The following is a 125,071-nucleotide window of genomic DNA, read 5'->3' on the forward strand; positions in this document are numbered from 1 at the left end:
TGATCGTGTTTATTGTTTCATTATTGTGCAGTCATGGCATTATTGTAGTTTTATTGATATTTAAAAATTATTCTTATTTAAAATAAACTAAAGGTCGTGCATGTGTTTTATTGTTCAATTACTATTCATTAATTTGGTAGCATATTATTGTAATTTTTTTTTTATGTTTTGGTAAAGATTGAGTACATGTAAACTCTATTCTGATCCTGTGCTTCATCTTCACTGCATTTCTATGTTGTTTAAAGTATTTTTGTTTTTAGAAATATTTTAATTTATAGCTAATTTTTCTATCATGCAAGCATGCAAACTCAAATAGATACATATAGCGGTAAAGCGTGGACACTATTTTGCTGCAATCTATTCTTCAAATGGTTAACTATTTTGATGAATTTCTAATTTGAAAACACGGAATAATATTTTATTAATATCAATGAAGGCATAAATACAATATTGTTTTTATATAATAAATATAGAAAGGATAATAGCCATAGTGATTGAATTTATCTATTGGGAATAATTAATCTTGATAACGACAAGAGTTTAAAACTCTCTTAAAATCCAAAACTTGAATTGCATTAGTAGTAACTTATAGCGTCGACGTATGCTCACGGATGAGTTGAAATTATTACAAAATAATAAAAGAACCAAACCACGTCGACTTATTATTGAGAGATCCCTCCTCCTCGACGACAATCATCAAGTTTTTTCAAACAAACATGGTACTATTACTAGCCAAAATAAAATAAACCCCAACATGCAGAGACCCAGCAAAAGAAACTGCCCGTTAATTTATGGAAACAAAGATTCAAATCTAGAAAAAATAGAAATGGAAAACGTGAAAGAAAAAAAAAATGAAGAATAGGGTAGAGAGAGAGAAAAGAAGAAGAAAGACGGTGACTTTAGGGCTGGCCCGCGAGCAACGACCCTGGAAAAAGGAGGAGAAAGGAGACGTGAAGTTTTAGTTCTTAGAGAGAGAAGAGCTTCTCTAGAATCTTGAGTATTGAGTACTAAACAGGAGAGATGAATGATTTGAATGAATTAACTATTATGTTGTGTGTGTCGGAATTATGTTTCAGAAATGATTAACTGAACCAGATTAGCCGATGATGTTTTCAATTTGATGGACCGGAACACATATTTTAGTCCAGTCGAATGCAACTAATTAAAAATAGAATCGAAAACATGATAATTTATGTTTTTAAAAATTATAACTACAAAAACTACAGCAATGCTAGGTAGACACCGAAGATTAGGATTTGAATGAGAAACTGAAAACATTGCTTCTCGACGGACTAAATATGTTATATTCCGAAATATTTAAGATGCAAGTTATTGGAATTTTCATGAAAAGAACTTCGGGGTTACGAGAGACCATCCGATCCCACCCCATCATTATATTTGAATTTGTGGTAAAGATTTTAATTTCTCAAGGCAACGCATCTTTAACGCAATTCAACCTATATTTTTATCCCCTTGGGTCCTCGGACGCAATTCTTTGATGGAACAAGGCAGGGAGAGTGTCGACACCCTGGAACAAATTAATCAATTGCGATGCATACGTGTTAGATAATCCTTGATCACTCCATAATAAAGTCCAGTTAATCTAACCAAAGCTTGGCATGTAGCACCGATATTCTCATCAATCAAATAAACCACTTCGGCAAGCAATTGCCATCCCCGAGATTTGTTTTTGATGGATTGTAGCTTTAGAAGGGAACATACTTTCCACAAAGTTGGCTTCGGAACTCTAGTTAGCTAGCCTCGTAGTTCCACCACCGTTAAGTTCCATGGTAACGAGACACAATCAGCCAACCACAACAATCGACGTGAAGATCTCATCCTATTTATTCAATTATCAATTAATTAACCTTGGATTTCGAAGAAGAGCAATTAAAGAGGGCAAGACCAACATGCCATGCCACAGCCAGAAAGCGATGGCTCTTGGCGCGGCGAGACAGGGAGCCATCGGGGCCAGTACGGTCTCACGTGGGATTGTAGGGAGATGGCAACAAACGGTGTTATCAGCCCCACGCGTGGTGACTTGAACCTCATATTCCTATTGCTAATTTCAGTGCTAGCTGCTAGACAGTCCTCTACAAAAGTTGGACCACACCTAGCTCGGTGATGAGTTGGTAGCTAAAACTGGTATTAAAATTCAACGGATTGCTTTTAAGCTTTAAAGATCAACAATTACACGATAGCCTGAGTCAACACAGCCTCGATTGACTTTAAGTGCTCGATGTCTAAAAAGGATCAGGCCTGTCTCCTTCATTTCAAGAAAGATTGCGGAGAGGTTTCTTAATTACCAAGCCCAAATACAGTGCTGTCTTATTTTTAACAAAATTTATATTTAACAATATATTTTTTTCAACATTAGAAATTTTGCTGGTATTAAAAGACAAATGCAGATAGAAGGTGAACTTTTTTGAAGAGTTTAATCATAACATCCTGATAATTAAATTGCATACTTATAAATATTTAGTCCAAAATACACTCTCTTTATAGAGCACCAATGAAAAATAAAATATAGGATAAATAGCCTAGTCTATCCCGCTTCAATTTGTCTTGTATTTATTACATTGGTGACATTACGGTACATCTCTAATATGACATTTTATCATATGATGTATAATCCAAATTAATAGAAACTATGCATGTAAAATGCACTTAGTTTCCAAATTATTTTTGAGACCAAATTATCTTCTTCCAAGTAGCTTGCAAACATATGCTATAAACATGTGTTTTTTTTTTTTCTTATGTCATGGAGAGACAAGACCAATACATGCTATCTGATCCCAAAAAAATTATTAATAATATTGAAAGAATAATAGTTTAATTTAAAAATTAAACTCCTAGGTCGAATTATAGTTTCAATTAATTGGGATCACATATAATTGAAAGATTTAGCTAAAATTTAACGTCATGATAGGCGCCATCAAAAGGATTATAGTGGAGAAAGTATTATAAATGTAAAAACAAATTAGATTATCTTCTTTTTATTATAATGAATGTTGATATTCGAGTCAGCTTGCGTGTATCTTGATTAATCTAATAAGTTTAAAAATTATTGATTATATAAGTTTTTAGTAGTCATAAAATTTATAAAACTATAGTGGAGAAAGTATTATAAATGTAAAAAACAAATTAGATTATCTTCTTTTTATTATAATGAATGTTGATATTCGAGTCAGCTTGCGTGTATCTTGATTAATCTAATAAGTTTAAAAATTATTGATTATATAAGTTTTTAGTAGTTATAAAATTTATAAAACTTAAACTTTAAAAAATAAATTTAAAAATTTAACTAGTTAAACTGGATTCTTATTAAGATATTTTGAATTTTACTTATAAACCGGCTTTCTTTGGAAGGACCTGAGATCAATAAAAGTTGATTGAACCTGGGTCCAATTCTCATCGCAAAGGGTCTACAGCTCAATAAGCCCATGGTATCATCGAGTAGAAGAGATTCGAGCCCCGAACTAGGGACGTGGTCATGCCTGCTCCAATCCCATCTTGCGAGGCAACTTTCATGGACCACCGGGCACCAATATCCCTAGCGATTTCCGGCTTTTGCCTCTGCCTAATTGCAGCTCACATCTCCTTTTCTTTTAGCCACCTTTCCACTGGTCTCACTTCTCAGGAGACTGGGACTCCCCCCCGAGAGACTTTAATACCTTTAAGTTTGAAGAAACAATAAAAGAGACGTAACATGATAAAGCAATCTACTAGTTACAAATGATCATGCCCAGAGCAATATGACAGCCGAACTTCATAATTAATAGTAAATAAATAAAAAATGACAACCGAATTGAATTCATGATTCCCATCCAATTTAAGCAAAGAAACACACTCAAACAAACAAATTAGAGTCAAGCCAGCATCTACCATATACAATTGGAATATTCAAGAGCATGATCGATCCCAATATTACAATGTGCATCCTAGCAATAATATTACGACATGGAAGAACTTGTTAGGTTTCAAGTCATTTCTTTGCCAGACGAGTTGTTCATCATGATAATCTTTTCGGTATAGAATTAATTTAAAGAAAAGGCTTCTTTTCTGTTGCCCTTCCTTGTTAAAAAAGGAATGTCTCCATCTACTTGTTTTCTTCCAATTCCCGAAATCCGATCAAGTTGTCATGAACATTCTTGAGCAGATCATAATGTCTTGATTTGCCAGTTTTGGACTCTTCTTTTTATGTGACGTGGCCATGAGATAATACTGTCCCTCTCTTTACTGACCGCTTTCATTAATATATATTTCGAGGTAATTAAACTTGATGATATCTTCTTATTGATTTATTTATTTTGTTTTTGAATTAAATACCTAGTCATGATTTCCATCTCTAGAGGTAGGCATCAAACAGAAGCGTCAGTGACCATCCGATCTTTATCCAGCATATCACAACATTCGACATGGTCAAATAAATTTGACACTACAAACTTAGAACTCACGCCCGTTGGATTGAGTTGATCTTGCGTGGCACCACCTTGACACGGACAGCGAGGCACGATCATCGTACAGGTTATGCCCACGTGGCCAAAACAGTGTGTGCGTGCGGGTCCATTCTCATGTGGATGCCATACCTTAGTCATGTGGCGTTGGTGTTAAGAAACAGTGATTGAAGCCAAACAGATACATGCCTCCAAGGTGGTGTATTATTGCAGGTTAGGGGGTAAGAGAAAAGGAAAGGTTGGAGAAGATAAGATCCAACTAAGGTAGGGACTCATGAGAATGAAGTATGGCTGCAAGGGCTATGAACTCTCCTATTTACTTATCCGGTTTTTTATCTTGAATACGAGGACATGGACCCAGTTTGTTCAAAGTCTTCGCCTAGCAAGAATTTGTGTGGATGATATATATATATATATATATATATATATATATATGGGAAGAGTGGAAAATATGTCCCCACCATCGCTTCCGATTGTTCTTTAAATTTGAGTATATATTGTTGCTGAAATACATGACCACTCTTGATTTTACTGGGAAAACTTAATTTTTGCAATACATCTAGCTAGCTAGCTAGGAGGCTCCTTAACTGGCAGTCCCATGCTATTGGATAAGGTGTTGAAGAACCGATTATTCACTTACCTGAAACACTTTCTATAAAGGGATGTTGTATCTTTAATTAATTTTTATTTTTAATATTTTTCATGGTTGAGAAAAATTGTGCGATTCAAATCAACATATAGGTAAAAAATCATTTAAAACCCACTATTTGGTGACTGGGAAGGAAACAAAGGGGAGGAGATGATATATAGTTGTTTGTTTCTGTGTTGTTTTTTTCTCCTCCATTTTCGATCTCTCAGCAACTCTACAAACGCTATCATCAGCTTACATGTAACTTGAAGCCGTCATTAATTAAGAAAAACAAATTAATTAAACGCACGTAAATCCATAGTTATTACATTTGAGTTTTATTTTAGACAGTCAACAATATATATTACTTTCGGATCGGCTTCCGTAAATAATTACATATATTAACTAATAAAATTTTTTTAATGGCGTTCACTGTTCATGCTAACAGTTAACCGGCAGCCCAGTGTCAATGTTTTGTGTTAATTAATAATTAATAACATGGTGGCACGTGCGCACGTGGATGCAGGAAAGCTGCCACCGTTAAAATAAAATATACAACTTAACACAAAACATGATAACGATGGACCCTTTTGTGGGGTATGGTAATGAAAATGTCAAGATGATATGACGAGGCCAAACAGGAACTACATATGCGGTGCTGTCCTCGTGTGCGTGGCCTCATTCTCCTTTGTACACGGTGGCAATGCTTCTAATTAATTTGGTACCTCGATAATGTTTTTATGTGCAATCAAACCCCCCCCCCCAAAAAAAAAAAAAAACTTGCATGGATTAATCGGTAACAAAGTATCATCCACGATTGACTATATATGAAACTCTTCAATTTTTTTTCCTTATAAAAAAACCATGGAATTCTTCGAAAATTGTTTATTTACGCAGGCAGGCATCACAGGAAATATTTTAAAATAGACCAGCCCAGTCATTATCATGTTTCATTTTAAAAAGGAAATCACACGAAGAATTCATCTCTGTTAATTGGACGAGGTGCACGGCATTCGATGCACACTGATAAAAATCTGCAACTCAATAGTTTGCAAGAAATGTTTGTCGAGTAACCAGTTTAGTTTGAAAATCTGGTGCAAGTGGGGATTGGACCGAAAATCAGACCCTTCCTTTTTCTTTTTTTTCCCTATCTATCTCTGTCGTTGAGTAATTAAATCTGGTGCAAGTGGGGATTGGACCAAAAACACACAAGCCGTGGTTGAAAGAAGAATAAACACATGCAAACAAAAACTAATCAAGACATTGAGATTGAAGGGGAGAAAGGTCGTGATCGTTGTAGGGTAAACTGCAGACACGAGCCGGGGAAATGGACCTACAATGGCCGGGACCATCGAGCGGTGAATTGAGACCTTCTGAGAGCGACTGAGGGAAAGAATGGTTCGTTTTACAAATCATTTCATGACAACACAGCATCTATACACCAATTTTTCTCAGGGATGCATCTTGTCAAAGACCCCGTGTCCCCTCTGAATTGCACCACTTTTTTTCTCCTGAGCTTTCTGAATTCATCTTATCATGCAGGCTTGAATCTGGAAGAGGAACTGGGATAGAGGCTTTCTGGGCTTGTCTGTGATTTTTGACCACCAGTTGGATTCTTAATGGGTCTGATGTTTAGCTCATTCGTCCGTCCCCTTGTTGAATGGGTTCAAAAATCTTGGTCTCACCAGACTGCCACAATGGCCCAACGTTGTCTTTGCATGGCAGTGCTCATGTGGCCATGTCACATGTCTCTTCTTGCACTTTATAGCTTCAGTTTTCCTATCAAAATTCAGTGCATGGCCAAAAAATGACCACATGTAAAAGACAACATTTTCCATGTCTGGTATGCAGTAGATGGGGCTGCCACTCTTAATTTCACTCTTAGCACCATGTTAAAAGGATGGAAGCTCGAGACGGAGGAAGAGGAGGCATGAGAGTGAGTGGCTGGGCTAATCTGTAGGGCCCAGGATATGTGGCTGCTATCAACAAGAGGACCTGACACCATTATATTTGATTTGAATCGAGGGTCCATGGTATATTAGCCGTAACCTCCTTTTTTTCTACTGCCTCAGCAATAGCACTGAACACAGCTCGCCGGAGTTCTCTTTTGGTCCCCTACTCATCATTACAGTATACAGATACAGAATAAGCATTTTTCATTTTTCCCATCACAAAAGAATAAGAAAACAAGTGACCCAATGAAAAGTGGAAAGCCCCGGTCATTGGTCGAGCTTCCCACTCGGTATTATAGCCCATGAATTCCTAGGTAGGTACTGCTGCCTGGGCCTAGAAAACGCTGAGGTTGAATTTTCAGAAAATTTCAATTTTTTTTTTTACTAAAATTGAGTACGGTTTGTACTTTTTAGATCGTTTTGATGTGCTGATATCAAAAATAATTTTTAAAAAATGAAAAAAATATTATTTGCATGCTTTTCGGCACGAAAAGCTATTTGAAAAGCAACCGCTACCACACTCCCAAACACCCTTAGCATCTCTATCTTGAGCAAAGATTAACAGTACAAGGCTTCTACTTAGCCAATTTCTGGACAGATGGTTACGATTGGGCCATCAACCCATATGAGAGCCCATTTTCTCTGTGTGTATTGTCAAAGAACCATCTCAACCCAAAAGTTTAAGCTGTTAGTTGAGGTTCCAGGATATGATTTATATTATTTTCTAACACACCCCTTCAAATGAAAGCCCTTTGGGCTTGAAACTTGCACAGGCCCATATTACCTTGTGCTTAATTTTTATCAAATAAATGAGGATAGTGAGATTCGAACTCGTGACCGTTTAGTCATCAAGGCTCTGATACCATGTCAAAGAATCATCTCAACCCAAAGCTTAAGCTATTAGGTAAGAGGTTTCAGGTATATGATTTATATTATTCTCTAACATAACTAGCAGCGAGCTGGAAGCTCTTCCCTCTTGTGGCATAAGGTTACCATCCATGCCCAATAAAACTTCCAGTCTAAAAGGTTGCGAGTCTAATCATACAAGCATGTCTTAAGATAATTGGGTCAAGCCTAATCAATAGGCAATGGTTTCATAACCAGATGACGAAATGGAATCCCTGATTTCACTCAGGGACCTGATTCATAGTGGCCAAGACAAAATTGCGGTAACTATTCCTGTTAAGAGGACTAAATGACTGGCCTAAAGATTACACAATTCTCTTGGTTCCATGAGATACTCGTCAAAATAGCTAAGCCATCGATCTCCAAACAAGGACATTAATCATTTTACTATATATAAATTTTTTTTCTTGGTTTATCCAACACTAAATTTCTTGACACGGGAGAGAAATAAGCACCATCTTCTCCTTCACAGCATGCCTTGGAACAACGAGTTCGGTGATGATACAGAAGGTGGCAAAAAAACAGAAAGTTCTGATGTGGATTCACCCCCTGAAACTATTGTTCAAATAATCCAGAAGGTACTAAAAAAACTCTTATCTCTACTTTTTTGGTTCACTGTATAAACTTACAGTTACCATCAAGCTATATCAAAGAAAATTACGAGTTATGTGATCAACAAGTCTCTTCTTATTGCCAGATAATAGCAGAGGTGATAGGGACATTTTTCGTGATTTTTATGGGTTGTGGATCGGTCGTGGTCAATCACGTGTATGGTTCTGTAACATTTCCAGGAGTTTGTGTGGTGTGGGGTCTAATTGTGATGGTGATGGTTTACTCTGTTGGTCATATCTCCGGTGCACATTTCAATCCAGCAGTCACCGTTACCTTTGCCATCTTTAGACATTTTCCTTACAAACAGGTTGGTCTTCATATATATTCGTTGTTTCTTTGAACAGGCCGCTCCTGCTGGCGGAGCACATCTCATCGGGAGAGGTGCTGATTATAAAGACTGACGAACTTCTTGCTAAATGTGTTTTTTCTTTCTTGTACTTGCAGGTACCTCTATACATTGTGGCACAATTACTTGGATCACTCCTTGCTAGCGGCACCTTAAGCCTTGTTTTTAGCGTGACAGACGAGGCTTACTTTGGGACAATACCAGTTGGACCCGACATCCGTTCTTTTGTTACTGAAATAATCATATCGTTCCTTTTAATGTTTGTTATCTCTGGTGTTGCCACTGACAATAGGGCGGTTAGTTCCTCTTAAGCATGCTCGTTTTATTTTATTTTATTTATTATTGAAAAAAAAAAACACGTCTTTTGTTTATTTTTATTACAGTAGCCTGGGATTGTTTAGCCTAACTTACAAGCAGACCATCCCTCTTGGTTGATTGCTTAAGTCACAAGCACCACAAGAACGCCTTGCCTTGCACACTAATATCTAACAGAGCATGCTCAAAATGTGTACGTGTAAACTTTACATCTAGCAAACGAATATAATTTTAATTCTTCGATTCTCAATTCTTGCAGATTGGAGAATTAGCAGGAATTGCAGTTGGAATGACAATCATGTTGAACGTTTTCGTTGCTGGGTAATTCCCTTGCTAGCTGCAATCCAAGCTGCCAGTGTCTTTTTGAATAGCAATTCTCTTTACGTGACTCTCTTTTCTTTTTTGTGTCCTTAAAATTGTGGATTACAGGCCTGTATCTGGAGCATCCATGAATCCTGCTAGGAGCTTGGGGCCTGCAATAGTGATGCGTAAATTCAAGGGTATCTGGGTTTACATTGTTGGCCCGCCCATTGGTACCATCCTCGGAGCGCTCTGCTACAATCTAATTAGGTTCACTGATAAACCTCTCAGGGAAATAACCAAGACGGCTTCGTTTCTAAAATCTAAGAATTGATTGTCCCCGTCCTCAATTTCTTTTTAGCCCAGCTCATCCTACAAATTTGTGATGCAGCTTCTAGTTTCTACTTGTACGATCAGTGATAAGACCAGTACAAAGTAAATAAATCTGTACTGGATAAAAAGAGGGAAAAAAAAAAAAAGAAGAAGAAGCATATATTAGAGAAATATGAATTGTTGGGAAACAGAAATCCTGGTAATTTGAATCCTCCAATATATTGCAGGTGATTCTATCCAAGCTTCAATCATACACTCTTTGTTTTTTTATTCCCGGGTCATGTATCATGAGTTCAGTGTCTATGATAGCTTTGAGCTGAGAGACATTCCATGTGGATTGCAGCCTTTGAGTTTTGGATGTATACGGCAAATGTCGAGTAGAACGTTTGGTGGGGGAAGAAAAAGAAATCGTGTATACGGTTAGGTGCTTGTGTAATTGTGTCGTGAAATTCACGAGGAAACAACAACAACAACAAAAATATAAAAAAAGGTTCTGCACATAAAAAATATGTCAATTTATATGGGACTGCAGAGATTTGATATGTTACGCTGTGATTATTATTGCTAATTTCAGTAAAGTGATGTGATGTGAAGCCAGACTAGTTAGAACAGGGGTAAATTGTGCATTTAGCAAATTAAAAAAAAAAAAAAAACAGGGATAAATTGTATTTAGCATATAAAAAAAATAGTGAAATAATACACTTTTAGATGTTAGAATTTAGAACCCCAGTGTTTAATTAAAAGTCACTTCTCTAAACAATTGACAACAAGAAATATTATAATTTCAGTTTTAATTAATGTTATGTTTTGATAACTGTGACATTAATTAAATTCAAAATTAATTGGTCAATTAATTAAAAAATAACAATAAAAATCACAAAACTATAAAAAAAACAAGGTCCATTTAAAAAGGGTTCACAAGGTCAATCCCAAACATGCAAATATTTTTTTTAAGTTAAGCGAAAGACATGTCAATGCCTCAATTTCTCTTTAAAGAAATAAATGACGTTACGTCTGAATTTTTAGATTTTGATTATTATGGCGGTTGAAAAAACATGGTTCATTACCCATAAGTCTCTTTTCAACCTATTTTTTACCCAAAAATCTAAAAAAAAAAAAGGCTAAAAACCATGTTAAATCAATTTATGACCTAAAAAAGAAGAAAAAATATCTTAAAACCCGAAATAAAAAATCTTTCCTGGCTCAAATATGTTTTGTAGACACTTTCAATGTATAACATACACTTAGTTTGAACTTTTTTTTTATATGAAACTATTTGACACAAAAAATAATTATTTTTATTGCTGAAATAATCGCCAACAACAACATTATATTTATACGCTGAAATTCAGAGAATTCTTCTTTTTGCTCACCTAAAAAAACTGAAAAAAAAAGAAGAAGAAGGTGTTGTTTTTAGTATATGCTAATTTTTTTTTATTCTATTCAACCCTCCCTCCAAAAAAATAATTGTGCAAAATAAAAATTCAATGATCAAGTTGATTTTTCACAATGATATGTGAGATGGTGAATAGTAAAAGAAGTAGTTGTTTTAGTATATTTTAATTTTGTCAAATCTTATGCAAATATAATTGACTAATACTAATACACAGGACATGGATTTTTTTTTTCTGAAAGGTTCTTTTTGTAGTATAATCTTAGAAATTCCATAATAAATAATTTATTTGAATCTTTGCTGGTAGTTTCGGAGTTACACGTTGCTTGTCGCTTGCAACGCTTCGCTTGCTTAAAGCGTCCAATAATTAAGACGGCTTGTACAATGCCACTAGGGATCTACTCCATTAGTATATTAAAATTATATAAAAAAAGCATCTTAAAAAATTATTAATAAAAAAATATTTAAAAAAACAAAACAGTGCCAAACGAGCACTTGGAATCTGAATTAAACTTACACTTGGAATCTGAATAATTATATCGAGATCCAATCCCTCGTTTCCAGCCGTCTGATTTAATTGAGCAGGATCAACGAGCCAGGGGCGTGCACGCGGTGCCATGAAACCAATCTTTAAGAGTGAGGTCCTGAGTAGAAAGGACCTTTTCATTGGATGCTCGCGTCAACGTTATCCCCATAGGACAGTGTAAAGTCTTGCACGCATTCACGAGCCTGGTCACCCTCATTCATGGAGAGAGAGCCCACATGGAGTCACGTGAAACTCACGTACATTCTCTACAAGAACATTAGTTTCAATGTATACTAAGGATTTATCACCTCGTCACATGGCACTGTCAAGCTGTCACCATTCACCATGGCCGTGTCAAAATGTGAATCTTTAAATTAAAGTGTGAGCCGGTATAAACAATACTCACCGGCACCGCCCCCTCCCTTGCCGTGAAACTCTCAAAACTCTAGTAAAACCACCTCGCCTCGCCTTTATGGAATATTAATTGGGGGTAATATGCGATATCACATGCATGGGCAGGGGGGCTCTTGGACGCTTCATGATTTTGTATCATTTGTTATAATTGCTATATAGACTATGCTTTGTGATATTAAATTATTATTGACGAGGTCATCATGCATAATTCTTGTATATGCAACTGGAGTCATCGGTAATAAACAATTTGAAGTGCACATGAGAAAAACATGTTGGGATGAGGAAGCGTGGATGGATCTGATTACTGATTGGTTGTCTTTTTCTGGAGAAAGGAGAGGAGAGGGGACTTCTTCCATGGAGACACGCGTATCCTTGATGTCCAATGTTTCATTGCCAGGCGGTACTTCCAACAGGAGAGTCTGTACGTTCTTCGAGGAGCTGCGTGCGTGCAGCTTGCCTGACCTTCCATTCCTCCTTCCCAACAACAATATGGCAGTCAACAGCTTCGGCTGAACGGGATTGTCTGTCCTTCCACGGGAATTGCTATGCGCACCAATAGCCATTCAATTCCTAAATTATCTAAATAGTCCGAGTATCAAGATGATAAAGGAAGTTCATGAGTTTGTTTTTGCATTTTAAAAATAAATTTTTATGTTTTTATATTTTTTTAATATGTAAATATCAAAAATAACTTTTAAATTTTTTTAAAATATATTATTTTGATATATTTTCAAATAAAAAATATTTTTTTTAAAAAATAATTACTATATTTTTAAATATATCTTTAATATTATTTGCTCTGCGGCAAGTTAAAAAAAATTTATATCAAATTTTTTACCAATGCCAAAACAAATAAAAAAATCTAAAAAGCTCTTGGGTGTTAGTTTATTATTATTATTTTTTTGCATTTAAGGTACTGCAGTATTTTTATTAAGCAAATAATATTGAAAAAGCATAAAAACTTCTAGACAAAAGGTATGTATTTATTTTTGGCTTTTTAGAAAAGTAAAATCATTTTATCATGCTAAAAAATAGTGTGTTGACTGTTGACGGATTTATCTCTAATTAATTTTGTAATTCCGAATAGATCACCTGGAAAAAAAAGATTTTACATCCTAACGTTTTCAGTTTTTTTAAGAAGGGTAAAAACATTATTTTATTGTTTAAATCACCGTGTATTGTGCTAGAGTGTTTCACTTGATTTTTTAAATGACATGATTTTATTGATTCAATCACGTGTCTTTGGTCCCTCCTTCCTGACTTCGACGATCAGGATCAGGCGTGATAGTATCGACCATGGGGAGATCTTATCTCGGTTTACAAGGTCATGGGCGGCCCGGTGCCATCCATGTGCCGCGTACCCGCGAGACAGGCACGGCCCATGCACGTGCATTAATGGAATTCAGGATTTGTCCCTATTAGTAGCGGTAGATTCATTACTGGTTTCCTACCTCCGGTCCAGAAGCTTAACACAAAATAATTAGATCCATGGGCCCCTTGATCAAACGGCTCCAATCATTGCATCAATCCATGGTTCCATCATTCGTCTAAAAGTTTTAGGGTCCCACCCTACAAATCAATGTCAGATCCACGTTTGGGTGGTTCGCTCCTTTTTTAATCTTATTCAGTGGTGAGATCAGTGAAAGTCTCCTATGAAAGTTACTGTCTTCTTTGAATTATTACGGGTTAAAGGTGTGTGAGGTTGTACTTCAATCACTTTAAATGTGTGGGTAACTTTTGATATTAAAGTTAGTTTAGGTGGGAGAAAGTAGTTACACAAAAATATTCGGGTCGAAGTAGAAGTGAAAATAAATTCTTTGTTAATTTTTTTTTTTACAGAAAAAGAGGATGATATTTGGGGTTTAAGACTATTTACATGTTATTCACATGGAAACATTACTATAATTCCACGTATTACCTGCGGATTGTTTCGTAACTATTTAAGCTTTGATTCTGTCAAGAAAATATTTACCAAAGACATCACATACAATTAGTATTAGTTCAAAAACTTCTTGTTGGTTGTTTTTAGTATGTTGGTAAGTCCGTTGTAATGTAAACATGGATAGATTTACAGATGAAAAGAATTCATCAATAAATAAATCCATAAACAAGTTAAATTTATTTACAACTAATATTTTATCTACAAATTGAATATTTTATAAGATGAACAAGGCAATAAATTGAACAAAAAAATATATCATTCAAAAATATTTATTTTTTAACACTTAAATCACCAACCAAACTTTAAATTGAGACTCAATTGTTTTCCGATGACAATGGATATTCAACATTAAAAAAATTAAACTATATTAAAACAACAATCCTAAGAGTTATACTATTAAAAAATGACTTTTCTGGATACTAGTTTTAATTTTAAGTAAAAATAAATAAATAAAAAATAATAATGTATTTTTTTCATTTATTTTCTGGGCACGCTCCATCAAATTGGGCCAACCAATATCACTGGCCTACGGGATGAAGCAAACAAATTCCCAAGTGGCCATATAGTACTCGAGTTTGTGACCTCGAAAGGGACATTCCATTTGTTGTTAGGACTTGGTTAACTGAAACGTATCACATGAGTTATAAACTTGTTTAGCTATACTTGTTTATTGCTGTGACCAGGCCAGTTAGCAGGAGAAACTTTTTATCGTCCATTTTTTTTTCTTCAGAAATCACACAAAATGAGTGAGTAATTAGTGTTCTTTTACTTTTTTTGCAGAAAAAGAAAAAAAGAAAGAAGTAGAAGAAACAGGGGAGGGGGGGAAAATGAACGATTACCAGGTTATAATTTAAAAACTATAGATAAATATTAACAATGAGTTTATTTTTTCCATTAATAATTTTTATAATAATAACACGTTATTTTTTTAATTATTCAATTTTAACTGTAACTTCCTTCGATACACATCAATAAAAAAATTATGTCAGAATATACTGAGGAATATATTAAAAAATATTATATTGGTAAATATTATTCTAATTTGCCCATAAAATGTGAATTTTTTTTTAACGAAATTTCCATTTTTATAGTAGTGAAAGAACAAAAAAACTTTCAAAAAAATTGTCATAGTTTTGAGTTTTAATGAGTTATGTATTGTTGATGAAAATAAGATGACAAAAGTCGCGAGGTTAAGTGGCCAGAAGATGATACAGTCTCATACATTAATTGCATCTACAAATTGTTTTCGTGGGCAGTAACGTATAAATCAGGTTTGATTAGAGAGAAATGCATCTGAGTATAGAAACCAACCAACCTCGGGTAAACCAGTGATCATATTCAAGGTCGGCATGTCCTCCAAAACATTGAGTGTTTTGGAATTCTCAGGCCATCAATCAAGACTTCCAAGAACCTAAATCGATGACCTATTTTGAAGAGGAATAGGCAAGCGAAATGTCCAAGCTAAATCAGAAACCTAATTAATGGAGGTAAGGTTTATTTTGCGATATCTGGCCATCGTATATAATATACACGGCGGACGACGGTGGCTTTACATGTGGTTCAACGGTGATGATGATCATTCTGACCTACCACAAAGAGGCTCAGCGTCTCAATTTTATTTCTTTTATCTGTTCCTTTCTTTTCTTGAAGGTGTTATCTTGTCAACGTCAGGCTACAGTAAAGAGGAAAAGGGCAATATTGCAGTCACTTCTTCAATGATTCTCCCTCTCCTCTTTCATTTTTATTGAAGATAGGATATATACCGGCTGTAGGTTTTCTGAAGTAGCTAATCAACTGCATTAAATAGCGACTGTAACCCATCCATAACCCTAACTCAATGAAGCATGCTCTAATGGCTGTTGAAAAATAAAGATCCTAAAAGTTCTAACCCTCGCTTTCACATCAACCCTAACTCTCTGTTGAAGGCCTTGTTTCAAGGATCAGATTGAGTGGACGCTAATGCCAAATGCAGCGATAATCATGATAATATAAAATAAATAAAACAATTAATTAACTGAAATAACTATTAAGGGTAGATAATTGGCATGTCTAGCAAACAGTCTCTTTTGATATTTATATATTTAATTTAGACGTTTGCAATGAAATTCAGTTTTTTCTTAAAGGATGATTTTTTTTAATAAAATCGATAGCAATTTCTCATATCAAATTTTAAGTAGATTATTCATATTAGAAAAAAAAACTGATATTATAAATAAATAAAAATATTTTCCCCACCTCTTTCTTAAAATTAAAATCCCAGATGGTGGAGTAGAAGCAAAGCTAATTACTAATCAAGAAACACAAATTATTATAAATTCTAAAGAAGAAGGACTATTTATTTTTTTTTTGAAATTTGAGAAGAGTAAAGCAAATAATAACTGTTAATTCACACTACGAATAGCAATACAGGATACGATACATATCTCTCACACACAAAACTTTCTCAGTTAAAGACAGCTGGAATGTCAGCAATTTGGTAGACTGCCACGTGGTCGTCCTAATCCTCCGTTTCTACTCCGTTAGATCAACCGCTCTGATCCAAAACCGAACCGTCGATCCCCAAATCTGAACGTGGAAACTAACGGAGTATTACCAAAAATAAAAATAAAAATGGAAACAAGACAAAAAAGAGACAACCGGCACATGGCATGATTAGGAAGAGATGGATGGGTGATCAACTTTTCAAGCGAAGCAAAAGCGTCCCCCTTCAACACTTTTATCTCAAGTCTCAACTGAAAAGAAGAAAAGAGAGCATCAGATCAATCCATGTCTTTGCTGCTACTGATCCATCACTGCAAAGCTTAGTGCTTCATTTTAAGTGATGGCGGGAGAATTTCAAGAACCATTTAGCCTCAGCAATTGCATTAGCTTTCAGGTAACTTATCTTGTTCTAGAAAGTTATCTAATTTTGTCTTGACGTCTTATTTTTATTTACTTATCACCCATCAATTTTACTTGGAAAACTGGTTGGTTATTTTAGTAGTTCTCAGTTTCATGTTCTCTCGTTCTGGGAGGAAGTTATCAATTTTTCTTCATTGTTCAGCAAAAGAAAAATCTTTTAGTTTGTGATACTTGAAATTGGCTTGCTTGAAGGTTTTTTTTTTTTTTGCTTGTTTGATGTTCTTCTAGCGAGGGTATATTGTGAATTTGTTAACATTTCTGGATTGGACAGGTGGATTCTCTGCACTCTGGGTCCGTATCCTTTGGAAGATTTGAGAGTGAAGACTTGTCTTGGGAGAGAAGATCGTCTTTTTCTCATAATAGGTATCTTGAAGAGGTTGAAAAATGCTCAAAACCAGGTTCTGTAATCCAGAAGAAAGCTTATTTTGAAGCCCATTTCAAGAAGAAGGGTATTCTGCGTCCGGATTCACTTGATGGCCTGAGTGGGAGGGGATGCCAGAACTGCGAAGATGACGAGTACGGAAATTCGGGTCAAGGAGAAGAAGATGATGATATGAACGGAAGTTGCAATTATTCTCACCGTGAGGATGATGTGCTGGAAAGTGTGGACTGTGACGAATTTGATAATTATGGAAACCAAGGAGATCAGTTTGATCATGGAAATGATGAGAGCCATCGTGCTTGCTTTGATGAGAGCCCTGAGGATCCGGATTATCATGGACAATTAGAGGTCATTGAATGTGAAAGAGAGGATCCTATTGTTCTGTCTTCTGAATCTCCAGTGGAAGCTGCTTTGGATGATGGTAATGTTTCGGTCAAAGGTGTGGGTGAATATGTTAAACCTGAGGAAGCACATCAAATTGAAACTGGACTTGACGAGTCGCATCTCAATAATGACAAACAAGAGATGGAAATGAAAGATAACATTAATGATAATGTTGCTAAAATAGATGAATCATCTGTGACAATTGTTCTGTCCCCAAAAAGTGGAACTGCCAAGGATCTTGACAACACTGGTCCAGTGCATCAACAAAATCTTTCTCCAAAGGTGTGTAAAGAAATAAAAAATACTACATGACTAATAATAAATAAACGAAGCACGTATGCACAGGGACACAACACGAACAACAACGGCAGTAATTCAGTTTAATCTTGCATTCTGCTATGTCAAACTCATGCCTATATGCTCTTACTACTGTTATTCTTGCTGCTGCTGCTGCTGTTGACAATTTCCATCCTTGTTATCATTTTATAATCGTGCTAAATTGACCCTGATTTGCGTTTCTTGATATTTTGTCATCCCAGCTGAGAGATTCTGTGGAAAGTAAATCCACGAACCCCAGAATGAGGTCTCCGATTAATGGCAGTCAAATCCAGAAGATCCTTAACAACGTGTCAAAAACTACTGCAAAAACTCAGAATAGAGGAGAAAGAGAAACACCACAAAGAGCAAAATCAGAAAAGCAGTCATCACGAGCTACCACTCCTACTAGACGTACGTTGCATAGAGCTAAAAATGAAGAGGTAAGCATTTGGATTGATTTGATATCGATATTCTAAACTGGCTGATTTTTCATTTTCAATTTGACTTTATGGTTAAAAATGCTCTTTTTGGCGTTTGCTTTTATTTACTTCAAAATTTATTTTTGTGCTCAGAATTCTGAAAGTGGCAATTTAAGGTTACATCCTGTGATTAGAAGGTACTTTCTGATTCGTGCAAATTGCAAACCTGCATCTTCCATGTTTTCGGCCTTTAAGATGTCTGTATTGTTGTGCAGTGAAAGGGAATCAAGAGTAAAGAAATTTGAATATCCACCATCTAGATCAAAAAAAGTTGAACCTGTGTCTCATCTAAGAGCGAACAGGTCCATAACATACATCATCAGTTGATGCTCTAATGGTTTAACATTTTTTATTTCCTGAACCTGATATAGAGTAATTGTGATGCAGAAATAAGCAGATTGTTAATTCAATAAAGCCAGACACAATGCCAAGCGCTGCAGCCTTCAGTTTCAAAAGTGATGAAAGAGCAGAAAGGCGAAAAGAGGTGACCAAGCTTGATGTTGTTCGGAATTTAACTGTTCTGTGGCTAGCAGTCAAATTTAAATGCTCAATACTTTTCTCGTTTGTTATATGATTCAGTTCTATATGAAGTTGGAAGAAAAATTGCATGCTAAGGAGGCAGAAATGAATCAGATTCAAGCAAAAACACAAGTACGTAAAAAATTCTCCAATAGCTGGCTCTTGTTGTTGTCAGTAAGTGCATTGATATTGTACTTGCTCTTGTGATACTTCATTATGTCAAAAGAAGATTGCTACATTATACGCAGAGTCTTCTACAAAGCCAAATTTTAATAATCTTCTAAAATTCTCTAATTGTGATATAGATCATCCCTCAATGAGAATGAAGTTTGTAATGGACTCAAGCGTATCTTATAGCAATTTGAATATATCTTTTCCATAATTCTATCTGTATCAGATGCATGAATTACTGTGTTTGTAGGAACAGAAGAAGGCTGAAATTAAAAAATTCAGGGAAAGACTTAATTTTAAAGCTGCACCCATGCCTTCATTCTATCGTGTTGCTGGATCACCAGGCTCTGATGGGAACAAGGTACAGCGCATTAGCAGTTTTGGCATTTTGATGCTGTCTTGTTATAGCCTATATGTATGGATACATAAGTAATAAATTCAATCTGTAACGTTGTGTGGGTGTGTGCTTGGTAAAATATTGTGGTGTTTGAATTTTTTCTGCTTTCCATTTCAAGTGATCCTAATTATTGTAGATATGATATCTGCATACCGTCTTAGTTAATCTTAGGGTTATTGTATATTTGGTTTTACTCAAAAACTGTGTGTTTTACCTTGATCTCACTTGTGGAATTGGTTTGCTTCTTGTTTTATTTTAATGCAAGTCTCATAAACTTAATTTGATATGAATCTCGCCAGCAGTATAAATGTGCGTGCTCATTCACATATTTACAGATATATATTGTTGTTGAGAAAGAACAATGTAGTGGACAACTATTTATGAAGAGGAAACTAATGTAAAATGAGAAAGTAAATAATTTTAAAGTGCCTAGTTAGCTTCCTCCTGCTGTTCAGATTGCATCATGTTGACTTCTTGAAATTGCAAGAACTACACAGCAATTTCAGTTTCATAGCATTCGGATAATACAAGTTGCCACCAAGGAGTTGTAAATGCTGTTGATTTGCCTTACCGGACATTCACATTGTACCATCTTCATCTTAAGATGCTTTGAAGTGCTGTGTGTTTACTTGATATTTGTTCAAAGCATATTTTATCACCTCATAATAAGTTCTTTGCCAAGTGTCCAAGGTGTTGATATAATGGTTCCACCTGTTAGACATGGTTTGAAGCTGTAATACTAAGAATGATCAAAGCGAAATGAGTGTAAACTTACATGTGGTTATGCTTGTAGGACTTAGTTATAAATCAGAGAGAGATTGGTCATGGGTAGAAAAAAGAAGGAAAGGTCAGTGAAATGACTAGCAAGTTCTTGTATTATTATTCTCTCTCCCTGGGGCTACAAAACACGCACATCTATAACAAGCTTGAAAGATGAAACCCTATGGAATGGATGGGGAATCCTATATGAACTTTCTACTTATTGTTAATAATAGCATAGTAAAAGAAAATGTGAGAAAAAAAAGGTGTTCTCAAGAAGGAAGGTATGTGTTGTCATCAAAATATGGTGATAAGAGATTTTATGAGAATGTCATTAAATTAAGGTGGCTTTCATCAGCAGATCATTAGTTATATTCTCTATAATGTATTTTCAAACTCATCAATATCTTCATAGTTCAGGCTGTTAAGGGTGATGGTTTGTTCTTTTCCTCGAGCAGTTCTGTGTTTTGTTATCTGCGCTTTACACTATTAGTTGGCAGAAATAAATTCAGCTTTTGTACTTCTATCTCAGGCTTCATCATCTAAAACCAAACCAGCTAAAGTACAACACAGGTCAACAAGTCCAGGGAGTGGAGCTGCAGCTAGATCACAATTACTTTCAATGACTGGAAATGACCAAGCCGTCACTGCTAATGAATCTGTAAAACCTGCTAACCAGCCGGATCCCTCAGGAAGGACTGATCATCAGGCAAGACATGTTTCTGAGGCTCGTGAAACTAAACCAACCAACAATAATAGGCACAAGCCAGAAGCTGTAACTAAAATTGGTGTCACTGGTAAGAATGAAAGAGGGAAGGTGAAGGATGCGAATTTGCGAAGGCATCAAGTATCAGAAAATACCAGAGTATCAAAAGACCTGAAGGTTGAAGGGAAAGCAAAAGCGAGAAGCCACAGAAGTAGCAGCGAGATGTTGAGGAAAAGTATAAAACACATTGGAATTGAAAGCAATACTGGAAAGGGTAATCTAGCTGTTGGTGTAGCCTTCCTGAATTGAGTGATTTTCTATATTTTTCAAATAGACTACACAGTCGTCTATCATGATATTGTTAGCCTGTTTGATACCATGAATTTGAATACAAGTCCAATGGAGCGAAGGTCAAATCGGGACAGACAACAGCTATTCTTTATCAGCGGCAACGAAATGACAAATTGTGTCAATCAACTGACGGTAATAGCATTTTCCCACCATGTGTGCAGCGAAATCAACAATGTCGATGGAATAGGTAAGAATGGCAGCTTGTTTCCTTTCATTCTTGCTACCTCACCAACAGAAGTTAGTCTAGTTTGTATCAGCTGCATTGCCTCTTGCATTACAATCTGTGCTGAGCATCTGATATATATGAATGCGATAATGGCAGTAAATCATATAGTAAAAGCCATGAACTTTATTTGATTTTCTTTTTCAGGTACAATGAACTATAAGATAACCCTTATTTACACGATGAAGCATTTTTTTTTTTTATACGAATACATTAAAAGAAAAAACAATGCATCCATATATCTGAAACTAGATTACGTCAAACCCATGTATGTCTTGAAATTGAGGAGGCTTGATTCCCCAACTTACATCGATGGTCTGTATCACGAAAAAAATCTACAACAAAGGACAATAAACAGAACTGAGAAAGAAGGTATGCCAGGAAATGAAGTCACAAACCTTGGACAAATCACCCTTAAGCAGAACTTCTAAACCGTGGCAACAGGATCGCCCTTATGCAATAGAGAGGCTGCGTGATGATGCATCCCATTAAGTCTATAACATCAGGTATTTGCATGCTAAAAGAAGGCTTCAATGCTTGCATTTGATTTAGTAATTAGTCAACCGGTAACTATTACAAAACTTGACCGCTACCTCAAAGAGTTGTTCCTTGCATTTATAGAAATGGTGGGCCGAAAATATTAAAGTTAGTCTTTATTTGTGCTGAAAGATGTGGCCATCATGCCGGAGAAAGTGTGATTTCTGCTCCAGCACATTGAAAATAACCCTCTCGGCTAAATGGAAAGAAGGACCCAGGAGACATATCCTTCGCAAATTTAGCCAAGTGATGGGTAAAGAGGACATTTGATGTGTGTGTGTGTGTGTGTGTGTGTAAGCTAACCTGTAGGATTACTCAATTAATTCCAGACTCTTACAGATTGACTAATATTAGTGTTTGCCTGATCATTTAAAAGAGAATCTGATATTCTTAATATTATATCATGAGAAATGATATTCTTTACTTTTAAGGAATTTCATCCTGCGGATCATGTTGTAGGTATACTTCACATGAATCATGATTTGTGTGGCCTCTTTTATAATTCGCCAAGGGGTAACCAAATGCAGTAGAGAAAGGACTATACTGAAGATTATATGGATCCTTTGAGAATTAAGATAGGCATCAAGTCTTTTTTTTTTTTTTTTTTTTTTTTGCATTTTAAAAATATTTTTTTTTTTTTTCTTTATTTTAAATTAATTTTAAACAAACGGTAGACTCCATAATGGAGTAAATATTCGTAGTTCCTAAATCTCCATAAAAAAGAATTACTAGTGTTTTTGAGAGTATATATAATCGATAAAAAAAAGAGAAGGAAAATAATGCTACTATAATAGATAAAAAAGAACCATGATTCCCTTTTTCTCAGGGAAGGTGCATAACCCTTAATAAAACTATGATGCTTTTATCAAGACATGTTCAACCTCGTAACCAACACCAATGTAAGACATAAGACCTCCACAAATTGTAGAATCATGAATGTTCTAGCCCACCACTATGGTTCATATCTGTATAATTAAATTTTCTCAGTCAAACAAAGCAAATGATGTAATCGATGTTAAATAATTATCTTAATCATATAAATAAAATAAATTCTAAGATATAATTTATTTTATTTTTAGTGATTATAGAATCTCTAAGAACATCGAGAAAAAAAAAAGATTTTCAGGAATTAAAAAAAAACAAGACCACTGTCAATAAGAAAAAAGCAAAGAAAGGAAGCAGATTACTTTATACTTTATAGCTTAATAAGTATCACCAAACGAAAAGGCAAACTTCTGGGACCACCTCCTACGCATCTTCTAACACTTCACTTCGTCCCTTCTCTCTCTCTCTCTCTCTCTCTCTCTCTATATATATATATATATATATATATATATATATATATATATAAGTTTATGCCAGTTATGTTATATTCGAACAACTTTATGCAGAAAATGAATCCATGTTTTCAGTCCAGCCAAAAACAAATCTTCGATGTTGGAAATTTTACTTCCCATAACGTTTGACTTTTATTGGCCAAGGAAGTCTTCTCTAGTAGTCGGACCAATCCCTGATGTTTATTTTCCGAGCTAAAACAAGTAAATTCCAACCATATCCTATTTTCCTTTATAATCAAATATCGAAGTTCCTGGAATTCACTTGCAATTAAACCCTAGCTAATCGCTTTCTACAACTAGAAAAAACTTGGCAATTAAAATGTTGATGCTGTATCGTCTCCCTCGCATGACATAAATTCAAATATTACAACTAATTAAACCTAATTATATATTTATTAGCATACAGGCGATAAATTGCGTACATCAAATTTTTCAATCACTTTAACAGCCGAAAAAAAGATACAGAAAAGCAAAAGCAATAATATGAGATGCGGCCATCATAAGAGTTGACCTTGGAAGACTGGTTGCCGAAGAAACATCGCCTTGATGAGGAGGCTTCCTGTAGTAGAAGGGAAAATAAGGCAGGATAGGATCAGGAGGTGGAGGACTATTAAAGTTGTTAGCAAAAGCTGGCGGTGGATAGTAGTATGGTAAATTTCCAGTCGGGGAAGGGTATAAAGGAGGTGAAAATGTCCCTGCTGACTGAGATGGCGGAGACGGTGGTGTTGTGACAATCGGGGTACCAGTCCCGGTGGGGGGAGGATAACAAGGATAAGGACACTCGCCGCTGTCGGACGTGGTCAAGCTAGGAAGATTGACAAGTATGGACGTGAAGAAGAGGGCGGCGGAGAGGATTAGGGATAAGTTAAAATCCATGTCGCGAGGGAGGGGAGGAGAGGAGTGGAGAGACTAGAGTGACTGATGAAAAGAAGGGGGTGGGTGATGTTATGTGGTGTGACTGATTATAAACTTTTGGTTATTTAGTGTTTTGTCATGGCTCACAAAGTCAGGAAAAAAAGAAAAGGAAAAGGGGGCTAAAGGAAAGAAGGATTAAAAAGCAAGTTATCTCTACCGTTGAGCTAGCTAGTGTCTTTATTTTGGTGAAGAGGTTAAACCTAGGCACCATGAAACTCTGAACTTGACCCCTATTGACCTTAGCATGAAGGCATGGATGGGCTACTGAGATAAATGATACAGAAAGCTTGTCGCAAAGATTTCCAAATTGTCATTTAAGTATTTCTCACGAGAAATAACCAATCAATTCTTCCTCTTTTTTTTTCTTTTTTTTTTCTTCTTCTCATGTTCTAGTCTCGGCTAGCGCAGTCTTAGCTTCACAAGATGTGGCCTAAGAAAATAAGCTAGGACTTCAATGTTTTCTTCTGGTTACAGCTAGGCCTTCGTATTGAAATGTAACAACATATTTGTCCTCTAACCATATAAGATTGTTCTTATGTTTATAATTTGGAAAGATTCCCTAGGTATGATGTCGTTTTCAATCATCTACTTCCTTTTCTTAAAAAACTAGAATTAATTATAATGTCTCATCTACTTCCTGATAGTGAATAGCAACGACAATGGATGGATTAAAACACTCTCAAATCACTACCTGTGACTCGAAACCCTCCCTTTCACCGATACTCTTCCTCGCCCACTCTACCAAAATTTGCTAAAAACAGGGGCCATGTTCTTCACTGTATTAGCGCATTAGTGATGTGCGTGGTCACCGGCCGGACAATGACATAAACAAAAGATTATATATATGTATCCGTCAACAAACCATAATAATGAACATTGATCTACAAACAAAAACAAGCTGCCAAGGCAATGTTGATTTGAATAACAATGCCTCCCAGTTGCCAATGAGTGATCTACTTGGCTCAATGGTATTCACGTTGCCTTTTCCTCTGGAATCTGGAGTTCAAGACTTCCCTTTGTAAGGAATTAAAAAAAAACTAGAAGAAGAAGACACCTCTCAGTTTGCAGGATAGCCATGGTTTTCATGACTAAGTGTATGTATTATATACTAAATGCTTCCTTTTCTTCTCGTTTACTATCAAAAAAAAAAAAAAAATGCTTCCTTTTCTAAGAACTGCTGCTCCTGTTGATATAAATTATTTAATTGTACGTCATAAGCAAACCTTAGTTATTGATTTTAAAGAGAGTGATTTTATTATATGGCATGAGAACGTACTGGTTGAAATTCGTGTATGCCGTCTTGGATCGCCACACACTCTGTCTTCAATATTCAAAAGCATATGCATATTGAAGATCTCAATTTAATTTCCTTCGAGTTCTTATGTGGGTATGGCTGCCTGGAACTCATCAAAACTGTGCTTTCCTTTTCCCTCTTCAAGTTTTGATCTTGAAACGATATCGATCGGTGATATCTGAGCATGAAGATTCACCAAAATCAATAATTTTTTTAGAATTATATCATCCAAACAAACCCATCGGGGCCATATTAAACAGGATTTACTACTAGCTGTGAAGTGTGATTTTAGTTAGAAATGAAAATATATACCTATTCTACGATCATGTCCTCTTAAAGATTGTGGTGTTCAATTATTGAACGAGCCAGTAGAAAAAGATAGCAGCCATTTAAAAGAGTCCAATCTGATGACTTATTATTTTGCTGGCTTTGAAAGTCTGATTCCAATCACCAAAAACTGATTCCTCAGACAATAAAAAATCATAGGGCGGAGCTGGAAAATAAACAAATTGAGTGATCTTGACGTCTTCGTTACCTTATAGGATTAAAAGATTAGATTTGATTTATTCTTGGCTCATTAACCACTTTTGTAGGAGTGTCAAACATGGATTGCTCTGATTTTTGTTGTCATGGTTTGTTATATAATCTAGGTTTGCTATTCAATAAAGAAGTGGTCTTTCACTCTTTATTTGAACTGTTAAATTGCTTATTTTTATTTGATAGTTTTAATGTACTGACATTAAAAATATACTTTTAAAAATAAAAAAATTATATTATTTTAATATATTTATAAATAAAAAAACATTTTAAATCAAAACCATTAATATACTACCAAACATCTTCTTCATCTTTTTCCTCGATCTGCTCATCGTGTCAGCGGAGTAGTTGCTTGCTTTCTTTCTTTCTTTCTTTCTTTACTTTTCCTTAAATGAGTACTTAGTTTGACTTGTAGGAGGTAGTAGTTAAAGCTAAAATATAAAAATGGTTCCAATTTCCAAACCCATCGAACATTTAACAGCTGTTAGAGTGCGTGTTTTGTTTTCATTTTCGTCCAGAAACAGTGTAGCTGTAATGAATTACTACAGGTCAAGGTTCTCAAAGCACAAACACCAACCTCTCATCCTACAAGCTTTATAGGATAGCCTTCTTTGGCCTGTTTTACTTCTCTGGCTTGATAGCGAAATCCTTAATTTCATTTTCAAACTGAAGAACATAAGATCATCGAACCCCAAAAGGGTGACTGACAAAGTTAGTAGCCAGCTCGTTGATTTCATCCATGGCAATTAATAAGAAAGAACAGTTCTTTTTAAGAGCTGTGGATTCTCTCTACATGTGGGTGTGAGAAATTAAAAATAAAACACACAGACAATAGGCTGTTGTGTTCTATTATTGTGACCAAAAAACAATTAATCATCGTATACATGACACAAGGTGAATGCTACTTTTCTTCTTGACATTTTCCAGCCTGTGTGCACAACGATTTTTCCACCTCTCTCAGTTGTTTTTTTTTTTAAAAGTGATCAAATTCTATCATAAGTAAAATTTGTATCAGTATCTTTAAAATTAAATTAATGTGTTAAACAAGTACAATGAAGGCAATTTTTAGAACTATGGAGAAAATTAGGACTTCCCAAGCCTCTTAATTATGTAATCAATTACCGCTGTGCAAGTCAAGTCAAGATAAGAGTTATTCGGTTTCTGACAATTTTATGCACTGATGCCGGCAAAGTGCAAAACATTAGCGTGCAGTTTCATAAGCAATTATGCATCAGTGTGACGCCTGATAACATAACCAAAAAAAAGAAAAATTCAAATGCACCCATTACTTGCAAATTTCATAACCAAAACCAACCTGCTTGGTTCATATTTTGCATTGTAATTGTGGTTTTAAAAAATAATTTTTTTAAAACATTATAAATTATAGTTTATTTTTTAACTAATGTTTTAATAATTTTTTTAAATAAGATTCATACATAGCTATAACATATATTAATTAACTAAACACTTTAAAACTATATTTGAGGTAAAAATTGAGTTTTAATGATACTGAATTACATCAAATGAATTTTTAAATTAGTCTAAAATAATTAAATGTATGTTTGATAATACAATACATGATTTTTTTTATATAGTTTTTATTTTTTATATCAATGTATTAAAATTATTAAAAATTATTAATTTAATATTTTTTTTAAAAAAAATAAAAATACTTAAAAGGAAAAAAACATTTTAACAAACACTTCTTCAATCAATCACAATCAATCATGTTGCGCCGCGGGGGCGTCATTAGAGAGGATCTGGTCTTTGTTTAGGCAGCCTACCTGGAAAGCCATCAATGGGTAGATGTTCCATGTCCAGGTCACCTCCTTGAAAATCGAACCCCATCTTCAACAACTTTTCGCTACTGAGATCTCGCACAAAGAGGTCAATTTTGGGCATATCAGTGGAGATGTGAGCAAAGTCGCAGATTATTCGGCAAAAAATGGCCGTCAATTAAGAACCCAATTGATATTCATAGCCTGCCCCTTAAATTCTTTCTTTTTAACTTTCTGCTACTAGCCATTTTCTGGACGGCCCTGTCTTTACTTTCTTTGTGACCTGTTCTTGTTTTTCATATTAAGAGCGTATTTAATAGTATAGTAATGGTTGTTTTTAAATAATTTTTTGTGTTGAAATGCATGTTAATAATATTTTTTAAAAATCATTTTTGATATCAGCACATCAAAACAATTCAAAAGGTACAAATCGCATTAAATTTTAGCAAAAAAAATAAACTTTTAAATTTTTTAGAAAATCGATTTTAATCGCGTTTCCAAACATTTTCTAAACATGATGTATTATATCTGTAAAATTAACTATTAAACTAAGAGACCCAAATGAGAGTCATGGCTCCTCTGAAATTTAAAATTATGCTCTTAAAGTTCAAAAAATAAATTTGATAAAACTCATACAATGTGTTTAGAAGCCAATCAACAGGGGAAAGAACGTGGGAGGATTGAAAAATTTAAAGAGAGAAAACAGTTTTCTCTTCGATGTTTGGATGAGGAGGGGAGTCTGGAAGGAAAGAATTGGTAGTGAAAATTGATGCAATTACATTTGTATCCTTCATGACGGCCAGGGAAAATTTTTGTAAGGGTTACAATAGGTAATTGCACACATTTTCCCTTCACTTTTTGGTGGGCACATGGGAAGTTTTTCCTTCCTCTCCTTGCCTTCCTTCTTTCTCCCGAACAGAGGAAAGACTTTCTATCCTTATTCTCATCCTTCTTCTGACTTTCTACTCTCCCAAACACTACGTTGATATTTTTATATATATAATGATCCATTTTTAAATAAAAAAAATCACTTTAATCCATTTTTTAAGTTCTATCATGAATTAGTTTGAATTTTAACTATTAAAACTTCATTACTGCAAGTAGTAGGTAATTCGAATGTTTTTAAAATTGTGTCTTCTTTACTATGTGGAGCAACCTAAACCATTAATTTTCTATGAGAGGATTAAAAAAATAAAAAAAATCTTGTTTACATGGGACGCTAGTTGCCTTAGAACTAGAGTAATGCACAACAACTTTAACCACCTTCTTGTAACTTGCAAGACAATTTTGGAGCGAGTTCACATTTTTTTTCGTTTCCCCAAAAGTTTATTTTATTAGTTTCGGTTTTTTGGTTTTTAAGGGCTAAAAAACCGACCCGACCAACAAAATCGGTTCGGTTTGAACCGGTTTTCGGTTCGGTTCGGGTTATATTAACAAGAAATGATATTTTCCGGTTCACACCCCTAGTAATGATAGAAACGAAAACCAAAAGGAAAAGTAAAAAGGTAAGAGAGAGAGATTAGGCTAACTACAAGCTTCCAGACTTCAACGATGACCCACCAGACCAATGGGCCCTACAATTTGGTGAAACCGAAGTAGATCTCAGAAACTGCACCTGACGACATCTGACACATTTGTGATCAGAACTGATTTTATCCACTGACACGAAATCAGATGGTTGTCATCTCCTCTTTGATTTCGAAGCATTTTCTAGAACCAGGATTCGTGACATCTGGGGCAAGAAGGCTTTGCAGGGACAGATGGCGCCATGCCCAGTTATCCAAGCTCTGGATTTCTAAGAGAGAGGAGGGGGCGGCCCAAGCTAACACAAATTATTTTGTCTTGGGTATTCTTTTTTCTCGAAGTGGAATAAATTGTTTTACACAAATCTTAATGATTGTGTGAGTTTTGTTTGAAATGAGGTGGGTTAAAAGTATTTAAAAAGGTTTTTAACTTTTCGAATGTTACAAGTTATTCTCGTGTTGATGGGCTTCTTTTCAATTTCTTCTTTGATTTTTGGATCTCTTGCCTAATACCACTGTCCCCATCCGATGACCATTTGTCCAATGAATGCATTAATAACTCACACATTTTATCTAGTCAACCCGACTCAATTTCCACAAACTAATTAATCAAGTTATCCATGAAGAACGAACCCTACATTTTAAAATTGGAATCAAGCGTACAAATTATAGAGGAGATGCCTAAAGACATCACCGACTAATGGTGGGCATAATAGAAGGCAGGTTTATAATTAAAACAAACCAGTGGAGATGCATGCTGGTGGTTCGTCCATCATACCATCCACAATAATCAGAGATAAATAATACAATATATATCACCTAATTATTCTTGTAAAAGTTTACATTTAATTTTGTGCAGCAGCACAGGCTGTTGTGTTCTATTATTTTCGACCAAAAACAATTGATCATCGTATACATGAAAAAGATGAACGCTACTTCTCTTCTTGACATTTTCCAGGCTGTTGTGTTCTTGTTTTTTATTTAATCTCGTTGATTGTCAAAAAAAAAAAAAAACTATATTAAACATGATATATAGATTATATCTGTAAAATTAACTACGAAACCATGAGACGCAAACGAGAGTCACGGCTCCTCTGAAATTTAAAATTCTCTCTTAAAGTTCAAAAAAAATTTTGATAAAACTCATACAATGTGTTTAGAAGCCAATTAACAGGGGAAAGAACGTGGGAGGATTGAAAGTGAGGGGAAAGAAAAATTTAAAGAGAGAAAACAGCTTTCTCTTCGATGCTTGGATGGAGGGGAGTCTGGAAGGAAAGAATTGGTAGTGAAAATTGATGCAATTACATTTGTATCCTTCATGATGGCAAGGAAAATTTTTTGTAAGGGTTGCAATAGGTAATTGCACACATTTTCCCTTCACTCTCTGGTGGGCACACGGCAAATTTTTCCTTCCTTCCTTCTTTCTCCCAAACAGAGGAAAGACTTTCTATCCTTATTCTCATTCCTTCCTCTGACCTTTTACTCTCCCAAACAGTACCTTGATTTTTTTTTATATATATAAAGATCCATTTTTAAATAAAAAAAAATAACTTTAATCCATTTTTAAGTTCTATCATGAATTAGTTTGAATTTTAACTGTTAAAATTTCATTACTGCAAGTAGTAGTGGGTAATTCGAATGTTTTTAAAATTATGTGACTTCTTTACTAAATGGAGCAACCTAAACCATTGATTTACTATGAGAGGATTAAAATCAATAAAAGAGAGAGTTTACATGGGGAGGCTAGTTACCTTAGCAAATGTACACAATGTTTAGAATTGTGTTGTGTCTCAAAAAAGCATTTTATAAAAATAATTTTTTTTATTTAAAATTATATTTTAATGTTTTTATATTGTTTTGATGTTGATGATGTTAAAATTAATTTTTTTAAAAAAAAAAAAATATATTATTTTTTTTATATTTTCAAGTGAACAACACTTTAAAAAGCAATCGTTTTTCTTTTCTTTAATTTTTTATGTTTTTAAATTGTTTTGACATATTAATGTGAAAAATAAATTTTAAAAAATAAAAAATATATTTTTTTAATATATTTTTTTTTAAAAAATAATAATTTCAAATATAATACCATACGTGCTCTGTACTCCCAAACATTCCCCAGTTAATTTGATCAATCTGTGATGGTTTCTCTGCAAACTAGAGGAATGCACAACCACTTTAACCACCTTAGTTCACATAGTAATGATAGAAACGAAAACCAAAAGAAAAGGTAAAGAGGAGACAGAGAGAGAGAGATAGATAGATAGATAGATTGGGCTAACTACAAGCTGCCAGACTTCACCGATGACCCACCAGACCAATGGGCCCTACAATTTGGTGAAACCGAAGTAGATCTCAGAAACTGTACCTGACGACATCTGACACATTTGTGATCAGAACTGATTTTATCCACTGACACCAAATCAGAAGGTTGTCATCTCCTCTTTGATTTCGAAGCATTTTCTAGCAACCAGGATTCGTGACATTTGGGGCAAGAAGGCTTTTCAGGGGACAGATGGCGCCATGCCCAGTTATCCAAGCTCTGGATTTAGTGCATCCAAGCTATGGAATTAGTGCAATTGTTCTATATGGATGTAGTTCTTGTGATTATAATTTAAAAATATAGATTTTAAAAAATACAGATTGTAGTTTTTTTTTTTGTAATTTAAATTTTAAAAGAGAATTTTTATTGAAATTAATGTAAAATTATAATATATTTATATTGATCAATTATATATTTTTAAAACCATGATCGAGACAAATCATAATTTTAACTATATTTTACCGCTACATATAGATCTTACAAAGACGGTTGGTCAGCTATGGCTTTTAAAAGCTCTGAATCTTGATAACCAGAGATGGACTTAGAAGGGGATTTCTAAGAGAGGCGGCCCAAGTTAACACAAATTATTTTGTCTTGGGTATTCTTTTTTCTCGACGTGGAATCATTTGTTTTACACAAATCTTAATGATTGTGTGAGTTTTCTTTGAAATGACTTGGGTTAAAAGTATTTAAAAAGGATCATAACTTTTCGAATGTTACAAGTTATTCTCGTGTTGATGGGCTACTTTTCAATTTATTCTTTGATTTTTGGATCTCTTGCCTAATACCACTGTCCCCATCCGACGACCATTTGTCCAATGAAAGCATTTATGACTTGAATAAGTTTATTTTCAGAATAAAGGACTGCCTATTGACAAAGACAAGTTTATTTTTTATTTTTTTAAAAAAAATTAATTTTTTTAATTCAATTTTTTTTATTTTTAGATTGTTTTAATATATTGATGTATTTTAAAAAATATTATCTTAATATATTTTGAAATAAAAATCATTGAAAAAGAAATATAATACCAAATAAACTTTAACTATCTGGTCAACCCGACTTTTTCCACAAACTAATTAATCAAGTTATCCATGAAGAACGAACCCTACATTTCAAAACTGGAATCATGTGTACAAATTATTGAGGAGATGTCTAAAGACATCACTGACTAATGGTGGGCCTAATTGAAGGCAAGTTTTTAATTAAAACAAACCAGTGGAGATGCATGCTGGTGGTTCATCCATTATACCATCCACAATAATCAAAGATAAATAATACAATATATAGCACCAGCTAAGTATTCTTGTAAAAGTTTACATTTAATTTATAGACCCAGAACCCAAAATTGATCGTATACTTTTTCTTTCATTTATCAAACCATAAATCATGACCAGATTAGCAACATCAAAATAACTAAAGAAAACTGGACGGAATTAAAAGAAAAAAATTGTTGCTGAAACGAAATTACGAAAAGGGAAGAGAAGACTGTTATTCAAGATACTGAACAATTTAGAGATAATAAAGCAAGAACCAAGTAGTAGATCTTAGCTATGAAGTTATATCCTTTTGGACACGAAAATTCTTTATCTTGTTGTCCCTGGACTCTTTGATCACGCCATCTCGATTAACTTCTATAAATTCAGTACAAACAGTGATCCTAACAATATTCCACATCCAATCAAAACTTGCAAACCCACGGTTGGCCGGTCAGCAGCCGAGAAATCGTTGTCAATAGGGTACAAGTTCCCTGGTGGACCAGTTACGTAAATAAAGGATGGTGCGGGTGGGGGTGGAGGGCAGTAACCTGATGGTGGCTTCTTTGGAGTCGGTGGTGGCAACTCTGGTGGAGGAGGTGGTGGTGGACACAATACTGGTGGAGGAGGCGATGGTGGTGGAGGACTTGGATTACATGGCGTGCACTTCTCTTCAGTTGGTGCAGGCACGGTGGTCTCATCAAGCTTCCTTGAATCCAAGCCGTGCACGGGTGCCGCAACAAAAAGAAACATGCTTAATAGCATCAAAGAGTTGAAAAAACTCATTCTTGACAGCATAATGAGGCTAGCTAGAAGTTTGAGAATTGCTAGAGAGATCAATATGGTGGAAGGATTGAAGGAAAGGGGGCTTGATAAGAGCTGTTTATTTGGGTCTTAGGTGCATGGAACTGTGATATAGCTACTAGTCTCGAAAGGTTGTCTGGGAATTTGGTGCTATTTGATTATTAGAATTTAGAAATGGAGTGAGGGAGACTGGTTTTTAGGGACCTTCTCTTTCTTCCTTAGGGTGTTGCCTTTTCTCTTACGGCAATCCATAGATTGCACGTGGATGGTCCAGCGTTTGGGGCCCACCATCTACACCGTTCTGATCAATATATTTATACATATACGAGTACGAATTCTTATAGTTTCTCCCGGTCATTGTATAAAAATGCGTGTAATTTCTTGTCATGACAAGGAGAGTCAATTAAAATTCAATTCAATACTTTTTCCTTATAATTTTCAATATAGTTTTTATATTGGTTTATTTTTTTTAAAATGACGATTTTAAAATTCACATAAAAAAATATAAAGATGAGAGCAAATTTTATAATCAAATATATCTTTTAATATTATTATGGGTGTCTAAAGTTGAACTTCTCTTTATATATACTTCATGCATTGAGGGATTAATATATATAATATTAATAATTGATCAAAGATGTAATATAGTCCCTTCCAGCTTGTGCAAATCATACACGTGTGGTTGGTAGCACTATCCTCTAATTGTTAATTAAGCTTTCTTCGTCCAGCAGAAATTAAAAAGGACATGGTTAGTGTATCTTGCAAAGATTGTTATGGCAATTAAAGCTATGCTTGGTGGAATCATATACCTTGCAACGAAAATAAAGCTATAACTTTCTTGAATATATAATAGAAATTTAGCCAGCCTAGCTCTGCTGTGCTTGAAATTCCGTATTCTTCTTTGCAGAGATATTAAAATAAAAATGTATACGATCAAGTAGCAATATAAATATAAATATATCCGCGAGCAATACGCCGTATAAAAATGTTTTAGATTGGGGTGTCCTGAGAAAAAACTACCCCAGTTTTAACCCACATCAGAATAGATTTATAGTTCAGGGTCTTTATGAGTTATAGGCAGATGAAAACAAAAAATATATAGGAGACGTCATTCAAAATAATTTATAGTTCAGGGGTCTTTATGAGCTATAGGTAGATGAAAACAACATCAGAATATATTTCCCTTGATTACTGTCCCTGTTTTAATAATTTATTAAGTTACATTGTGTGTGTTTGCGAAACTGATTTAGTTGGAATAAACAGTTAATTATCATCCAATTTTTTTTGTATAAAAAAATAAATTTTACATAAAATAAAAAAATGAACCCAAATATCGAATGAATTTGGGTGTGTTTGGCATTGCGTTTCAGAAATACTTTTAAAAAAATTAAATTTTTTTTCTTCAAATTAATATATTTTTTATATTTTCAGATCATTTTGATATTCTAATGTGAATAATAATTTTTAAAAAATAAAAAAAAATTTATTTTAATGTATTTTGAAATGAAAATGCATTTTAAAAAATAATCGTTATCACATTTTCGAACACGCTTGAATAATATTATGTGAATTGCGTTGTAGAAAGCCAATATAAAAGCAAAAGGAATTCTTCAAATATTATATGAATTTGAGTCATATATATTGTGATTTGATGAAGATTTGTTTTCATCCGATCCATATTAACAGAGCAATTGGGTAATAGTTAATTATTGGTTCTAATTCAGCTGATTTTATAGATATGGAATGTTCTGGATAAATTATTAACACAAAAGCAATTTCTTTCCCCACCAATAATCTCTCTTAATTGATTAATTTTTTCCATACATGTTTGGTACCAATTTTATTTTCGGGGCAATGCAAGTAGAAAATGTAAATACACGTGGAGATTTTAGAATTCGTGGAGGGGCGGGCGCGGACCTTGACTCTTGAGCCTTTGCTCATATTCTCTCCCAATGAATCTCTCGTAGCGAAAGCCCATCACTATGCAAATCTAAATGAAAAAATAAATTTAATTACTTGCTTAGGAGAGTAGAAGTAGAAGTAGGAGTAGGAGTAGGAGTAGGAGGAGTAGGACCAAGGGCACTTTCATTTGTCAAAGAAAAGACAAAAGAAACCAACCGGTGGCTGTTCAATATTCCTCCCCTGAGCATACGTCGAACTAGCCACCGTAAGGTTAGTTGAGAGGAGCTTGACTTTCTGAAGTCATACAGCCACCATAATTGATTGCGAGTAATTTTTTTTTTTTTATTATTAATCTAGATGTTTGGATTAGTTTGTATTTATTTTAACTAGTTTTTATAAATTTTAAAGTTAATAATTATATAATTTTTTAATATTTTTGAGAAAACTCAGAATTTATAATTATTAAAAAGTAAATTTAAAATTTAAACAGTTAAATTAGAATGTTATGATGCAAGCAAGCCATATACATGTGTCAATTCAGACGTTCAAAAGCCTAAGCGGCCCTTTTTAATACTATAATATTTACATTTACCAATTCTATCTACCTATACATAGTCTCCAACAGTGTTTTGCAACGAAGTAAGAAAAATCTGAAGGCTTTATTTATAGGCCTCTGTGGGTCTCTTTTTCTTATGTGAAGAAATACAGGTCTTTATTTTATTTTTGAAAGAAGAAAAATAAATGTCAACAATTAACGGTTGTTAGTTAACTACGAGCAGGACCTTATTCTGGCAACGTTTGCTGTAATTGACCGAAATCCCCACACAGGGTGCAAAATCAGGTTTTGACATAAATATAAGGACTAAACTAGATTGTTATTTTAGAAATGGGCGGGTGTTCCTGGATGATTTATTACAGACTTACGGCGCCCGGCTTGGCTTCAAAGAAACGACTAAGAAAACGCCAGATGAGAAGGCCACAAGGCTCCGAGGTATCAATCAGCACACCCCACAAATTCTCACGGACGTTTAATTTCCAAACCATCGCTAGAAGGAATAAACGCCAGGAACCAAAACTTGGCCCACGATTTAAGGAAGAAAACTCATTGATCCACGATTTATGCCGAGTCATTGGTAAAATAATTTATAATGTTTTGTAGAATCCAGAGTATTGACCTTCAAAACATTAGTTTTTTTTTTTCTCTTTGAAATTATTAATTACTTTTCTCTAGAGAAAAATAATAAATACTTTCCAAACAAATTCATAGAAATAAAATCTCAACCGTTAAAATCAAATCAATACCTAGAACTTGATTTGTTGTTTTTTTTTAATCTCCCAACAATATATTTTAACCTTCTCTTGAAAAGATTTTTTTTATAAATTATGAGAGGTTGTAAGAATATGATCAACCTCGTCTTGAAAAGAAGTATATTGTCTGAACACTAGCGGATGCGCTAAGGAACCGAGGCAGGAAGAATGCGATTGCGTGGACTTGAACTTGAAGATAAAGGAGAAATAAAAACACAAAGGGGACAAAAAGTCTGAGGAATAACAGAATCCGACCACAATCATGGATGAGTGGAAGTGGGGAGAGTAGCTAGCACTGCCCACCGGCCCATTTGCTTGAAGCATCTTCCATCCCTTTTCCTCTCGTTTTCCGGTCAACATCCGAATCATGCACCTTGATTTATACTTAAGCATTGCTTTTGGAACCTTCCTGCCTTAAACCTTCTTTTGCATCTCAGCATCGCTGTTCCATGTCAATAATTGACTCAGGGGCTGTTGAGGAAGAAGAGAAGGGACCACGAAAGGAATCAAACTCCACGTCACCATTTGGGTACGTCTAGAATTGAGACACGTTGTTTTGGGAACCTGTAATGAACATGACGTTCATCTAAAATATTTGCATCACTCAACCCGTTAAAATCAAATAAATTGCGTAATATATATTATAATGGGTTAAAAAAATTTATGAAAAGAATATCATAAGTGGGGTAGCAAATTAAGATTCTTAAAACTCGATCAAGCCGACTTAACTTACATATACTATACAGTTCATTATCTGTTACAATTAAATTAATTCTTTTATTTTAATTTATTGATTTAGTTGATATATTAAGTTTAAATTATTTGTTACAACTTATAATAGGTTTTGGGTTAATTTATGGCACTCGTTATTTAACCTTAATCCATTAAAAAAAAAATAAAGAACAACATGTAGATATCTCTAACATCAATAAAAAATTCTAGTTCAGTTTGATGTTTCCAACATGCTTGAGCAAAAAAAATTAAATGAATTTAGTTTATAATTTGTAAAAATCTAAAGTTAGATTTAATACAATAATAAATACAGATTCAATCCAATTATATTCATTAACACCTCTACTTTATGTATACATTATTTTTTTATATAAATTATATCATTTTTGTAGTTTATTAATTCAACATGTTACCATGCTATAAAAATCATGAAAAAGAGACACATGCACCACATGTCTAATCAAATTAAATTAAAGCTGATAATCTAAAACAAAATCAATCGCAATTCATTATGGACACCATTAATGCGATAAAATACATTTTAATACTTAAATTTTTTATATTTAATTCTTGAGGTTGTATGTATTTATATTTTAGTTCTAAATTTTATTTTTCTTACATTTTATTCTACATGCAGTAAGAAAGTAATAAGAAAATTGCTAAAAATGGGAAAAGGAAAGTTTTGGGTTTATTGAATATTCGAGTTTAATAGAGATCGTGGCCTTTAATCATAGAAGAAAAGTTTATCAAAACATATAAATAATTGTGTTGATTTTATTTTGGATTTTTAGACTGATTAAAAAAAATTTTAAAATTAAAAATAAAACTATCAAGATCCGTACAGTGTTTTTGTGTGTTTTTAAATAAAAATAGATTGAAATTTAGATTTTGAAAAGAAAAAAAATATCAAACCCTGATTTTTTTGTTCGGCCAAGAGTTGACACCGCTTCTTGACTTCAGACTTCATTGACGAGTCCGGCAAGAGAGAGCATTGTATACAAGGCTAACAATGCATCGTACATTCTTTTCTTTTTTTATATATAAAAAAATACTAATAAAGACCACAAGACATCCACTCATTTTTTTTTTAAAAAAGACACAAGCTTGAGTCTTTTTCTTTGAGCATGTGCAGGCGTGCTCATCCTTCTAGACCTATGCATTATGCATACCTAACTTTTTTATAATAGACTTTTAGTTTTTATTTTATAATAATATTATTAAAATAAAATTTAAACAACTATCTAATTATATCATCATTTTTAAATAATACTAGATTTATTAATAATTACTTTATGAATAATTATATATGAATCTACTACGTATAATTTCATATAAAAAATGCTCAAGAATATTTTATGAAAAATAAAATATATATTTTATTATTTTTTTATATAATCTTATCAAATTAATTATTTTTTATTTTTCTCACATAGTTTCTCAAACTTCAAATCCTTATAAGTTTTTATTTTTAAAAAATAATTCTAAAAAAAACATTTTTTTCAAACAAAAGATATATGCATGAACAAGAAAATTAAGTTTTTATTAAAGAGGTACATTTTTTCTTCTTAATTCAGATCATTTGATTTTATTTATGAATATTTTTTAAGTTATCTTTATTTTTTAAAAAGTACCATACCTGCATTCGTTTTATTAAGAAAAAGAGTAGTGGGAAAAAAGAGAGAGGAGGGAGGAAAGAGATTAAGCTATGTAGTTTTCTTCCCACGTCGGTGATAGCCCAGTGGCAATGGGCTCAATTACAATAAAACCCATAGCCTCAGACTAATCTACAATTTAAACATCTTTATACAATTGGAACCGAAGCCCAGACGGCCCTGACGTCTGTCAAAGGTCAAAACACACATGACATTTCATAGTTCAAAACCGAAATGCTAGATTAATCAAGAAAGAGGGGGCAAACAGTAATTCCGTGGATATGTTTGAGAATCCTGGTGGCACAAATATATACATCTCCTGTCAACGAAAGAAAAGGATTACTCAAGAAACCAAACCATTCCACCATCCACTTCTCCAGTAGCCCCAAGCACCAGTCCAACAATTCAAGCAAGCAAGACCATGGTCATTTCGAGAGCACATATTCTTGTCACCACAACTCAGAAAAATGTTTGGGATTTGAGAAGAAACAGTGCTGCTCTCTCGGCCAAACAATGTTGATCTCTCAGCCACAACCATACACTCCCCAGCCCGAGAGACTGAAATGCGAACTTCCCCTGTCCATCATTGGATCTGCATCACACCTTGCCCTTTTTGAATTTCTAGGTTCTTCAAGAATTGAGGGTGTACAGTGCCACGATGAAGTTTCAAATCCCTGAGCCATTTCCAAGAGCATTGTCTGCAGCTCCTCCATGCTGTAACTCTTGTCCTGTGCGCAATTCATGATGATGATATTAAAAAGAGAAGCACACCGATCAACCAAGCTATACATTTCAGAAAAAAAATTGGCCTAAAAATTGCCACAAACAAGATTTCCACAACACCCAAATGATAAAGATTCCCTTTCCCTGTCATTAAAGGTCAGCTAATTTCAGAATGAAGAATTCAATCCTAGCGAAAGGATGTTCCAGAACTTGGATGTTTTAGCATCCTTGTACGCTAGCATCCTGTCCAGACAGCACAAAGTGCCAGCAGTGGCACATTAGTCCCTGCACAGTGGCTTTTGACTTGAAGATTTCCGAACTACTCCCCCATTTAGATAAACTTTGCACATTCTCTTCCACCATAATTTTAGAACGCTAGTGGTGATGATAAGAAGCAAAATTCTTATCCACCATTTTTTTCTCTCCTAAAAACCAAAACCAAAACAAATACTTTCATAACTTTCCCTGCTCTCCAAAGGAAGGATGCTTCTCAAGGCACCAATTTTGTTCACTACAAAGATAGATTATACTTTATAACAAAAAATAAAATAAAAATGGATTGGTTTCTGATTCATTTAAAGATCTGATTCCTATTAATGCTCTACAACAACATAACCAATTTTGTTTTCTACAAAGATGAAGTATTTTTTATTACAAAAAAAGAACAACAAAAATTGACTTCAGATTCATTCCAAGATCTGAATTTTAATGCTCTAAAATATATTTGCACTTTACATTGCAATGGGTTGATCACAAGAATCAGCAGAGAAACTATAAATTTGCAAATTGGGAAACTCAATGAGTAGTAAATAAATAAAAAAAAATCACAGATCAAATTCATACCTGTCTCTTATCCTGGGCCATGAGATTCAATATTTCCTGCACAAAATCAGAAAGGCCCTGACAGACACAAGCAACCAAACAACAATCAGCCGAAGCGAGCGTTAATGGAAAAGGAAAACGTATTAGCGAATTAATGCAGAGTATTAAAACTAGAAACAAAATTCAATTGACACCCATCACCTACCTCATCTTCTTGGTCTTCAGGGTCATATAATCCTGCATCATACATTGTTCTTTTTCTATGATCGGATAACACTGTCAAAACGAAGCATCAAATAATTAAAGATTCGAGGAAACAAAATTTCTCACCAAAGTATTGTCAGTAGCCAGCTGCTTTCAGAGAAGCTTAATTAATTACCTGCATAGGCTTCTTGAATTTGCTGGAATTTACGTTTGGCTTCACCCAAAAGCGAAGGTGTTCTTGTCAACCTATCAGGATGCCATTGCTGCACCAACAAACAAACACCCATAAATACTATACCACGTAACTTCAAAAGAAATATCAAACCAAAATCAATTGATACATACCATAGCGAGCTTGCGATAAGCACGCTTTATTTCATTAATAGAAGACTCGGAACTAACACCAAGAATGCTGTAATAAGACGGTAACCCTTGCTGCTGATCAGCCCCCATCAAAACTTAAAAGCTAGCTAGCCAAGCTCTCAGAACGTATTCAACTTTACCAAAGTCTTGGGAGCGCTGGGCTTGTGTTTGTAACAAGATGGTGGCTTGAAGGGAATTGGTGTTCGAACACATATATACAAAGAAAATTGGAATAAAATAGTAGTACTGGAATGTATCAAATTAAGTGATATGGAATGTTCGAGAAGGCTGGCAATGAAAAATATCTGGAGTGTGGAAAGTTCGGGAACAAAGATATCAGCTACTATCCTGGATTTTTTTGGGCTTGGAGGCTTCTCGTGTTCTCTGTTGATTTGTTATGGACGGTGGTGATGAGATGGCTACTGGAATGATATTTTTTCTTTTTTCAAGAGAAAGAGAGATCACAGGTTCTGACACGTATGCTTTGAAAAATCAGGCTAATGATTGACCTGGCAACCTCCCCGGGCTTGCAGCGCTTTGTACGGATTTTTTCCATTCTAACATAATTTAATAAAAGCTTTGAAAAAAACACATGAATTAGAAAAATATTATATTTAAACACATCGGTGTTTTTTTTTTACAAATATATGTTTAATGCAAGTTAATTAACATGTATAAAAATTAATATAAAATTTTATAAATATATAATAAGATTTAAGATCCAATATTAATAAAATCCAAATCTCTTAACAAATGTACATATATGTTAGAACTTTTATTATTATTATTATTGTTGTTGTTGTTATTGTTGTAATTCACCTATATTTTATAATTAAAAAAAAATATACTCCTCCATGAAAAGGAAAAAGAAAAAGGTAGGCGTGTAAGTAGAAGCATTGGGAATTTAATACGAGAAATCTGGCTTGCGGGTTTATCAAAGAATCTTAAGTTTGGTAATAATAGTGTTTAGTTAAGACCATTGAATCACGATGCCCATTCAAAAGTCCTTAAATGATCTTTTTTTTATCTTTAATATTAATAAAAAAAAAATGTATGTTAATATGGATATCTTTTAAATCATTTCTTCAAGAAATAAGCGACTGTATAAAGCTCTTGAAGCTTGTTTTACCCACATATAGGCCTTTTTAATTTATATATCTTTGCTCATTGTTTTTATTGATTTTTTGAGCTGTTAAATCAACAATCAATCTTATTGTATCATGCACTGGGACAAGCTCTAGAAATTTCCTTGTAATCGACACCATATTCTTGCTTGTAATCTTTAGTTGCTAAGCATGTTTTATATATATCAATTTTTACCATTCTTCTTCAATTTTTTCTTATAAACCCATTTTACACTAATGTTTTTTTTTTTATATCCTTTTGGAAGCTTCTATCAACCCTTAAGTGTTTTTTTTTCTCAATGAAATTAATTTTATCATCCATAGCCTTTTTGCCATTTTGTTTCTTTAACGACATTTTTGAAAGTCACAGGATCATAATCTAAAAATAGAGCAAAATGAGTAAGTGGATCATCAGATTGATTAATTCCAGTTACCTCATAACCACTTCATCCATGCAAGCCTTGTCTTAAACATGTTGTGATTTTTTTACTATTAGGTGTGTTTTTATTTTCTACTAGTTATGATGCTTCTTCCATAAGCTTTTCCCTTGCCTCATCAATCTCATCATTTAAATCCATTGAAATATTTTATTTAACACATTGCTTAATGTTCAAAATTCAGCTTCGTAAAAAATAACATCTCTACTAATAATAATTTTCTTGGTGATGAGATTATGTAGTTTATAAGCTTCTGAATGATCATTATTACCAAAAGAAAAGCATTTTTCTCTTTTTTCATCAAGCTTTTTTCTCTTTTGAATTGGAATATGAGCATAGGCAAGGCACCTAAAAAATCTAAGATGACCAATAGCCGGTCTTTGTCCACTCCAAGCTTTCTCTTGCATCTTATCTTGAACAAAAAGTGTAGGATTTCTATTCAAAATACAAATACTTTAATTTACTATTTTAAGCCAAAAATCCTTTGGTGAGCCACTTCTTGTCAAGAGACTTCTCAAGATATTCATAATAGTGTAATTTTTCCTTTCATAAACTCCATTTTGTTAAGGTGTATAAGTTGCAGTAAGTAATCTCTTAATTCCATAGGTCTTATAAAAATTTACAAATTCATGCGAGTTATACCCTTTACCATTATCCATTCGAAGAACTTTTATTAGGAGGTTAGTTTCATTCTTAACAAGTGCTATCTACCTCTTAAAAGCTTCATATTTTCTTTGCAAAAAATAAATCCAAATTTTCCGACTATACTCATCAATAAAAGTGATTATATATCTTTTACATTCATTAGAAAGTGGACTTATTGGCCCATAAATATCAAAATGAACAAGCTCCGAATGACTTTTTTGCTCTTTGTTAGAAATAAAACACATAAGTATTTGGATAAACCTCTTAAGCTTTATTGATTAATCACTCTTATCAACACACATTTCAATATACTTAAATTTTGAATGCTTTTGAATGCATTAACCTTTATATTTATAAGAAAATTGCACCTTTAACTATTCTAATCCAACTAGGAATCTGACTATATAATTAAATAAGAATTATAATAAACTATTTTAACATAAATCCTTCTTGATCAAGGATTTCTACTTGGTATCGAACATTCCCAACTAAATGGGTTGGGGTTTTTAATCTATTATACCATTGCTTAATTTATACGAAGATTGTTGTTTTAAGAAAATCTTTAGTAGTCTCCCAATTAATCTAACGGAAATATAACTTCAACCGTCCAGTGGGAACAAAAACAAAAGAAGGGTATCGAGACATAACATTGGTTAAGATTACTCTTTGAATTTGAATATGAATACTTTGAGATTTTTTTAAAATCGATATAAGTCCTTAAATTTAACAACAAACCTTAAAAACAAGCTTATTTATTCCTTGAGAAAGGATGCATGACGATCGTTTCACCATCCCCCATTCCCACTTTGCGCACCAAAGTCCTCTTGTCGGAACTAGATACACTCTTCCCTTGCAACCTTACACTTTCCCTTCATTCTCATATGTATGATATTTCGTTGCTCATTTTGCCTTCGTATGCTTACTTGGATATTTTATCTACTTAAAAATTCCACGTCGTGCGTCAAGAAAACTCCTCTGAAAGATGATGTTCAAGATAACAAAATAAGCAAGGATCATACAAACCAATTCCACACAAGGAAGGTTAGGGCAAGACCTTCCTCGAGGGGAGATCATAAATGGTGCGCCTAGGCCACACATTATGGTAAGAAGTGGACCTTCTCAAGAAAGATGCTATGAATCATAAAGATTGCATTTGATATCAATTTAAAATTATCATAATAGAAAAAAAGATTGTTGCCATTAAATACTTCAGAAACCATCAATGGTCGTATGAATCATAAGAGATAAATTATTAGCTAATGCTTTTTTTAACAGACTTATATGAAATTAATAATTTTTTGGTAGATTAATTGAAAAGTGAGTTATTTTGCTGAGTTAAACGAATCAATTTTAATTTAATTTTTTTAAAACTTGAATGTGAGATAAATCAATCCACCAAGCCGGGTTTAATATCAGTATTATAGTTTTATAGCATAATAAAGTAATCTCGGACACAAAGAAGTTCACATAAGATGAAAGGAAACACGACAGAGATCTCACCTTCAAGCGTCTTGGTCTTCCATCTCTTCGCTAAGATTTTCTCTTGATCGTTACTTCACAAATTAACTGAGAATATTCAATGGAGAAGCCTTCAAGTGTCTTGGCTCGAAGACGGTTTCTGTTGCTTCAGGCCTTTGAATTAGTTGCAGTTATTTACAATGGAGAAGCCTTCAAAACTTAAATAGGGCGTTAAATTCCATGCAAACACTTGCCAAATAAATAGTCCCTTGCTTGTGCCCTACATTCGTCATGTGTTCGACCTTGAGGTTCTTAAACTTCTAGAACTATCGATTTATCATTCCTTTTGGATAAAAAATGGTTTGCTTATACTCTGCCTTTTTGTACGAACCAATTCGCAAAACTTTTCCCGTGTTGTTCTTGCACATATTAACAACCATGTTTCTCTCAGAAATTAAAAGAAAAGAAAAAAATAAAATTAACAAGATAAGCCACATTGTTAGATACGGGCAATTTCGATAACTTACTTTGAGATTGTGGAAAGAAGTGTATCGAAAGAACTTAAATTTATTTTCTCCGATACATAAACTTCAATATTTACCTAGATCTACAAGTCTTTATTGCATCACACATGTGATCGCACTTTCCAAGACCTTTGTTATTAATTATTGTCCTTTTTTAAAGCACAGCTTTTTAGACATTCACCATCTACTGAAGGTCGATTCCACTTCCTACGGGTCAGATTTCTTTTTTCTCCTTTTTAGACATTCACCATCATTATTCATTGTCATATTTATTTATATATGAGCCCAGCTGAAAGTCATACAAAAAGCTTTAATTATGAAAAAAAGAGAAAAAGAAATTAACCACAAGGTTGGTTTTTATATTATCCACTCAAAGCTCACACCTAACATATAAAATAGCACATCCTATCATTGCATATAAAAGCACTTCTTTGGATTTATCGAGGGGATCAGATTAATTAGAGGACCTGAAAACCAAAACTAATTAAAGGTACAGCTTTCATGCGTGTTCACTGTACATATAGATACAAATCCTGTATAGTAATTTGTTAGTTTTGCATAGTGTAGTTATATTCATGGTAATAATTAATTGATCTGTTTTGTTGCATCATGTTGGAGAGCAAAGAAAGTCTAAGCTAATTAATCAGGGTTTAATTTTAATTAATGAATAGTCCTAACCATATCCATGTGTTCAAGGTCGAACAGACAACGAAACAAAGGCTAATCTGCAAAAGACCACTCACCTGGCAAGCATAGCATGGAATCCACCAACCCAGTCGCTGACAATTCCGTATGGTACTGAACCCACCTGAAAACAGTGCTCAATTTAAATTACTCATTCAAACTAACCTAAAGCTATAGCATATTAATCACCTTAATAGTATTAAGAAATTAATTAAGCTCACTTAAGGATCGAAAATTCGGCAACAAGATGATCGAAAAGAAGTGCATACCTGCAGCGAGGTTCCTTAGGCCGCAAATTCACACCCATGTAGCAGAGTTAATTGTTGGTGTAATATGTTATGGTGCCAGGTTGATTTTTATAGAGATAACAAGCAAAGAATCTGCGGGGTTGAATCGTGTGCTCTTGTGTATCCGCTACCTTCCACACGTGAGAAGCTTTGACCAACGGATGAGACATACTTGATGGGAACGATGCATGTGTTTTTACCCCCAATCAACCTAACTCAGGAAAATGATTGAGTAGTCAGCACTATTCAAAACTCAAGAGAGAGGAGATAGAAACGAGGATGCTTGCGTTAAAAAAGAAGCTGAGCAAAGCTAGAAGGAAGCGATCAAGGTTAGTTGTGCTCGTGTGATTCTTTGAAATGCTGATAGAGGAAAATATCGTAGATTGACATGATCCTACTTTCAGCTACCTACATGACCCATTTACTTAAAATTCAAGCGCACGTAAAACTTAGGAAAGTACTAATGCATGTGCTTTCTATGAGAAGATTAAGAAATATAAATAGAAATACTTATAAGATTTTTTTATTGATATATTGTGATGATCTTTACTAATAGAATTGCAAAGAATATTACACCATGATTCAAAAAAGATAAAACATATGGTAATGTAGCATTTTTACCAACATAATGGCCGATAGAGTTATTGACGGAATAATTTTGTTGGTTATGCCGTCAGTAATATTTAATTTATGATCTTCTCCAACAAACAACCTATCGTTAGTATATCTTAGAAAGAGTTGAAAAGGAATTACTATAAAAACCACTGCTATTGTTTAACTCACTAATGAGATTATATATGGTATTTTATCGGTGATATGTTAATTTATCGATGAATATACCGCAAAAAAATAAAAATATTGATGACATTATATCGAGCTTTTCTGTCGATGAAATGTTAAATTTACTGATGGAGATATCGATGGAATTACTAACAGACCATAAATCACCGACGAGAGTTTTTTTGACAGATTATTTATATTTGTAAGCTTGTCGGTAATATACGTGCCGAGGAATTGTGAGTGTAAATACCGATAAAAATTTATATCAGTAAAACTTTTAAATCTAATAGTGGCTAATCTAATAGAAAAAAATAAATAAAAACATGTATAAGATATGATGATACATGAAAAAACAATGTACCATATCTTCATAAATATCTCTATAAATATCTCAAGTATTTATATTAAATATCTATGAGATATTTATATAAGATATCTTAGATATTTATATAAGATATTTATTTTTAAAAAATCTATATAAATAGGGATTCATCTCTCTAAATTTAAGGTCTTTAAAGGCCAAGAGACGATCAAAACTCATTTTTTTTAGATTTATCTCTCTAGATTTTAAGTCAAATACAACATAAGTCTAATATAAAATTTAAATATAGCTTAAGAAACATTTAGGCCATGTTTGTTTTCTGGAAAGTAGTTTCCAAAAAACCATTTTTCAAACTTTCCTGTGTTTGTTTGTCATTAGAAAAATTGGTCAACGGAAAATACTTTCTAGTCAACGAAAAACACTTTCCAGTCAATTTCAGTCAAAGAAAAATTTGACTTGGTTTTCAGGAAAGTGTTTTCCCTTTAGTTGTGTTTGTTTTCTGGAAAGTGGTTTCCGGGAAATCATTTTCCAAACTTTCTTGTGTTTGTTTGCCAGTAGGAAAGTTGGTCAATGGAAAACACTTTCCAGTAAAAGGAAAATTTAGCTTGGTTTTCAGGAAAGTGTTTTCCTAAAACATTTGGGAGGAAAACACTTTCCGGAAGTTGTGAAAAATTTAGAAATGTCATTATTTGTTGATTATATTAAATTTAATCCTCAAACTTTTGATTGTTATATATGTTTTGTTTTGAATATTTATTTTTCAATTTCATCTCTTAAAATTTTATTTTTATATTAACTTTGGTCCTTATTTTTATAATTGCTATTTGCTTTTTCCTTATCATTTTTTTTGAAATTTTTTTTCTATCAAATTTGGGCCTCATTCTTTTGATTGTTACTTATTTTATTTGAAATAATTTATGAAATGTTGATTATTATTATTTTAATTTCTTCATCTTTCATTTTTTTTTTAATTTTTTAGATTTGATCTCTATTATTTTGACTATTATTTATTTTATTTGAGATAATTTATGAAATTATATATTTTTTTTTCAATTTCATTCCCATTCAACTTTTTAATTTGTAAGATTTATTTCTCATTATTTTAATAAACCTGAGAAAAATAAAATATTAATAAGTTATTTTCCTCAGCTCATTTTTCATGACATAACCAAACACTGGAAAGTGTTTTCCAACTTATTTTTCATTACATTACCGAAAAAAATAAAATTTTGTTTTAAAATTTATTTTCTTCAAAATTTATTTTTTTAAAATTTACTTTTCCAGCAAATAAACGAATTGAAGCTCAGTACATACAAAATGAAAGCTTCCGCACGTTTAAGAGTATTAATTAATATGCATTCGTACCAACGTGGGGCAATGTGTGTTTGGAAATCTATATGCATAAAAAAAAATATATATTATATCTACCTTTCTCTGCATGAGCAGCTCTCCAATTATCACATGTAGTCCCAACAACTGTCCTTTCCAGAGACACTAAGGGAGCCACTACCAATGCGACCAGTACGTGTGGTGGAGGTTGCAGCTAATCCATGATATCATGGTTATGAAACTCAGTATGCTAAAGTGGGTCATTTTAAAGTTTTTTTGTTTTTGTGTTTTTAAAAATAATTTTAAAAAAATTTAAAAATATTTTTTTTTTTATTTACTTCAAATTAATATTAATATGTTTTTAGTGTTTTTAAATCATTTTGATGTGCTAATATAAAAAATAATTTTTAAAAAAAAAAAAATCATTGGCATGTATTTTGACATGAAAAGTTATTTAAAAAACAATTGTATCCACAATGCCAAACAAGCTTTTAGTAATTTACTGATCAAGGGTCAATTTAAATTGAGTTTTATTTTGAATTATTTTTTAATTATAATAATATTTTATTTATTTAAAAAAATTAAAATGATATTATTTTGATAAATGAAATTAGATTGATTAATTAACCTGTAAATTAATTTACTTAATTGATTATACAAGCTTTAAATCAGATATAATATCATGCTAAGTCTTATAATTATGATTGATATATACAAGATTCCTCAAGTTTACGTGTAAAAGTTGTGAATCTTTTATATATATATATGACTAGGATTTGAAAGCTGGTTAATTAATAGAGTAGTTGTGTCTCTTTGGGTACTTGATCTTCTAGCTTGCTAAATATATATGTTTCTGACATTGTCTTCTAGTTTGCTAAATAGAGTAGTTGTGTCTCTTTGGTAATTGATGTTTCCTTTGCAATCTTAATTGTATTCATCAACGAGTTTTTGTTATATATATATATATATATTAGTTAATCTTGGTACTTTCCATGAGGTTTTTATAGTTTAAACAGGTATGTATAATGTTAGAATTCAATATCAATTAGGAGTTAGAATATATAAAGATTCTAATATTGTTAGAACTCTACAATATTAACAATCAATATTTATTAGAGTTTTATTATTACAAGGAGTTATTTAGTTGATTAGTTTTCATCTTAATTAGATACCAATAAAAATCTCACACCTATTTAAACTATAAAAACCTTATTACCTTACACATTTAAAATTATATATAAGAAATCAATAAAGAGAAAGTGTTAGTTGCTGTGTTTTTCATGGAGCAAAACCAACATAAGTTTTGTTAAACTTGTAAATGTTAATTTCATAATCATTTAGTGGAAGGAACTTTAATTTCATCCCTATAAACTCATCAAATGCTTCACTTTTATCTTTATAACTCAAGTATTCCGATAGCCATTCTAGAATTTCTAAAAAGTTTCAATGTTACTTTCTAACCATTAAATGACCTTTTTTAAAAATCTAGTTTTTTTTTTTTTTTTTTCTTATGATTCCTAGTTGTTTTTATAAGATATCATTGCATGAGGATTTGAGAGTTGGGAAGGAGATACATTAAGGGGGGGAAAGTGATCCGGAGAAGAAATGGAATTGATATGCAGGCTTCCAGAAATTAAAAAGAGTGTTTGTAAGTATGGTTATTGTTGTTTTTTATTTGAAAACATATTAAAATAATATATTTTTATTTTTAAAAAAATTATTTTTAACATCAATATATAAAAATAATTTAAAAATATTAAAAAATATATAATATAATATAATATTTTTAAAATATAAAAACAAATAATATTTAAGATAAAAACCGTGTGGTCAGTTATATACTAAAGGTTAGGATCTGACAGGAAATGATTTTAGTGGTGGGAGGTTGATTCAAACAAGACTTTAAGACGATAGTGACTTTGATATTAGTTTTCTACTAAAGAAGAGGGCAACTTCGTATTTTTGAAGACTCTCTGGTCCAAGTTATATCATTCGGGACCCTTCTCAAATTTTCTATTTAGGTACCATATAATTGCTCCTGGTTTAGGCTATTTTAAGCTATTAGCACCATAATTAAATGTTTTGGTAAAATAACGTGATTTTAAATTATTTTGATAAAATAATATAATTTGAATTTGTTGTATTTTTGAAATATAATATTTAAAGAAATCATGCTCATAAAATATTATATCAAATAAATATTATGTTTCAAAAACCACGACGTCATTAAATATTGAAATTTTCTGTTACATCACTATATTTCACGGATTATGAATTATTACATTCAATTAAATGTTTAAAAATTTCATTAGCTAAATTTCTACAGCCCCACCAAAACCCAATATCTAAATATCCCCCGTCATCCTATATATTTGAAGTATTCTTATGAGATTTATATGAAATACATCTTGTTTTCATGTCATATAAAATTTAAAGATATTTGTTGGGTTTTTAGAGAGAGGGGGCTGGATTATCAGTTTGTTGTTGAGAGAGAGGGGGGGGGGAGGATTATGCGTTTGTGTTCTTTAGAAGAACAATATGTTAAATAGTTATTATTTTAAAATGCGATAATGGTTATCGACGTTTTAAAATAATAATATTTAATAAATACTGTTATTTTCAAGTACAATAAACTTCAACTACATTATTTTAACAAAAAAAAAATTGTGCTATTCTGCCTAAATTTTAATTTTATTGTGCTAATTTTTTTATATAAAATCCCTAGTTTACCCTTATGACGAATTCTTCATATGAGAGGCTAGAAACTTGGAAATCGCGGATCAATCCGTAACCCACCTCAATCAGATTAGAGTTAAGTAGTATATTCATCCGAACTTAAAACAAGAGCATACCCAACTTCAACTCATGCCCAAGCACCTACCTAACTCGATTGTCAGGTTTTCTCATTTACATGCAGGGGTGACCCCGTTCATGTTAACGAAATTTACCGTCTGCTTTTCTATGATCGGGCAACGAACAAACTAGATCTTTAAGGTTACAATAAATCATCAATATTCCAGAGACAAAAGTTATCGAACCTATATATGTGTTTGCAAGATCCTTACCTCCTATGTACATAAAAACTAGAAAGATCCCATGTATTCCCAGCTTAATTATTAACAGAGAGCATACAATTTCCATAAGCTGAGGGACACCTAGTTGGTGCTAATTAATGTCATGAAATGAAGAGCAACAGCAATACTGTGGTCAGTTCCAAGTAAGAAAAACTATATTACTATCATTGCTAGTATAAACAAGAATAACCAAATGTTAACCATATTTACAGGGTAAATAGTCTAATAGTAAAAGCTTGGAATCAAGATGTTTGATTTTTCTATAGTTTAAAGTTCAAGCCATGTAGTTGTTAATATGATGGTCATTAGAGGCTTATACGGTCATTAACTTCAGGATTTATGAAATTAGTTTAGGTACGCGCAAGCTGATTCGAATATCTATATTAATAATAATACTAATAAAATCAGAATATTGATAAGACCGAGTTTAAGTATCATTTTGATAATGGTTTAAGGTCTCTATTTAATAAAAGCATTCAAAGATAAATAATATATATTTGTGAGTTATTACTTATGAAATTCAAGATTGCCTCGCTTGATTAACAAAAAAAAAATTCAAGTACAAAATGGAGATTGATCGAGCTCCACTTATTAGACATGCATAAAAAATAATAATAAATATTTATAGAGTACTTTTAAAAGCCCGTTTATATTTTTGTTCAATTTCCCACTCATCTTAAATCAACTCTAGTTGTCATTGAAAAATGAAGTCATGACAGGATTAAAATCCTCTAGCTAGCTCATCGCAACAATGAAAAAGGGAGAGAGATGAGAATGAATCAAAGAAGGAAGAAATTAGACAAGGAGGCTTGAAAAATGTAAACTCTGCATCTCGGTAGACATCATTTTCAATGTTGAATCATCTCATCTACAAGTTATTGTAAAACTTGGTGATTATCTTCATGAACAAACGAATGGAACCAAACAAAAAGGACTCCAATGTTCTTCGAGAAAAATCACTAAAAATAAGAGTAATTACGGGCACATAACATAATCATCCGCATCAGATGATTCACTCCGACTGTAGGGATCAAGGCTGTGATGGCATGGAGAAGGCCCTGAAGGCGGCACCGGACCTCGCGCAAGCCGGTTATCAAGCATGTAATAATAACCTGCGTCCCTAATCGATCTTGTGCATCTTCCCGTCGAGACCAATATTGACAGGACAATAACGAAGAGAAGACAAACAAATCTCACGCCCGCCCGTAAAGAAGACATGATCACCTTTTCTTCCCTGTTCTTGCTCGATTGCTCTCTGGTCTTGTTGTCTTATAAATTGAATGTGTACAGAATGTATAGCAGAGAGAGATTTGGAGAGGAAGAGGTAGCGGGTGAATTAGAATGCCGTTTTTGTTGGACTAAAAGGGATGGTTGGAAAGCTAATAAATTTGAAAGCTAATAATTTGCATCTTTGAATATTAACTTGCCGAGTGAAAGTCATGAGCCGAAACCAAAGCACTAGCAGCCATTTTAGAAACAAGGGAATACTTGATTCTGAATTCCGTAGCTTTCATTTTATACAGCGTGCTATGGTACAGGAGTGCTCTTCAAAGTTTGTTTTCCACCCTGGTATATGTTTTCAAAAAAGAGCGTAGAAATTGAATATACTTATATATTGTGTTTTGCTGCAGAAGTGTTTTTAAATTATTATTTTAATTTACTTTTAACTAAAAAAAATATTTTAAAAAACAATCAGATCTAATAACATGAACCTCATGTGTCTCTCGCTGAATGGTTCTCATAAATTCCCTGCCAACTTCAATTAGCTTATGATTAATTTGGTACTTTATCCACTTTTGAATGAGTGATTTTCTTCATTCAGCATGGTCGGTTGCCTTGGTTACGGAAGAGACTCCTTCGAATCTTCTAATGAAGCCACCACTGCTCATCGTGGACTTAAAGTATTTGCAACTTATTATATGGGCTTATTAAGGATACAGGCCCATATTCTTTAGGACATAGTAACTAAACGCTATATTGATGTGTTAATTACTCCAGGAAGGCAGGAATCATGTTTTGATGATATAATTACTTGATTGTATGCAATTTTAACATACAAAAAAATTGTAGAATAGGCATTGAGAAAAGAAAAGGACTATTTTTTTTAATTATAAAAAGAGAATTATCCAGGGTAACTAATTAAAAATTACATGGTTCAAAAAAAAATATAAGAACAATAATAAAAACTCAACTTTGATTAAAATAACATAATTTTATAAACCTTTAGAGATAAAAAGAAAAAAAAAACCGAGTCTCAAGTAGAGAAATTAAATAGTTCGAGGACTTTTGTTTTTATCATAAATAGTTCAAGGACTTACTTTATAAAAGAGAAGGTAAGAGAAGAAAACCATAAACTATATTATTAACTGCAAGATTTTAATCTAAAAAAAAAAGATTTTATCTTTTCAAATGTGCAAGAATGTGAAGGATGAATACTACTCATGTATTTATCAATCAATCTTTTTTTATTTTTTGGAAAAATAAGAGCCAAAATTTAAAACACGATGATGACGAGGGGTTCATCATTCATGAAGTGGAAACTGGATATGTTTTTGATAAGCGCCGAAAGTTAAACCCATCACAGACACAAAATGGGACCAGAGTTGTAACCTTCAATTGGGTTTTTAAAAATAATTCAGAAATGGAGAGAGAGAGAGAGAGATAAAATATTGGTTTTGAAAAAACACAATAATTGTTCTTGTGGAGATGAATTTTGCTTCTTAACCCAATTGATGCTGCTTAGGTGGAGGGTTGATGTGCATGTTACTTTGAAGTGCTTCAGGAAAATACACAATTAATGTCTCGGATCATTTTTAGTTCTTCTTTAATTTTACATCAGTTATATCCAACTTCAAGGTTTGTTTTGCTGTTTTATTCAAAGAAAAGGCACATTTATTTATTTATTATATTGGTTGTACTGAACATTGTTTTATTTATTTTAAGTCGTCTGGATTGTTTCAGGCGGATTGTTAAAATGTCTGTAGCTGAAACCAGTAATCCTGGAATATCGTTTGAGTCGATGATAATAAAACCTCCTTCACATCCTAGATATGACTTGAAGGGTGTTATTAAGCTAGTCCTTGCTGAAGATGCCGGGGATCGAGGTTTTGATTCATCCCTTTTAAAATTTTCATTTTTTTAGTCGATCTTTGTTCTCCTCACAGAATATTTTTTGAATGAGTTCGATCGATGTTGTGTGTGTTCTAGAATGTCTGTCTCTTTTGCTTAGTTGAATCCTCAGTTCGTTCATTCTGATCCATATAGTTTTGACATATATGTTATGTTGTTGAGAAACTCCTAAAGATGGGTCCTCGATTCCTTGTATAAAGATACTTCTGAAGCAACATTTGTGGTTTAATGCAGGAGATGTGACCTGTTTGGCTACTATTCCTTTTGACATGGAAGTTGAAGCCCATTTCTTGACGAAGGAGGATGGCATCATTGCTGGAATTTCACTTGCAGAGATGATATTTCATGAGGTTGATCCCTCGCTAAAGGTATCGATGCAATCACTCTGTTTTTCTTTTATTGGTGTGGTTTGCACCGTTGATCATTTTTGACATAGACCTTACATTAGGTGGAGTGGTCTCGAAAAGACGGAGATTGTGTTCGGAAAGGACTGCAGTTTGGAAAGTCTCTGGTGAACCACTGGAAAATAAGAAAAGTTACTTCGTGGTATTTGAAGTGCTCGTTGACGACTTTTTATCTTATTCTTGTTTCTTTTTTAGTGCAGGACGGGCACACAACATTGTTGTTGCTGAAAGAGCAGTGCTAAATTTTATGTAGCAGATGAGCGGAATAGCAACTCTGACTGAGGTTTCTTTATTTCCTAGAATTTGGATGTAGAATCAAGTAATATGGTGTAGTTACTTGCATCATCATCTTTAATTTAACAAGGATTTGTGGCTATATTAGAGTACGTAACAAGAGATGGAAATCATCAAAATGTTTTGTAGCCTGTCTAAATCCAAGTGTCATGGGTTAGAAGTGTAGAAGGACAGTGGTGATCAATGCAAGTGGCCCAAAACTCTAAAACAAATGATTGTGTAGTAAGAATCACTCTACTCATGCTGTTACTGCTGCCTGTTTCAAATGGCAGGTTATATTTTGTTAACATGACCACATGCTGTTTCAGATGGATGTATGAATAGAACATCTGAACATGGTTGGTAATATACTGTAATGGATATCAATGTAGATCAAATGAAGTGTTTTTGGTCCCGTGGCTGGGTTACAGAACAGGGGGTAACTATTACCCTTTCCCTTAATCTTTCTCCTTGAATTGTTCGTGGGATTTGATACTAGATCTCCCAACACCATGACAATGGATTTACCAACTTATCAAGCCAGCAAACATGAACAAGTTGTCATTCTTTTAACCAGTGAATTTCATATGAAATCCAAAGTTGCAGGTACAGTTAATTGAATTTCAATCTTGCAGACCTGGAAAATTGGCTCATTATGTTTGTTGCCTTGTGCAAAAGTGCTTATATTGTTCATGTATCTTGCAGACAATGGTTGATGCTGCACACCCAGCGTGCATTTTAGATACACGAAAAACTGCTCCAGGTTTACATTTGGTTGATAAGTGAGCGGTATGGTTCACTTCCTCGCTTGTGCTCCATACTAATAATCTTTTCATTGGCTTTGTGTATAGATTTTTCTTGACTTGTAACATTCTCTTGTTTTAGGTGCAAATTGGTGGAGGTTGGAATCACAGAATGGGTTTATTTGATATGGTTACGAAAAAAGATAATCATATGTCAATAGCTGGAGGTATCATAAACGCCATCAAATCTGTTGATCGGTATTTAGAGCAATGAAACCTTCATATGGAGGTTGAGGTAGTTTTTTCACATTTTAAATTTTTCTAGCAGATTTTAAAGGATCAGAAATAGTTTGATAGTGGGGTGGAAATTAATCTGCAAAACTTTTTGTGTGCGCGTGCCTTGCTGAATCTTGTTAGTCTTGATTTTTTTTAACCTAAAGGTCGATACAAGGACTCTTGAGGAAGTAGATGAGGTGCTACGTTATACATATCAAACAAAGTCATCCTTTAGCCGTGTAATGCTAGATAAAATGGCTGTACCTCTACCAAATGGGGATGTTGATGTATCTATGCTCAAAGATGCTGTGGAAATGATCAATGGGAGATTTGAGACTGAGGTAGCACTTACTATCAGCTATGCTTTATTTCCCTAATCAGTATATATGTGGTATTTTAGTTTAATCTGAGGAATTTCAATTATATCTAATTTCCCGGGGGGCACTTTTATTAAATTTGACATGTCTTGTTAGGACACAACTCGTGTCTATCTTTGTTCAACAGTCGTGTAGAAATCTGTGCAAAACTTCCCATTATTTACATGATAGATATACATGACTGTGAGGCTGTTGTGTACTTGGCAGTAATTAGCATCTGGTTATAACTGTAAATAAATCGTTTTGCTTTTTATGGACACCATGAATGATCAAGTACGCTGTATTTATATAACTAGACAATATAAATTCCGAGATGCTCACATGTATAGTCGTGTCTCGCGAACAGAATTCCAGGAACTGCTATCTAGAAGTCCTTATCTGTGTGAAACAATACTCTTTCTCATGTCCCGCAACCAAAATACAGTTTATCGTGATGTCCTCCTCTATGGAAATGTGCTCTCTCTGCTTGATTTCTGATCCCCTGAATAGACAGAATATAGTGGCTGCAATTGAATAAAAACAAGTGTTCAAACTATTTCAAACTGAATAGATACCTTTCATCCCTGTTTTGCATTTTTTTTTTAAATAAAATAACCCCGTGAAGCAACATGAAACTTGCCATCTGAAATGTTCTGAAAGTCTAGATGTCATCTCTAGAAGACTGTTTCTCTCTTCTCTTATACTTATCACAGCCTTTGCCTAGCTGTCTAGGATCTATTCCATCAGCTTGTGGTGCCGGTCTCTCTTCTTTATCCTGCCTTGCAAATCTATTTAACTGCATATTGCCATGTTATCTTCAACGCTTTGCTTTGTTGCCAACTGTGATGTACTCCATTATTTAACCTGAGCATTTGTCATGCATACAAGTTTCGCATTTACACGGGATAGAACTGTTTCACGGCAACAGGCATCTGGCAATGTTACTCTTGAAACGGTGCACTAAATTGGACAGGCCGTCTTCATCAACGCCGTGTCCGTGAATTTCTGTGATCCCATTTACTGCAACTGCATCGCTGCATCCTCGTCCTAATTTTCTTTCAGCTCCCATTTCTTACACATTCATCCGAAGACGTAATTATTCATACAATAACTATGGCATGCCGCCGAGACTTGATCAAGTTGAATTGGGTACAGGTCCTTTTTCTTTTCTTTTTTTAATCTAGTAAGGTCGTAAGTAACAAAACAATAATCTTCATCTCCCATCAACACCCAACAGAAAATTCTCATTAATTAAAATCCGAATAAGATTAATACTAAATATATCCCAGAGACCCATCATTAAATGCAAGACTTGTATTATTGTGTGACAATAATTGTCATAAGGCCTTCATCAAAAAAACAAACTACCACTGGTATTACATGGATTGTCATGATGAACCCAAGTATTCATATAGCAAAATATTGGTTCTTAAGGATTATAAGATATTGCATGTATTTGAAATGGTGCCCATATTGGGCCCAGCTACTATGCGGGTCGCGCAGCCGAACATTTTCTTCTTCATCTTTTCTCTTCTTCTTCTTCTTCTTCTATTTTTTGTCATATTTTTTCCCATTCAAGGAGCAGTGCGTATAAAAAGCAAGCAAATAGGGTCAGCTTGTCCCATCAGTATCTAAAAAGGTGGAACATGGTCACTCATTCTGAGGCACAGTAGGGCATGGATTTTGAAGGAGACCATACCCCTGCAAACCATAGCTGCTGGAATTATCTTGAGTACTTCTCTGATTTGAAATATGCGATCCTTTAACATTTTAACTTTTAACCAGGGTGCAATTATATATAAGAATTGGAAATATATATATATATATATAATATATATATAATATATATATATAAAATATGTAATTAAAAGCACCATTTGAATTTGAATTATCACAGGTTATTTTGTGTAAGAGCAACTAACCAAATCCTACTCACGTGAGAGTCAACCGAATTAATTTAAAAAATAAAATTAAATTAAAAAAATTTAAATTTTTAAAAAACATGTTTCAATTACATTTTCAAACATAATCTATTTTTAAATCATAACCACAAAAACTACTACAATAGTAGTAAATACATATTTTAAGTTTTTGTTTTTGCATTTAAATTATTTTCAAAATATTTTTAAACTATTAATTTGCTTGAGTGATTTTTTAGGTATTTTTTTTTAATATTTGATAACTAATCTAAAAATAAAAAAATCTAAAAAAATTTATCAACAAAATTTTTAATAAAAAAAGTATTTTACAAAAAATATAATTCAATGATTATCAAATACATCTATAATTTGTTTTTTTTTTTGATTAATTTAATTGCAACATGATGTGCAGGGGTGGCTGCAGGGCCCGGCCCCTGCAAAGTTTCCCTTTTAGCTTTAACGTTTAACCCTTTTTAAATTTTCTTTTCTAATTTGGCCTTCCCAACCTAATATCCTTGATGATGCATCGCATGGTACACGTAAGTAAAACAAAACACATTCTGAGATACCTCATTAAAACTGTAATCTATAGTGAGAGAAGACAGAATCGTGCTTAGGTTAATCGTTACCCCACAAGCACCTCTTTTGTATCTTTGCCTAACATCTTTGAAAACTGATGAGAAAATGGCTTCACCATGCGTTTTTCCTTCCACCAAAGCTCGCTAGCAGCCACCTTTGAAACGATTCCTTTCGTGATAATTCAGACTAATTACATCTAACAAAAAGAGATTTGCCCTCACCTTTTTATTTATATTATTTTTTCCTGTCCATTGGTTTTGATCATTCCTCTTTCATTCTCTTATCGTCATACTCACTTGCTCCGGTGAAGCTCTGGTCATAATTTTTTTTTGTTGAAGAGTCCATGGCTTCCTCTCAAGTGGTAGGGTAGAGTTCAATAGACAGCGGAAAGGGAGAACAGAGGCAGAGGGAGATAAAAAATAATGTCAATTAAAATGGCATAGAATAATTTTCAACTATCTTGATATAAAGTTGGACTGGGCTTCGGACCACGAAAGGATTCATGTATCCGTATGTTGTTTTTGTTGAGTCTTTGTGCCCTGCCATGGAAATAGCTTTGGCTAACCCTATTTTAAGAATGTCGTGTCTTGCTTGCAAAATCACGAAAAGAAAATTGGTTTTGCTCAAGCCTCTGCCGGGAAATTAATAGCCATTACTGCCCTATAGCAGTCGCTGCCTCGCATTTATGTGGGTTAATGTGCTAGCTAGCTAGCTAGCAGGTGGCGTGGCTTGCCCGTAATTTCTTCGTGAATCGTCAAAACTGGATTTGGACGCTGACAGGGAAGATGGGAAACGCAGGGGAATAAAAGCATAGCCCATCTACCACTGCCCTGAGGTAGCTGTTAGTTATAAACAGGTCGCTGTAAGAGGTATGCATATCTCATAGTTGAAGGAAGAATTAAAACTGATTGTTTTTTCCCCTTTGGTTGGAGTCTTGAATTTGGAAAAAATATGTGTTGATCTCTATTTTTGTACATAAAAAAGAAATTCGAATTCAAAGACTTTTTAAAGGTAAATAATGATATTAATTAATGCAAATTGAACTGCGATTCATTGATTGAGAACAGTAGTACTAAAATTAAAATAATAGTACAGTATAGACTAAGGAAAATTAGGGCTAGTCTAGTATTATTGCTTAATCTAGCCATTAAATCATCATAACAGACAAAGAAAGAGAGACCTGTCAATTGATCATGCTGAGCTCAAATCAACGTTAAATAAACTGACAGGCTCATCTCTTTTGACAAAGAGTCAAACCCTGCTGCTATGAAGATCATTAAATATCCATATTAAGATAATACGTTCTGTCTTAAGCCTATTAATATGATAATCATCATTTTATATCGAAAAATATATAAAATGTTTTTTTAATAACTTGCTGTATTTTTATTTTATTAATGGTAGTAAAAATGTTTGTTCTTAATTAATGATATATCATAAATTTCTATTCTTCATTTAATGTCATGAACCAGCTTTTTCAGCTTTTCCATTTAATCAAGACAACAAGTTTTTTTACAAGCATTTATATCTTCTTTCTTTTTTTAGAGTATTTATTGTACAGAATAAAAACAAATTTTTTTCTATATTAAAATTTAAAACTCTTTCTTTTATTTATTATAATCTTCATTTAAATTTATTGACTTTATCATTAGAGAATTTATAAATCCCATCAAAAAAATTATTTAACGAGTACTAGAACTTCCACCATAATTATATACTTTTCTAAACTATATGAAAATAAAAATAAAAGAACATGTTGAGTAATTTTATTATTAGCCATATTAAATCTTAGAAAATCATCAGATATAGATGTCCCCATCAGTATAGACAGTGCCTCTTAGAATGTATTTGACAGTGTGATAGCGGTTGCTTTTCAAATAGCTTTTCGTGTCGAAATATATGCCAATGATGTTTTTTCATTTTTTAAAAATTATTTTTGATATCAGCACATCAAAACGATCTAAAAAGTACAAATCAAACTCAATTTTAGTAAAAAATAAAAATAAATTTAGACAAAACATCGTTTGAAACGCAATGTCAAGCGGTGTCTTAACCAAGGATATTAAGGAGTCAGTATCGACTGTCGAATGTGCAGAATATTTTCGTCGCCATAAGTATCTCGTTTTCTTTTTAATGGATGGATGGGTTGTTGGGGCAATTAATACTGCCAATGCAATCGGGGTTGAATTTATTTATTATTATTTGGTATGCAATTAATATATAGAGTTTATGTTGTCTCACACGGGTTAGATAATTTTATCTACGTTGCAAGGAATAAAATCAAGTCACTCAGATTGAATTTCCCTTTCCCCTCTAGCTTCGATATTTCAACATAGTTTGGTCTCAATCGCCAATGTGCTGTATGCTATGCATCTTCTTAAGTCAGAATTAATCATAGTACTTATGCATTTGGAAGATATATTGCAGTGTTTGGTATTATATTTTGAAAAGAATTAATTAATTTTTTTTTATTTTACTTTTAAATTAATATAAATTTTAAAAAATATCAATTACCATACTCCCCAGAAATCATTCTATGATTGTTGTATTGAATTTGAAAACCGAGAATGATTACTTAAAAGATGGTTTCTTTTGTCGAGTTTTTTCCTCTCGACACTTTAATTATTCTACCATCCACCAGCTCAACACTAATCTTTAAAACGAAGTTAAGTGTTAAGCCCTCAGTTTTTCTTTTCACCAACAAAGCAAAAAGTCGCTAAAAGAGATGAACATTAATCCATTACCATCAATCTAAAACCCAACATAAACTGTATGAGAGACTCTGAGCATTTTGTTCTTGAGGTGGCTGGCTACTTTCGGCTGCACAGCGATTCTCCTCCCCAAGGAAGCGTAAAACAAGAGATGACATGACCTGCTTCCGTAGCTTGTCCGTGGGTGGCCCTAGGTACCTCACAGCCGTGGGGCTCCTTTGGAGGACCGTCTGTACAATAGGTTTAATAGCCCTAGAGGGAGGTTATAGCAGTAGTGTCTATTAAGAAATAACCTCTTTTTTTTTTTTTGTTAATAGTTATTAAAATCTAAAGGGAAAAAACGAAAGGTAAACAAGAGACCATGATAACTTGAAGGGTTCCAGAGGATCAAAAAGATGAGGTGTATTTTGACAACCATTGTAAATTTAGCGATCGCGGCACTAACTTTTGAAATACATGCAAATAGCTTTTCATGCTGAAAAACATGTAATAATATTTTTTTATTTTTTAAAAAAATTATTTTTGATATCAGTACATCAAAACGATCCAAAAAGTACAACCGTCACTCAATTTAAAAAAAAAAAATTTTGAAATTTATCAAAACACAGTTGACAACACAGAGACAAACGCTTTCTTAAAGACTGGTAGTTAAAACTAGGGTTTGAAGTTTCACAGAGAAAGAAAGAGCAGCAACCAGACCAATAATATACAAAGTCCATATCCCATCTAATACGACCTCTTGATTTGTCATCGCAAGCAAACACGTATCAATTTCCACCAACATAAGCATGCCTTTGTCAGACCAGCATCTTGCTTTGGCTCCATCTCATAACATGATGGCATATTTACGCCTAGTTTAGTGAAAAGATTGAGAGCACATGATTAACCAAATATTAATAAAAAAATAAAAGAGGTGTACTTTTACCGCACCTCCTCACAGATATATATTTATTGGAATGCTTTTTGTTTTTTTCTTTTAACAACCCATCTTCTTTCTATCTAACATCAAATCAAGTTTTATAATTTATTAAAATTTATTTTCTATATAATTATTATGATTTTATTGATTTGAGTTATTGGACTTTGTTTTTTATTAATATATTTTTTTAATTTTATTATTTAATATTTTTTTAATTATTAAATTTTTACGTATTAATCTATGATGATTCGGATGATTTATTATATGTTTTTTTAAAACATTTCAAGACAATGCCCGTCGCATCGTTAAGATAAATCATGAGACCGATTTGTCTGTTGGCAATACAATTTGCAGGTGCATGACTTTTTTTTCGGAAAGGAATAATTGAAATGAGCGAACAACAAACATTTTGCAAAGTATGGGATTCGTTAGCGGTCGAAGGACTCCTGGCTTATAACAAGGAGTGTTTTTTTATATAGCATGGTAAGAAAAGGAATCAGTAAACTAGCACAGGCTATAAAAAAAATAAAAATAACAAAACAAAAAAAGATTTCCCATATGATATTTTAGATCTGCTTGTTGCAATTAAGAAACCTGTTAAAACTCAATAAATCATTAATTGCAACCCTTTAAATTAAAGATAATTTGATAAAAAGATTTCCTTTGAAACTATTTTTTAAAACAGTGCTTGTTTAACCTCTTGGTAACATTAGGCTAATTTTGTTCTGAGTGGATTGATGATGACAACATTAAATCATCGTGCTTAAGCAATACTCTTTATCAGTCCAGGAGATTCCATGTGGGTCATGTCATATAACATAGGTTTTAAATCGAGCATTTTTCGAGCATTATCCGAAAGACCAAATGTCTTGACCATTAGATTATCAGCATGATTTTGAGGATTTTCTGGGCTTGGAATAAATCTAGGCAAGGAGCAATTAGTAAACGGAAGGCCTTTTCCAAATCTTAGGGCAGAGTAAGCAGGAGTGGGGGCCTTCGTACCCTGAATTTGACAAGAGCAAAGCGACCATGACAAGGAAAAAAATAAAATAAAAAAAAACATCCAAAAGTAATCCAACAAAAATAACATAAGCCTCACATGGAAATGAGTCATGGATTGATGGATGATGATGATGATGGAGATTGTCTAAAAGGGGCGGCTTGGACTCTACTGATCATCCATCACGACTGTTCTTGCGTGGAGATGATGAAGCTCTCTCTCTTTAATTATGGATCATCAAAGACGACGTCAACAAACAACATGATAAAGCACATTAAAAAAAAACTAAAAGGGATCAGTAAATCACTGTACATTGTTTCTAAAATCACTGTGGATTGCACTGTTTACGTTTAGCATTTTTTTCGTGAGTTTTGACCAGTTTTGTTTGCTGTCTTTTTCAATTTTTTTGGACACTTGGCAGCATCTCTGCCATACATCTTTAACAGGCTACAACTTTATGTCTTTGTTTTTTTTTATGCAAACGCCTCAAACAAAGCAAATATACATTCACAATTCCAGATCTAAAAGGGCTTAAGAAAACATTGTGGCTAGCCTTACTGTGGACTGGAGCAATTCATTTAAAGGTCTGCTTTGGTGTTTTCACAATTCAAGATCTTGGTTTGCATCATTCAGTTCTCACCAGGAGGTCTGCCCAGTGCTTCCCTTCGTTCACTAAAAAAGAATGGAATCCAGATCGGTAAGTGACTTCCCATAAGCTTCGTTCACCTGCCGTGTGATTTTTTTCGGTGCTTATAGAGCTCTGTCCCCTCACGACAGATTTTATAATTGCATAGCTTTGTCTGATTAGCTTCTCCTTTTTCTTGCTGCTCTGGCCCTCATGGACAGATTTTAAATGAAGACCGGGAAATGAAGACCTAAACGACGGCTTGGATTTCATGATGGCTTAGGCTGAAAGGGAAAGGGACTTTAGTCTGCAGAGACGTCGCCGCCACCAGAAAATCTGGCTTGATTTTAGGAGTTCTTAAATGCAGCGCCAGAGCAGGTGAGCTTATTTGTGATTAGTAATTTGGTCAGATTTTGTATATAATTGCAGTGATTGACTGACCAGTTTGGTTTTTTTTAAAATTAATTTAATTTTTAGTTTGCTTTTTTACAAAATATCACTTGACAGTGAAGCTTTTTTTATTAGGTGGCTTGGCATGGATTAAAAGGCTCTTTGTGGCTCTTATTATTACATGGCTGTTTGCTTGCATTTCTTTGTGCTGGTACGTTTTTTTCCCTAAGAATTAAGGTGTTGACATGCATTTGGATGTCTCAGTTGAGATAGGTGAGAGTGGGTTGGTTCAGCATGCTGATGAAAAGAGAAGAGGAGTATGGTTTTAAGCTGTTTCAGCTGACAGGCATTTAATGCACGTCAAGGTTGGCATGTTGCTGCCATTGTGATGTGCAATGTTTTTCTTAGCGGGAAATGTGGAGACAAGGTGAGGGGGCTGATTTGTTAGTTTAATTCTGACTTTAGTAGGTGATGGGCTGTCCTGTTTGAATATTTTTAAGAACTCTATTTTATATCTGGTCATTTTTCTTGAGCGGGAAATGTGGAGACAAGTGAGGGGCTGATTTGTTAGTTTAGTTCTGACTTGGTAGGTGATGGGTTGTCCTGTTGGAATATTTTTAAGAACTCTATTTCATATCTGTCATAGCAATCACTTCTGTTTTGTGACATCCAGTTACTTGCTTTTTATCATGTTGTGGCATGTATTTTCGTTTTTTCCTGCAAAGATATATAATGCTTTAAGCTTTGCTTTTGGGTGTACTGGCTCCTAACTTTTCCCCCGTGTTCTACTAAGACAAAGGTTAGTTTTTTTAAGATTATTCTCTGCTTTTCCTCAGCTTTAGTTTCAAATCAATTGGGTTGCAAGTTATGAACTTTACTGTGTTTTTAAGATTTGGCTCCTTTTAGTTGTCTTTAATTTTTTTTTTACTTTTGTTGAACGATTATTTGTAGCATTGTTTGTTGCCTTTTTTGTTATTAGTAATATACCAATCCTTATGCCCCAATACATTTGACTACAAACATTCAGCAATCAAAGTTAATAGCATTAGCCCCGAAGACCCTCCAAGCACAAAAATTACCTTAGCCTTCTTCTAGCCCCCAAAGAGTTTCATATAAATATGTGTGTTTGGTGATATAAATTAGGGGGGTTAAAGAAAAAGAAAACAAATATTGTTCCCGATAAGAAATAAGGTAAAAATCACACAACTCATAAAAAGCTTTGTTTGCTCTGACACACAGATTTTGGGATCTTTTCTCTGAACTCTAGACAGTTATAAACAGGGCAAGTTGTTAAAGAAATTGAAATCGGCCAGTAGTTAAGCTAAGCATGATTCTATCTGACACCTATTCCAAAGTTTTTATCTTTTTTATAGAATTGTTAAAGGAGAAAATGCCTTACTCTGGCGACATGTATCCAAAATGTACCCACAAGACGTGTAAGGAGAGATGCACTTCCAGCTTAGTTAGTTTTGTTAATCCAAAATCTGCAACCTGTACAATAAAGGATTCAGTACAACTATGTGAAAAAGGCTTAAAATGGGACACCATCATGAGAAAAATATCAATCCAACCTTTCCCCTGAAGTTCTTGCGTATCAGTATGTTTTGCTGATTTAATATCACGATGAATATAAACATGGACAATATGCTCATGGATATATTCAAGACCTCTAGCTGAATCAAGGCAATCTAGAAAAACAGAGCTTAATCTTCTAGAACATTTAACACTGTTTGGCCATGCAGCCTACAGAGTTTTGACAATTGCGCTGCATGCTTTAGGGAATTTAAAAAAAAATTGTTAGCGGAATGAAAGACCACAGAATTTTCATAGAGTTTCAGCGAAAAAACCTCAGTATATCTTCACTACTTTTTTTTTAAAACGCCTTTTCCGTAACCTGGAGTAGAAGTCTAGCACCTAAAAAACAAAAAGATTTTCAATCAACAACACAGGAGATTTTAGGGTAAGTGTTTTTGTTCCATCTGGTTTTGATTAAAAAAATTATGGATTGAGATGAATGAATTTGTTATTTGAGCATGAGGCATTAAACCAAGTATGTTGTATCACTTTGTGTTCAATTCTCTCTATATGGGCAAGGCAGTGGAAGTATTTTCATAATTATTTTCTTTTGATTTTCATAATCGCATGTTTTTTTTATTGTTGTTATTATCCATCTCTCAAGTTCAAATTTGCTTGGTGACTTTCTATTTTTAACCATTTGTTGCATGTATTCCAATTAGTGTTGAGCTATCTTTAGTTGCAGGGAGTTGTAACACCACCTTTTTCCTCTGTCATTCAAGTTACAGGTGCACCATTATTTTTCAGACTTTACCTCTTTTTTGCTTGCAGCTTTGTTGTTGTATTTTTCTTTCCATTTTATGTTTGTTTTTTTACAGATTAATTCTTTTTTTTTTTTCAATATTAGAAATATATTGAAATACTTTGTTTGATAAAGTATTAAAAATATATTGCAATAACTGTAAAAAAAAACAAGTGCATGTCATGATCATCCATTTTTCAAGAATAAAAAGATTGTGCCCCATAGGCTGTAAAGCCACATATGCCAAATAAATACATAATTTGTGATTTAAATATTAGTTTGTTCATTGCAAAATTAATGTAAACCCATCATTATATAAAAACACCAACTCTATACTGGAACCCATCATTATAAATATTACTTTGTCCATGCAATTTTTTATTTTATTTGGTCCATGTTTTTTATAGTTAAGAGTTTTTTGCCTAATCCATGTGGTCTTTTTAATTGGCAAGGGCTGTCATGTGGCATTGTTTTTTTTTTTTTAATTTCAGTAACTACAGTTCCCCTTTATTGTTTTCATTTGCTTTGTAGTTTTTTTTTTTTTTTTTTTTTTCCATTTCCTGTCAACTTATCTTTATGCCTTTGAATGGGTCCATTTTTTTTTTTTTTTTTTTTTCAGTTTACTAGTAATGTGTGAGTTGTATTTGTTCTCTCATTCCTTTCTAACATGATCAGTATAATGCATACATTATCTAATAACATTTTTTTCCTGCACTATGTTCAGACAAAGCCTTAGGTAGCTTCATTGGTGTTAAACTTCACGTTGTTCCCTTTAAAAAAAATTGTTATTTGAGATGAGGCATTTTGAAGTTGATTGGTGCTTCAGATATGAGAAAAACAATTTGTTTGTGGTTTTTTCCATCTGGATTTTGGGTGTTAATTTGGTTGATTGGTGGATTTATGCATCTTGAAATTGTTTGTTTTGCAGTTGCTTTATTTTGTGTGGATTTTCTCAGAATCTTTAATCGTGTAGGCTATTGATTTTGCTAATCCCACTTTCTGCTTACAAGAGAGGAATCTAACAAACAAGGTATTTTTTCGTTGCTCTCTCTTTTTTTATTAAACAGTGTTATGTTCTTAGTGTTTCTAATTCAACTTCTTACAGCCTAATTTTCTAATTATACCTAAATTTTTTTAGAATATCTTTGTTGTTTGTGTGTTGAAAGATATAAGTTAGGTTAATTCACCAGTTCACATGCTTATTCTTTTTTGCACATGATAAGACTTGAGATTTCTAGGGGTTGTTTTGCTCTGCTGGAAATATATCATGCTTGCTGATTTGTCTTTTTTTTTTTTTTAAAAAAAAAAGGTTGCTTGAACTCATGCTCTGCGTTTTAAAATTTAATTTCCTCTTTATTTTCTCACCACAGCTTTGCGTTTCTCTTCTCTATACCCATTTTTGATTACAAATATTTCAAAGGGAATTTTTTATTTGTCTCACAAATTGAAATTGTTCTTGAGTTCTGGCATAGAATTTCCCTTGTCATGTTCTTTCAAAGCCGCCCCTTTCAACTACACCACAAATCATTCCAAGACACTCACCAATTTTACGTCTGTTTAAAGTAGCATTTGCTTCTTTACTTGCCGTTGTACTTTGCATATAGTAAAAGCCAAAAAAAGCTAAAAAAAGGAGGCATGGGATTGCTCTGCACCTAGCCTCTGATCATTTACATTTTCCTTTTCTTAATTCTCTACTTGGGGAGAAGAAAACGCAGCTAATTTATAATGTTAATCACAAACCTCAAGCATTCTGGTCCTTCAGTTCGTGCTAAAAGATATGGTCAAGGCTCTTGAAAATGTTTTATAACATTGATTACTGTTACTATCTATAAATCTCGGTGTCCAAAAATCACAAATAAATAGAAAAGTGAGCATAGATGTTTTGATTTGACATAACAACTGCAAGTCATGCTAAACAAATATATATTAACTTGCATAACATATAGGAAAAACAATCATGTATGCATACTAAATATGTATAGAAATTATATTTAAATAAAGGTAATTTAGGATGCTTATTTATTGAAATTCTTAGAGTATTATCAGTTTAAAATCATCTTGAGATATCTTATTTGCATGCAATTTGTAAGACTTTTTTAAAAATTTTCAGAAAAAAGATATTAGCTACTAAGTAAATCATGGTTCTGGAAATTCAATGCATTTGAAACTTGAAATGTTTGCTTTCATTGTTTTGGTATAAATTAACTACAATTTTCAAAACTGAATTCCATGTAAAGCTGGAGAATTAAGATTTTTTTTTTTCTTGATTAGGTTAGTGCCCACGTAGAGGAATTGCTTGAGTCGTTGACTGACCTCTTCTCGCGTCCAAATACATAATAATGAACCTGTCTAGACTGTAGTTATTAATTAGTACTATCTTTTTTTTTATTAAGCATTAAACAAGTATGTTGTATCACTTTGTGTTCAATTCTCTCTATGTGAGCAAGGCAGTGGAAGTAGGGAAACAACTTTGTTGTTCACCAAGCTGATCAAGTCATGGCTGAAAAAGCCAAACCTTGCAAGATCGCATTGTAATCTCTCTTAACATTGATTTTTAATTGTAATTAGGGTTTTTGACTTTGGCTGGATACATTTGATTCTATCATAATTTTTTTAATTAGTTTATTTGTTCCGTAAAATGAATGGATTAGTTGTTTAATTTCAAATTGGTCTTGATGCTTTATTCCTTAATTTCTCCCCCCCCCCCCGATTTCGTGTGCAGTCAAGAGAACTAGCTTTGCTTGCAATTTCAGTTCTCGCTGTCATTTTCTTAGACAATTTGTGTTACCAAAAAGCTTTGGTTGAGACAAGCAACTACTTAACTACACCATCTTCACTTTTGTTTTATCTGCTTTGAATAATTTTGTCACTCAAAGGAAGGCTGGTTGAATTTTTAATAACTTGAGTTTGGGGTGTTGTTTTGCTTTGCTGGAAAATATATGATTGATGATGTGTATTTTTTAAAAAGGTGTTTGCTTGAACTCATGCTTAGTAATATGTGTTTTTTTTAAAAAAATAATTGAACTCATGTTAATGGTTATTTAAAGAGATACATTCTGAAATGAAAGATACTTAAAAATAAAAAATAATAATATGTTGAAGATTTTTCCGTTTAGGTGTTAATTGTGTTATGTTAACTCATGAAATAATTTAGGCAATCAATGTTATTGCTTCTATGCTTCAAAACGAAGAATTAAATTGTTTTTGGTTTGGCATGGTAATTTAAGGTGTTGTATGTTGAATTAAGAATTTTTAAATATTACTTTGTCCATGCAATTTTTATATATATATTTTGGGTCCATGTTTTTTATAGTTTGAGAGTTTTTTGCTCTAATCCATGTGGTCTTTTTAATTGGTAAGGGCTGTCATGTGGCATTGTTTTTTTTTTTTTTTTCATTTCAGTAACACTACAGCTCCCCTTATTGTTTTCATTTGCTTATGTGGTTTTGTTTGTTTTTTTTTTTTTTTTCCTTTTCCTGACATTTTATATGTATGCCTTTGAAGGGTTCCATATTTTTTTTTCCAGTTTACTAGGTAATGTGTGAGTTGTATTGTGTTCTCTCATTCCTTTGTAACATGATCAACATAATGCATACATTATCTAATAACATTTTTTTCCTGCACGATGTTCACACAAAGCCTTGGGTTGCTTCATTGTTGTTAAGCTTCACGTTGTTTTGTTCCCTTTTAAAAAAATTGTTATTTGAGATGAGGCATTTGAAGTTGATTGGTGCTTCAGATATGAGAAAAACAATTTGTCTGTGGTTTTTTTCCATCTTGATTTTGGGTGCTAATTGGGCTGATTGGTGGATTTATGCATTTGAAAATGTTTGTTTTACAGGTTAATTGGGCTAATTGTTCTAATCCAACTAATTCTCCTTTCATTTTATTACAAAAAACTCTTTTGTTCACAAGGAAAACCAAATCTTAACAGTACAGCCGCCTCTCTTTGGTACTTCAATCCAGACATACCAGAATGCTTGGCATATAAACATTTGTAAGTTATTCCAACATCAACCATCTCTCTTATGCTTTACCATTATCAATTTTTTTCTAACTAATTATTTTTTCACCATCTTTTTTAATCGATTGTACATGCAGCTTTGCACAACTACCCGTTGAAATACAACAACTCCCTTCATCATCAAATGTTGTTTTATCGATAAAGGAACAAATCAAAGAAAATAGGAGAACAATACATGAGATTCTTTGCATGAATCCTTATGAGCACAAGGTTATTTTTTAAACCCTTTTATTATTAGCTTTGATAACATACTTTACCTTCTTCATATAATTAGTTTTTAAAATTTCATTTAACCACACTCCTGAAACATGTATTTCCTTTCCATTACCAGCATCTAAGATTCACATGTCAAGCTTCGATTGTTGACTTTGATTTTCCCAATGGCTGGTGGTATCCAAGCTGTCCAAAATGCAACAAAAAACTTAGCGGGGGCAAAAACAATTACACATGCATGGATCATGATGCTATCACCTCTCTTCCAATTCCATGGTAAGTCATCTAATTTCACAACTAAAGCAATATTAAGTTGTTAAATAAAAAAATAATATTCCTTGGATACATTATCATGCACTTCTTATTAATGAACATGTATTCAATTTTATATTATAGGTTTCGCTTAGAATGCATTGTTACCGATGGAGAAGATGTCACTAATTTTCTTCTATTTGGGAAAACTGCTGAGAACTTTTTTGGATCATCGGCCCACCATTATGTCTATGATAAAAAATTTATTGATCCCTCAGTTATTCCTCCTGCCATGGCAGCAAAGTTAAACAAAAGCATGATTTTTCAGCTTCGATTTGGTGCTTTCAGATCCATCACCAACAGATGTGAGGTTATCATTACTAATATCTTTGACGACAGCACAAATGAGAGCATCCATCCTCTAGAAACAGCAACTCCAGAAGCTAAATCATCTCCTACATCCAAGACATCTACTCCATTAAGCTATATGAAACAGGTTCTCAAAGCTCCATCAACTCCACAAAATACTGTCACACAACTCAGGATTGCTCCTGATTCCTTGGAGACACCACCTCAGAACATATCACCAAACAAGGAAACAAGCATAAACAGTGAAGCACGACGTGCACTTGATTTTGAAGATGCAACACAGCAGCTCAGGCAAGTTTACATTTCCCCACACTTTCTTTACATTTTTTTTTTCTTAACACGTGCTAAATTTGATGGTTCTTAACCTGTGATGGTTCTGCCTTGCATCTCTTTAACTCCTTTGGTTACAATAGTCATGAAGATGAGCATGACAAAGCAATTGAAGTCCAAGGAAACCTGGGAAACATAGCTACATCTGAGATATTTGATCACTCACTTCCACCTTTGAAAAAACAACGGGCAACATCCTCATCATCCTTGAAGGTTTGATTTTTAACCTCACATTCTTATAAATCAATTTCCAATTTGTCCAACATGCCTTTTATTTGTTATTTATTTTCTAATTCTATTTGTTTTTTATTATTTTACATTTACCTATTTCTCTTCACTTCACAACCCATAATTCATGAGTTCTTTTCTTCTTTACATGCTAATTATAACATTGAAAACAATTCTTAAAAGAGAGAAAATCATTCCCCGGAAAATTTATATATCAATATTAATACTTTTCATTAAAACCAAAGAATTATTAAAGGATATATGTATATTAACAATGAGAAGAAAACATAATTATTATGTGCACACAATAAATACTTAGATAAAGAAGAAATCATTACAATTATATATGTGCATATGTTACTTAAACAATTGCAATAAATATGGTTACTTTCTTGGTGAATGCTGTAAATTAAAGTCATCCCAGAGGTTGGGGAACCATGACACCAATTCCTGATACATGATATGCACAATGGATGGTCCACATTTAGGCAGGACTGCAAGCCTTCTTTTAGGTGTTGTAGGATTTGAAAGCACATTATCCAGGCATACATTGCACTCAATTTCTTCACTATGTTTTAATGCCACAAGAAACTTTTGTTTCGTTTCTTCTCACATGATTTCAAATGCTCCCCTCTTTCATCTTCCCTGAAGGAATAATCACAGCAATGTGATGCTAGAGTTTTTTGAGAAAAAAAGTTTTTCCTTTTTTTTTTCAGTTTAGGATTTTTATTGCTTTGAAAAAGGTTTTATAATGACTACATAAACTGTATATACAATAATGTAAAAAAAAAAAAAAACATGGTCAATTTTTATATCTTGCTTCATCCACACATTTAACTTCATCTACTACACAAATGTTCACAGAATTTTCAACCTTCAATTGCATCTATAACACAAAACAAAAAAAAACCAAAAACATTTTTGTGAAGGCTATTTAACATGTCCAAAAAATACTAACAACAATGACTTGGATTTGTTGTCTTTACATAATTTATTTTATTGTCTTTACATTGCAGAAACACTAGCAATTCCTCTACAAATGACTTGGATTTAGATTCCTGTAGCAAGAACATGGAGAGGAATCTGGCAGCTTATTTCTACTTTTGATGTTGTTTATAACTTAATCTATATTATCATGACTGCTGCCTCTGTAATTTTGATATAGTTTTGAAACAACAATGTCCTTTAAGTGCTCAGCAATCTGACAACTTATTTGCATTTTGTTGTTGTTTATAACTTTATCTATATTATCAAACCTTTGATACTATACCTAGCTGCAGTTCTTTTTATTATTGCTTAGCAATTATTATTTTTCATGCATGTTATGCTTATTCTGGTAAAAAACTGTATTTTCATTCATAACCTAAAATCGCCCGCAGCAAAGCGCGGGCAATCAAGCTAGTGAAAAGCTAAAAAATGTGGGCAAAAGCCTCCCCTTCGCCATACCCTTGGCATCTTTGCAGATGTTTTCTCACCCCCGGATAAACAAACTACCATTTTCTTTCCTTCAAGTCCGATTCGAGCATTCGAGCTCTAATATATGTGTGTTCAGTTAATACCGACATTACTCTCTTTTACCAAGAAACTACGGGGCTCGTTGATATACAATCTTGATCTCGTGATTTTGTTTTTGGTTTTCCGCAGGATCAGAATGTGATTCTTGGCGCGTAGGGAGCATGCAGTTGGAGATTTAAGATTCACGATATACCTGACCAACTTGTAAAGTTTTAAATTTATTTTTTAATAATTATTAATTTAAGTTTTAAAAATTTCAGGACTATCAAAAATTTACATGATTATTAATTTTAGGACCCGTAAAATCAGTCGGGGTGTGAGCAAATTAGATCGAATACCCACGTTGATGATAATAAAAAATTCTTGATATATCAATACATTGATAAATATATATATATATATATATATATATATATATATATATATATATTTATGTTGTTTGGGGGTCATGTAAATTCTATTTTACAACATCAGATCATGCAGCGAACGCATTATAGGAATTAACAAATAAATATGTTATTGAAAACATTATGCAGATAAATTAATATTATATGGATACTTTTATCGTTGTTGTTTTAAAGGAGGCCCTAGTCTTTGAATTTTTTTTCTAACCCCCTTATTCTCATCCCAACGGAGCTCCAAAAATCTGAATTGTACTAAAAAACTCAATTATAGTGGTATTTTCTTCAAAAAATATAAGCCCCCTATAATTAAGATAATATAATTACATGGCGAAAAACAATTTTTTTAATCAATTGAATTATCTCGTTATAATTCCTGCCCATGAATACACACGACTACTTAAGAGGTTAAAATTTTTTTTTTAAAAAAACTAAACTCCTTATAATTTATTTTTTAAAATAAAACCGAAGGTTTAGTGAGTTGAGGGTTATCATGTACCGTGCCTTATTCTATTTTAATGCGTAGATTTTAACAAGAAACAAAGCTTTATTTTATTTTATTTTATATGGTTTTTGGAGACGGGCCTTAAATGTTTTTTTAATATTTTTTGCTTGGATGGGATTGAAATGAGATGTTTTATTATATATAGTAACTTGTGAAATGGCAGTGCATTTTATATTGTATATAAAACTACTTTAAACAAAATATCAAAAATAAATTAAAAGTTGGACCTGGATAATTCAATTCAACCCGTAGTAGATTCATTAAAACCAAACCCGTGTTTAAATTTGACCCATTGGAGAAAACCATCAGCCACCAAAACGTGCACATTCTAGATGGTGTCAAAGAAGAGTGAAACACACGCGCATCGAGAAAAGCACCGGGCGGTAATTAACTTGACTGGAGAAAGAAATCTCCCTTTATTATATTTCTTTTCACCCAAAGAAAAACCGTAACAAACCTTCTTCTAAAAGTGTATTTAGGATATCTTAGATTGTTTTTAAAATTATTTTTTATTTAAAAAATATATTAAAATAATATTTATTTTTAATTTTTTTAAATTGATTTTTAATTTCAATTCATCAAAATAATGTAAAAATATATAATCAAAAATTAAAAAAATTAATTTTTTATAAAATAACGATGACGTGAAAATCACGAAGCTCTGTTTGCTAGGAGGAATGTGGGCAGGGATATGAAAAGGGGTGCATGAGAAATGAAGAATCCGTGTTTTCTTTTTCTTGCAAGATTGATAAACACCCCCACTTCCAAGCAAGGGATTGAAAGGAATTTTTTTTTTGCATCTGTTTTCGCTTTATAATTTTTCTTCCTATCAATTTTGACAATTCAACATCTCTTTTATTTAATTTTCAAACAATACAATTAAAGAAGCAACCACCTCGGCAACCTCAATCAATGTAGCAGCCACGACCATAAGCAAGTACACACATTTATATAGTTTGGTAATGACATAGTTTATGCTTTTTTCTTACACCATCAAGAAAAAATCGTTTCTTACCAAATAATTTATACCTTTTGCATTGGATCCATAAATAATTATTTTTCAAACTAGATGTTGTAAAAGCTAAAATAATATATTTTTTATTCAAGAAGATTTGTTTTTTATTTATTTATTTTACATGTAAAAATCTATTTTTCAATAATTTTTATTAAATATATATTTTTTAAAATTATAAGAAACCTATAATTTTTAAACCTATCGTAATAATAAGCACACAGCTTTAAACCAAACGGACCCTAAAAGACTAAAAATCCACAAACGATTTCTTCCCTCCTAATTATGATGACAAGCACACACCCCTTTAAGCCAAACCGACCTTTGCAAGCCTAAAAACCCACGAAACAATTTCTTCCGCGCTAATTATTTTATTACCAGTGTTCTATGTGTCGTTGCTGACGTGGTGCCTGCGAGAGAGCTGCAATTTCTTAACTTCAATTGTATATAAAACTATTATCCTAAACTCAGCAACCCAGCAAAATTAATGGAAAAAAAGGAGGAGATTCTCTATTTATTTAATTAAATCTAAATAATCACACAGGGATGCTGACCAATGACCAGAGAAATCTTGAAGTGCAGGTACCCCCTGCCACAACCACCCAATAAGAGAAGAGAGACAAATTACAACCAATATTATTATAAACCCTAATCCAAAATCCAAAATCCAAATTCCAAGCACTTTAACAGAGAGAGAGAGAGAGAGAGAGAGAGAGAGTAACTATTCAGAAAGAGAGGGTGGCTACTTTTTACTTTAAGTTCTTGAAAAAAAAAAAGAAAAAAAAAACAAAAGAAAAGAGAAGAGACACATGGAGCACCATTTTTATTAAAGAAAGTGGAGAGAGGATAATAATAATAAGAAAAAGAAGAAAGGAAAGAAGGAGAGAAGGTGGTGGTGGTGTTACTAGGAGAAGTAATAGTGATAGATAGCTGAAGAAGTGCAGAAGAAGAGAAGAGAATTAGTAATATTATTATTAATCGAGATGCGTGCACAAAATATTATTAAAAACAAATCTGACAATTCGTCTTCCTCCTTCTCCGTACTCCTCCTATTTCTACTTTTGATCCTCATTTTGCCCAGTATCTAACTCTGTCTCTGTTTTCTTGGATTTTGATTCCTTTTCTTCATATGCTTGAATCGATCTGCGGATGCATTCTTGATGAATCAGGTATCAGTTGGTAAAATATTTCTTGTGCTTCCTTTTGCTGCTGCTGCTGCTGCTGTTTAAGGGGATCTTTTTTGTTGCTATAATGATGTTAACTTTAATTGTGTTGTAAATACTGGTAAACACTTGTCAGATTTGTGAGTGGCTATTATTTTTCTTGTTGTTAGGATTCCTTAACCCTCCCTGGATATATTTTGTGATTCTCGGAGGTTTTTTTAAATTTGTTTCTCCTTTCTTTCTTGATTTATTCTTAATTACATTTAAAATGTCAAAATATCAGACAAATTAATCACCCCCACCTTTTTTTGCTTCTTGTGGGGGTTTCAACTTTAGTCAACTCAGTTCATTTCTTGATTATCTTTCCAAATTCCCTCTAAATTCTCCTAAAGTCAAAGAAGAGTTTTTTTTAATAGTGGGGGGTCGTGGTTTAAATTGGATTGGTTTTGCTTTCTATGGGAATACCTGATTCTTCTCTATTCTATCTACTACACAAAGTTAGGTCTTGGATTTCTTGGGGAGCAAGTGATCTTTCACCATCTTGTTTGTCTGCTAACTTCGAGATGCCAAATAACGATACCGTCAACATGTGTAGTGAGTGTGATTCAAATAATAACCAGTTTTTAAACGGATACCATTGCCAAAGTTGTGGTAAGTGGTCATGTTTCAATTGTATGAGAGGATACCAATTCAATGTTGTGAACTGCAACGCTGATTTTGGGGAGGCTATCAAATACTGTAAGTTTTGTAATGGGGTTACTGTGAAACGTGATGGTGGAAGGAAGAATGATGAGAAAGTACATCCTACTGACTCTCCAAGAGGGAGCCCCGAGCCACCTTCACCTTCTTTTAGTGCTGCATCGATCCAGAGTGATCATCTTGCCCACTATCTTGAATCCAGGGGTTGTGGGTTTTCTCCTAATACAATAACCTCCAGGAGTATGACTTCTTTTAGTGCTCACCCGTCTCCCGTTTCTGTTCGTCGTTCATCAAGCAGGTGATAATTCTCAAGCACCCCGCACCCTATTGTTTGATTAGAATTTACATGCTGTACTTGTATTTTTTAGTATGGTGTCAGTTTTCCCTTATCTGTATTTTTTTTTCTCCGTAGCTGATGGATCTTTACATGTATGTATTCAATAATGCAGGAGTGATGAGGAAGAAGCAGGGGATTCTGGGAAGCTCTTTTACAGCCCATTGAGTGAGTACTCTCATGATATTTCAGATATAGATTCAAGTAGTGTTAGTGCTAGGCTTGAGTTTTGCAATTGTAAGTCAATGGGATCGAGTCCTTTAGACAGCCCGTCTAGGATTGATTTTAGTTCCAATAGAGCTGGGCATACTGTACAGAGGGGGCGAGAAGGAAGCTCATTGTCTCAAAGTGACGGTCCCTTTGATAAAGAAAATATGGTAATTTTAAGAAGGCCTGATAAAAGGACCGAGGATCCAGAGAATGCTGATGGTTACTCTGATGACGTGTCAGTGTTGAGGGATCAATATGACAAGTCCCAAAAGCCACTGGATCTTGAAAGCAATGGTCTTATCTGGTTTCTCCCACCCCCTGAGGATGAAAATGACGAAACAGAGAGTAGTTTCTTCACATATGATGACGAAGATGATGATATTGGGGATTCTTCTGCAATTTTCTTACCGAGTAGCAGCCTCTCTAGTACGTTTCCATCAAAGGAAAATCAGAATGAGATTAACAAGGACCCTCTTAAAGCTGTGATACAGGGGCATTTTAGGGCTCTTGTAGCGCAGCTTTTACAGGGAGAAGGTATCAAAGCCAGCAAGGAGGAAACCAATGAAGAATGGCTTGACATAGTCACAACAATTGCATGGCAAGCTGCGAATTTTGTGAAACCAGATACCAGCAGAGGAGGCAGTATGGATCCGGTTGATTATGTAAAGGTTAAATGTATAGCATCAGGAAATCCAAGTGATAGGTATGCATTTCTTTATGTTCTGCAGGTGCTTTATCTCCAAACTCTCCATGCCATTTTCATGCAAATAATGCCATTTCTTTTTAAGCTGTGGATATCTTTTGCGCTTGCAGCACTCTTGTAAAGGGGGTAGTTTGTACAAAAAATATAAAGCACAAGCGCATGACCACACAATACAAAAATCCCAGATTACTTCTTCTAGGAGGAGCGCTTGAACATCAAAGTGTTGTGAATCAGCTGGCATCTTTCAATACATTAGTGCAAAAGGTACATTTGTCGTGTGTAAATTTCTTTAGCTTTAAGCAGATTTCAGGATTTATTGGGATGGGGGTTTAAACATTAATCTTTGATGCAGGAAAATGATCATCTCAAGCCGATCATGTCGAAAATAGAGGCTCTTCGCCCAAATGTTCTGCTGGTTGAGAAAAGCGTATCTCCATTTGCCCAAGAATATCTACTGGGAAAGGAAATTTCCTTGGTGCTTAATGTGAAAAGGCCTTTACTTGAACGAATAGCTCGGTGCACTGGTGCTTATATGAGTCCATCGTTTGAGAATATTTCTACAACACGACTGGGACACTGTGAACTATTCAGGGTAGAGAGAGTGTTTGAAGAACATGAGACTAGCAATCAGTTCAACAAAAAGCCATCTAAAACATTGATGTTTTTTGAAGGGTGTCCAAGGCGTTTAGGTTGCACGGTTTGTAATTAAACTCTAAATTATTATTAGTTTTCATTGAATTTTCATTTGGCTTGATTAGGTTCTAAAATACATAGAGATGCACCTTGTCCACTTATATTGTCATTACTGGTCTGTGCAGTGAATATTACCCCTTTTCAATCTCTGGAAATGAAGGTTTCTTTGGCTTGTGTTTGCTTGCACTCTAAACTTGTGTAGCAATGCATTCAGTTGCATAAAGTCAATATTGTCCGCGATCTATTAAACATTCAGCTTTGTGCGTTCCATATAATTTAACATCTTTGGTAGATTCCTTCAACGAGAATAGTTAGGGAGAGAATGTGACCTGTTTTTGGTTTAAGATTTCTTTATATATACTCTTGTGGAAGAATCTGATATCTAGTCAACTTGAGCAAGTGCACAAGCTTCCTAGATAGGAACTTGTCTCTCTGAATTTTTGTCCATTTAGGTCCAAGCCATATTACTGGGGTTTTGTGGACCATGGTACTGAGAAAAAATAAGATGTCTGCTACATATTTTGGCTGTCCTATGCTGCAGGGCTCAAGGATAAATGCTGCACTTCCCAGGCATTTTGTTGTCGACTTTTTGTAGACTGTTGATGCATTGAATAAGTGAGAAAAGGAAGTATGGTGCTTTTGTTATGTTGGTTAATGATTTGTTAATTTCGAACGGTTTAGTCATGCATTGACTAATTCTGCTTCACTGTCACATGAGAGTTGCATCATACTTTTGAAGCAATTTGCTACAAATTTAAGTTTAGATCTTCATATTTAAAATACTTCTTCAAAGACCCAAAAGGTTGCTTTTATGTTCATTTTGCTGTTGATTAGTCTGATGTAGACAAGCTATGCCACCATTTTTTTCTCACTGTAATTCTCTCATAATTGCTCTATGACCCTACATTGTCATCTTAAGGTTTGCGAAGACAAACGTTTCAGAATTTGGTTTTGGTTTCTTATTAGGTTTGTGTGGTCCATATTTTAGGTCCTGCTGAGGGGTACATGTCGCGAAGAGCTAAAGAAGGTTAAGCATGTTATTCAATATGCTGTTTTTGCAGCCTATCACTTGTCCCTTGAGACTTCTTTCCTTGCTGATGAGGGTGCAAGTCTTTCTAAGCAGACAGTTAGACCCTCGATTGCTATTCCTGAGAGGACAGCAGCAGATGAATCCATTTCAGTTGTATCTCCAATAACTTGCCATGCTGAAGTTGCTTTGTCTGCTCAGGATAATGATGGATCACTGGGTGTTAAACCAGAGCATGAAGGATCAGAATCATTGACTGGGGACCTTGATGCTGGTGTCATTCCTCCCTTACCTCCTCGTTCTGTCACTTGTAAGTCCGGAAATGAACTCTCTATCGCATACCATGGTGATTTAGTGTCTGATGTGGGACCATTGGATTCGTTTTCCGTAAGTGAATGTGAGGGTCTAAAGATTTCTGTTGTGCCTCCTCCTGGTATCGAAAATCTTTCACTACCAGAACTACAAGATATGATGGCTCAAGAGGGGGGGCAACTTATGGAGACTCGTGAATCAGTACAACCTGAGAAGATTGATGAAGATGAAGTTTCCAGTGAATACTTCTCTGCCACTGACACATACCAGAGCATATTAGTATCATTTTCAAGCCGTTGTGTGCTGAAAGGAACTGTATGCGAACGCTCACGGCTTCTGCGCATAAAATTCTATGGATCTTTTGATAAGCCACTTGGAAGATATCTTTGTGATGATCTGTTTAACCAGGTGACTTGTCATAGTTTTTGTTTGTCCTTTCCTGTAAGACACCTGTTACATATCTGAAGCTTATATTTTAATGGGTTTGTTGTCATCAGAAATCATGCTGTAAGTCATGTAAGGAGCTAGCTGAAGCACATGTTCTGTGTTTCACTCATCAGCAGGGCAATCTTACAATCAATGTTAGATCCCTTTCCTCTGTAAAACTACCTGGAGAACGTGATGGTAAGATATGGATGTGGCACCGATGCCTAAGGTGTGCTCACATAGATGGAGTCCCGCCAGCAACTCGTAGAGTTGTTATGTCAGCTGCTGCCTGGGGACTTTCTTTTGGAAAGTTTTTGGAACTGAGCTTTTCAAACCACGCAACTGCCAATCGTGTTGCACCTTGTGGTCATTCATTGCAGAGAGACTGTCTTAGATTCTATGGGTAAATTTTTGTAGTCATGGAATTATTATTATTGTTGTTGTTGTTGTTGCTGCTGTTGTTGTTCTTTCTCTCCTGTGTTGTTGGTAATCGCGGACAAGTCTCCTCTCACAGGTTTGGGAGCATGGTTGCGTTCTTCCGGTACTCCCCTATTGATATTTTGAATGTCCATTTGCCACCTTCAGTGCTTGAATTCAACAGCACCATTCAGCATGAGTGGATAAGGAAAGAGGCATCCGAGGTGCTTTTTAAGAATCCAGGCTTGCTTGCTTTAAATTGTTTTATTGTACTGATCTAATGTGGAACTGATATTTTGAACCTTTATGCTATTTTACACAGCTCTTGGGCAAAATGGAAACCTTCTATGGTGAGATATCTGGTGTGCTTGACAGCATGGAACAGAGAAGTAAATATTTTGGAGGTGAATTGTCAGATACCAATGAGTTACAGAGTCACATCATGGAGCTGAAAGATCAACTCTTAAAGGAAAAGGATGATTACAATGTAAGTACATGCTTAGTAGATCATTCCCTTGGAAAGTTAGTGCTAGTTCTTTAGATCTTTAGAGCATTATTATCGGATGTTTATCGTCTAATGTTGTTGTCACTCTGTTTATCCTTGTACATAATGTTTTCAAATTTCAAGTGATGAATCTTCTAATCAGTCCCCTTGATAACAGGTCATGCTACAACTGGCTATTATGGAGAGTTCAGATCAGACTGTTGTTGACATTTTAGAACTCAATCGCATAAGACGCGCTCTTCTAATTGGTTCTCATGTTTGGGAGCAGAAGCTTTTTTCACTGGACTCTGTCCTTAAAACAAATTCTCTCGTGAAGGCTAAAGAAGGTGGGGTGTCTTGTACTGAGCTCAAAGATTTGAGAAATGATATATTTTGCAAGGATAGCAAGTTTGACCGTGATCATGAAGAAAATATCTCTGGGTATTCAAAATCAAAAGAGATTGTTTGGAATGATTTTCAGTCAGAGAAGAAAGAAACAAGTCCTTCCTTCAAAATTTTTTTACCTGAGCATTCATTGCTGCCACTTCATCATAACACAGACGATGAAGTGCATGCAGATGGGGAAACTGTGAATAAGACATTCTTTAATGACATCCCTTCCCATGCATCCAATCTCTCTGACAGAATTGATTCTGCATGGACAGGTACCAATCAACTTCCAATTAAAGCTCAACCTCTACATGCACCGCAGGCAGAGGCAGATGGATTCCAACCTGGGCCTGTCAGGCAGCCACATTTGTTTGATAATCCTCCTTTTAGAAGGATGATGGCACCAGTGAGAGTTCATTCTTTTGATTCTGCATTGAGAGTGCAAGAAAGGATTCAGAAAGGGTTGCCTCCTTCACTGCATTTGTCAACTATCAGATCATTCCATGCATCTGGAGACTACAGGAGTATGCTGAGAGATCCTGTTTCAGCGATGAGGACTTATTCCCAGACATTGCCACTGGAGGCACAGAAGTTGAATTTAATTCCCAATTCCACGCACACATTTATCTCTTCTGCTGCTAATATGGCTGGAGGAGCTCGGTTACTGCTACCAATGAGGACCAACAGTGATATAGTTATAGGTGTGTATGACAATGATCCTGCAAGTGTAGTTTCGTATGCCCTCAGTTCCAAGGAATATGAGGATTGGGCTACTGATAGGTCAAATGAGAATGGAGGAATCTGGAGTACATTTGAGCGCAGTAAAGAAGCTTCTGCAGCTTCCTCTTTTACAGCCTGGCAGTCTTTTGGTTCTGTGGACTTGGATTATATCAGTTATGGAGGTTATGGGTCTGAAGATCCTTCATCATCCTTGGGTAACTTGTTTATGGTTTCAAAAAAATCTCCACATCTGACAATTTCTTATGAGGATGATTCTTCCTTTGCTGGAGGCAAAGTGAAGTTTTCTGTTACTTGTTATTTTGCGAAGCAGTTTGACTCTCTTAGGAAGAAATGCTGCCCTAGTGATGTAGATTTTGTTCGTTCACTGAGTCGCTCCCAGAAGTGGAGTGCTCAAGGAGGGAAAAGCAATGTATACTTTGCCAAGTCATTGGATGAGAGATTCATCATAAAACAAATAAAAAAGACTGAGTTGGAGTCCTTTGAGGAATTTGCACTGGAATATTTCAAGTATCTGACTGATCCTCTCAATTCAGGGAGCCCAACTTGCTTAGCAAAAATTCTTGGTATTTATCAGGTTAGACTTTTGTCCTTTGCTTTTATGAGAATATACTACATGCATGGGTAGGGGATACTGGGTGTAGTGGTGGAGTACATGTGATTTCTGGTGATTCTTATCTGATTAGTTTGGTGGCAGGTTACTGTAAAGCACTTGAGAGGTGGCAAGGAAACAAAAATGGATTTAATGGTGATGGAAAACCTCTTTTTTAACAGAAATATTGCGAGAGTTTATGATCTTAAGGGCTCTTCTCGATCCCGCTATAATCCAGACACATCTGGGTCCAACAAGGTCTTACTTGATACGAATCTGATGGAAACACTGCGTACAGATCCCATTTTTCTTGGAAGTAAGGCAAAGAGAAGCCTTGAGAGAGCTATATGGAATGATACATCATTTTTAGCGGTAAGCTTTTTGTTTAGCATCTTACCACTGTAAACATGAAAAGGTTTTTTAGCATTCAGTCTTTTATACTCATTTATGGCTGTGTTTTGATTTTTTCAGTAATTGCAATAAGCTTAGAATATTCAGTTTTTGAAATTCAAATCTAAAAGCAGTAGCAGCCTGAAAGACCTGGACTTTTGTTTGCATGAACTGTCACCTTCCCCTCTCCGTTCATTAATTGAGACGTTCTTTATTTCTTTAGATAATTACATGATCTGTTTCAAGCAATCAAGGTTTTCAGTTAATGTGTTAATTAAAAAAAAGCGTTATGGTTTTCTTTTGGTGATATCTAATATTAAGCACTTCCAACCTTGTACTTTTCTAGCTAGAAATTTGCCATAAAATGTTCTGTCATATTTATTCTCAAAGGCAGAGCACTGTAAATCCTGAAATATTAGCAGGAATGTTTCCAAAGTCTCGCTTTTAATTGACAAAACTGAAAGAAGTCATGATTGGCTTGAAAACAGAATGATGTTTGCCGTTACGAAGTCATGGCAGCATCACTTGAAAAGTTGCTAAAAGTTATTTTCAGTTTCGTTGTTTAGATACTTTCCTTCTTTTTTCCTCTTCTTTTGTTTTGAGAACCCTGCCAACCATTTTCTTTCTCTAATTTATCATCTTGCTTGAGCTAGGAAATGATTAAATTTTTTAGGCATTCCATGGATATCTTTCTTATAATTGTTTTTCCGATTTCGCTGTGCTTTTCCAGTCTGTTGATGTTATGGACTACTCTTTGCTCGTTGGAGTGGATGATGAGCGGAAGGAGCTGGTTTTAGGTATCATTGATTTCATGAGACAGTATACATGGGACAAGCATTTGGAGACGTGGGTCAAGGCAACTGGAATCCTCGGCGGTCCAAAAAATGCTTCCCCAACAATTGTTTCTCCAAAACAATACAAGAAAAGATTCCGAAAAGCAATGACTTCATACTTTCTCACAGTTCCTGATCAATGGTCTTCATGAACTGAATCATTGCATTCTTTTCATTCATAATCATTTGTTCATTAATAAGGCAATAGGATTATAGTTAGAGAGATGAGGGGGAAGGATGCAATCCAGTCCCAGCAATGTTTTTTCCTTTTTTTTTTTTGGTGAAATCTTGTATACGAGGGGATATAAATTCCTTGTAGAGAGGTCTTTGTACATCTTTTTATACATGTGCAATTGTCACCTCGAAGAAGAAACCTCAAATATACTTAGTACTATGATCCTTTTCCTTTGATGGCAAGAATAGCCGGTAAACTTGAACTTGAAGTTCTTAGCATATGGAATTTTCTGTCATGTGAGAAAGCATCTCTTCGAGCTTGAACTTCTGAATATGTTGTTGAGTCATCTAGCTTTTCAAAATAATTGCATTTCCTAGTCTTTAATTTCTGTTAGCAAGTCGTAATATGGGCTATCTAATGTTCTTTTCATCAACTTAATGTTACAAATCCAGCCAGTATTGCTTCATCGACAAGCTCCATACAAACCAATCATGGTAAACTTGATATCCTTGTCGGTAAAAGAGAGAATCAATTTAGACATTTTCTTATTCAGATTTTCTCTTATGTTGGAAAGAAAATGTTTCCAGTATCTCTTAAGACATGAGACGTAATATGATTTTTAATGCCCATGTGTTTGGTAATGGTAAGATATGATCTCTAGCTGACATGTAGGTAAACATTGCAGTTGTTGGTGGACTGTTTGTTGAAAGGGAAGCTTTAAAAGCCTTCAACCTAAGAGGGGGTGCAGTAAGTCCTCAAAATGAGTTTCAATGTTCACCTCAAAGCGTTCAATTTAATTCTTCCCAAGTTGAATGTTGTTTTTGTTGGGTCCAAATAATAATAAAAAAAAAAACTTGTATATTTGATCTATATATAAATTTAGATAATATTTATTTGTGAGTGCTTTTGTTCTCTATACTTTGATAGTTAAAAAAATAAGAAAAAAAATTCAGTATTTGGTTATTCTAGGATTTTAGATGAGAGTTAACTTTTTTTTAACCAAATATACATAACATGAACATGATTGTAATTTTACTTACTCTCTTGCTTCCTTATAAACAATCAATTCTTTAACCCAAAAAGTTTAGATATTAGATTTATATTAACTCAATTTGAACTTCCTTAAAAATATAATAATTTACAGCCAAAGGTTACATCTCTCAGTGCTCTAAGCACATCCTCAAAACCGCAAAGCTCCTTGGGTTCTATGTACAAAAACAAGAACGAGATCCGTGAGAATCTGCAGGGCTGAAGTAGAGGGAATGCGATTAGCTAGGTTATTTTCTCTCCACCACCTTGATATATATATATATTTGGATCCTTTGCTAATAAGAAGCCACGGCTGTTTGCGTCTCCCCTTCACTGACTGGCAGGAAACTCACTCGCTTCTGCAAAACATTGAATAAATAAATAAAGAACATACATATTAATCGATTCACGGTTCACATATTTAGACTGTTTTCAGTGAAGATGCAAATGGCTGTGGCTTTCTTTTATATATATATGTCAACAAACGTGCCTGCACGTATATATTCACAAGTTCCAAAAGGACAAATTAAATAATGACCAAGTGATGCATTACGCCATTAACAGCAGGCTAGCCTTCGGAATTTAAAATTCTGAGTCCATGATATTGTTTTTTTAATAGAGGCCTGTCGTTTTACTTGGTCTAGGTTAATTTCTCTCTCAAATATAAAAAAACGGCAACCAATTTATATTATACTAACAATAATGTAGGCAGGAAAGCAGTTCGAAACCCGACTTTTCTCCCATGAACGTGAAAAGGTCTTTGACTAAGCACGGCAATTCTGGACCATTAATTAGACTTGGTAAACGAGGTACAACAATTGACTGAACATAATTTGTGAAATATTTGCAGAGTTATTTATTCTTTTAAAAGCTGGAATCCAAAGTTCTCTGTTTTAATGTTTGTTTTTTTAATTAAAAATATATTAAAATAATGTTTTTAAAAGTTTTTTTTAAATTCTTAATATAAACATATTAAAATTATTAAATAAATACCTAGAAATTATTAATTTAAAGCCTTTTCAGATGAGAAACAGTTTAAAAAAACAAAAATAAATACACTCTTTGTGCTAAAAGATGCCACCCTTATATTTTTTATGCCCTTACCATCATCTATATATCATCATGAAAACCTCAAAAAAAAAAAAAAAAAATCGATATTATTGCGCTCCAAGGATCATACTGCGCTCCTATGATCTTTTCTGATTTTAACTTAAACTTCTCCGCCCAATTTAAGAAGTCTATATGTACACTATTTTATTGCGTAATTACTCAGGGAAAAAAAAAATGTTTGAAACGAAAGTCAAATTTTGGTTGAAAATACATGAATAGAACCGTACGTCTCACAACATTAAGTCACAAACTTTCAATTAAAATTTCATATTAACTAACTAGATCCTTAATTAAGAACTTGAAAGGTTCTGCTAACCGACCTCAGGAAAGTCCCTCGTCCACTTAATTATTATTATTATTATTATTATTATTATTATTATTATTATTATTATATCTATACCAAGTCCGTAGCTCGAAAGAGTTAACATTTTCAAGTAATCAAACCACATGACAGGAACCAAAATTAAAAATGTCAAATCCCCCCAAAAACTTCTAATCAGGATTAAAGGCAAACACCATGCCACAAAATCAGGATTAATGTCGAGAGGAACATACCTCACGTGCCTTGATGATACCTTGGCTGCTGACTCTCCCATGGCCACTCTTCCAATGAACTTGTTGCTGCAACAACGCACTCTCTTGACCATTTTGTGCAATCTCACGAGAGCTATTATTGCTGCCACCCGCAGTGTTTGCCATGCAGAGATCCACAATCTTAGCAGCTGCCTCAGTCTCATCTTTACTTTCTTGCATCAACCTCTCCACTTCTGCCTTTGGTAATCTCATCTTCACCCTCATTGCACCACTTTTTGCCTCCTCGGGCTCAATGCTAGCAGGCTTCATTATCGAGAGATCAGATGATGATCTCCTAGAGAGCATTAGGCTTTCGAGCCTGTCTTTAGCACTCATGTTAATCCCTGAACGAACCCTTCTTGGAACTTTCTCAGTTGGAGTCTTTGGTAGCTCTACTAGGAAGTAAAGCCTTTTTGGCACCAAGTCTTGGTGTGCTTCCAATGGCTTTGCCCTAATTCCATAATGCTTAACGGCCTCTGATTCTAGCAAAACATGCCCTGGATAGTCCTTAACTACCTCCCCAGCCTTCACTGGTGTCTTGAACTTGAATGTCTCGCCACTTATCTTCATGACTTTTGCAGTCTTTTTCCATCCTAAACTGTTGCCCATACTTAATTTCTCTCTTAAAACTTGAACACACAATGAACAAATGAACCCCTTGATCAAGGAGATCAATGCTCTTTAGTGTATACTTTATATCACTAGCAATTATAAAGCTGACAAAGGGGCGCCTGTATGGTGGGTGGAAGATAAGGACGCATGGATTTTTGGCTAGTTGTTAATATTATAGTCAATGAAGAAGGCAAGATTTTTAATTGAAAATTTGAAAAAGGCCGAAGTTTGACGAATGGAGAAAAGTACGTCTGGTCTCGCTTTCTATCCTAATACCAACTAAACGGTATTTTTTAGTTTAGCTTTATATATATATGTGCATGCATGCTTAGGTGCCATGGAAAATGTACTGCTGGATAGCTAGTAACCTCCAAAATACCCGTGATGGGTGGGTAAAAATAAGCACGATTACATAATCAAACTCTTATTTTGTTCTTTGAAACGAATATTAATTAACATTAATCACGGCGCGGTTTCAATTCTTTTCGTTGAGTTTCAACACCATTCGAATGAAAATTGACTCGGTAATAATATACTAATTTATCATGGCCGAGTTCTTCTAATTTTTTGGATGATAAATAATTTTTTAGGGAGACCGTAACTCTCTTTCTTTTCTTTTATTCGTGGTCTCCCAAGCTAATCTAACAAAAAAAGTTAGCATGCATATAATTTTGTGTACCAAATTTAATTAATTAACACGTTTAATTGGTAAGATAACTATATTTAAAGCAATTTGAGTGTGAATCGTGGGCCAAGTCCAAATTGATTGTCGGCTCATCAAGTTGGACGTGGCTATTTCTTTCAAGGGTATCTTCAACAAAGTTCTTTCTTCTGAACATGTCCTCATGAACTGGTAAATCTTACGCTTAATAATCTACAGTCATCCCAACTTGTCTTAAATTAAAGCCGAGAAAATATACCAGGCTTTAATTTTTGCACCAGATGTTTTGTTTTGACTGGGCTTCAAGTTGCATCCATATTCTTTGCCATACCATCCCATATGGATGAAGTTTCTAGGCAGAAGCCACCTGATCAGAGAACTAAATACTTTTTTTATTATTATTATTATTATTAATGGAAAATATCTGAATTAATTTGTGTATATCTCCATTAATTTTATAAATTCTTAAATTAACAATCTTGTGAGTTTTCAATAACCGAAGAAACTTAAACTCAAACCATTATAGAACTAAATACTTATTATAGCTTATTATAGCTGTGAGTGGCTTCTTCTTCTCTTTGTTTTCACTACAAGGAGGTTTAAATGTGTCGTAAGGTACAAGATGTTGGATAATCTTCTCTCATCCCCCAGATCATCCTACCTTTCTAGAATTCTAGGATTTGAAAGGAAACTCAGATTTAAATCACTGGAAGTTTTCTGAAATTGCTTTTTTCCAGTTAAAAATTGTGTTAAATATTATCTAAATTATACCATAAAGATTTAAAATCTACACAAACATACCACTTATTTTTGCTGAAAATCTTAATTTTATATAAAGAAATAAGAATAACAGGATTTGGATTCGTGATTCTTCTTTGGTTTACCTAACTTAATTTAATCCTATTTAAAAAATAATCTTAATTCAAGTTGTGAAGTGAAACCGTAAAATATCTTTATATTTAAAAGGCATATGAATTGTAATATAACACATTTCACTATAATTAGATGGACTAGAGACCGTTTCGTTGGCTAGTTTTTAACCAGGAAAATAAATATTTGTATTTTCCGAGAAAATTACAAAAAAAAAAAGAAGAAGAAAAAATACTAGTATAATTAGTACTCAACTAGCAAAGAAATTAAGAAAAGAAGAGGAAATAGCTAGAATTACTCGAGACAACAAGTGTAAACAAGCTGAAAATCTTGCGAAAATGACAAAAATGGTAGTTGAAGAGACATGGAAAATGAAGACCATAGCTAGCGTCATTGAGTGGTAAGCATTCGCAGCTTGCTCGAAAACAAAAAATAAATAGATAAAACAGAGACACAAACGTTAGCATCATACTTATCTCAAACAGCAACCATTGCATAATTGTGACCCTATTTTCTTCGGTCAACAGCACAAACTGAACCCAGAACCATGAATTTCATGGTCATCTATCACCTGTAATTCTGGCAGCACCTGCAACATAAACATTTTTGGCTCGTCTTCTTACACCCCAGCTCGTTTGCTTTTCTCACACCTGGGTCATTTAATTCCCTCGTCTTTGATCTATAGTCGCCTCGTGATGACGGCAGAGCTGTTTTTCTCAATAATTAAGCTCAATTGAGTTATTAATTATGGATTACCACCAAATAAATAATTAGCATTCATAACAAAATCCTTTTTTCAGCCGATATGAGCTTTTGTAATTTGGCAACTGAAGGTGAAAAGGTGTGTATCTTGAGTGGACTGGATTACGATTTACAACCTTTCAGTTCAATAATTACTACTTTTTTTTATTAAAAATCTGCTTGCCAAATTAACAAAAAGAAAACAATATTTTAGCAGGAGATAGGTTGCGGTTTCTAATGAACGTGCTTATGACTTCAGTAAAAGGAATCTTTCAAGTATTATGCACACCACCAGTCATTGAGTAATACAGGATGCTGCCGAGTTTTTAATAAAGTTGTAGACGATATTAATTGATGAGAGTTTTACGAGTAATATTACAGGGTGTTTTTGTTCAATAATCTTTTAATTTCTTTTTTAAGAAGTTAAAAATGTAATTATCAGTCTCTTTTTATTTAAATTTAATATTATTTTTAATTACATTTTTTTTATATCATAAATGGAGAACTTTCAGCTATTTATTAGGTTAATTTGTTTACCAATTGTCAAAAAATAAATTAAAAAGTTTATGCATAATCAAATTAAATATGCTAATAAATAAATAAAAATAATTATTAACAATATCTAAAAATTAAACTTAAAAAATCAAGAAATAAGTGTAAATCAATATATGTAACCTTGCAAAATAAAACATTTATTTGGTTATGTTTGTTAAATTTTATTTAGTACACTATTTCTTTTATTCAAGTCCCTCTTATTTTAACAAAAAAAACTAAAAATTAACAAAAATAAACTTGAACTTGAAAAATAGTAAGGTGCTGAAATTATATAATTTACGTTATTTTTTAAGTTTAAGAACCAGAATGTATTTTAAAAAAAAAAAACTTAAGACATGTCATCCATGTTTGATGCTTTTTTCATTTAAGTTCCTCTTTTTTAATTTCATTATTTCATAAAAAAATCAAATTCAATTGTTCTTTAATCACTACATTGCTAGAAAAAAATATGAGGAATAAATTGAAAAAATAGATTTTTTTACATATAACATGTGAGAGGATAAATATGAGAAATAATGCAATCAGGGCAGTCCATTGGTACAGTATAGGCATTCCCTTTTTTTAACACAGCCTATAAACCCATATCAATTTCTGAAAATAAAAGAAAACGTTTACATTTATCCTTCTTAATGCAGCAATTAATCCTCCTGCTGTGTCCAAGGCATCACTTGTAATGCAAAAGAGGCACTATAGGCCAAAAATTATTTTGACTCATTAGATATTTGCTGCTTCAAAATCGTTGCCGAATTTAGTCTTTACCCCCTGCCTGCCATACCCAAGAACTACTATTACTAGTGATGCGAGCAGGATAAATAATAAATTAAGGTTGTCAGTTTTGTTCATTTTCATTTCATTTAAAATGATAGATATATTTTGTTTTAGCTAAAAAAAAAATAGAATAAACTGAAATAAAATTAATCTCGCTCAGAATCTTGACTTGTTATGGAAATCCTGCTTGGAAAGTTCCGACTAAAAACGGGTTTTTTTTTTTTTTTTTTTATATATTAATTTTATTCTTTAACACTTATTTTATTGGATATTTTTTTAATTTATTATGATTTTTTTTTCTATAGTTATCTCAGTCTAATGATTAATATCATGGGCTTGATGAATTAACTCAATTGACTCGAGTTTTATAAAAAAATTATTATTATTATTTTTTTACAATTTTATCATTTAACTTCTTCAATATTTGCTTAATTATGAATTAAACTTTGTCATTTATTTCGATTTGTTTTCTATAAAATTATTCTAATCTCATAACTCGAGTCATAAATTCTGCAAGTTAACTTGAGTAAACTTAAATCATTTTATTATGTTTTTTTTAGATTTAACTTTTTTCTAATTTTATCATTTATCAATAAATTTATTAAAAAATAAACTTTATAATTTATTTTATTTAAAGTTATTAAGATCTTATAATTCAAGTCATAGATTTAAAAAGTTAATCCAAATTTACTTGTATCGATCCAATATGTTATATCTCAACATTTTTTTTTTAAATATATCATCTTAAATTTTTTTTAAATTAAATTATATTTTTATCAGATCATCCAAGATATTAAATCATTTCGGTTCTAACTCCCAATTTTTTTTTGACATTGGCAATATGAAAAACATCGCGCATGAACATAAGCTTCAGTTCAGACCCATGCTATTAAAAGATCAAACAGGAAAGCAATGTAAAAATTTCCATGACAAAACACGATCAATTGTATTTTTTTACACACATAAAAAAGGAAACAATACGCAATGAGAATGGCTTTTTATCTCACGCTCGTATCCTCAGTTTTCACACTATTATGAAATAGTGCGGCAATCATTGTCAAATAATAGGGGAATAAGGTTAAGATAAAAAAATAAAAAAATAAAAAATGACTCTCCATACAATTACCTCTGTTAGTTCTGTTGTAGCCTCCGAAGATGTTCCAACATTGAAGTAGCCTTTCGCTTCGCCCTCTCCGTACCATTTTTAGCAAGCTCCGTCAAAGGTATGACAGCACCAAGTCTACTTACAGAGGCAAGATTCTCAGGATCTCTCTTGCACAAGGAGAGCAAAATGGCTGCTGCATTCTCTTTGTTGCGGGGCAGTCCTGTCCTCAACAAATCTATCAGAACAGGTATAGTGCTGGCTTTTACTATAGCAACCTTTGCATCTTGGTTGCTGGCTAGAACTGACAAAATAGTCAATGCCTCGTCAACCATACAGTTTCTGGAGCCTGTAAGCATCTTTAATAAGGCTGTGATGATCCCTGCCCTTACAGCCCTGCCCTTATTCCCTTGATAAATGCAAAGATTGAACAAGGCTGTTGCAGCATCTTTCTTTCCTCTAGTGCTTCCATTTTCAAGCAATTCCACCAAAGCTGGTATTGCTCCTGATGCACCAATTATTATTTTGTTCTCATCTGCAAGTGACAAACTGAAAAGGGTTGCTGCAGCGTTCTCTCTTGCTTCCACACTCCCAGCTCTGAGAACTTGGACAATTGAAGGAACCGCACCGGCAAGCATTATCAGTGCCTTGTTATTTTCATATATAGAAAGGTTAAGGATGGAAGTTACAGCATTTTCTTGTATCAACGTATCTTCAGATGTTAAAAGGTTGACAAGAACAGGTATGGCTCCTGCTTCTGCTATCAGTATTCTGTTATCTGTGCTTCTTTTGGACAACGATCGGACACCAGAGACTGCAGCTCTACGATCCTCAATCAATCGGCTTGAGAGCTTGCGGACAATTGCCTGGATAGGTGCAATGTCCCCACTAACATCACGGAAAGATCCATCACTTTTTTTTATCCTCCCATTTGCTAACCCTGTTGGTTGCTCAACCTTGTGCTCTGCACACCACTGAGTTATTAAACTTCTTAGAACATAATTTGGGGTCAATGTCAAATGTTCTAGCTTCTGCTGAGTTTTTGGACATGTTGAGTTGCCGGTATCTATCCATCTCTGTATGTAAGACCTTTCATATGTCTGCAGAATTAAAAGAGATAGAATCAGAAGACAAGGATAAAAGGGTAGGTTAGTTTTTGATATTTACATGCAATATTTGCTAAAGAAAGATAGAAATTTTGGTATTTGAGATTGCCAACTACACCTGTCCTGTAGCCACAATAACAGGATCCCTCATTAGTTCAAGAGATATGGGGCACAGAAAATCATCAGGGACTTTAAGTGTATCATGCTTCTTTAAGTCTTCACCACTCTTGCTACCCAAAGAATCTTTCTCGCCACCATCAACAACATTCAATTCACTGGCCACCTGATATGCAGAGTGATCTTTTGAGCCATTACTTCCTGAAACTGCAGTCTGAATGTTTTCTGCAACTTTATGACTGACACCGCCACTATTCTCAATATGCCGACTTCTAGTTAACCTGTTGCCCATTGGTGATTGACCATCATCTTTTTCAATCGGCTGGGCAAAGGCAAAAGAAATCTCCCTTGAGTTCTTTGACCCATATCTTTCTGTGGCTCTCCGCAATTGTGCCCTCACCAATGCAACCTGGAAGAGCAACAACAGATAAAGCCAAGCTCGGACAGCAGCATAAAAAGGAGAAAACCACACATTTATCGATCCATACCTGTTCTTGCACTTCCTCTGATATGTCAAATTGATCGTATGGTATGTTAGCCAAAGACCTCTCCAGTTTCCATGTCACGCTGTGAAAGAGGGTCGCAATTTTCTTGGCAGCACTATCCTTAATTAGATCAAGATATAAAATACTTTAGAAGAAGTACCTCGCCACATTTTCAAGAGAATGTGCATGAACACAAAATAATTTTGGCAAACAAAATTTTTTTTTCCAAGCCCGAAATCTTGCAGTGTCAATCATCAACACCTGAAACACTGGTTTTCATCATGACATAGAATCAGCACATGCAACAATGACCAATTCTCCGCCTTCCTCGTATTCATTTAGAGGAAGGTAATAAAATAGTAACATAATTACATAATAGGAAGATTTTGCTATTATATTCAAATACATCCCTATAAAATTGTGTGGTAATTATTTGTTATCCCTGGTAATTACCCAAATAATTGACTTTAAACATTGTTTGATTCAATCACTAGTAGGTTCAAAAGACAAAAACCAAAAGATCAACCATAATGGAAAATGTTCAGGCATAAGATGAAAATGTCCGAAAAACATTCTAGGCCAACCTATCTCATTTCTTTCAAGTTCCCAAAATAATTAAGAAAAAATGCAGCAAGAATAAAAGAAAAGAAAAGAAAGCATACAGAATCATTAGTGGATTGAAAAATCCCAGCAAGCGATAAGAGATTCTTAGCAGACTGGAGAGCAGCGACCAGATCCGACGACCAATTAATTTCCTTGGACGAAGACGAACAAGAACCCAACGCATTCAAACTCCCTAATTGCCCACTTATCTCTTCAAGAAAATGTGTCAACAGTGAAACCCTGCGCACCAGATCCATGCAATCCTTTCTGAAAACGTTGTTGTTGTTATTCTTATCGCCGGCACCGGATGTCCCCACAACACAAATCTGGCGGACAAGGTCGAGAAGGAAGACGGACGTGACCAGGCTTTCCTCTCCGCCGGCCATTTTGGCAGGTTGGCCGAGGTAGCTATTAGGCCGGCTAGTAGGGTAGCTAATGAGTTAGGCGTGGTTTATTTAGGAGGAGGAGGGGCTTTAAGATAAGATTTTAGAGAGGTGGAGAAATGAGGGTGAAATGTCCAAAGCTGAGGAGAAAACCAGTAAAGGAAATGTTGTCGTGTGTTGCATTGGATTTTATTTTATTACAAGGACACCAACGCTGTGTAGTTTCGTTTAGTTTAGAGAGAGAGAGAGAGATTCGCGGAACCAAGTGGCGTTGCTGTTGTGTAAGAGGAAAGGCTGGGGGTGGCGTTGGATGTGGAATATCATGAATTGGATTACAATAAAAACAGTCACAACGACAAGCAGTGTCTTGTTTTAGCTTTTGTGATTATCATTTTCTTTGTGTTTTTGTGTGTGAATGTATGAGGTGGTCGTGTTTATCACTCGAATTATTATTGTTGTTGCCAGGCTGGAAAGGAGAGGGGGGTGCCTTATTTGTTGCTTACTGCCTCATCTTTTATATATATATATATATATTATTGTTCATCATACTGGGAAAAAAATGTTCACCCTGGCGAGTTTAGAATTTTTTTAAAAGAAAACTTGGAGAGAAATTGAAACAGTCCTGGGAACAACTCAGTCGATTAAATTTCAAGGAGAAAACCCAGAAATGAAGTGCAAAATGTCCAAATGCTGGGCTGTACAAAATATTAATGAAATGAAAATCAGCTCAATAGAAAATGTCTTTGGTCTTCATTACTTGTAATTTTGAGAATGGAGGATGCCGCCTCCGCATGCCATGCAGCTATGTGGTTGACAATTTGTGTCTGAACACTAGCCCTATTGAATGAAACATGCTGACAGGCTGGGAAAAAAAAACAACAAAACCCCTCCCCGGGCTCCATTGCTGGGAAAAGATTTGCCTTTTTTCAAGACGCGGAATGATCATTTTTTAATCCACCGGAGAAATAGTATTTGTCAACAAGACGCGGAATGATCTAACGTGCGAGCTAGCACCCTGCAGGCCACCTCTTTTCCTCCTCATTTTCACGATCCTGTACCGCAATTTCCATGACAAAGTCAAGAACAGAAATGTGAGAGAGGGGGCTCCCTCAGGCTATCCCAATTGCTACAGAACTGTCTTGCAACTGATCATGTTGTAAGACTCGGTCCAATATCCCGTTTCTCTGTTATATATATATAATATATATATATATAAAGTTTTCTTACAAACTTATTGCCAAATGAACAAGTACAGATCTCAGAATATATTACATTATTGATTAAATATGTGATGATTAATTATCACGTCAATTTGTTTAAATATTCTGTATCATGATTTATTTGTAAGAAATGTCAAATGTACCTAGCATTAATGAAATATTATTTTCATAATTACACCTCGAGTTACATTTCTAGGATTTTCTTTTCTCAACAGATTTTGTTGGGATCCTAGCTCGAACAGTAAGGAACGAAAGAGTTGAAGTGAATGCAGAAATGAAAATTCTAAACCCACTTAGCACACACCGATATTCCAAATATTATCAAAATTTCCTTTAAAAAATAATCAAACCTTTCTGTTTCTAAAAAAAATTGATGAAATCATTTATTTTAAAGAATTAATATTAGAAATTTTTAAATGGATAAATTGCCTATTTTTAGGGATTAATATTAAAATTTACATGAATGTATGAAGTCATCTATTTTTTGAACTATCATCATAATTTTTATTAAACCAAAGAAGTCATTAATTTTCTGGGATCAACATTACTTTTTCTTCTAAATCAATGAAATCACTTATCTTTAGGGATTAATGTTAAAAGTTTTTCTTTATCATGAGTTTTTATTTTCAGAGATCATCATTATTTTTTTAATTAAAATAAATCGTGAATAAACTTAGAAATGATTTTAGAAAATTAATAGCATGCACATGATAAATTTAGAAGAAAATACACAGTAAATATAACTTTTCGTAAGGATAACATTGATATTTCTTGAACATAATTAACTAGTATTTGAATTTTCAAAACTAGTGTATATTTTAGAATTTTCAGTTTTTTTTTAATTATTAAATGATGACTTTATTATTTTTATTCTTTTCAATTCTGAAGATTCTCGTATTCGTGACGTATGGCATATGTAATAGGGTGATTTTTCCCCCAAATTAAGGTTATACTACATAATTAACAAGAGGTAAAGCATCCAATCCATTGTTTAATCTCGCTTTAAGGTTTAAAATCTTTATCAATCAAAATCATCGAAAACTACTCGATAGTTTTAATAATACTTGGGGAATTTACAGGACATATCCTCGTGGTGATCTGTCCCTTCTCCTTCGATAAGATCCCCGGCTATAAACATTGAACAAATTAAGGGGAAAAAAAAAAAAAACGCATAAACATCGAGTAGTTAAGTCTTTCTGCTTTAGGGTGGTGTTATAATGAAGCATACAGGGACCTCTCCTTCCTTGTACAGTTGTGGGATCGATCCACTAGCAAAAGAGAGTTTATAAATGGAGATTTCGGTGATGTAGACGAAGCATTGTAATCGATATACAGCTAATTTAATTAATATTTTTTTTGTGGGTCAATAGGGATTATGTTAATCCTGTTGGACCTTTCTAATTCTTTAAAAGATCTTGACGTGCTTACAACAAGTTGTGTGTTTGGTGGTATGCTGGAGCTGGATGCAGGCCAATGGCTGTGTCCCCGTTTTAAAATGGTTTCTTTTTATGGATATCCGCGTATTCAACATTTCTACCATTTAATATTGCCATCTTATCTTCCTATTTACTACACTAAACATTTCCTGTCTTTGTTACCGTTATGTTCTATATCATATTTATTTTTGTATTTTTAAAAATATTTTTTAAAAAAATTAACTTAATTTTTTTTAAAAATTAATATATTTTTAATATTTTCAAATTATTTTAATACATTAATATTGCTTTATAAACACACTCTCAAATAAACACTTAGGAAGAATTACTTTTTTTTTTTTTGCTGCCATCTACTTTATTCATCATCGGTAAAAGTAATATTTGGTGCATTTGTAACCCATTAGTCCAGATGTAATATTTTAATTTTAATTATATATAACAATTTAATTTGAATTCAATAGATATTAATAATTTTTATTTAAATAATTATCTTACCTAATCCGATATATATATATATATATATATCGGATTAGGTAAGATAATTATTTAAAAAATACATATTATTTATTGGATAAAAAATTTAAATTTTATCCATCCTTTTTTTATATATATATTATCTACATATATATATATATATATATATATATATATATAAAAACCCTACATGTGGATATTCTTTGTCATTCAAAGTTTTAATATGTATTTCAAGTAGGAAATATGTTCTTTTCTCTTTTGATTTTTAAATTCAAAATTGGAGATTAGTTATTAAAAGAATTTATTTAATTTATTAGAATACATGGGATTTGTGTAAATAATGTATATTCTTAAAATTATTTAGAATGAGAAATTAATTTCTCTTAATAAATAAGTTAATCCGATAATACCTTACTTTTGTTTTTTTAAACAAAGGAAAATTGTGTAACTCAAATTTTAACAAATAAGTCATGACACAACCTTTTCAAATTACTTGTAGAAAAAAGAAAAGAAAAGAAAAATGAATGCTTCATTTTTCACTGAACAAGTTTGGACGGTATCTGGGCATTTTATACAAGGCAGTTGACAAATTAGTGGTGACGGGGCCTTGCCAAATCCATCGATCTGCCTTTATTTATCGAAACTCTTAAATTAAAGCCCCTGGCGTTAAAAAAAAAATTTATTCATTCGAACCTTCAATTCGTATTTATATTGTGAAAACACTTTCCCTACGGGGATTCAAGACCAAAATCCTAAAACATGCAAATTCAATTACAAAAGTAAAATTAAAGTTGTTATTATCTGTTGTAAATCAAACATAATAAAATGTTTTTCAATTTTTTTTCAAAGATGTTTTTTCAATATCATAAAAAAATCATTTTCATAGATTGTTTTTCCTACAAACAAATAGAATGAGTTATATATGTATATATTTTTAAAAAAGCACCATTCTCTCTGTATTCTCTGTCATTCTTTTTTTTTTTTTTCATTTTTACATATATAAAAAATTAACATTTTTTGGTATATAAGTAAGACAAACCTTGATAAAAAAAATTCCAAACAAGCAATTATAAAAAACCAAGATCCACATCCAGTATATCTGCAATAACCAAAAAAGAATTTTGGAGCCTCTATATATTTCTGTTTTTATCTTCTAATTTAGGATTTTATTTTGTTTTCATTTCTTGAGATAACCACAAGATAATTTTTAGAAAATTGGCATACAATCGGGTTGTTTCATCCCGCTTCGACACTAGGTTCATTGCTCAACAACTTAATTAATCAACCAAGCCGATCTAACACCTATCGACCTTGGCGTGCTCATGGTTCCTCTAGCTAGAGGGTGATCCCTATGTCACCCTACTTAACTAGATCCTTAATAGACCTCCAGGGTCCGTTGACTTGGGGTCTTACCGGCCTGGTGACTGAATCCAGGTTCAACCCCGGGGTTACTTGGCTTCAACCTGATCTCCACTTCCATCGGCTATGTTTCCGGCTCGAACCATCCTGCTGAGCTTGACCTCGTGGTCTGGCTACTGCATCAAAGTTGAACTACTCGTGGGTTAACCAAAGAAGACAGCACATTACTCTTCTTTGGCCTTTTCTCCTCCTCTTCTTCATTTTAATCATTTCTTATTTATTTTAATTTCATTTCCTTCAGAGTTCAGCAATCTGAGTAGGAAACGTTCTTGGCATGCAACACCAAAAAGTCAAACCGAACTAAGACCAAGACAAAGCTGTAATGTGTCTTATAACCTTATCAAACTTTCAATTTCAATTTACCATCGAAGTTGACTTCTATATCATGATACAAAGTACAGACAATATTTGAGCAACTATATTCAATACAAAAGAGGAGTGGCAATGGGGCCTGAGAACTGAACTGAAATTAGGATCTCCGTGGAAGCTTTGGGCTTTAGAGAAGATGACAACAATGGAGAGGGGGGGCAATCCATTGAGTGCTAGGCGTTGGGCCTAAAGCATTTCATAAAAACCGAAATGAAAGGTCTAGTCGTCTGGTTATTACACAAATAATATATTTTCTCCAGCAATAGTTCTATCCACGAAATTGAGCTTTTTAGCCAGGAAAAATATATTATAAAAGCCATTAATCGCTGTAGTCATATAAATATAGTGCCGCCGCCACATAGCTAGTCTTAGGTTGGTAGCTGGCTCGTGAAACCTGCAGGAATTAGCACTGAGCGCGCACTGAAAAGTACTACTGATAACAGAAAGTTTCGGAGTTAAAAATAATAGAGTTTGCATAGAATTATGTAATCATTATTTTTTAAAATATTTTTTATTTAAAAATATATTAAAAACAAAAAAATGATAACAAAGAAAAAAAATTATTTTTTTAAATACTTTTAAAATATAAAAATAAATAGTATATATATTAGTTATGAAGAGTGAATACAGGGGCGGAGCGAGGTGTGGTTTATAGGGGAGGCCAAAATAAATATAATAATATTTATTATTAAAAAGTTTATTTATTTAAATTAAAAATATTACATAATAGGAAATTTTAAAAAAATTTTGCAGGGGCCCGGGCCCCTGCTCGCCACCCCCGGCTCCGCCCCTGAGTGAATAGGTTTGAACCTGATTATTTAGATAATTGTGAATTTCTAATTAACTCTTTGTAGAGGAGTGGTGTGGATCTTGAAGCCCCAAAAATATTACCCCATTATTTGTAAATGTAAAAGAAAATAAAAAAGTTAGTTGGTTCATGAGATTATATATAATGCTTTTCGATGCTCACATGGAGAGAGAAATAGAAAGGTGTTTCTACAAATCAGGGAATTTTGTGACTACCTACCAACCAATCATAACAAGAACTTCCAAGCCCAACCATTTAGGTAGAGGTCCAATAATAAAAACTTGGATTTAAGAGATTTATTCTTTCTGTGATCTTAGGTCCAAATTCTAGGTTGCTCATATGATGATCATTGGAGGCTTACATGGTCGTTAACTTCAGGGCCCGTGGGATTAGTCGAGGTGCACGCAAGCTGACCTGGACACCCACGTTAATAAAAAAAAAAAAAAACTTCCAAGCCCTGAATGACCAAAATATTTGGAGGTAAAATCGCTCGGTTCATATCCAGTGTCGTTTTTGGTTCTTTCTCGTGAATGAACACATATATATATGTATTCGAACCTTCATTTGATAATGTAATTATTTATTTATTTAGCCAACATCAGACAAGATGTAGGTCACGGTGAGAGACCTTGTCTTTCCTTTTTCTTACAGTGCAAGACTTGAAGACCCATGGCATGAAGTGGTTATGATTAGTATTACACGAGGAAAACAAAACGTAGGAGAGGGCGTACATCAACTGCAATTTAATTACGATTATATATTTAGTTCCTCACGGTAACTGGTATTTAAGTGGTTATTTAAGTACGTAGTCGTATCGGACTTGGTATGCATACATACAAAATCAGTACATAGGATTTGAGAGACTGTTTAAGGTTGTCTTTGGAGACGGACGCAAGAATGTTTCCTCTTGGCTGGCCGTATTTAGAACCTTTACACGCTTTATTGACAATATTTTCATTATTTTATTTTCCTGTCTGGTCAAAAGAGTTACGCAAGATATATAGCAGAAAAAGAAGTAGCAGCTTTAAAAATATATAGTTCTTTATTTCTAACAATCAGATGATGATTCTTGACCGGCTCGTCTTAGGTTAATTATAAGTTGACCATATATATATATATATATATATCCTTAAAAGCATCCACACATATCTGAGCAAAATTAATGTCAGGAGAAAATTTGGTATGATTAAATTACCAACCCAATTTTTAATTTAATGCTTAAAGATTCAAATTTGATAAATCTTCAAGTATCAAAACATTGAGCCAAAATTAAGATACACTACATGATGCCCGACTGCAGAAAGTGATGAAATCTCAGTAGGTAGCATTAACACTTGGCAAAGTGCATTTAATACAGTGCTGTTTCGATCTCCGAGCTGTAGCGGTGCTGCTGGCTAGGTTGAAATCTGAACACCTCCCGTAACTAACATTCTTCTCTTGCTACTATAGTTGCAACTCCTGAGACGGGGAGATATACACACGGACCTAATTCGACCCCATCAAAATTATCTTTTCTCTTCTGATTTTTATCTTCAAAGCAATAAATATGTGATTGTAGACTGACATGGAAAACCTGCAAATTCAGCAAAGTCAACCAGATTTTGGTAATTTCTGATTTGTTTGAACATTGCAGATTAATTTTTTTTCATGAGAAATTAGAACCACAGGATTTTCCTGTCAACCTTCTTCTCGGTCTTCTCCCGGATTATAACTTTTCTGGTGATGTATATATGTGACAGACAGCAGGCCTAATTGAAGAAAGAAAAAAAATATTATGATAAATATGAATGCCTTTGTTCCATTGAATGGTAGCTGGATTTTTACGTTCGTCAATAGTTCCGCTCATGCAATTTTCCTTCAAGTCATGTTAGATGGTAGCTGCTTTGGTGCACATGTAATTAACTACTAAAACTGATGTAATAGAAACAGAAGTAAGAGATATCTTCAAGCTACATTAATAGGATTTATTCCCAGCAGATTCTTACTTGAAAATTCAACGTACATCTTGGAACTTAATCTTCATTCTCAAATATGTTTACTCTTGTTCAATAATAATAAAAATTATGTTTAACAAATGAGTTTATGCAGTGATATGGTGACCTATACGATTTCGCGGAATATGGTTTTATACTATAATTACAAGAAGTAGTTCTTATGATGAAACCAATATATATATATATATATATATATATATAACCATGAAATAAGTACAGCGCATACAAGAAACAGGTGATTTATGTGTTTTGAAACCAGAAATTCTTCATCCAATCGATTCGGCGTAGGAGGCAAAGGATAATTAAATAGATAGGGTGGCTGCCATTAATCTTTCTTGGAACCCATGGTCTGATCAAGGCCTGTGTTTCTAAATGCCTTAAGGCTCAATATATTAAAACATCGCCTTTATTCTTCTATAACTGAGAGGGAATTAAGAGATTCTTAATGAAAACAAAAATTCAGTTAATTTAATATTGAAAATCAGAATAAATTACAAAATAGACTTGAGAGGCAGAAGCCACCTGTCCTACGTACCATATCTTTGATGAAATTTTCCAGATCGAATCATCAAATCCAAGACAAAGTTATATCTAATTGACGTTTCATGAATCTAATTAATATTGGTAACTTAGAAAAAAAAATTATCTTCTTATATAGAAGATCTTAAGTTATAAACAGCGCAGCAGATGACGAAAAAGTCTGTGTGTGCGTGTGGGTGTGTGTGTAATCTGTATCTGTCCCAGCAAGTTTTTGATCGATCACTGGACTGGCAAACATATTTTTATAGAAGTTTTAAGGCTGCGTTTGTTTTTTTACCGGTTTTTATGTTTGCGGTGAATCAAATATAGTAAGATATTTAATAACAAACCAAACTGTGTTTTATATTGTTGGATCCATTAATTAAAAAATTGAATTTGAAACATAATTTTTGTAAAATATTTTTTACATGCTTTTTTAACTGAGTTTCATAAAACCTTATTTGTTTTTACGTTTTAAAAGTATTTTTGAAAAAATATAAATTTTTTTTCTTTGCTTCAAATTGATATATTTTTGGTGTTTTAAGATAATTTTAATTCGCTGATATCAAAACTATATTTTTTAAAAATATATATTATTTTGATGTATTTTCAAGTAAAAAGCATTTTGAAAAGCAATCATAATCACACTTTCCACCAAACATTTTATACATGTTTTTTGATACACATAAATTTCAACTACAATTTTTACCAAATACATATTTAAATCCAACTAACCACAACAAACTATATTTTTTTAAACTTATTTTTTTAAAAAAAACCACAACCACAAAAACCACTTCAACAATATACACACTCTAAGTGACTCTTTAGAGACAACAAATATTAGATTCATGTACTGATATACATGAACCTCTCCTAATTGTATACATGAACTACATACATTAATTCATGAACTCCTAATAAATAACGCATACATGAATTCCACATCTAGATTTTTCTTAATTATTTCTAATATCTTTTAATATACTCAGAGTATTAGATTTATAAGCACTGCCTATGGCTAATTGGAATTAACCTTGACAGGCAATGTCAGCAACAGTATTATTCATGAAAGTAAAAATATGCGTGCATGTTCAATATGATCCCCAGGATTGATTAGTTTCTAGCATTTTTTTCAGGATCAACTCTATTTAGAGCGATTGCATGGCACTTGCCCGATCTTTTTTTTGTTGAGATAGATACATACATGTATATCTTTATGCCAGGATTCACATATTTCTTATTGTGGCATTTCATTCTCAATTTCAAGCAATACTGTTTTTATTAACAATTTTTTTTTTTTTTTTTTATGATCTATATATAGCCACGCACGCACATATACTATAAGGTTTGGGATTAGATTTATCAAGGAAAGAGAGTAAAACATGATATCATACTCGATAGAACAAAATCCAAAAATATGAAGAAGAATCAAATTTTCAAATATTAATCATGTTTTCTGCTATTCTAAACGTAATCGATACAACATACATGCATGTTCAACTCAGCTATTTTAACATGGCGACAGAAAATTAATTATTCCCTTCATGAATTAATTAATCCATGCCCAATGAGAATGAACAAGGCTTGATCGAGATCGCACTTCAGGTAACACCAAGCAACGGATCACTACTCATCTATAATTAATAGTGACCTGAAACCACAGCATCTTCTGATCTGTAAGGTTGCCTTGCTTCTTTTCTCGTGATGTTTCCAAAGGGAATTCATTATAATGTTTCCAAGTCAAGATTTACAAATGAGGCTTGATTCAGTACCCATCAGTCCCTACTAAACACATTCTTCAGGGTGTCCAGAATTAGAAAGGAATTGTTTGCTACTGGGAGAGAAGAAGGTTGGAAGAAGGGGCAATCTTTTGTGGCCTCAAAAAATTAGACTCGTTATCCTTTGGATTCCCTTGAACATGGGCAATTGAAGAAGAAGGAATGCTCATAGTGAGGTCGAGGTTTAGGTCAGGCAAGGCACATTGATCATCCTCTAAGCAACTTCCGGCATCCGATGTTTGCTCACTGTCAACGCGGGGCTTCGTCGGCTGCTGTTTGGCCTGAATTTTCAATCCAGATGATGTTGCATTAGCAGGATTTGGCGGGTTACGTGAACGCAGGAGATTCTGGTTCAAGCGATGATTATTTGGATCAATCCCCATGTTTATAAGCTTTCTCCTTAAATGAGAATTCCAATAGTTCTTTACTTCATTGTCTGTTCGTCCAGGCAATCGTCCAGCTATTAATGACCACCTGAAAACAATTTTACCGTTAGAATCTTGATAAAAAAACAAATGTGATATACAGTTGTGCAATATTAAGAATAATACTGATTTTTCTTTGTAGAATTATTAGAATAGAAATTTATGCCTAGACAGCAGCGAAATTAAATCTTTCTAAAATACATGTCATGCATGGTGCAATTTATTTCATTTTATCATGTAGAAAATAGTCTCTTCTTTAATTTCAGCAGTAGGAATGGAAACTGGAGGGAACGGAAAATTAAATTGTGGGGTGTTAATATATTTCACCTGTTTCCCAGGAGTGCATGAAGCTTGATGATGAGATCTTCTTCATCTTCACCAAAGTTGCCTCTTTTAAGATCTGGCCTAAGATAGTTTATCCATCTTAGCCTACAACTTTTGCCACAACGAAGAAGGCCTGATCAATCAACAATATGGAAACAAATATGTTTTTATAGGTTTCCAACAAATTAAATTAAGTATTCAAACCATTTTTAATTTTTATTTTGCAAACAAAAGGGAATAGAGTAATGAACTTGATTAGTTCGAAAACAAGAAGGAGCTAGGAGAAGGAGAAACCTGCAGCCTGAGGAAGAGAACGCCAACAACCTTCGCCGTGTTTTCGAATATAATCTATGAGTTTCTGGTCTTCTTCCTTAGACCAGGCTCCTTTGTTGGTATCTTGTTTATCACAGCACGGCTTCCTCATTATCTTAATCCAAAGTTTCTAAGAACAAAAAGAAATTCCTCAACTGGAAAAGAATGGGAGAGCAGATAACCAAGAATCCGATAGGTTAGAAATAAGATCAAGTGATGCTATTTATTAGCTTCCATGTTTGCAAGAGAAAAGAGGTTGACTTGGACCGGTTGTTTGGCCATGCGTGTGCGTGCAGGTCGTATGGCTCTCCCTTGAAAGAGAAGGCACATCCTCGGAGGTTTTACAATTTTTATTTTTTTTATTTCTTTGTGTTAGGTAAGCCAGCGGCCGTTAAGTATATGTCTCCATCCTTCGTGTTCAGTAGAGACAGTATTCACATTTCATGGCACTCATTTTTTCCAGCATTTCAGGATTATAAAATTAGAATTTCAAAAGTTGTCTCTAAATTTTGGTTTGTTTGTTTTGAAAAATAATGATATTTTTTAATGGAAAATTCTAAATATTTTATCCATATTAAATAAAACACAAACAAATGTAAAATGATATTTCTAGCAAAAACGAATCCTTAATTCGAATGAATGGGATGGATAAAAGACTTGTTGTTAACTAAAGGCTTATAGATGAACTTGAGTCGTCATAAATTAAACAAAGAAACAAATTGCACGATTAAACTCAATTGATGAAAGTTACAAAACCACCACTTAGAATCTATCGATTTTGCTCAGTTAGAAACTCACTAGTCAGTTACCTCACGTGCTGTGGTAATGAAGTTTTTACAGTGATATATATTAAACTACGTCTACCCCAGTAGGTTACCGTGATGACTCATTGACCTAACGTTTAACCTGGGCTGAGTTTTAAGTTAAACCAAGCAGGGTGACATCCAGTTAACGAGTACATTCATGACTCAATTCATCATGTCATAACTCAATATAAATTTTTAAAAAAATAATAAAAAATGACATTAATTTAACATTTTTTATAAAAAAAAATATTGAAACAAAAATGTTAGGAATATATATACCCCGATCAACCTGATTTAAACTCCCAACCTGTGACCTGGGTTAGAGGTCGTGATTTTTATAACTTTTTTTTAAATCAATTTCTTATTAAATTATGTGATTTATAAAAATAAATATTTATATGAGAGATAACTAATTAAATTATGGAGGAGAAATGCATTTTGACATCAAAGCTATATTTTTGTATTATTTTTTTTTAATTTTGACAACAAAATGATTTTTAATTGGATGCATAGTTCATTGAATAAAAAACAACAACAATTAGTAAAAAATTATTTTTTATAAAAACTATAATTATTTGAAATATATATTTTTAAATAAAAGACCTAATTTTTTTATTCATGCATTTATTTTTTGTTTTGAAAAAAAAAACATGTGTTTTTTAGGAAAAACATTGTTTTTTTGAACAAAAAGTTATTAAAACCATGGAAGCCAGTTTCATTAAAAAAAAATCACAAATTGATCTTTTTTATGGACCTATATAAAAATATGAGAAAAATAAATTTGATAAAATTATATAAAAAAAAATTACAATAAAAATGAAAAACAATAGATATTTTATTCTTACTCAATATTGGTAAATTATTTTAAAATTCTACATGCCGGGCTAATACATAACTATACATAAAAAAATCGATAATACTATAATAAATAAAAAAAGCTCTAATCTTAAAATGGCATAGTTTTTTTTATTAGTAATATACCTTTTGAAGTAAAGGCGGCGACACTAAAAAAAAGATTTGTTAAAAATTTCAATCGTTTGAAATATATAGGAAAAAGTACCTCTTCAATCTAGATTTTATTTTCTTATTAATGAATCTCTTTATTATTTTAGTAAAAGCATGTTTTTAATTGAAAGCATCATTTTAAAAATAAAAACTTATCATGATCTCAAAAGTAAATTTTAATTTAAAAAAAAAAAAGATGAAAAACTACTCTCAACATCTTATAGTTTAGTTAAAATTACACTTACCTACTGAGTTTTGGAACATTAAACTTTGCAACCTAAAATTTATTGTGCATTTAACAGTTTACATCTTGTACTTGATGTGCCTAAAAAGGTCAACAAAAATTATTTGATTATTTATAAGATGAATTATGTAAAGCTTGGATATTTAAGAATCACAATATAGAGTCTAGCTTTACAAGTTTCAAATTGTTATTTGATGGCTAATCTAGTGTGTGTTATATTAATGTTTATATCTATTATCTTGATCATGTCAAACTAATGAAATAAAAATATTTAGACAACTATGATCCACAATGACACAACATTCATAATGCAAAAGTCTTTAAATATAACATCATCAATCATATATTAATAGCAATAACAAACATTCTTAGTAGCACTGACTCATAAATAGCATAAGTTTTTGGAAATTTTAATAACTAAATAAACAATATGGTTTACTCAAAATCAACAATCTTTTTGTATATCCTTCAACAAATACAACTACTTTAGGTTGAGTGTTATGAAGATCTAAATGTACACATCAACATTTGAAATGTGTCATAGATTAGTGAAAGTAGATATTTAATTTAATCTAATAGAATTATAAAATTATTGAAATCAAAATCACATGCATTTGGGTTTAAAGCTACAAGAAGGAAGTACCAACATCACATTTGTCATCTCTACCATTTTTTGAGAAACTTCTAACATCATTAGTAGGTCCCTTCTCATTTCCACCATCTTCTGAGCCCCTCCTAGCACTAAGTACTGGAACCCTTCTAATTTTACCAACTTTATAACCACTACAACCTGAACTCTATTTTGCATTGCCCATTTAGCATGTCTTGGAATTATGGATATATTGTTTACAATTATTACATCTAAGTACATAAGCCATGTTTCTTATCGTGCCAGGTTCATCATCATCATCTTTCCTTTTTTGATTTTTTTTCTTGGTAGACCAACACTTTTTTTCAAGTTATGGAAAAGAAGAATTACATCCCTATCTTTGGGGTCGAGATCACCTTCTAGCAATGGGTGTACAGCCTTAAAATACACCTTATTAAATATGTAGTCTTCTTAAATATGTGAACAATGTAATAAACATGACAAACATCTTCAAATTAAATCATTTTATGAAGTACACAAGGAACTGCATGCTAACATAAAATTCTAGTCTCTATCCACTCACCACATGAACATTGCCTTTCTTATAATCAATATAAAACCTAGTTTAGCCTTTATAAATTTGATAGTCATCAAAACTAGCAGGAATTATCCTCATGTTTCTTGCTTTCTCAACATAATTATCCAACATCTTCATGGCATTGGAGGTGGTTTTTAATTCTTAAGTTGAAGCTTGAGAAAATATATCATGAAATATAACCATAAGTTTCATCATAATTTTCTTTAAGAACGTAACGATCGGTGGACTATTAAAGGACTCTATTATATTGTTAGTTACATTTTCTACTTTAATTTGATGGTCAAACATGTCTATAGGAGGGGTATTATTCAACCAATTAAAAGCACCAACATCCATATCCCTAATATCCTTCATGTAATTACTAAAATCAAGAGTTGTGTAAGCTTTTGAACCACTATAAAATTCAATCTTGAGTTCTAAACCTCAAAATCTTTTTTTTTTAATATTGGTATAAATATGCCTTGAACAATGTCTGTGTGTTGCCTTAAGGAATACTTTTACAACTACTTCAGGTAGATTCTACAAATAGCATAACAATTACAGTCGAATAATGAAATACATTATAAACATCACATATAAATTGTACTAAAAACATAATTTACCTTTTGTTTATCAAACATTATGCGAAATAGTTTTTTATATATGTCATGTTTAATGGATCCATAAAGTTCATATAGAAATCATTGCTATGTGTTGTTGTTTTCACTCTCAATAACAACATAGGTGACATGAAACAAACCATTATTATCATCCAACAATGCCACCACAGACAAAAGTACTCCTCCATTTGAACCCTTGAGATAACAAACCATATATACCAATAAATGGCTTATATCCATTTATGAAGCCCTCTTTTATAACTTTCAAACAAATATAAACCCTCTAAAACTTTCTTGATTAATGCACTTTCGAGTTGCAATTAAGGTCAAGCCCTAAAACAACATCAATATTTTGCATGTGATTAAAGAAAAGTATTATTAATGTGATAAAATCATATCAAAAATCTATTAAAAAAATAACAAAAACAAGAATTTTGTTTTCATTGAATCTTCATGAATATATATATATATATATATATATATATATATATATATATATATATATATATATATATATATATATTGCATACTAGGTATGTAGTAATTGAAAAAATAATTGTTAACATTCTCATAGAAAACTTTAACATTATTTAAGAACTATGCCAAAATTAAATATTAATTTAAATATCATGCTTAGTATTTCATTTATAGTGCATTTCAATCAAAATAAAATAAAATAAAATTAGAAACATAGGAAAATGCCAGGTGTCTAGGCCTAAAAAATTGGGCACAAATATCTAGCTCAATATAGATAAGGCTTGGCTCGTGTGGACCTAGAAGGCCAAGCTTATGCGCCTGGTCTTCTCGACTATTTGTTTTTTTATTTAAGGCCGGATGAACTTTTTATTAAGAAAAAAAATAATGATAAAGCAAATATCATGTCGTGCTGATAAAAATTTTAGTAGAGGTTGTTGGAAAGTCAAGTCAATGAATTTTAAATTTAAAGACTTATTTTCATAATATTTTCACATGAAAACATCTAATAAATACTCTAAGAATTTTAACAAACCAATTGTCAGCCTTAAAACATTTTAAATTGGGTTTAAAAAAATACAAAATTAATCTGAATAAAAAACTTTTTTCTAAATCCCAATTAACTTTTTTTTTTTACCTGAAAAAAAGGGATAACTTAGGTTCTTGAGATTTCAAATAAGACGAGTGGCTAGTGAAGTTAATTATATAATAAATTCTTGGGACAATCAATTAGTTTAATATTTTGTAGTTGGTAGATATGACAGTAGATAGAGAGACTGGGATTCCGTCATGAAAGTAAGTACGAGAACTGGGGAAGTTGGCACCGTCACATGTTTTTACGTTGACTGATAGTTTCCAATTAAAATCAGTAGATAGAGGAGTATGTGACAATTTCACTTAATATGTCCTTAAAGAAACAGTTCTTCTGGATAGCTTGGCTCTGTCTGGTGTCTCCAACTTCCAGCGACTCCGTTTCCTTCCCTGCATGTGGCGGTTTGACCACTAAAATTGGCTGGTGTTGCTTTCAAAATATACATTTATCTCTACAAATATACGAGTGTGTGAGAGAGATTACTTCATCGTTTTGCGTTTCAGTATTGATGAAGTTTTTTCCTTTTCCTTTTTTGAATTTTTTGGATTAGAAAAAAAGGCCGCATGTATTAATTACAGCCAGAACCAGAGAAAACACCAGGGAATAGAAAACTCGACGGTGATAGTCTATGTTTCTGATGCTCCGTTCTAATCGTTTGGAGACACTAAAATTTTCAGTGACCATCTACGAAAGAGATGGGGGGAAAAGCGAAAGGAAACAAACTCACTCTGACTAGGGTTTCTATATCCAATATTAATATTTCTTTTGAGAGCAAAACCGAAAATGGTAAACCACACTATTGTAAGTAGCAAAAAGGAGGAGGCTGTTTTTGGCGTCAAAGCTGTGACACTGACATCAACACTTCGAAGTGGAAGGGAAGGACATATGCGCCACCGCAACTATTGTTCAATATTACAATGAGTTCCCTAGCAAATGATTCTTTTTAATTAGGTGTTTAATTAGCTATATATATATATATAATTTCTCTCTTTGAAATTTTCTCAAATTAATAAATTATCAAAGACAATAAGTGCAAGCAATAAAATCAACTTGGTTTTTGTTATAACTTCCATTGTTTTCTCAATAAATTTTCGTTTTATTTTCCAGCCATTCATTTTTTTATCCAAAACATCACTGGAACTTGTAGGGTAGTGATTCCACGAAAAGTACAGATGTATGTTATGGAACAGTAATAAGCCAATCCAAAAGTTGCACGTCTGAAATTGTCATTATATTTTTTTTTTTTTCATAAGAGAAAAAACGAAAAACTTGTGGACCTTTGGTCTGATTTTCATTATAGAAAAACTTATATATATATATATATATAGAGGTATTCAATAACTTATGTGTATCTCAATTAATTTAAAAAGTCCTCAAAATTAATGACTATAAACTTTAATAATTATTATATTAATAACCATAAAATTCAAACTTAAAATCATAAAATAATAAATCTTTTAATTGTAACTCGAGTTATTTTACCACCTAGTAGATAGTTGAAACCTGTAAATATATTGCTAGCTAGAAAGCTAGTTGTACGGCTGTTTTGGTCATATCCAATTTACGAAAAAGAAAAAGGACTGTTGATTAGTTCTAGATAGAGAGGACCACAAATCATAATTGTTGGAATCTTTGATTCATAATTTAATTACTTAAAACTTTATATTTTGCAAACCATACACGATAGTTTATTTCCTGGGGTTTCTGCCCTCTACTGCAATTTCATCCAGCAGCATTTCATCTTCAACTTCAACAACGTGAGGATGTCAGAAGTTTGATCAGTTCATGTTTATTGATGAAACACTCTATAAATTTATAGCATCAGAAAGTAGTAGCAAGAAGCTGGAATAGCTCAGTTGGCTAGAGCGTGTGGCTGTTAACCACAAGGTCGGAGGTTCAAGCCCTCCTTCTAGCGATTATTTTGGCCGCTCCCTCTTTTTTTTCTCTCTTTAAAAAAGCCAATCAGTCTATCAAATATCATTCACCTACCTGAATGCAAGTTAAGTTCACATACCTACCTGAGTGTAAGTTAAGTTAAACTCATTTTTTTTATCTGTAAAAGCATTAAAACAATGCTTTTTATATGTTTTTTTTTAAATAAAATAACAAATTTTAAAAAATATTATTTTAGTATTTTTATAGCAGTACTCTGCACCATATACACATTTACTTCAACAAACATAAATGTTAGTTGCTGTCACTTTTCTTTGAATTTCCCATGGTGTTTTTTATGAAAAAAGTTTCGAAGATTTTTTTTCGTAGTTTACATGGCAAGAAACGTGAAATAAATATTTCTTAGCGGAATTATTATAACTATAATCTTCAAGTATTTGCAGTCGAAAAGCTTGGTTGCTAATTATCCATAATATGCTTTTATTATTGAGAAACATAGATTGTGTAATTATCCTATATAGGGATCCTTTTATAAAGATCACCATGTAAGTATTTACCACCACAGTGCTCTTTTTTAAACGCTGAAAACAAGTGCACCAGAAAATAAAAAGCTTATAGTATGCGATCCTCAACTTACTAATTAAAAAAAGAATATTCATATATATATATATATATATATATATATATATATATATATATAATAGATAGCTTTGAGATTTTATCATTTTACTAATATATAATTTTATATTACTAACTCGTTTAGCAGTTTATTGTCGGTGTTTTATTGATTATTTTATTTCATCCAATAAAAAATATTGTTCCATTAATTTCATGCATTAAAGTTGATCATAAAACCCATACAGCTAGCTATTATTGCAATATTAATTAGTTTGTACGAGGAGTGCTCAATATCTTGTCAGTAAAGAAAAATGAGTAGGAATGCTATTTAGAAGGAAAAAACAAGGGTTAATGCTCACATATAGGCTATGGCAATGGTCACACATGCATTTTCTAAATCAAATTATAAACACAGAATCATACAAGTAAAGATGCAGTCTCTGTTATCTTTTTCGTTTAAACAAAAAAAGAAAACCCAAGATTTCCAGTGTTAGCAGTGAGTACACCCTGTGAAAGAGCTATTTGGACCATTAGGTAAGCTTTAAGGTACGAGAACAAAACGTTTATCATGAATCTTCGATACCTGCCACCTACTGTTAGGTTACATGGTCCCGCTGCTACCACCGAACAGCCAACTCCCTTCCTATCCCTCAATTGGAAGTGTAAAAAACCAGGTTCACGAAAGCTGGTCCCTTGCTAAGTGGGTTAAGGTGGTCGAAGATAGATGTTGGCTGTCGTTTTCTTCTTTCTTCTGTTTTTTCCCTTCCCTGTTGATGAACGTAAGATTTGGAAGAAATTCATCAACATGTACAGATAAGGGGGGAAATTGTGAAATGTCTTGGACTTTAGGAATCAATCAAGAGAAAAAAAATTGTTTGGAGACTTAACTGAGAATCCCTATTCCCTGCGTAGTTGGAGAATTTATTTGAGGTTACCCTCTTTTCCCCCCTCCATTTGAACTGTCCTTTTCTCTTCAAATGTGGTTATAGTAACATAAATTTATCTTAGGCTTCATTGGATTTGAAGTGAGATCAACGATAGAAAGCAGTCTTCTTGATGATCTGAGTATCGGGATCGAAAGGGGACCTGGACTTATGATCCATGTTGGTGCACTCAGTGGATTAACATTGACGATGCTTACCATTAGAGCGTTGAGTGATTTTTGTCCATACTCGTTGTTCAGTAATTGAATTCTTTTTTCTTTTTCTTTTTTCAGTTGGTATAGCAAGAAGAAACCTTCCCTTTGTTTTCTTGTCACTCCAGTAAATTACTGTATGCGAACTGGTTGTTCAATTTGAAGATAGCGCTCCAGCTGCAGGCCAAAACTTGACAAGTAGAAGCACAAGCCTGAAACTAACAAAACATCAACATTTTTCTTAGCATTTATAACAAGACAGCTTATTCCACTTTTACGCTGGCGAGTTGCCAGTTAAAAATCGCCGGCAGCAGTTCTTGACGTGTGTAGTTTTTAGCTATGAAGAAATCTGCTCCCTGCATGCTTTGTTTGTCGGTGCACCTGAAGACATGAGCTTGTTCCAATATTTTGCATGATTTATGAAAATTGATTTTTAAGTTTGGGTTGTAATTCAAAAATTGTTTCTTCTTAAATAACTTGCAACAAAAGCAAGTATATTTATCAAAGAAACCACTGTTAGAATTTAATGATTTGAGAACTTTTACATCCATCACTGTCACAAATCGTCGCAGCTAGATCCCAAGCACCAACGACCACTCTCTTATTTCTTTTGAAAAAGAAACCACTTTGCCCCTGATTTTACTAAATAAGAAATAATTTTCGAAACTTGTTCCAAACACAGACTTTATAACGAAATTGAAATCAACTCTAAAAAATTCGATCGAAGAATTGGCTCCACAAAAAGCTTAAAAGTTTGATTTTTAATTGAAGTCAAAAGTTAAAAGTTACATATTTATAATAACTTAAAAGTTATATATTTATAACTTTGACTCGATTTGTAGTTTTTTTTATTGAAGTCAAAAGTTATATATTTATAATTTTTTCTTAACTTAAAAGTTAAGAAACTAATTAAGTAAAGTCACAAAAATTATAGCAGACAAACTTTAATACTTTAGAAGTGGGTGCTCATTGGATATCCCTAAAAATGGTTTCTTTTCTTATATGATCCACTCATTAATCTCAAACATCACTACTCTTTTTAATTCTCATTTATGCAACTGAAAAGGAGCGAAAAAAGAAGGTGAAAAATTATCAATTTCCACCCACTAAGCAGAAACAATCCAAATCCAATTCCTAGGATTGAATCACCAGATCTTTTTTCACAGCACAGAGACCAGCCCAGTCAATTCAATCAAAGAAAGATGAGCTTGAAATAGTCTTTATGACGCAATGTAGATGGAGAAAAATGAATCTTGTGCCACCACAGAATATTTTTTTAAAATTCCCAGAAGAAAATAAGCAGCAGTAAACAGTGTATGAACCAGAGACTTCAACGATCAAAATGAATAGCATCGAGCAAGCTTTATCTTATAATGAAAGTGATTATAGTACCAATCGGATCCAAGGACTTGATGTTTGCTGTTCCATCGTATTTTATGACAATACTGTTTACCACAAGAAAAACCCACCACCCTAAACAGGTGATTATTATATCTGTATTACATTTACCTAACGATCTCTGATGTTGCTATCTTCGGAGGATTAACCGTCAAGCCAATCCTATCATGCCACACCAGCACACATGAGTTGACAATAAGGGTCTAAAAATCACCATCTAACCAGCCCATGTTGAATTACAACCTAGAGTTCTCTATTTTCCACTGCCACGTGGAGAATAAAGGTATTGAACTTTTTAACTAGAAATTATTGTGGGTAAATCACTGTCCACGTAAACATTGTTTATATTCTCATGGATTTACTGGGTTTTTTTTTCTGCAATTGCATCCAAATTAAAGGATAATTTATTAACTAAGGATAAAAATTAAAAGATAAAGAATCAAAATTAATTTGCAAATTATACACATTTAGTCCCTCTATATTTTTGCAATTTAATTTTGGTATAAAAATTTATTTTTGTTATTTTTTAGTTCCTAATTTAAGAAAAAAAAAGAAATCACCAAATTTTAACAATAGAGAGAAAAAATTGAAGTTTACATCAATTTTGATCACTAAAATAATTGATTTTTATGTTAATGAGTTCTATTTTGATAAAAAAAATTACTTAGATATTTTTTTTACTTTGAAATTGTTTTAAAAAACTAGATCTAATCTAAAAGGATTTTTTATTTCAAGTTTTTGTATGGTTTTTTTTTAGTTTTTTGAGATCATTATGAGTTTGGCAAGGTATTTAAACTTTTTTTCTATACTTTAGGTTAAAAATAGAATAAAAAATAAATTTTTATATCTAAATTATATAGACTATGTTTTTCTAACCATTAAAAACTAGACAACACATCGTATGGAATTATTGCAAAAACTATTGGAGCAAAGACATCCCAATTGCATTTCTTTTTAAATAGGCATTGGCCCTTTTTAAATGAGCAACCCTAGCCTCTTTCCTTTACTTTTTTTTTGTAATTTTTTCTTTGAAAAAAATAATGCTTTTTAAAATGAACCCTTCTCTGTAATATTTTACTTTTTTGTATTTAGTTTTTTTAACTGCAGTTATTTTTTAATTATTTTATATATATTTAATTTTTAAAAGATTATTCTAGGTCATTAATAATTCTTTTTATGCTTTATGTAATTGTAGTATTTCTAATAAGTGCAATATTAAAAGATATTTATTTCATTTTATTTTATTCAATTTTATGTCTATTTCTACTATTATCTAATTAAATAAAAAAATAATTTTAATAAATAGTCATAGAATACAATCAAGTAAATAGCTCTTGTGCAAGATCAAATATCTTAATTTATATCCGTCTCGCGACTTTTCTATATACATATTTAGTTATCGTTAATTTTTTTTTTATTGACATAAATAAATCTTAATTTATTTAATTAGATGTTTATATAAACTTTTCAATTCACCCTTAATATTTCCTTCCTCTAAAAAAACAGTGTTGAAAAGACATGTATGTTCAATTTTTTTTATTGGGAAAAATATCTAACCCCGGTAGAGCATGGTCAAAAAGCTAGTTGATGAAATTCGCTTTTGAAAATGGAGTAGCAAATCCTGTGTTTCACTATATTCAAACCCAAAGACCACGCATTTGACTCTAACCTATAGTGCAATGAATACTAGGATGATATTTTAAAATAATTAGATGAAGAATATTAGTAGAAAAAGAAAACTAATGTCCAGACTTCTCCAATCAAGTCGTTTGAGTGGCACTTGAAACCGCAAATCCATTAGCCGGAATTGCAAAAGTACGTTTAATGTTACCGATTCTGTTTCTTCGGAGAGAATGTGGATTTATTCCTGCCTTGTGAGCTGCAATAACACCAATCGCTTCCCAATAATTTGCGACCTTGACCTGCACAACAGATTGCATTGCATTGTAAGTTCTGAAATAATCATAGTTTCTTAGGGGTATATTTGCAGTCATAATGATCATTAACCATACCGTTTCAATCCCAAGTTTATCTGGCGTATCATCAAGAACTGTTTCATTTTCTTCCACAGTAATTATGAGTGGCTGAAAGGAAGAGCAGTGATTCAGTCACAAGGATCCAAATACCAAACACAAATTGTCAGAGTTGAAGGGATAGCAGGTAGAGCAAGTTGGAAGGAGCTGGAACGCTATTATTGAATTTGCCTCTAAAGTCTAAAGAGTTCAGTTAACCAGTCATTTTTTTTTTTTTTATCTAAGGAACATGTAAGAAACAAATTCTAATCTCTACCTTGTTTATTTTGCTTCTTGCAAAAGCAAGAGCACCATCTCCTGCACAAGCATTGATAGGAAGAACAACACTGTCAACGTCGCCGGCTAATAGGCAACCCTTCTCTAGGGATTGGGAATCCTTCACCAAATATTGTGGTGCTTTGCTCAGACCAGTTAGTACGCAGGGCAAGAATGTATATCCTATCTGTTGAACAAGATTTAAATATAAATGAATATAGATAATAGAAAGAGAAATGCTAAACCATCAGCCTGCAAAAGGTTACATGTGGCATATAAATTGACAAGACTACAGGTAAAAATTAAGCTATTTCTTATCCAATTTGGAACAATGTAATATCCTGTGGTTATGCGCATTAATTTCTATGTATACTTTGCCAATTAGGGCACATTTTATTGTGGAAATATCAGTGAGGATGTTTGCATGGTTGAATGAGGCTAATGATCCTTATAATTATCTCCAATCCTATCCAAATAGCACACTGGCTATGATCAAGAATCAAGAGAAAGAAGATAGCACGTTAGTTATGTCAGTCAATTTACGAGGCAACAGAAAAGTTGTAACTTAATGGTTAAAACACCCTATAGTGTACACTTGCTTGCACTGAGGTTCACTCCTGTATTTCAAATGCCAAAATGTTATTTCTTGTCTTTAACTCCACAAACCTCCTCAGCAGCTGATTTGGGGCAAAGATCTTGGGTCAAGAGAAGCGGTAGCATTGCAGGAGCATGTGCACAAGGAATCTGGAATTCCTTAACCACCAAGTGGCTTATAACTGCTTCCACTCCTGCCAACAAATCTATTCCCTGCAAAGTGAAGAAACTTAGATGGAATTACAAGAAAAATTCAAGAACTACACCTTATTGCTTCAGTCAGAACCAGTAATGGAAAGCAGCCAACATATCACGTTTACTATTTTAACAGAACGATACATAAAAAGCAATTTGGTGACCGAACAATGCTCAAAAGAACAAAAGCCACATAAAAGCATTACACTCTATAACTTGTTAAGTTCTGTGAAAGAAAATAAGAGTCACAGACCAAGCTTTTCATCTCACTGGGTTGAGGAGGAACAGAATAGTACGATATATGCTTGTAAATGGCTGGCTTGCACTTTAAGTCCAAATTGTAGGATAGAGGATCGTTGGGGTACTGGAAAAGCATCTGAGAAACGAGTCTGGATTCGTAACAGGATTCTAAATTTAGCTCTTTTTTCCCATTATTTTACTTTGCTTTTCTCCATGCTTTCCAAAGCCAAATCCAGGCTAAATGAAACAGGAAACATGCAAAGTACTAATTTTCTAACTTTAGTAACAACTTTCAAATTAACAACACCCGCATCAGGATTAAAAATTTACATAGTAATATGAGGAAGGAAGTAGTACAAAAAGCATCCTTTCTTATTCCAAAAATATTTAAATTTTAAACACCACTTCACCATTGAAATATTTTACAGGATTTTCAAGATACCCATCATGTTCTATAATTCTGGAAAGTAAAAAAATATAATTTAATATGCATATTTAGAAACAGAGGGGGCACAACACAGTGAAAGGTCTTTCCACAAAAATTCTATCTTGGTCTGTTCATGCAAATATTACTTTGACATTGTACGGTTGTAGAACAGTATAGAATCAACAAGTTGGGAGCATAAGTCACGTACCACCCCCTGTCGATAATCATCAACATCTTCAACATCATCATCTGGAAAGCGTCCCACTACTGCAACAGCATTCACCTGAGATCGGTTAATTAAAGTCTGCACAGCTCTGAGTAGCGCACCAGGATGCTTAATTCTCCCAGTTGATTGCCCTGTCTTTGAATCAACCCACTTTTCCACCTGTTAAAGAAAAACCATGAGCTCTTGCAATCACATTGGTAAAAAAAAAACATAATTTTTCTTTTCTCTTCACTAAGCAAATCCCAAACATAATTTCAAAGACCAGTAGTTAACAGCACACAAACTGACTTGACTGGCAAAACTGCCATCATCAGAGACATATCCAATTTGAAGTTTCACTTCTTAACTAAGAGCAAAGACAAATTCATAATGTAGAAAAATTATTAACCATAAGCAATTAACTACCCTCGATTTATATAATAGACAGCTCAATAGTTTACGGTACATCCAACAAATGGCGCAATTAACTGTGAATGAAAAGAACATTAAGTATTTATTTAGCATAGTGCAGAAATTGTTCTATGTGCCATCAATAACAAGCAGAATTTTCTGTTGAGTTGCAAGGAATGATACCTCTAGTGGGGTGTCAGTGACAATATACTCCAAAACAGGCAATCCAAGGGAAGCCCTGGCGGCATCAGCCACCTGCAAATGACGGATTCGAAGTTCTTCCTCTATTCCACCATCAAGAACCAATCCCACCTACTTGGTACCACAAGCTCAAACCATGGAAAAATGCTAATCAGCAACTAAATAATTTGACAGACGGCAGAAACAGACGAGGGAAAAAATAAATGAGAGATGAACAAAGGCACCTTATTTTGGTGAACAGGCTGAAGGGCCCACAAACCTTCTGCAAACCGGTCAAGAGCATAACCTTCAACATATAGAACATTAGGCATCGGCCAGTACAGCATTGCAGCATTAAGCACCTGTGATTTACATTCAATTTAAAAGAGCTTTAACCACTTCCTACCAAAACGAGAAAACGCGTAACCATAGACTAATCTCTCGTACTCAAATTATTTGTACCATCAAATTGTATTTGCAGCGTAAATACTAAAGAAAAAGAAAACGTACATTAGGATGCGTGATAAGGCAATCCACGACGGTGGATAAAGCACGAGCAACAGGCAAAGCATCGCCGGCGAATCCACCTATGCTGGCTCCTACTCCAGTTGGTACTATCATCACGCTAGTGTACTCCCTCCTAAACTGTATCCACCCCGTCCCCCCATTAACCAAGATAAATTGCTAACATTTAAAATATATATAAACTGACCTTGTTCGAGCAGTAGGGAGGAGCAAAACATGAAATTCTCAGCCGAGTGGACGGTCGTGATTTGGTCGTTGATGGAATGAATGGACGGCTGTTATGGAGCGTTGCCGTAGCCATTTTTTCCTTTCCTTTTTTCTTCTTTTCTTTTTTTGGCTAAGGTAGCTGCTGTCCTGTTATTGTTGATTGCTGCTGTTCAGTGACTCGTTTGGGATTTTCCCTCTCCCAAGGTTTTTAATTGCAATTTTGCTCATATTTTTGCTGATCTTTCCCTCTCCGCCTGCACTGCTTGGTGGTTTCTCTACTCGATTATACAAAAAGCTAATAAGCCCATTGGGCCTCTTTCATTTTCTATTGGACTGCCAGAATTTTATTATTCGGTTTCTCTACTCAATTATATTTAAAAATAAAAACTATTGAGCACATACAACCAGTTACTAGTTATATCACTCGTGTTCCACTATTGGTTAAGTATATTTATTTTTTATAAAAAAAATTATATATGCATGTTTTTTAATGTATTTTTATAGTTTAAAAAATTTAAGTTCAAATCAAATTTATATATATATATATATATATATAATTAAATAAATCAAAAGTTATATATATAAATAAATAAAAAGTCATTACCAATATCTAAAAATATAACTTGAAAAATCAAGATAAATATAGATCAGGATATAATAGGCTAGTTTAGAAACATTCCCAACAAATATGATAAGTTATTTTTCTTTTTTTTCATCGAGTTCGGATAGAAATCAAAGTCCTCGACAATTGTATGGGAAAATGACTCAAAAGATAAAAAAGTGTAATTAATGTCTTTATACTCGTTTCAGGTTTGAAGTATCATTTCTGCAAATAAAAATCCCTTTCGTTGCATGATTTCTTCTTCGCATAGGTCGATATAGGATCTGTAAGGGAATTAATTACTTAGAAATATATTTTATGCAACAATTCTTCTTATATGATAGAAAAGGATCATGAACAATCTTGCCTGGGATTAGAAATCTCAAATGAATAACATACCTAATTATGGCTTCGTTTGTTTGCAGGAAAGTGAATTCCTTTTGGAAAGTGAATTCCGGAGAAAGTGAATTCTTGGAAAAACTCCTGGCTCAAATAAATTCCAATCAAAATAATATCAAATTTGATAAATAAAAAATTTCAATAAAAAAATGATAAGAAAAAAGCAAATAGCAATTATAAAAATAAGGACCCAAAAGTTTAAGGTTTGATATAATCAGCAAATAATGATATTTCTAAATTTTTCACAACTTCCGGAAAGTGTTTTTCCCCTCAAATTTTTCAGGAAAACACTTTCCTTTGGCAAGAAAGTTTGGAAAGTGCTTTCCCGGAAACCACTTTCCCGGAAACCACTTTCCAGAAAACAAACACAGCTAAAAGGAAAACACTTTCCTGAAAACCAAGTCAATTTTTTTTTGACTAAAATTGACTGGAAAGTGTTTTCCGCTGACCGGAAAGTGTTTTCCGTTGACTAGAAAGTGTTTTCCGCTGACCGGAAATTGTTTTCCGTTGACCAACTTTCTAATCAGGAATAGTTTGGAAAATGGTTTCCCACTACTTTTCGGGAAACAAACAAGGCCTATATTAGAGTTTAT

General features: G+C 33.3%; 9 protein-coding genes, 1 long non-coding RNA gene, 1 other non-coding gene and 1 pseudogene across 14 annotated transcripts; 6 read left to right on the top strand and 6 right to left on the bottom strand.

The window, feature by feature from the left end:
* Nucleotides 1-8,659: 8,659 nt before the first annotated feature.
* On the top strand, nt 8,660-10,491 carry LOC118046378 (probable aquaporin NIP-type). Its single transcript, XM_035055252.2, has 4 exons — nt 8,660-8,862; nt 9,000-9,197; nt 9,476-9,537; nt 9,646-10,491. Exons 1-4 carry the CDS (start codon nt 8,680-8,682, stop codon nt 9,848-9,850), a joined length of 648 nt encoding a protein of 215 aa, XP_034911143.1. The 5' UTR covers nt 8,660-8,679; the 3' UTR covers nt 9,851-10,491.
* A 6,267-nt stretch (nt 10,492-16,758) lies between these two features.
* LOC118046377 (protein WVD2-like 7) lies at nt 16,759-22,858 on the top strand. 2 transcript variants are annotated; one of them, XM_035055251.2, is made up of 9 exons: nt 16,759-16,999; nt 17,297-18,073; nt 18,331-18,549; nt 18,682-18,725; nt 18,804-18,890; nt 18,976-19,072; nt 19,168-19,239; nt 19,535-19,639; nt 20,967-22,858. In XM_035055251.2, the coding sequence occupies exons 1-9, from the start codon at nt 16,946-16,948 to the stop codon at nt 21,447-21,449; spliced, it is 1,938 nt and encodes a 645-aa protein (XP_034911142.1). In that variant the 5' UTR covers nt 16,759-16,945; the 3' UTR covers nt 21,450-22,858. The 2 variants fall into 2 exon arrangements, with proteins under 2 accessions (XP_034911142.1, XP_034911140.1); XM_035055249.2 differs by having other exon boundaries at nt 16,760-16,999; nt 19,529-19,639.
* A 16,782-nt stretch (nt 22,859-39,640) lies between these two features.
* On the bottom strand, nt 39,641-42,224 carry LOC118046376 (uncharacterized). Its single transcript, XM_035055246.2, has 5 exons — nt 41,702-42,224; nt 41,532-41,619; nt 41,358-41,428; nt 41,174-41,230; nt 39,641-40,335 (listed from the first exon to the last, which is right to left on the bottom strand). Exons 1-5 carry the CDS (start codon nt 41,807-41,809, stop codon nt 40,132-40,134), a joined length of 528 nt encoding a protein of 175 aa, XP_034911137.1. The 5' UTR covers nt 41,810-42,224; the 3' UTR covers nt 39,641-40,131.
* Nucleotides 42,225-44,563: 2,339 nt separating this feature from the next.
* Nucleotides 44,564-47,363, bottom strand: LOC118046375 (uncharacterized). The gene is made up of 3 exons (XR_004687163.2): nt 46,861-47,363; nt 45,426-46,715; nt 44,564-44,900 (listed from the first exon to the last, which is right to left on the bottom strand). It is a non-coding gene; the product is annotated as an uncharacterized lncRNA (long non-coding RNA).
* A 7,507-nt stretch (nt 47,364-54,870) lies between these two features.
* LOC118046374 (nicotinate-nucleotide pyrophosphorylase [carboxylating], chloroplastic-like) lies at nt 54,871-58,615 on the top strand (annotated as a pseudogene).
* A 13,253-nt stretch (nt 58,616-71,868) lies between these two features.
* Nucleotides 71,869-74,707, top strand: LOC118046373 (uncharacterized). The gene is made up of 6 exons (XM_035055245.2): nt 71,869-72,021; nt 72,126-72,258; nt 72,380-72,537; nt 72,658-73,173; nt 73,296-73,425; nt 74,457-74,707. Exons 2-6 carry the CDS (start codon nt 72,238-72,240, stop codon nt 74,463-74,465), a joined length of 834 nt encoding a protein of 277 aa, XP_034911136.1. The 5' UTR covers nt 71,869-72,021; nt 72,126-72,237; the 3' UTR covers nt 74,466-74,707.
* A 2,847-nt stretch (nt 74,708-77,554) lies between these two features.
* LOC118046372 (putative 1-phosphatidylinositol-3-phosphate 5-kinase FAB1C) lies at nt 77,555-86,792 on the top strand. 2 transcript variants are annotated; one of them, XM_035055244.2, is made up of 12 exons: nt 77,555-79,033; nt 79,185-79,982; nt 80,093-80,246; nt 80,335-80,679; nt 81,664-82,422; nt 82,512-82,843; nt 82,955-83,081; nt 83,180-83,344; nt 83,520-83,688; nt 84,007-85,046; nt 85,167-85,433; nt 86,182-86,792. In XM_035055244.2, the coding sequence occupies exons 1-12, from the start codon at nt 78,492-78,494 to the stop codon at nt 86,434-86,436; spliced, it is 4,953 nt and encodes a 1,650-aa protein (XP_034911135.1). In that variant the 5' UTR covers nt 77,555-78,491; the 3' UTR covers nt 86,437-86,792. The 2 variants fall into 2 exon arrangements, with proteins under 2 accessions (XP_034911135.1, XP_034911132.1); XM_035055241.2 differs by having other exon boundaries at nt 83,520-85,046.
* A 733-nt stretch (nt 86,793-87,525) lies between these two features.
* LOC118046371 (uncharacterized protein At1g66480) lies at nt 87,526-89,899 on the bottom strand. Its single transcript, XM_035055240.2, has 2 exons — nt 89,154-89,899; nt 87,526-87,847 (listed from the first exon to the last, which is right to left on the bottom strand). Exons 1-2 carry the CDS (start codon nt 89,778-89,780, stop codon nt 87,785-87,787), a joined length of 690 nt encoding a protein of 229 aa, XP_034911131.1. The 5' UTR covers nt 89,781-89,899; the 3' UTR covers nt 87,526-87,784.
* A 4,368-nt stretch (nt 89,900-94,267) lies between these two features.
* Nucleotides 94,268-97,592, bottom strand: LOC118046369 (U-box domain-containing protein 11). 2 transcript variants are annotated; one of them, XM_035055238.2, is made up of 4 exons: nt 96,851-97,592; nt 96,192-96,308; nt 95,705-96,112; nt 94,268-95,580 (listed from the first exon to the last, which is right to left on the bottom strand). In XM_035055238.2, the coding sequence occupies exons 1-4, from the start codon at nt 97,175-97,177 to the stop codon at nt 94,510-94,512; spliced, it is 1,923 nt and encodes a 640-aa protein (XP_034911129.1). In that variant the 5' UTR covers nt 97,178-97,592; the 3' UTR covers nt 94,268-94,509. The 2 variants fall into 2 exon arrangements, with proteins under 2 accessions (XP_034911129.1, XP_034911130.1); XM_035055239.2 differs by having other exon boundaries at nt 96,192-96,303; nt 96,851-97,115.
* Nucleotides 97,593-106,834: 9,242 nt separating this feature from the next.
* Nucleotides 106,835-108,457, bottom strand: LOC118046368 (transcription repressor MYB4). The gene is made up of 3 exons (XM_035055237.2): nt 108,238-108,457; nt 107,947-108,076; nt 106,835-107,668 (listed from the first exon to the last, which is right to left on the bottom strand). Exons 1-3 carry the CDS (start codon nt 108,365-108,367, stop codon nt 107,248-107,250), a joined length of 681 nt encoding a protein of 226 aa, XP_034911128.1. The 5' UTR covers nt 108,368-108,457; the 3' UTR covers nt 106,835-107,247.
* A 6,546-nt stretch (nt 108,458-115,003) lies between these two features.
* On the top strand, nt 115,004-115,077 carry TRNAN-GUU (transfer RNA asparagine (anticodon GUU)). The gene has a single exon. It is a non-coding gene; the product is annotated as a tRNA-Asn (tRNA).
* Nucleotides 115,078-119,878: 4,801 nt separating this feature from the next.
* LOC118046367 (uncharacterized) lies at nt 119,879-123,737 on the bottom strand. The gene is made up of 9 exons (XM_035055236.2): nt 123,459-123,737; nt 123,257-123,391; nt 122,992-123,108; nt 122,750-122,878; nt 122,159-122,335; nt 121,161-121,301; nt 120,496-120,681; nt 120,219-120,290; nt 119,879-120,128 (listed from the first exon to the last, which is right to left on the bottom strand). Exons 1-9 carry the CDS (start codon nt 123,570-123,572, stop codon nt 119,967-119,969), a joined length of 1,233 nt encoding a protein of 410 aa, XP_034911127.1. The 5' UTR covers nt 123,573-123,737; the 3' UTR covers nt 119,879-119,966.
* Nucleotides 123,738-125,071: the final 1,334 nt, after the last annotated feature.

This window comes from Populus alba, chromosome 10 (assembly GCF_005239225.2).
Source record: "Populus alba chromosome 10, ASM523922v2, whole genome shotgun sequence".
In the NCBI taxonomy this organism is placed as follows: Eukaryota; Viridiplantae; Streptophyta; class Magnoliopsida; order Malpighiales; family Salicaceae; genus Populus; species Populus alba.

Coding starts and splice junctions, on each gene's coding strand:
- LOC118046378 (XM_035055252.2), top strand. CDS start 8,680: ATGGGTTGTGGATCGGTCGTGGTCAATCACGTGTATGGTTCTGTAACA. Junction 8,863..8,999: donor GACATTTTCCTTACAAACAG/GTTGGTCTTCAT, acceptor TTGTACTTGCAG/GTACCTCTATACATTGTGGC. Junction 9,198..9,475: donor TTGCCACTGACAATAGGGCG/GTTAGTTCCTCT, acceptor CAATTCTTGCAG/ATTGGAGAATTAGCAGGAAT.
- LOC118046377 (XM_035055249.2), top strand. CDS start 16,946: ATGGCGGGAGAATTTCAAGAACCATTTAGCCTCAGCAATTGCATTAGC. Junction 18,074..18,330: donor AACAAAATCTTTCTCCAAAG/GTGTGTAAAGAA, acceptor TTGTCATCCCAG/CTGAGAGATTCTGTGGAAAG. Junction 19,640..20,966: donor CAGGCTCTGATGGGAACAAG/GTACAGCGCATT, acceptor CTTCTATCTCAG/GCTTCATCATCTAAAACCAA.
- LOC118046376 (XM_035055246.2), bottom strand. CDS start 41,809: ATGGGGGCTGATCAGCAGCAAGGGTTACCGTCTTATTACAGCATTCTT. Junction 41,429..41,531: donor AATTCAAGAAGCCTATGCAG/GTAATTAATTAA, acceptor TCGTTTTGACAG/TGTTATCCGATCATAGAAAA. Junction 41,231..41,357: donor CTGAAGACCAAGAAGATGAG/GTAGGTGATGGG, acceptor TGTGTCTGTCAG/GGCCTTTCTGATTTTGTGCA.
- LOC118046373 (XM_035055245.2), top strand. CDS start 72,238: ATGAATCCTTATGAGCACAAG. Junction 72,259..72,379: donor TGAATCCTTATGAGCACAAG/GTTATTTTTTAA, acceptor TTCCATTACCAG/CATCTAAGATTCACATGTCA. Junction 73,174..73,295: donor GATGCAACACAGCAGCTCAG/GCAAGTTTACAT, acceptor TGGTTACAATAG/TCATGAAGATGAGCATGACA.
- LOC118046372 (XM_035055241.2), top strand. CDS start 78,492: ATGGGAATACCTGATTCTTCTCTATTCTATCTACTACACAAAGTTAGG. Junction 80,247..80,334: donor TCAATACATTAGTGCAAAAG/GTACATTTGTCG, acceptor TCTTTGATGCAG/GAAAATGATCATCTCAAGCC. Junction 83,082..83,179: donor TAAGGAAAGAGGCATCCGAG/GTGCTTTTTAAG, acceptor TATTTTACACAG/CTCTTGGGCAAAATGGAAAC.
- LOC118046371 (XM_035055240.2), bottom strand. CDS start 89,780: ATGGGCAACAGTTTAGGATGGAAAAAGACTGCAAAAGTCATGAAGATA. Junction 87,848..89,153: donor GTATCATCAAGGCACGTGAG/GTATGTTCCTCT, acceptor AATGTTTTGCAG/AAGCGAGTGAGTTTCCTGCC.
- LOC118046369 (XM_035055238.2), bottom strand. CDS start 97,177: ATGGCCGGCGGAGAGGAAAGCCTGGTCACGTCCGTCTTCCTTCTCGAC. Junction 96,309..96,850: donor TTCAATCCACTAATGATTCT/GTATGCTTTCTT, acceptor GATCTAATTAAG/GATAGTGCTGCCAAGAAAAT. Junction 95,581..95,704: donor TTATTGTGGCTACAGGACAG/GTGTAGTTGGCA, acceptor TTAATTCTGCAG/ACATATGAAAGGTCTTACAT.
- LOC118046368 (XM_035055237.2), bottom strand. CDS start 108,367: ATGAGGAAGCCGTGCTGTGATAAACAAGATACCAACAAAGGAGCCTGG. Junction 108,077..108,237: donor TTCTCTTCCTCAGGCTGCAG/GTTTCTCCTTCT, acceptor TTGATTGATCAG/GCCTTCTTCGTTGTGGCAAA. Junction 107,669..107,946: donor CATGCACTCCTGGGAAACAG/GTGAAATATATT, acceptor AATTGTTTTCAG/GTGGTCATTAATAGCTGGAC.
- LOC118046367 (XM_035055236.2), bottom strand. CDS start 123,572: ATGGCTACGGCAACGCTCCATAACAGCCGTCCATTCATTCCATCAACG. Junction 123,392..123,458: donor CTCCCTACTGCTCGAACAAG/GTCAGTTTATAT, acceptor GGGTGGATACAG/TTTAGGAGGGAGTACACTAG. Junction 120,129..120,218: donor ATAAACTTGGGATTGAAACG/GTATGGTTAATG, acceptor TCTGTTGTGCAG/GTCAAGGTCGCAAATTATTG.